Consider the following 144,179-nt stretch of genomic DNA (forward strand, 5'->3'; position numbering starts at 1 on the left):
ATGTTGCAATAGTGCATGAAACACTTGCAGCTAAAAGCAAATATGCCGTCATTTAAAAAATTATAGAAGCTGTAGATCCATATTAAAAAAGTTAATTATAGTAAAACCAGGGGTGCACTTGAAGTTTTCGCATACTGAGACAGCAGTTTTTGATGTAGCTAAACACACAAATGGCAAAGGTTCCAAAATATCAGCTGCGTTATGAGGTGAAGTGCAAATAAAAGATACTTATTGTGTACTAAAATGTAAGTGAAAGTTGTGCTAGGGATTCTTCACATCTTAGGAGATGCAATTTTGGTACCACTCTGTGATTTAACTAAGTGTAACAATGACACAGTTGACTCTTCCATGTTATATTCTGACACACAGCTTTTGTGTACAGGAGCTGACATTTTATTTTTTCCAACTGACAGAGGCACATCCACTCTGCAGGAAGCATCTCAGATTTCTTAGTATTTCTCACTGAAAGTTCAGCTACTTGTTTTAAGTATTGATCATGTAACAAGAGAATTTGAAATAATTTATTTCTAAAGCCAGCTGTTATAAATAGTTCACAATCAACTGTCTTTTAGGTTCATATCCACTGTAACATGAGGTTTAGCTTCAGCTTCTTCAGGTGCAACAGGTGTAGTATTAACGTCACAGTATCGCTCAAAATATATGATAAGTTCACAGTGTGGTGTATGTGGGAACATGTCAACAGCAACAGCTCTTACTGGTACTATAGGATCACCCCAGTATGTTTTGGAAGCAGGCCGACTTAATGACAAAAAGTTTTCTCTGGCTGCTTGTGGATCACACGACAGGAACACCATTCGTGTTAATGCCTCTGTCCTGCGAATAAGCTTGATTGCTTTCTGGTCTGAAAACACAAATGAAAGATATTTACTATCATCTACTAACTGGCAATATAAGAATACACACATTCTTACACAAAAACTTCTTACTTAACCCTAAAGCAAAATTTACAAGAAAGAATTAAATGGAATAGATGAAAGCCACCTATGTATTCGTTATTAAAGCAAGGATGATAGTGACAATGGAAAGGGGGGGGGGGGGGGCAGTACACACCACATTTTGTGACATGAATGATTTGAGATTCCATACGTCTTGGAAGCTCAAATTTTGCTTCCACAAGTGTGCGTGGCCTATCAATACTGTCTAGTAATTATGTTGTGGTGAGTGAATCATATATACACTTACAATATTTATTCTGGTTCTATATTAGTCTTTGGAATGTGTATTGTGGTGGCAGATCGATCTGTAGCATAACCTAAGGTCTAAGATTGGAAAGTAATAGATTGGTTGTGAGATTATGAAACCAAAATAATTCCACCTCTGAAAATAAGTAGGCACTATTATTTAAATGTAATAATGAACACAACGTAACAGTAGCAGTGGGTCCTGCTAATGTGTGTGCTGACACTGGACAAATCACTTTGCAACCTTACCAGGTAGGTACTTCGATAAACAACATACTTTCACACTGTATCATCAGAGTTCCCTTTCCAGAAGTAAATGTTATACTTTTTTTAGGAAAAGGATAGACTGCTGCTCACAATAAAGATGAGGTTGAGTTGCAGATGGGTACAATGAAGAGACTGTTAAACATTATAGCTTTTGACCAAAGCCTTCCTCAGAAAAGAAAAGAAAACACGCACATTCACACAAGCAAGCACACCGAATGTACGTATGATCACTGGAAGTTGTGACTGTCATGTGAATAGCAATCTGGAGTGGAGCAGGGAAGGGGGGAGGGAAAAGAAGAGCGCTGTCTGGTAGAGCATGCAGGAACTAGAGGACTAGAGACTGCCAGGTGTAGTTGGGAGGGGGGGGGGGGGGGGGTGTAGGTACACTGGCAGAGCGAGGCACACAAAGAGGGTGAGGGAATGTGAAAATCGAGGAGATTATTCAATGATTTGGTAGAAACTGTTGGGTGGAGAGTGTGAGAACAATACGTTCAATACGTTACTGTCGGTTGAAGCCAGGATAATTTTGGGAGCAGAGAATGTGTTGTAAGATTAACTCCCATCTGGCAGTTCAGGAAAGGTGGTGATGGAGGGGAGGACCCAGATGACCCAGGTTGTGAAGCAGCCACTGAAATCAAGCCTGTTGTGTTCATCTGCATATTGTCCCATGGAGTGGTCTGCTTTGCTATTGGCAACCACCAAACTCCCCCCCTTCCCTGCTCCACTCCATATTATTATTCACATGACAGTCACATTCCATTTGGCATTTTGCTGAAGAAGGCTTTGGCTGAAAGCTATAATGTGTAACAGTCTTTTCATTGTGCCTGTCTGCAACTCAATGAGTCATCTTTAAATTGAGTAGAAATCTATCCTTTTCATATTACTGCTGATATTCCAACCTGGAGTTTCCATTGTTATACTTCTTTCATTCATAAAGTTATGCTGTGAATATTTATGGCCCTGGTGCTTAATGTTGTCACTGAGCTGATAAAGACTACTTTAAAAGTAAATTTCTTTACCACTTGTTTCAACATTTATGGATATTGGCACAAAGGACAATATATATTCTCCCACATAACACCTTTCTGCATTTAACAGTTACACATTTTTAATATGGGGGCAGGGGGGGGGGGGGGGGAGATAATTGTGCTGGCTTCTGAATATTTATGTTTATTATTTGTAATTATTTATATTTATAATTATATTTACATTACAATTTGTTTATGCTTCACTCTTTACTCATATTTTAAATACTCAGTACAACATTAATATGGGAAAATCTCTTTTCAAAGATTATGTCTTCTTTTCACAGAAAGATCCAATATTTGCTGACTCAATTAAATATTTAATAAAAGTGACTGATATTATAAATACAAATACTTACGTAAGCCAGCACGAGGAGGATCAACAACAGCTAAAAGGTCTTTACAGGTAGCACGACGAATAACTGAAGACAAAATCTCCTCTGCTGCACCTGAGAAGAATTCACAGTTCTCCACAGAATTGATGGATGCATTGGTACGGGCATCTTCCACAGCACGTGTAATCAGCTCTACACCTAGTACTTGCCCACATTTCTAAAAACAGAGCAACAAGTTACAGTTTGTCCCAATTTACAATATACTCAAAATAATTTTGTGTACGTGTGTGTGTGTGTGGGGGGGGGATTATAGATGGCATACAAATAAATATTAGTATATGTGCCAGAGGGGGGAGAGGGGAGGGTGCAACCACATGGCTCAAAGCCATATTCAAACGGATCTGAAAATTATACTGTGACAAAGCAATATGTAAATTACACTAAATTTTGTCATTGCTTCACAACAAGATAACCCACTTCAAAATGGCCTCAAATTAAAGGCTGGTTGTGGACTTAGATACAGGAAATATCAGCAACTGCAGTGACATTTCATTAATTGAGTATACAGTACTGGAGCAACAGCACAATCTCAACATGGAGAAACTAACACAATGTGATTACTATGATGATTTCAGATAACGTGCCTCGTGTGCCTCATCACTGATGCTGATCAAATGTGTTCTTCACTTTCTGTGTAAAGTGTTCCACCTGCTGCACAGTAAGAACAAGGCCACATAAAACTATTACTTTACTGAGCCCCTCTTTACAACGTGGTAGCTGTTCTTAAATCAATTGCTCATCAGTGTAATTGTTCATTTTACCAAGAGAATGATACTGAATAGATTAGATGAGACTGATTCCAAGAGTTTTGTCTTCATTTAAGTTAATGAAAATAACAAATTTCTGAGGTTTGTAATAGGGTATATAAGACGTATATGTTGCTACAGGCTTGGAATCAATTTCATTATCATGTAAATAAAAAAGCAGATCTAATATAAAAGATTTTCTGATGCAACTGCTTCACGGGTAATTACGTACCTTAGCCAGACAAAGTCCTATAGCTCCTGAACCACAACATACATCCAAAAGAGATGTATCTCTAGTAGGTTGGGCCACCTCTTCTACTGCACCATACAGTACTTCGGCAGCAGCACTGTTCACCTAAAAGGTTACACCCCATTATGAATTTATTTATACATATATCTTCTGTTAATACAAGCACCAAATATGCTGAGAATGATACCTAATACAGATACCAAAATTCAAGTTTTTGGCTCTGCTGACATATTTCTTAAAACCTGAAGACAGAGTGAAGAAAGCAATCACCTAACGATTCCAAATGAGTACAGAGAAAAAAAAATTAAATTAAATGCATGCAGTACCTGTCAGTTTGTGCCATTTACCAAGCTAATGGTGATTTTAATGCAGACTGCTAACTGTATACACACTAAACTTAATATGGGCACTGACTACTTCATCGTTGAGGACCCCTAATCCGCAAACACACAAGCAGTAATTAAAATTAAGCAAGAACATACTTATATTATAAAACTAATCACACAATTTGTTTCCTCAATTTCATTTTCAATTTAATTTCCGTTATTTATTTACAGCCCTTTACAATCTATACTAAATATAATTTACTACTTCTTTCTCAAAAGGGACAAACACATTAAACAGCTGTGTAATGTCTGACTATAAAGTTCCTTTGATATTTGGACTCCCTCCAGCATTTTGAGGTTAGAAATTGTGCTCAGTTGTACTATAGTATGTTCTATGTAATTCATATTTATACACAGTCCACTCACATATGTGGGTGTCACCTATATCCAAGGTCAAAGTGCAATTGCGGAGATGTGTACGCGTGAATAGATGTGCAACTGTTGAGCAACTGACCACCTAGATGAACAAAGGGCTATCAACAGTGTCTCCTCAATGACCATTCAGCAAACATTGGTGTGTGTGGGCCTCCGCAGTAGGCGCTTGGTTCATGTACTAATGCTGGCTGCTGTTCAGTGGTGACAAAGGCTGGAATTTGCTTGCCAGTACCACAACTGGACATCCACTGAGCAACGAAAGGTGGGCTTCTCACGTGAATTCCATTTTATGCCCCACTGGCATGAAACGTCTGAAAGCGAACACACTGTAAGAACCGTCGGAAGGATCCAGGCTGGAAGAGAGAGTGTTATGATCTGGGGAACATTTTCCTGGTATTCCCTAGCTGACCTCTTCATTCTGGAAGGCACAATGGATCAACACCATTACGCATCTATGCTTGGGGACCATGTCCACCCCTACGTGCAGTTTGCTTTTTCTCAACATGATGGCATCTACCAGCTCGCAAGATGAGCTTACCATACTCCTTTGGCCACCAAATTCCCACTGAGAATCTGTGGATCACATCGATCAGTTTGTTTGCGCCATGGATCCTCTACCAAGAAACCTAGGGCAGCTCATCACGGCACTTGAGTCAGCACGGCTACACGTCGCTGTCGGTACCTTCCAGAATCTAACTGACTCTCTCTTGCAGCGGTCCCCACTGAAAAAAGTGGCAGGCTGTCACATTAATGTGACTAGACAGTGTACATTCTTTAACTCGTTCCACGTCCTAGTGTCTAACACGCACATAAGGAATCTGTGTACAAATAAAATTAATAATAAATAAATCTTAGACTAGCTTCTGAGAGTTTCAACCCCATATCATCTGTTACCTGTATACTGTGGTCTTGGACTATCTCATTAGAAATACATATTTTTGACTGAATCTTCAGAGTAAAAGGTTATGCTTACACTCACGACGGCCCTCCTGAATAATACAAGACCTCATTTTTCCCTAGTAGCTTTAGAAAAAAACTGTTGTTTACTTTGACAATAAACCAGAGATAAGCTGCTGAAAGAAGACCATAATTATTTTATAACATAATAAAATTGTATTTAAGCTTAATATGAAAGATGGAACATGTTTCAGAGCTAGTGAAATAATAAAAGTTACTAGAGCATTTAGAGTCTTATGTCCCATTGACAATGAGGCCATTTGAGATGAGAGAAAGTTCGAACAGGGTGAGGAACCATCCTGGAATTATATCTAAGTGATTACAGAAAACTTTATAATCCTAAATCTTGATGATTGGACAGAAATCTGAACCCTGCTCCTCCAGAATGTGAATCCAGTACCTCAACCAAGATATCTGCACAATGCAGACAGCTATAAGCATACAATGTGGAACAATAGAAATAATAATAATACACAATAATATGTTATAATTTTGATTATTATTGTATGACCTGAAAGAAGGCTTCTGGTGAAATGCGTAGAGTGACTCCACAGATACTTTCCTCAATATGAGAGGTACCCATCAGGAGCTCTGGTGGAGTGGGATCAGTCCCTGCTTGCCTGTATATAGAAAAATGTAACATAATGTAGACACAAATGCCAGGAAGATTCATTCTCCATTACTATTAAACACAGAAACAAGCAAGCTTCTCATTACCATAAAAATGCAGAAAACAAGCATGGAAATGAAACCACTAATACTTGAAAAAATGAGTCCCACTTAGCACCCCTAATCAACTAAGACATAAAAACACAAGGTACACAGTATAGTAGTAAAGGTCCTAAAATCTGATTGATTAAACCAGCAAATTTAAGAACTACACTTTAATAAACTGTCTCAAATATTTACTCATTTTTATTGATGCCACAAGCATCTATAAATTGAAGTATGGAAGAATGGTAAAGGACACTCATTTTAGCCACTCAATTTCTTCCTTTTTTATTCATCTTCATAAACATAATCAGCCAGTTAATCTCAAAGAACAATATTCAAATATCTTTGTTCAAGTACAACATCACTAATATTTACTAGTGGCAAAACTATTCACATGCCATGGCCTCACAGTCAGTCCAATTCAGAGGTATATTTATTCTGCCACATATATTCCAAGGTTTCAGAACAAAACTACGTTTCTGAGCCAAGATTTCCTTTATCTAGAAATTGTGTGACTCTCACCATCTGTCGGCACTAATGGTGGTAATTTGGTCTGCAGTTCATTCAATATTCATGTTTTGAGGAGGACACAATGAGATGCTTATTGTGCCTTGAGACTGCACTGTTAAATTAGCTGAAGCACTAGACAAAATATAAATATGGATCATTCAATATATGTTGCTAATAAAAGTAAGTTAATAGGGAACCCTAAAACAAAACATAACAGAAAGAAATTAAATACCTGCCTGACAATAAAAAAAGCACCCAGGAAACACAGTAGGACATCAGTGTAGCTTTGTACACAAATACAGCATAGTTTCATATGTTAATGATTAGAGACACAATACTCTGTGACCAATAGAATGGCCATCAGAATGCATTAGGGTTGTTTGTGTTTAGTTTTATTACCAAGCTTGGTAAGGATTATAAAGGGGGACGAAAGACACTGATGTCACATACTTGTATAAGTCAGCATTATTTAGCACTTGACAAGAGTTTGAAGGGGGCCTCATTGCGGCTCTCCATCTTGTTGGCTGAATGAATCGTGAAATATCCAGACTTTCAGGGCATTCAAATGTGACAGTGGCTCAATGTTGGACTATTTGGGAAGTTGAGAGCAGGCACATGGACAAGGTTCAGGTTGACCACATGGGAGGATCAGCATATTGTGCACTAAGCACTTCCCAACCCCCTCATATCTACACCTGCCATCCTAGAATGAGTAGCCTGCAACATTCTTTGTCATCTCGTACCATTGGTCATAGAGTAGCAGCAGCCAGATGGAGAATTACTGTCCCGTGCATGGACAGTTATTAACACCAGGACACAAATGGCTGCATTTCGAGTGGTGTTGGGCCTGGGAAGCATGAACTGCTAATGAATGGCTTTGGATTGTGTTCAGTGTTGAAAAGCAGTTCTGCAATTTCCAGATGACCATCACTGGTGAGTATACCAATAACCTAGAGAAAGGTCCCACGATTCCAATGTTTTGGAGAAGCACAGCAGTGTTACTCTCGGCATTAAGGTATGGAGAGTCAGTGGGTACTTTTAGGTCACTGCTGGTTGTGATTCAGGAAACTGATGGCATAACAGTACATCACAGACATCCTGCATCCTCGTGTGTTACCTCTTGTCTCTATGAACTGTCTGTGCAATGTTAAGGTACTCCTATCATCAGCAATCTGTATTCGACAGAATATGTGTGGGGGACCAGCTTTGATGTTAACTCCATCCTAGTACCAGTATCCATGATATCAAGGACCAATTACAACAGTTGTAGGCCAGCTTTCCTCAGCAGAGAATAAAATGGCTTTATGACACCGTCTCAAATTAATCAGTGCATGCATCCAAACTGGAGTGGATGCAATGCCATGCTGATAAGTAGGCTAGTACCGCCAAGTTCTTTGAACATTTTATCCAATTTTGTAATTACTGAAATAATATCACATAGCCTTTCAATCTATGAAGTATCATTTCGTCTCCTCCTCCCCTTCCAGATGTTTCGTCATCATCATTATTATTATTATGTCAGGTAGTGTAAACAGAAGTCACTAAAGTAATATTGCACTGATGGCAGCCTAAAAACGTCTTCATGTATGGCAACAACAAAAACAGTACTAATTTACTTCATGGGCAATGTGTAAATAAATGCTTCTAAAAGTATGTTTTCCACATGAAGCCAAATGTTCTTTATTTGATGGAGATTCAAATGCAATCATAGCTGCACCATGTGCTTATTAGTCTGGGCCCACAGATTGATCTCCATTCAATTCGTTTTTCATGAGGAGCAATATTTTGTGAAAAGTAAAACAAAAACTGCATGAAGAGACATTCATGTTGAGCAGTGATAATCAAACAAAAGAACAGAACAAGCCTCTGGAATATTAGTGAGCAAAACAGATGATGGAGAGAGGAAATATGTTTCAGAACAATCAGCAAAGAATTTTCAGTTGTTAAGGAAGAAGACCAATCTCTATGGCAAGCGGCCTAAATTGGTGGTCCTGATGACAGTGCAGCCTTGTACACTTAAATCAAGTAACAACAATTTTAATTCTTCAAATAAACTTACCTTTTGGAAATCAGTTGAAAGTAAAGTGATGTTACATTGCAATCTTTCCCTCCTCCATGCATGAAAAACTCTTTCAGCTCAGTTTTCACATCGTTCAGCTCATCTGCACTAAGTTGTTGTGGATGCAATCCAACAACAAGCATTAGCTGATCATTTGACATAGACAATCTACATGTCAGCTGCCTCCAATACCCTGATTGGTGTTCTGGTTCAAATACAGGAAGTTTTGATGACCGTACAAATTGCTCAAAAACCTAATGATAACAAAAATACGGATCAGTGTCTCAAAACCAACAAAAACATCATTATGAAGTACAATGACCATGTTTCCAACAACAGCAAAGGTTAAGTTCACATGGCTTTATGGCTTTCTTGGGTTTTTTCTTTTTTTAAAAAAAAAAATCATTTCCTCTTCTGATATTCTCTTAGGATGCTAAATAGCTTTACACTTGTAAAAATTCTGCAAATTTAAGGTCTTTGCCTGCAGATCACACCATATAAAACTGACAAAGCTCACACCACAAAAATTTATGTGGTATATTTTGTTCACAATATGCACCTAATGGAGGATTAAGGGAACCAACCAGCAGGCATTCAATCCAGGTGTTCATAACAAGCAGCTATATATAACACTCCTATTGTCAGGAAAGTTCCAGGACAGTTTTCTTTTCTTCTTCTTGTAGTCCCCTTAGCTATCTATACACAGTTGGCAACATTTCAGGAGGTCTTGGGAGCAAGCAGGGAAATTTTCAGCTGTGATGCTTGTAAGCTCATTTGAGCAGCCCATTGGATGCCTGCGATATCTTGATGAAGCTTTCCTTTCAATTGCCTTTTCACTCATGGAAACAAGAAAAAATTGCAAGGCAAGTGGTCAGGGGAATACAGCAGATGTGGGATGGCAATAATAGAATGTTTGGTCAGATACTTGGTAACAGATTAAGCAGTATGGGATCTTGCAATGTCATGAAGTGCGAACAAGTTCTGAAAATGCCACAAATCAGGGAGGTGACATCGGATTGCTTGTCACAAACATTTCAAGAGTTCAATATAAGGAGCTTGGTTCACTTTTGATCTAAAGGAACATACTAATGGTGAACTAATCCTTTATTATCAAAGAATGTGATTAACATTGTCTTTGTTCTCGAATGCTGCCATTTCAATTTTTTCAAGGCTAGTGATCCACAACTCTGACATTCTGCACTTTGATGCCTCATGTGAGGATCATCCCCGTAGCATCAATTTTCATCCCCAACAAATAATCTTTGATAGAAGTGTGGGATCATACCCGGCTCTATAAAGTAGTTCAGCGGAAATTCTGTGTTTTTCTTTTCATGTTCATCTGTCAGTACGTGAGTTTAGCATTACGTTTCTGTTTCCCTAAATCTTTGTGTAAAATCTTATGACACACATCACAATTCAAATTAAGTTCTTCTGATACTGCATGCATAGTTACATGATGGTCTTCTTTCAATAACTGCCTTACATGCTCCATGTTTACATCAGTGTGTGCTGAAGATAGGCAACCAGTTCTGGGATCATCTTGCCCTAAATCTCTGCCTTTACAAAACTTTTTGTGCCACTCGAAAACAATTTATTGAAAGTGCCTCACCTGTGTAGGCTTGTTTAATCACTGTTCACGTTTCACGAAGGGTTTTCCCAAGCTTAACCAAAACTTAATGTCCACTCTTTTCTCACAAGCAGCATCCATTGTCTCACTGTACTTAACATGTCAAAAAACCAGAGTGCTGTTAAGCACAGCCCTGCCACATAGTGAGTTTGTGCAGAAACATGACCAAGGTCATTTCAAGGACGCATACGTACCAGGTAACAGAAATAAAAAAACTTGCCCTGGAAATTTTTTGACAAAGGGTATTCATCCCATCTTAAGACATCACTCTGAGGGACAACAAACACAGGCAGGCTGCTCATCAACATACACTGTTTGGTGTTCTATAACATGCAATGTAAGAGATTCATCTGGTGTTTGGCAAATAAAATAAAATAAAACAGAATGTGAGAGTGAGTGAGAGAGACAAAATGAAATTAAAAACAGAGCATGTTTTACTACAGAAGAAAAGAGAAGGGAGAAAATTTAGGTGCAAGTTTTACTGTAAACAAGAAAATACTTAAAAAAACACTGATATTTAATTAATCTTGAAAATAATAACAAAACTTACATTAAAAGCAAACAAATATATTCACAGAAAATCCCTGATGTCTGTACAGTAATATTCTCCCATTTCTCTGTGAAAGCTTGACATCTGTGGCAACTGATTCGTAATAATGTCTTTGAATGCAGTCTACTGCTATTATTACACATTATTACAGTCATACTCTTTGGAGGAGATAGAAGAGCTGTCTACAGGAAGTTAAATAAACTCATGAATGACAGAAAATTCCACTATATCATGATGATGGAAGGGTGTGAGGAAAAGTAGGATAAAACAAAAGAATGATCCTTCAGTTGGGAACCTCTGAATATGATGCCAGGAATGACAGAGGTCACACATTCTATTACAATTTGCTGAAAACAACAACATGTTTAACATCAACACACTCCTCCAGATGAAAACAAACAGAAGATACATATGGCAGTGACCAAATGACAATAAAAATGAAACTGTAACAATATTATGAAAACGATAGTTGCAACTCATCAAATAGTGGAGATGCTAGATGAGTCACAGATAGGCACAACTGTCGGAAAGTGAGATTTTGGTCAACAAGGCCAAGGACAATGCGCACGCACACACGCGCGCATGCGCACACACGCGCGCATGCGCACACACACACACACACACACACACACACACACACACACACACTCTCTCTCTCACACACACACACACACACACACACACACACACACACTCTCTGTGTGTCTGTGGTTGCCAACGCCAGACTGAGGGCAGCAGCAGCACCTGATGGGAGAAGCTGCTGGGTGGTGGGGGTTAGGAGGAGGTTGGGGTGGAGAGGGGGAAGGATATTGAGGGAGGGGGAATGAATGGTAAAGTGCTGCTTATGGGAGTATACAGGGATGAGGTGGAGAGAGGACAGGGCAGCTAAATTGGGAGGTTAAATGGAGGGTGGGTGGGGGGGAGGGGCGGGGGGGGTAGCAGTGAAGGAGAGAAGTAAAAAGACTGTGGGTGCACTGGTGGAACAGAAGGGTGTGTAGTGCTGGAATGAGAACAGGGAAGGGGCCAGATAGGTAAAAACAATTAATGAAGGTTGAGGCCAGGAGGGTTACGGAAACATAGAATATGTTGCAGGGAGACTTGCCACCTGTGCAATTCTGGAAATCTGGTGTTGGTGGGATGGCCTGTGCCATCTGTATCCTTCCCAACACCAGCTTTTCTGAACCGCACAGGTGGGAACTCTCCCTGCAACATATCCTACGTTCTCATAACCCTCCTGGCCTCAACCTTCTTTAGTCACAGTCCTTACCCAACTGGCCCCTTCTCTGTTCCCATTCCACCACTACACAGCCCTCTATTCCACCAACACACTCAGTCTTCTTACTTCTGTCCTCTCCTTTACTGCTACCCCCCCCCCCACCCCACCACCACCACTCTCTCTGTCTACCTCTGTCTAACCTCCCAATTGCATCTATATCTGCCCTATCCTCTCCCCCCCCCCCCCTTTCCTGTATACTCCCACAAACAGCACTTCATTGTCCCCCACCACTTCCCTGCTATCCTTCCCCCTCTCCACACTAGCCTCCTCCTTACCCACACCATCCAGTTGCTTCTTCCATCATGCACTGCTGCTCTCAGTCTGGCCTCAGCAACCAGAGACTGGTCATGCGTGCATGAGTTGCATTTGTGTGTGTGAGTTGGATTTGTGTGTTGCCTATTTCCAAAGAAGGCCTTGTTGGCCAAAAGCTCAGTTTCTGACAGTCTTTTTGTTGTGCCTATCTGTGATTCAGCATTTTCACCATATGGTGAGAAGCAGCTATCCTTTTCATAATACTGTTACATTCCATCCAGGATTTTACATTGTTTAGAAATGAAACTGATTACATTTTATCAAAGAGTTCAGGTGTGACAGCCACAAGTGACTTTAGAATTACAAGTGATCAAAGACTTAAGTGATCAAAGAATTGTACTTCTGCTTCTACATCTACATCTATACTCTACAAGTCATCTTATTGTGCGTGGTGGAGGGTACTTAGTGTACCACTGTCACTTTCCCCTTCTTCCGTTCCACTCACAAATGGTTTGCGGAAAGAAAGAGTGTTACTAAGCCTCCATGTGAACTCAAATCTCTCAATTTTACATTCATGGCCTTTCCTCGAGATATACGCAGGAGGAATCAATATACTGGTTGAGTCTTTTAGGGACACATACTCTTGGCATTTTAATAGTAAACCACCCCATAATACAGAGCGCCTCTCTTGTAGTATCTGCCACTGAAGTTGGCCAAACACTTCCATGTCACTTTCGTACATACTAAATGAGCCTGTAATCAAACACCAAGCTCTTCTTCGGATTTTTTCCATTTCCTTTATCAATCCTATCTTGATATGGATGCCAGACTAATGCGCAATATTCAGACAGTAGTCAAATGAGAGTTTTATGAGATATCTCCCTTGTGGATGTACTTCACTTCCTGACCGTTCTTCCAATGACTCTCTGTATGGCATCTGCCCCACCTGCATTTGGTCAGCCCACTTAAAATAACTAAGTATACAAACTCCTACATGTTTTATGACAGCTTTCAGTGATCGTTCTGCATGTAACCAACCAATAATGAGACTTTCTGCTCATGTGCAATACATTACATTTGTTTCTATCGAGGGTAGTTGGTAATCCTTGCACCAAGTTTCAATACCTTGCTGGTATCCCTGCATTTCAGTACAACTTCTTAGTGTTGTGACTCCTTTGATGTAAATGCATCATTTGCAAAAAGCCTTATGGAACTTTAAAAGCTATCCATTAAGTCACTTACATATATTGTGAAAAACAATGGTCTTACAACACTCCATTGAGGTACATGCGAAGTTATTTTTATGTCTGAACATTTCTCCCCTTTGAGAATGACATAATTGTTCTGTTTTCTAGAAACTCTTCAATCCAATCACACTAGCTGGTCTGGTTCCCTACACTCTTATTTAAACAATGGAAAGTCCAGGATGGAACAACAAGTAGAAAAATATACATTTTCTATTTCAGAAGAAGGCCAGTTGGCTGAAAGCTTAAATGTTAAGCAGTATTTTCACTGTGCCTGTCTGCAACTCAACATCTCTATATGGTGAGTAGCAACACACACTCTTATTTTGTCACTAGGCAGCAGCATGGAACAGCATCGAATGCTTTCTGGAAGTCAAAGACCACGGCATCAATCTGGACTCCTGTATCTGGATGGCTATATCCTGCAGTGGGTGTCAAATTGATAATGATGAAACTATGTATGGATACTTTGGCACCATTAACCTTACTTGTACTTTGAGCATAATTTCAAATATAGCATTAAGAGGACCTAAACAGTGTAACTCAAAGAATAAGATTTGTAAGCGCATATAACACTTACCATCTTTTAAGACATCTTTTAAAAACATTTTTATGTATGAACCACAGCTTTAGCTCGCACACTATTTTTAACTGTATTTTTTTTGTTGTAACTGAAATAAACCATGCTAATTCTTTATGTACATCATACGTACACATTACTCAAAATACAAACAATGCAGAAGGTTTATTTTTTCCTGTAAGTTCTTTACAGTGTTATCTATAAAGCAGACTACAGAAAATATGGTGCTGTCATAAACTGTGGTAAAAAAAGTTTTGAGTATGATTATCAAAAATTTTGGAAATGAATTCAGGGTTTTTCTTCAAAAAAGGATTTTATTTTCAAAGTTAAATCACAAGTGTAGTCTACTTTTTAGTTAAGCACCTTTTAAGACAGTATACAGAATTTCAGGTCTCTATCTTTAATAGTATTCAGCCAAAGTGTACCAGAACAAGAAATAATTTAATTTTCGGGAAATTCAAGTTAAAGACAAAACTTCTACATCTACAGCTACATCTACATCTACATGATTACTCTGCAATTGACATTTAAGCTACCATTCCACTCCCGAACAGCGCACGGGATAAACGAACACCTAAATCTTTCTGTTCGAGCTCTGATTTCTCTTATTTTATTTTGATGATCATTCCTACCTATGTAGGTTGGGCTCAACAAAATATTTCTGCATTCGGAAGAGAAAGTTGGTGACTGAAATTTCGTAAATAGATCTCGCCGCGACGAAAAACGTCTTTGCTTTAATGACTTCCATCCCAACTCGCGTATCATATCTGCCGAACTCTCTCCCCTATTACGTGATAATACAAAACGAGCTGTCCTTTTTTGCACCCTTACGATGTCCTCCGTCAATCCCACCTGGTAAGGATCCCACACCGCGCAGCAATATTGTAACAGAGGACGAACGAGTGCAGTGTAAGCTGTCTCTTTAATGGACTTGTTGCATCTTCTAAGTGTCCTGCCAATGAAACGCAACCTTTGGCTCACCTTCCCCACAATATTATCTATGTGGTCTTTCCAACTGAAGTTGTTCATAATTTTAACACCCAGGTACTTAGTTGAATTGACAGCCTTGAGAATTGTACTATTTATCGAGTAATCGAATTCCAACGGATTTCTTTTGGAACTGATGTGGATCACTTCACACTTTTCGTTATTTAGCGTCAACTGCCACCTGCCACACCATACAGCAATCTTTTCTAAATCGCTTTGCAACTGATACTGGTCTTCGGATGACCTTACTAGACGGTAAATTACAGCATCATCTGCGAACAACCTAAGAGAACTGCTCAGATTGTCACCCAGGTCATTTATATAGATCAGGAACAGCAGAGGTCCCAGGACGCTTCCCTGGGGAACACCTGATATCACTTCAGTTTTACTCGATGATTTGCCATCTATTACTACAAACTGCGACCTTCCTGACAGGAAATCACGAATCCAGTCGCACAACTGAGACGATACCCCATAGGCCCGCAGCTTGATTAGAAGTCGCTTGCGAGGAACGGTGTCAAAAGCTTTCCGGACATCTAGAAATACGGAATCAACTTGAAATCCCCCGTCGATAACGGCCATTACTTCATGCGAATAAAGAGCTAGCTGCATTGCACAAGAATGATGTTTTCTGAAACCATGCTGATTACATATCAATAGATCGTTCCCTTCGAGGTGATTCATAATGTTTGAATACAGTATATGCTCCAAAACCCTACTGCAAACCGACGTCAATGATACAGGTCTGTAGTTCGATGGATTACTCCCACTACCCTTCTTAAACACCGGTGCAACCTGTGCAATTTTCCAATCTGTAGGTACAGATCTATTGGTGAGCGAGCGGTTGTATATGATTGCTAAGTAGGGAGCTATTGTATCAGCGTAATCTGAAAGGAACCTAATCGGTATACAATCTGGACCTGAAGACTTGCCCGTATCAAGCGATTTGAGTTGCTTCGCGACCCCTAAGGTATCTACTTCTAAGAAACTCATGCTAGCAGCTGTTTGTGTTTCAAATTCTGGAATATTCCATTCGTCTTCCCTGGTGAAGGAATTTCGGAAAACTGCGTTCAATAACTCTGCTTTAGCGGCACAGTCATCGGTAACAGTACCATCGGCACTGCGCAGCGAAGGTATTGACTGCGTCTTGCCGCTTGTGTACTTTACATACGACCAGAATTTCTTCGGATTTTCTACCATATTTCGAGACAATGTTTTGTTTTGCTTTTCCTATTAAACTTGCATGGCACTAATGCATCCCAGGTCCATATTCATCTTGTTTCCTGTATTGTTCTTTTTCACACTTCTTCTTCTCCTTATTCTTTTTTCTTTGGTGGCTACCATCACTGATTTTTCTGCTTCGAAGAGTCTCCTTCAGTGAATGGCTATTAGAGCTCTGTGCATATTTAGTCCACCATGCACTCCCATCAGTTGACACTGTACCATCATTGAAACAGAGAGCAGCATCTACCACATCTATTTTCAAAGTATTTATTCCCATATATAATTGTTGAAACTTTCATTTGGATTTTGAGTCCTACCATGTAAACATTTTTTTTAATAATCTTGTGTCACTAAGATCCCTATATATAGGTTTTATAGCTTCCATTACAGCAAATGGCAAAGAATGTTTATGATTGTAGGTCTCATCTTGAGTAACAGCTTTCTGGTAACCACATCGTGAATCACTGCAAGGTACGCAGAGTGCATGACATGGGTTGTCATCTGTGGAGGATTTATGAAAGAAGGTATCCCATACTGCCTTTTTCATTCCCTCAAGGTCATTTTTATTTTGTCTTATGGCTTGTCCATAATAATACTGCAACCTGTCAATTTCTTCTTCTGTAAGTCAGTCACGTCCACTAATGAACTCACCATCAGTTCTCTTCAAATTCCTCTTCAAGTTCTTTAGTCTTATACCTAACTTTTTTCTCGTCATGACCAAAACATTCCATTTTTCCAATTTTTGTGTCAGCATAAGGTTTGAATTCACAAACTTTTTGGTGCCCTTTTGAGTCTTCATCTCCTAGGTAGAATGTATACATCACACTACATTTCTCCACTAACCTGTGAAATGTCTTCATGACATCATCTGATCCCATCCGTCCACTATAACCATTAAAATTAATCAAACATTTATGATTTCCAGTTCCACTAGTGCAGCCATTACAGTACTTGGCAATAAATTCCACATAAATGATCTTAACACTGTCAAGGACGTAGCTGCCACTACATCATTTAGGGAACAGTGACCTCTTCATTGTCAGGATGCATCCAGGGCTGAGATGTACATGGTATTGCTGTCATTCATGTCTACACTTTGCTGAACAGCATTTTTCATATCATTTGGTACTATTTCTAAAGTCTGTAGAATAATTTTATAATACCTGTCAAACCTTGCAGGGGGAGGATCAAATGGCTCCAAGAACTATGGGACTTAACATCTGAGGTCATCAGTCCCCTAGCCTTGAACTTATTTAAACCTAACTAACCTAAGGACATCACACATACCCATGCCCAAGGCAGGATTCCAACCTGCAACAGTAGCAGCAGCACAGTTCCAGACTGAAGCGCCTAGAACTGTTCGGCCACAGCGGCTGGCATAGGGGGAGGTAAGTCCATAAGAGCATAGAAAATTTGTGAACTTCTGTAGTCTTTGCCTATAAACCTCATAGCATAATTAAGTTTGTGATATAAACTCTCTGGTTAGTTATGCCATAAGAATAACCACATTCGCTTAAATCACAAAAATTACAAACAATTCTTGATTTTGATGCACTACCTCTTCTAGCATGTATCTCCTCAACAACCTTCACATCACTCTTGTCACATTCCTTACACTGCAAAGCTTTATTTATTAGTTCAGTTAGAGCAGAGAGCTCAACAATAACACAACCCGAATCAATAGTTGGTGTCTCAGTATTATCAGCATTAATACTGTCAAGCCCATTGTCCAAATATTTCAGTTTTAGCTTCGATGTACTTTGAGCAACTGAAGTGTTGTATTACGTTGTGTTTCAGTATTAGAAGAGTTAATCCATTTGGTGAACCAATTTCCATAAAATTTACAGTTTTTAACACTGAACTTCTTAATTCTTCCCGTTGCTTTCAAGAAGAATAAGAAACTCATGTATACAATAACGAACTCACGCACACAATTACTTCACTGTAAGCAAAGTATTTGCGCCAAAACAACAGCAGGCTATGACTAAACTCTCTGTATAAACAAAAGATAAGCAACTGCAAAGCACTCACAGGTTAGCCAACTAGTTGTTGTTGTTGTTGTTGTTGTTGTTGCTGTGGTCTTCAGCCCTGAGACTGGTTTGATGCAGCTCTCCATGCTACCCTATCCTGTGCAAGCTTCTTCATCTCCCAGTACTTACTGCAACCTACATCCTTCTGAATCTGCTTAGTGTATTTATCTCTTGGTCTCCCACTACGATTTTTACCCTCCACGCTGCCCTCCAATGCTAAATTTGTGATCCCTTGATGCCTTAGAACATGTCCTACCAACCAATCCCTTCTTCTAGCGAAGTTGTGCCACAAATTCCACTTCTCCCCAATTCTATTCAATACCTTCTCATTAGTTATGTGATCTACCCATCTAATCTTCAGCATTCTTCTGTAGCACCACATTTCAAAAGCTTCTGTTCTCTTCTTGTCCAAACTAGTTATTGTCCATGTTTCACTTCCATACATGGCTACACTCCATACAAATACTTTCAGAAACGAATCCTGACACTTAAATCTATACTCGATGTTGACAAATTTCTCTTCTTCAGAAACGCTTTCCTTGCCATTGCCAGTCTACATTTTATATCCTCTCTACTTTGACCATCATCACTTATTTTGCTGCCCAAATAGCAAAACTCCTTTACTACTTTAAGTGTATCATTTCCTAATCTAATTCCCTCAGCATCACTCGATTTAATTCAACTACACTCCATTATCCTCATTTTGCTTTTGTTGATGTTCATCTTATATCCTCCTTTCGAGACACTGTCCATTCCGTTCAACTGCTCTTCCAAGTCCTTTGCTGTCTCTGACAGAATTACAATGTCATCGGAATACCTCAAAGTTTTTAATTCTTCTCCATGGATTTTAATACCTACTCCGAATCTTTCTTTTGTTTCCTTTACTGCTTGCTCAATATACAGATTGAATAACATCAGGGAGAGGCTACAACCCTGTCTCACTCCCTTCCCAACCACTGCTTCCCTTTCATGCCCCTCGACTCTTATAACTGCCATCTGGTTTCTGTAAAAATTGTAAATAGCCTTTCGCTCCCAATATTTTATCACTGCCACCTTTAGAATTTGATAGAGAGTATTCCAGTCAACATTGTCAAAAGCTTTCTCTAAGTCTACAAATGCTAGAAACATAGGTTTGCCTTTCCTTCATCTTTCTTCTAAGATAAGTTGTAAGGTCAGTATTGCCTCACGTGTTCCAATATTTTTACGGAATCCAAACCGATCTTCCCCGAGGCTGGCTTCTACTAGTTTTTCCATTCGTCTGTAAAGAATTCGCGTTAGTATTTTGCAGCTGTGACTTATTAAACTGATAGTTCGGTAATTTTCACATCTGTCAACACCTGCTTTCTTTGGGATTGGAATTATTGTATTCTTCTTGAAGTCTGAGGGTATTTCGCCTGTCTTATACATCTTGCTCACCAGATGGTAGAGTTTTGCCAGGACTGGCTCTCCCAAGGCCGTCAGTAGTTCTAATGGAATGTTGTCTACTCCCGGGGCCTTGTTTCGACTAAGGTCTTTCAGTGCTCTGTCAAACTCTTCATGCAGTATCGTGTCTCCTATTTCATCTTCATCTACATTCTCTTCCATTTCCATAATATTGTCCTCAAGTACATTGCCCTTGTATATACCCTCTATATACTCCTTCCACCTTTCTGCTTTCCCTTCTTTGCTTAGAATTTGGTTTCCATCTGAGCTCTTGATATTCATACAAGTGGTTCTCTTCTCTCCAAACGTCTCTTTAATTTTCCTGTGGGCAGTATCTATCTTACCTCTTAAGAGACTATAACGTCATAAAAATGAAACAAATGAGGGCAAAACTTTATGTTTGGCAGAGCTGACTGTGTGCCATGGGGACACTGTGATGCATGCAGCCACCTTTAAATTCCTCTTATTTTGACACTTTCTGTGGTCTATTTTCCTGGAAGTAAACTTTTTCTCACTCAGAAAACTACAGACGATTTTTTAAGACATAAATTTAAGAAATTGATTTTTTGACAATTATTCACGTGCAAGTCCCTGTAAAGGTGACCTAAAGGAAGTAGTAGCAGCTATAGCCCACACCCAAGTGGAGATTTTACAGTGTCTCGACCAGTCCTGGGTAAATATGGCTGTAAAAGCACACAAGACAAAATCCTGTGATTCCTGGAGCCAAAGGGGGCACATTTTTCAAGTTACAGTCAGGTTACTGATGGAGAGTATAGAAAGGAATTATAGCAGAACAAGACCACAATATATGTAATAGTTTCCAGAAAAAAAATTAATTTGTTTCAATAGAACATTAGGGTGTTTAAAAATGAGACAGATGAACTTCTTGTATGCCTAAAAGATGTGGACAATTTTGAAGTGATAGTTGTTCTGTGCCCCTGAAGACCACGTAACCAAACGCATAGAGAAGTTAAATATCAAGTATTGTAGACTAGCATCATTTTCATATAGAGTTAAAATGGAAAAAGGAAGAGTTACAACATATGTAAAAAAAATTAACAGCAAGCCAAAAATACTGAAACAAATAGTTTTTGTTTTGATCAAAACCTAGAAGAATGTGGTTGTAAGTTGTTGCTGCAGAATATATGTCTGATAATTGTAATAATCTACAGAACCTCTATAAGAAACTTTCAGCCATCTATGACAAATCGAGATACATTATTGAGCTATCTTTCAGACAAGAGGAAACATTTAGTGGTCTGTGGCGATTTCAATGTATATTTTTTAAAAGATACAGATGGGAAAAATGAACTAGAATCTTCATCATTGGGTTGCAATTTAATTTCAACGGTCAATTTTCCAACCTGGGTGTAGCAAGATAGTAGGACACTGACAATATTTTTATAGACAGGGCTCAGGTTGAAAAAATTACATGTACCCCACTGTTAATGGACTATCCAAGTGTGATGCACACTTAATTGAAACAAACAATAAGGCATCTTACAACCCAAAGGCAGGTTCATACAAAGCAATGAGACTTATTAAAGAGAACAGGATATGATATTTTAAAAGTAAGTTAAAAGAGGTGGGGATATATGTAAAAAGAGATGCTAATGTGAAATTCCATTGGTTCCATAGCAAATTTGTGTCAATATTTGTAAGTTGCTTTCCGAAAAAGTTACCCAACACACACACACACACACACACACACACACACACACACACACACACACGTTAGCTGTGGACAACTGAGGGAATTAAAATCTCACGCAATTGGTAGATGGAAATTTATATGAAGGTCAGAATACATCAAGATATGACATTACATGCATACTACAAAAAATACTGTGATATTTTACGGAAAATCAATAAAATGTCAAGAAGTATGTGTGTCCTGACAGTAATAAATAATGTGGATAGTAAGATTAAAACTTTATGGGATACTGTAAATGGAAGACAGGAGAGCCATTCAGTATACAAGACACAGTAACAACTAAACTAAATGACAATGTTGTGACTGATAATTCACAAGTTGTGAGTAATTTTAAGAATCACTTTCTAATTGTAATGGCCAAAGCAGCTTAAATGATTTAGTTGAAAGGGTGAGAGAATATATTTAACAATGTCATTCTACAAAACTTTAAGTGCACCAACATCCATCACTGAAATTAATATGAGGGCTATTCAGAAAGTAGGGAACGTTTTGGCATTTAAAAAAACTAAGTACAAGAAATACATTTTATTATATACGTCTGAAGAGTGACTGACATACTACTTTTCCACACAGTCAGCTAACACATTGAGGTATTTATCATAGTGGTGGACAAGCTTTGAAAGAATTTCATAGTAAAATTCTGTCACCTGAGACTTCAGCCAGTGAGTCACGCCTGCCAGGAGTTCCGTTTTGTCATCAAAGCAAAGCGTTGCAAGCCAGTTCTTTATCTTAGGAAACAAGTGGAAGTTGCTTGGTGCAAGATCAGGGCTGTAGGGTAGATGAGGGAAAATTTCCCATTTTAATGAATTAAGGAATTCTTTAGAGTGGTTTTCCATGTGAGATCGGGCATTGTCATGCAAAAACAAAATTTTGGACATCAGCTTTCTTCGGTATTTGTTTTGAACTGCTCTTCTAAGGCTCCATTATTGTGAAGTGACAGTTTTCACAAAGCGTTTCATCAACTTTAGCAACAAGATCGTCAGTCACAATGCTCGGGCATCCACTCTTCTCTTCATCATGAACGTCAGTACGGCCATTTTTAAACCGAATGCACCATTTCCGGACAGAACATTCACTCATTACACTGTTTCCGTACACTTCGCACAGTTCATGTTAAATTTCTATAGGTTTTAGGTTTTTTGTCAACAAAAACCATATCACAGACTGCATCTCACAACTGGCAGGATTTTCAGTTGCAGCACACATTTCAAATTCGAATATCAAAAAACCAGACATGCAGAGATGTTCCCATTGCCATGGATGGATGCTGACTGAGCTGCCGAGCACACACATACCAAAATATACGCGATCGGCGCTCACCTAGCGGCATCAAACGGAAACATTCCTACTTTGTGAATAGCTCTTATAATAATACAAATTTTAAAAAATGAAAGCTAATGTGGTCTTGATGGAATTTCAAACATAACTCTGAAATATTGTTCCAACTTAATAAGTAACACCCTTAACAATATATGGAATGCATCACTAGCACTGGTAATGCAATTGTTAAATCGCTTCATTGGGAAGGTGACAAGAAAGACTTAAACAATTATCATACAATTTCCTTGCTGACATCTTTTTTGAAATTATTCAAAAAAGTTGAAAGCAATGAGTGTCAGCCAAGCCGCTGGGAGGGGTTTAATCCCACGATCCCACGGAGCTTGTTCCCATGAAGGGAAGAACAGTGGTTATGCTGAATTGACACCGCCTGCAGACAGACAGCAACACAGAGATCATCGGAGGGAGTGGAAGAACTAGCGGACTGAGGTACAAGGACTGCAGCCGTGGCAGCAGTGTCAGGGGCTCATTTCCCATCAGACCGACGTGACCAGGGACCCACATAAACATCACAGTGACTCCATCAAGGGCAAGCAAGTGAAATCTTTCCTGGATCCTTTGCACTAAAGGATACAGCACACAGGGGCTCTGAAGGGCACTGCGAGAGTTGGAACAGATGACACAATTAAAAAGCCTGAATGCCAAATGTACAGTGTTGCCTGACACAGGGCTAAGGAGCTCTGCTGCAAATACTGAGCAGTGTTCTAGAAGCAGATACTGAAAATCGACTGTGTCAATGATGATGCCACACCCGACACCATGGTCAGTCCAAGAGCCATCAATGTACACAAAGATACTGTCATGAAGTTCTGTGTAAAGGTCAAGAAAATTACGGTGACAGAGCAAGGCTGGAGTGGAGTCCTTAGGAAGCAAATGATGTCCCAGGTTAACACAGGCAGCTGCGCAAAGCCAAGGTGACGGATAGTTCGCATCCATTGGAAAAGTGGCAGGTAGCATGAAGTTAAGCTGTTGAAGCAATAGCTGAAAGAACTCCAGGAGGTAACAGAGAAGAGGGACACGCCCCATGCTGGCCATCAAAGGAGTCATTGAAGAAGGAAGCATAGAAAATCATGGTGGTATGACAGCAGTCGTTCAGCAGCTTCTGCATACAGACTCTCAACCAGGCTTTTGTGAAAGGTGCCAGTGGCCAAATGGAAGGCGGATTGTATTAAGACAGTGTAAGATGGATGGATGTGTAAATGCATAAACAAAACACCTATAGTCTCGTTTTGAACAGTCATGGGACTAGTACAAACAGAAGAGGGTGGTCCAATCTGCTCCCCAGGAAGAACACGTAGGACACTGAGGGACTGCATACAGCGGACAGCCAGGTAAGACAAGTTGGAGGACCAAGAAAGTTGCCTATCGAGCATGAGCCCCATAAATGCCATAGTTTCAATGAATGGAAGAGCAACAGTCCAAAGATGTAAAGATGTTGGAAGAAACCGACTGTGCCGCCAGAAATTCATACAAACAGTTTTTTTCAGTGGAAAACAAAGGCCACTGTCAATGCTCCATGAGGAAAGATGATTGGGACAATGCTGAAAACACTGCACAAGGAGACAAGTCCACAGAGAACTACAATAGATCACAAAATCTCAATGAAAAGGGAGCCAGAGATGCCCAGTGGAAGACAGGCCGTAATAGGATTAATGGCGGTAGCAGAGAGAACAGAACCCTGAGGCACACCATTTTCCTGGATAAAAGTGTCCAACAAGGCAGAACCCACACGTACCTTGAAAACCCGATCTTTTAAAAATTTCTGAAGGAAATGAGGCAAGCAACCTCGGAAGCCCCATGTGTAGAGAGTACAGAGGATACCGGTCCTCCAGTAGGTGTTGTAGTCTTTCACCAATAGAAAAACACAGCCACAGTATGGTATTTTTCCTGAAAACCATTCATGACATGAGTTGACAAAATAACAAGATGGTCAACTGCAGACAGCACATTCAAAATCCACACTGTGTAGCAGTTAGTAAATTGCATGATTCGATCCACCATACCAGTCAGGTATGAATTATACATTCCATCACCTCGCAAACATAGCTGGTGAGAGAAATGGGGCAGCAGCTAGGAGGAAGGTGTTTGTCCTTACCAGGCTTAGGTGTGGGTATGAGTGGCTTCACACCAGCACCTGGAAAATGTGCCCTCTGCCCAGATGTGGTTGTACGTATGAAGCAGAAAGTGCTTGCCTGCAAGAAAAAGGTGCTGCAACATCTGAATGTGAACAACGTCTGGCCCTGGGGCGGAGGACTAAGATGAAGTGAGAGAGTGAGCTAGCTCCTTCATAGCACCCACGATTCTGAGAAGAAAATGGTTTCACCCGAGTCTCCTCAACTCGTTACCAATGGAAGGAGGCAGGGTGATAGTGGGTGGAGCTTGAAATCTCCACAAAACAGCAGCCCAGGGTGTTGGAGAGGATCCACTAAGATATCACCTGCTATGATTAGGCTGGAAATTTGGGAATGGACCTTAGTCCCAGAGAACTGTCAGAGGTTGGCCCACACAACAGAAGAAGGTGTGGAACTGTTAAAAGAAGTAGTAAAAATGAAATCCAGCTACCTTTTTTGCTATCCTGAAGAATGCGATGACACTGTGCATGCAACTGTTTATAACAAATGCAGTTTGCCACTGTAAGGTGACAGTTAAAAATGCAGAGAGCATATGTCTGCACGCGAATTGCATTGTGCCATGCCTCACTCCACCGAGGGACCACAACACGGTGCGGTAAACATGAAGTGTGAGGAATGGAATGTTGTACGGCAGTAAGGATGATGTTTGTAAGATATTCTACCTGGTCATCACAACTGGGGAAATGTTGTTCATCGAAGGTCACTAAAGAGGAGCAAAGCCTCCACTCGGCCTTAGAAAGCTGCCATTTGGGTGTGCACATAGGTGGGCTAGGAGTCAGCAAACAGATGGCACACAGAAATGGTTGCGCGAGTATGTGTCAGAGAGAATGGACCACTTGAGATGACGGGCAAGCTGGGCAGTGCAGCAGGAGAGGTCCAAATGGGAATAGGTGTGAGTGGAGTCTGAAAGGAGCGTGGGTGCTCTTGTGTTAAGGCAGATGAGGTTAAGTTGACAGAGGAGGTCAGCCAAGAGGGCATCTCTCTGACAGGTTCTGGGCAAACCCCAAGAGGGATGGTGCACATTAAAGTCACCAAGCAGCAGAAGGGGATTATGGAGTTCCCCAATAAGCTGCAGGAAGTCTGCCCTGGTGATACTGAATGCCGTATGGATGTAAACAGTACAAAGGGAAAAGGTGAAGTGAGAAAGGAAAACGCAGACTGCAACAGTCTGAAGTCGTGTACTCAGGAGATGGTTTGGCTATAAACATCTACCCAGACAAGCAGCATGACTCTCCCATAAGATGTAATGCCATCCTCAGGGGAAAGGTCATAGTGGACCAGAAAGAAATGTGAGAGGTCAAAGCAGTTGTGTAGATAAAACTTTGATTCCTGGAAGCAGAGAATAAGCGGACGCTGTGATTTCAAGAGCAGCCATAATTCCTCTTTGTTGGATCTAAGGCTGTGAATGTTCCATTGGAGGAGAGTCTTGAGAAGGAAATGGGAGGAGGGAAGAAATTAAGGGGTGTCACCTCGGCTGCTGCTGAGTGCCAAGGCTCATTGCTAGAGGGCACAGAGGCTGGAGGATCACCCTCCATGAGATCTACTGAGATGTTGGCATTCTCCCTCGGTTGGTCTGTGGAGTGCAGGGCAGAAAAATGGTTCGTGGTGCACACTGGCGACACGGAGGTCAGCTGGGTGAGTATGTCAGGCAGCAACATTGTTGAAGAGGATCTGTGAGTTGCCGAAGAAGAAGACCATTTGCCTTTGATTTCTTGGAGCCTTTCCAGTTGTCAGAGGGAGACGCAGATGTTTTATGGCTGGAGGGACATAAAAAAGCTTTGCGGGAGTATTCCTTCTACCTTTCCCAGCTTGCTGGTTGTGTAGCAGGTAACTTCGTCCCATGAGGCAAAAGTTTGGTAGCTTGTTGCACAGCTGGAGGAGGAGATGGGGATGCTATTGAGACACTGTATGATTTTAAAACTGTGGTGCTGAATTTGAGGTTGCATGTCTGCATGGCCATGTCCTTCGTGGAGTGAAAAGCAGTACTGTAAGTGCTGGATGGTAGAACGCAGGGTTTCCAACTAGCCAACAACTTGCGAGCAACAGGGTAAGGCACTTTTGCCTGCACCCGGATCTCCTGGACAGCCCACTCATCGAGATACACTGGACAATATCGGGAGGAGGCAGCATGGTCGCCACTGCAGTTGATAAAGCAGGGAGAAGTAGGTGGACAATCGCCGTCGTGAGCATCCCTACCACAGGTTACACATTTGACCGGGTGCTGACAAGACATTTGAGTGGGGTATAATGATGACATTGGTAGCAGCCCATTGGGTTTCTAATGTACAGTCAGATTGTGATAACTTCATAGCGTGATGGAAGCATTACTCAATCAAAAGTGAGAAAAAGAGTGCATGTAGGCACTGAGGGTGCATCTACCTTTTTTATCACACGATGGACTGCAATGACACCCTGATCAGAAAGGTACGTTTGAATTTCTGCCGTGGTCGGACCATTGAGCAGCCTAGTCTAAACAACACCATGGGAAGAATTCATTGTTTGATGGGCTTTGACACAAAGAGGATAGCTGTGGAGGAGCAAAGCTGCAAGCAGTTATTGTGTTTGAGAATCAGTAGTAGTCTCCAAAAGCAAAGTGGCATTGTGTAAACAAGAGCAGAATTTCACAGGGCCGGCAACTGCATCAACACCTTCCTGAATAATAAACAGATTTACCGTATCAAAGGAATGATTGTCTTCAGTATGTGAAACCACAAGGAACCATGGCGTAGCTGGAAGGGTCTTTGAATTGTGAGCCTCATTCCATTTACGCTTGGCAGACATTGACTGTGAAGAAGGAGATTGGCTCATTGTGAGAAAATCCCTCATGACTGCCAGCATCTCCAATGGCACATTCCTTCCAACTAGGAGCCTCTCCTCAGAGAGTGACGCATCCACTTAGGTCATTGCTCACACCTCCTGAACACCTGAAAGAGGGACCAATTGGCAATTTGGGAAGGTAGCAGCTCAGGCAATTACCCCTCCCTAGGCCTGGCCTGTACCAAGCGATACGTGCAAACCCTATCTGTCAAACCGGGGATGTGAATTACAGATTACCCAGTATATTCGCTACTGAAATTCATCACAAATAATCCGTCACAATTTAAGAAGAGCAGTAAGCTCCATGCCTACAACACAGGAGGGAAAAATTACCTTTATTGTTCACTATTAATGCTGTTACATGTCAGATGCATGGACCAGCCTTCAGGAGCACACAGGGAGGAAGAAGAAAGAGAGGAACCTCAAACGCCAAAGCGGAGGGAGGATAGGAGAAGTAGAATGAAGAAAGTAAAAAGGAATGAAAAACAGTGGAGAGACCTCCAATGTCTGCTATTGAAAATGCAGAACACATTCCCAAAAACATCCCAGACACATCAAAGACTGGAGGCCCGTGGTAGCCAAGCAGGAACCCACCAAAGAATAGCGAGCTCCCTGGGTTGATCATGTAGGTAGTTCTTCAAGGAGTTAGGCATTTTTAGTGCATCATCACAATACCTACATTCGATACTGAAATTAATCCATCACAATTTAAAAAGAACAGTAAGCTCCATGCCTACAACACAGGAGGGAAAAATGACCTTTATTTTTCACTATTAATGCTGTCAGCAGGTCAGAAAGGAATTCAATATCCAGAAAAAAGTACTTTGATCATTTTCCCCAAAACATAAAATGTTTGACATGTAGCAAATCAAATTTTACATCTAACCTAAAATCGTTTCTCCTGGACAGCACCTTCTATTCCACAGATGAATTTCTATTTAAACACTGATAGAATTTATAAAGAAAAAGGAAACTGTTTTTGAGTGTAGTTGCACGAGTAGAACTAAAATATATTGTGTTCATTAATGTTAATGCTAATCACATAAACCTATCCTATAAACTGATTCATTGCACATCATTTCAAAAAATGAATTATTCAAATGATCAAAGGAACACGTAACTAACCAACTAACTCTATTTTTTTTATCAGACATGGCATAAACTGGAGACACAAACAACATGGTCAGATTATGTACTGTTGTTTTTTAAAATGTGTGCCCATTCCCTTTTCCACCTGCAGTAGACAGTTTACAATATAAATGGGTGTTGCACACTTGACTAGAAGAAATTCTTATTCTGCGCTGCCATCAGAATATCAGCACCCCATCTTTCACTAGAAAACAGAGCAAATCAGACTTGACAGAGGAATAATTTTCCATCATTCAAGAACACAAAAAACTTGAAATTTTCTAAAAGTTTCCTAATTTCATGAAAACCAAAATCATAACACCAAATGACATCTTACCAAGCAAAGTGAAGGGCAAGTTAAGAAATAACATTTTTTTTGGTAATGGAGCAATTACAGTAACCCTCTGGTGTCACGTCAAAAGCTCCAAATGTCAGTCAACAACAACAGATACATAATTTTCCTTACAGATGGAAGTATTCGCATACCACAGAGCAAACAAATTCTGCAGACTTCAATAAGAGACAGAAAATAATTTAAAAATACATTTACCTTTGCAGCAAGCTTCATGCGCTGAGGGATATGTACTAAACTATCAACTGGTCCTACAGCAGTGCTACCCTGAGCATAACTGCTCACTCGGAAGCCAACAGTTCCTTCACCTGTTACAGGGTTTCTGCCTGTTGAAGATGAACAAATCACATTAGCATATTGTCATTGCAGTTATACTGTATTTATGAGGATAATCCCAAAAGTAAGGCCTCCTATTTTTTTATAAGTACAGAGCTCTGTTTGTATGGCAGCTGGTCACACTGTTATGAAGAGTGCTTCACACGCTGTGTGTAAACATGCACATGCTGCACTGAGGCGCTCTGTCTCGGCTTGGCAGCCATTGAGAATGGAGCTCCCGTTGGATGTTGCCGCCAAGTGTGAAATGCATGCAGTTATTTGGTTTTTGAACGCAAAGCACACTGCGCCGACTGAAATCCATCGCCAATTGATGGAAGTGTATGGTGAGTCGTGCATGGATGTCAAAAATGTTTGTAAGTGGTGTAGAGAGTTTGCAGCTGGTTGGACCGAAACTCATGATGAATAAAGGAGCAGAAGACCGTTAACTTCTGAGGAGATGGTGTTGAAGGTTGAGCAAAGCATGCGTGAAGATCAGTGGATCACCTTGGATGATCTCTGCACGTTGGTTCCTGAGGTTTCCCAAATCACCACTCACAGAATTTTAATGGAAACATTGAGCTACCAGAAGGTGTGCGCACGATGGGTGCCACGCATCCTGACTGAGGACCACATGTGGCAACGAGTTGACACTTCCTGCACATTTCTTCACCACCTTGCAGCCGAACAGGACAACTTTCTGGACTCAATTGTCATGGGTGATGAAACCTGGGCATACCACTTTACACCTGAGACCAAGCAATGTCAGTGGCAGCATCCTTCTTCACCAAAGCCGCAGAGCTGGCAGTGAGATAGTATGACATGGGCATACAAAAACTGCCACAGCGTCTACAAAAATGCATCGACAGAAATGATGATTATTTCGAAAAATAGCTAATTTTTCAAGCTGTAAACTAATGTAAACCATTGTAGAAATAAATAGGAGACCTTTCTTTTGGGATTACCCTCGTACTTTTTCACTTTTTAAACTTTTGTGCTATTAGACAATAAATTTCATTAAATTGTCTTACATACTGCACATAACTTCTTCCAATTTCAACTTGTGTAAGGATATTCATACCACTAAATATTGTTTACCAGAAATCAGTAAGAACTTTAGATAAATAATACTAACATGGCACAACACAACAACTATATCAACAAAACAAGACTACAAGCTGTCTGCCTAGAAATTATCATGCACCATCAAAACAAATAATGACAGCAATGAACAAAACACAGAGAGAAAAATGACGGAGTGTGATAAACAGCGGAAAGAACTACAATGGAGACTAACTGCATAGTAAAGAACACTCCAAATAGAAACTATGGGCACATTGTTGTTGTCTTCAATCTGGAGACTGGTTAAATGTACCTATCCATGCTACTCTATCCTGTGAAAGCCTCTTCACCTACAGATAACTCCTACAGCCTATGTCCAACTGAACCTCCCTACTGTATTCATCTCTTACTCTCCGTTGACAATTTTTATTTTAAAACCCCACCCACTCACCTACACAAACTTTCCTCTATTACCAAATTGGTGATTTCTTAGTGTCTCACAATGTCTTTATCAACTGATGCCTTCTTTAAGTGAAGTTGTGCCATATATTTCTTTTTCCCCCTGATTTTATTTAGTATTTCCTCATTATCACTCAGTCCACCAATATTATCTACAGCATTCTTTTGTAACACCAGCTTCAACTAACTTCTGTTCAAAACTACTCATCATGCACATTTGATTTTCATAAAAAGCTCAAAACTAGACAAATATCCACATAAATACCTTCAGAAAAGACTTCCCAACACTTAAATTGATGCCAGACATTAAAAAATTCCTCTTTTTTCATAAAAGCTTCCTTGCTACAGCCTGTTGGCATTTTATATCTTCGTAACTTTGGTCATCAAACAATAGAAAATCCAGGATGCTATGTAACATTATTATGAAAAGGAAAGTCGCTACTTCCCATATAGCGGAAATGCTGAGTCACAGATAGGCACAACAAAAAGACTGTCACAAATAAATACAGCTTTCAGCCATTAACACCTTCGTCAACAATAGACGTAGACACACACACACACACACACACACACACACACACACACACACGACCGCAGTCTCAGGCAACTGAAACCACACTGTGAACAGCAGCACCAGTGCATGACGGTGGTGGCGACTGAGGGTAAGTAAGAAGGGGGTTGCCAAACATGACATCTTTCATTTCAATGACTGCTTTACAGCCTGTACCATATGGATCCTTCCCACCAACACCAGATTTTCTGTATTGCGCAGGTGGGAACTCTCCCTACAATACATCTTACGTTCCCGTAACCCTCCTGGCCTCAATCTTCGTTAGGCACTGTTCTCACTCATCCATCCACTTCCCTGTTCCCATTCCAACACTTCACAGCCACCATTCCACCATCACACTCAGTCTTTTTATTTCTCTCCTTTTCCACTACTTGATCCCCCCCCCCCCTCCGTTTCCCCACCTCTCTCCTGTCCTCTGTCTAACCTGCAGCACTTCACAGTCTGCCACCCCCACCATACTATCTCTCACCCTTCCCGCCCCAGCCCCCTTCTTACCCCCAGCCACTTGCCCTCCCATCATGCACTGGTGCTACTGTTCACAGTGCAGTTTCAGTTACCTCAGACTGAGGTCATGCGGGTGAGATGAGTTGCATTTGCTTGCACGCGCGTTTGTGTGTGTATGTGTATATGTGTGTGTGTGTGTGTGTGTGTGGGGGGGGGGGGGGGGGGTGTTGTTGTTGTTGTTGTTGACAAAGCCAAAAAGCTTTATTTATCTGTGACAGTCTTTTTGTTGTGTCTATCTGTGACTCAGCACCTCTGGTATATGGTGAGTAGCAAGTTTCCTTTACATAATATTGTAACTATGTTCAACATCAGTTATTTTGCTGCCCAAAATGCAAAACTTGCTTATTTCTTTTAGTATCTCATTTCCTAACCTAATTCCTTCCAGAGGGAGATCTATACATAGCGCCACTAGGCATGCGTCTAGGGGCAAGCAGCTTGAGAGGGTAGCATTTTTTTGCACTGTATTTATTTTAACGTTTTACATTTTGAAATAACTGCACTTACAAATATTGTGAAATAACTTGATAGTTTAAACAAGACACAAGAACAAGAGTCAAGACTATTAGGTTTAAAACATCATTAGTTTATCAGGTGACTGAATGGAAATTCAAATGCCCAATTCCCATCTGGAATCATATTTATGAAACTGTTCAATAATATTTTAAAGTAAGCCATCAGAACAACAATCGACAATATGAGCTTTGAAATGTTATTATTCTCAGAATGCTGTCAGCTTCTAAGTTCTGTTCACTGAGAATAGGGAAAGAGGTGACAATGAAATTACCTTATTTTGCATTGTTTTTTTTTTTTTTTTTTGTCTTAATGATTTTATTTCACAGTACAGTTCGGTCAAGTAATCTAAGCTAGTCACTTGATCACTCTCGTATTTAAAGTAAAAGACTCTGTACAGGTGTGCCACATGGTACGATTTTGAACTGTATATTCTTTATTTAAAAACGTATTTTCTTTTGTGTTGGTGGACAATTTTGTAAGTGTCTTTAATATGAACAAGAGCTACAAAAACAAATGTGCAAAATTAAACGGAGCGTCATGTCAGAAAGTAGCAAAGGAGAAGCAAGAATGAGAAGCTAGTGTTCTACAAAAAGGTTTGGAAGAGTAGATAAATTTTTCACAAAAAATGTTGCTTTTCGACTTTGAGTTCTAGTAGTACTAATGATAGGTCTAGAACTACAGCTGTAGTGAAAGAAGTAAATGTGAACAAAATAAGGCCTAAAATGAAGAAAAACAAATTGTTCCTGAATTCAAGTCTCACAAAAGCATAAGTGTCGAATCAGACATTACAAAAGAAATAACCTCATTAGTGATGATTCTGCAGAATGGTGTGTTAATGAATCAACAAATGACATTCTTTTACGCTGTGGCATTAACCAAAATTGTAACGGTGATTTTTATACATCATGAAGGTCAGTAGGCAGTAAAACCAGATATTTGAACAAAAATTTATTTAATTGTCAACTTTGTGTAGTGACTTATTATACTCTTGTAGCACCAGTGCTATTCTTTGGGCACCAAATTAATTTTTCAGAGGTATGATTGCTACTATAGGAATTTCAGACTGGAGAAATATTTCTAATATTTTATCTCGTCATGAAAATTTACTTGAACATAAAGATTTTGAGTTATTGGGTTTAACAAGGGAAAAATCACTTGAAATAGTAGACACCAGTTCGAGTCATATGTTGAGACAAAAAGTACTGGTGCAATGTGTTGACAAGGTGTCTGCAGTAGTGAAGAAGCTAACAAGTCATGGACTTCCCCCCATATATTACATACGAGGGTCATTCAATAAGTAACTCCCCACAACTTTTTTTAAAAGCCATTAATACACACAGACAAATGTCCTTGTTTGTGGTTCACATTCGCTGTTTGTCCTGTGTGCCAGTGAAGATGGAAGAGCAATAGTACAGCACCAAAATGATATCTACATACGACTCATGTTACAAGCACCATGCTGTTATTGAATTCCTGTGTGTAGAAAAAGAAACTGTGGTGAATATCCATAAATGTTTGTATGCAGTGTATGGCAATGGGTAAAGAAAGTTACAGCCTTAGGAAATGCAGAAACAGAGCTCCATGATCAGCCACGCTATCACTTTGTTTCATTCTAATTACTCCTGGTATTGTTATAGTTCCCCCCCCCCCCCCCCCCCCCATGAACCATAGACCTTGCCGTTGGTGGGGAGGCTTGCGCGCCTCAGTGATACAGATGGCCGTACCGTAGGTGCAACCACAACGGAGGGGTATCTGTGGAGAGGCCAGACAAACATGCGGTTCCTGAAGAGGGGCAGCAGCCTTTTCAGTAGTTGCAGGGGCAACAGTCTGGATGATTGGCTGATCTGGCCTTGTAACATTAACCAAAACGGCCTTGCTGTGCTGGTAATGCAAACGGCTGAAAGCAAGGGGAAACTACAGCCGTAATTTTTCCCGAGGACATGCAGCTTTACTGTATGATTAAATGATGATGGCATCCTCTTGGGTAAAATATTCCACAGGTAAAATAGTCCCCCATTCAGATCTCCGGCCGGGGACTACTCAGGAGGACGTCGTTATCAGGAGAAAGAAAACTGGCGTTCTATGGATCGGAGCGTGGAATGTCAGATCCCTTAATCGGGGAGATAGGTTAGAAAATTTAAAAAGCGAAATGGATAGGTTAAAGTTAGATATAGTGGGAATTAGTGAAGTTCGGTGGCAGGAGGAACAAGACTTTTGGTCAGGTGATTACAGGGTTATAAATGCAAAATCAAATAGGGGTAATGTAGGAGTAGGTTTAATAATGAATAAAAAATAGGAATACGGGTTAGCTACTACAAACAGCATAGTGAACGCATTATTGTGGCCAAGATAGACACAAAGCCCATGCCTACTACGGTAGTACAAGTTTATATGCCAACTAGCTCTGCAGATGATGAAGAAATAGATAAAATGTATGACGAGATAAAAGAAATTATTCAGGTAGTGAAGGGAGACGAAAATTTAATAGTCATGGGTGACTGGAATTCGTCAGTAGGAAAAGGGAGAGAAGGAAACATAGTAGGTGAAAATGGATTGGGGGGAAGGAATGAAAGAGGAAGCCGCCTTGTTGAATTTTGCACAGAGCATAACTTAATCATAGCTAACACTTGGTTCAAGAATCATAAAAGAAGGTTGTATACCTGGAAGAATCCTGGAGATACTAAAAGGTATCAGATAGATTATATAATGGTAAGACAGAGATTTAGGAACCAGGTTTTAAATTGTAAGACATTTCCTGGGGCAGATGTGGATTCTGACCACAATCTATTGGTTATGAACTGCAGATTGAAACTGAAGAAACTGCAAAAAGGTGGGAATTTAAGGAGATGGGACCTGGATAAACTGAAAGAACCAGAGGTTGTAGAGAGTTTCAGGGAGAGCATAAGGGAACAATTGACAGGAATGGGGGAAAGAAATACAATAGAAGAAGAATGGGTAGCTCTGAGGGATGAAGTAGTGAAGGCAGCAGACGATCAAGTAGGTAAAAAGACGAGGGCTAATAGAAATCCTTGGGTAACAGAAGAAATATTGAATTTAATTGATGAAAGGAGAAAATATAAAAATGCAGTAAATGAAGCAGGCAAAAAGGAATACAAACGTCTCAAAAATGACATCGGCAGGAAGTGCAAAATGGCTAAGCAGGGATGGCTAGAGGACAAACGTAAGGATGTAGAGGCTTGTCTCACTAGGGGTAAGATAGATACTGCCTACAGAAAAATTAGAGAGACCTTTGGAGAGAAGAGAACCACTTGTATGAATATCAAGAGCTCAGATGGAAACCCAGTTCTAAGCAAAGAAGGAAAGGCAGAAAGGTGGAAGGAGTATATAGAGGGTTTATACAAGGGCGATGTACTTGAGGACAATATTATGGAAATGGAAGAGGATGTAGATGAAGACGAAATGGGAGATAAGATACTGCGTGAAGAGTTTGACAGAGCACTGAAAGACCTGAGTCGAAACAAGGCCCTGGGAGTAGACAACATTCCATTAGAACTACTGATGGCCTCGGGAGAGCCAGTCATGACAAAACTCTACCATCTGGTGAGCACGATGTATGAGACAGGCGAAATACCTTCATACTTCAAGAAGAATATAATAATTCCAATCCCAAAGAAAGCAGGTGTTGACAGATGTGAAAATTACCGAACTATCAGTTTAATAAGTCACAGCTGCAAAATACTAATGCGAATTCTTTACAGACGAATGGAAAAACTGGTAGAAGCCGACCTCGGGGAAGATCAGTTTGGATTCCATAGAAATGTTGGAACACGTGAGGCAATACTGACCTTACGACTTATCTTAGAAGAAAGATTAAGAAAAGGCAAACCTACGTGTCTAGCATTTGTAGACTTAGAGAAAGCTTTTGACAATGTTAACTGGAATACTCTCTTTCGAATTCTGAAGGTGGCAGGGGTAAAATACAGGGAGCGAAAGGCTATTTACAATTTGTACAGAAACCAGATGGCAGTTATAAGAGTCGAGGGGCATGAAAGGGAAGCAGTGGTTGGGAAAGGAGTGAGACAGGGTTGTAGCCTCTCCCCGATGTTATTCAATCTGTATATTGAGCAAGCAGTAAAGGAAACAAAAGAAAAATTCGGAGTAGGTATTAAAATTCATGGACAAGAAGTAAAAACTTTGAGTTTCGCCGATGACATTGTAATTCTGTCAGAGACAGCAAAGGACTTGGAAGAGCAGTTGAACGGAATGGACAGTGTCTTCAAAGGACGATATAAGATGAACACCAACAAAAGCAAAACGAGGATAAAGGAATGTAGTCAAATTAAATCGGGTGATGCTGAGGGGATTAGATTAGGAAATGAGACACTTAAAGTAGTAAAGGAGTTGTGCTATTTAGGGAGTAAAACAACTGATGATGGTCGAAGTAGAGAGGATATAAAATGTAGACTGGCAATGGCAAGGAAAGCGTTTCTCAAGAAGAGAAATTTGTTAACATCGAGTATAGATTTAAGCGTCAGGAAGTCGTTTCTGAAAGTATTTGTGTGGAGTGTAGCCATGTATGGAAGTGAAACATGGACGATAACTAGTTTGGACAAGAAGAGAATAGAAGCTTTCGAAATGTGGTGCTACAGAAGAATGCTGAAGATAAGGTGGGTAGATCACGTAACTAATGAGGAGGTATTGAATAGGATTGGGGAGAAGTTTGTGGCACAACTTGGCTAGAAGAAGGGATCGGTTGGTAGGACATGTTTTGAAGCATCAATGGATCACAAATTTAGCATTGGAGGGCACCGTGGAGGGTAAAAATGGTAGAGGGAGACCAAGAGATGAATACACTAAGCAGATTCAGAAGGATGTAGGTTGCAGTAGGTACTGGGAGATGAAGAAGCTTGCACAGGATAGAGTAGCATGGAGAGCTGCATCAAACCAGTCTCAGGACTGAAGACCACAACAACAACATTGTTATAATTAGTTTCATCTGAAGATAATGCAAAGTTAAGAGAGTAAATAGAGTAAAGTTCTTATATAGATGTTTTCAGCTCTGAAAAATGTAACAGCATGTGGTTTCTCCATCACTTACTATACAGCCCACAGGCCTTCAATTTCAATGACCATCGGTGTTCTGCACAAAAGAAATCCTACATGGAGAGTAACAAATACATTGTTCAGTCACCACCTCCTAAAAAACTAGGGTGACATTCCAGTTGTTACCTCCTTTTTTCTGGGGGGAGGGGGGTGGGGTGGGGTGGGCAGAGGGGGGGGGGGGGGGGGGGGGGAGGATCATACCAGTTTTCTCACACCATCCATTTTCTCTCTATCTATTCATTTTTATAAATGTTGAAGTGCATGGGGAGACAAGTATAGAAGTGCAATCTCATTCTATCCTGAACTATTTATGCCATATGTATTGCAAGCTCGTCCAGCTGGAAACAGATTGCTCCCTCAGAATATACCAGTACTTATCACACTACTTATAATTTGACTACAGTAGGAAGCATCAATCCAACCATGTACCTTCTGAAGCATTCCAAGTTCAAAGAACAAGATTTAACCCCACACTACAACAGACACAAGTCATTGCAAGATGGCCCACAGAGGTTTTTAGATTGGAAGTGGACACCTTTCAGCCTATAATTTTATGGGATAACTTATTCCTAAGAAAAATATCAATTCATCAGAATTTTGACACTTAAGATACAATGCAAACAATAGCCAATAAAATCAGTGTTAATATACTGTCTTCTTCAGAGCCACAAATTCCTTTTGTGGCCCATCCTTCTGAAACTGATTCTGAACAATAAAAAGTGCCCAGGGAAAAGATGTAACGTTTTTCAACTGCTCTGCCCTTAACAATGGATACTGTCATGCTGTTTTCACCACTTCATTATTTTGGGATGATTTTGTAACATGCCAAAGCCCATTCCCACATGCCTACAGAATTCTTCAGTTCCCATTATTAACCTATTAGCACCTATGTAGAGCCCTAGCTACCAAGGATGACAAATTACCTTCCTCCATGAGGTACGTGATACAACTGTGATGAATGACTTAATGACACTAGGGCATGGCTCACGAACAGAGTTGCTGGACTCAATGTGAGGTGGTGCATAGATATCTGACCTTGAATCTTGTACCATCATTGTCTGCTATAGAACAAATGATGTGCTTACAGACATAGGTAACTCAACTTTATCGACTGTCATTATATGGCACATGTAGGATAAAGTCCACAAGAAAACCACCACATAATGACATTCCAGTTTGGGTGAATTATTCACATTTGAAAATTTAACACTCTTATCTCTCCAACATTTGTTCATACGCAGGATGATTATAATAGAAGTTCCAGTTTCAAAAAGCAGCAAAAAACAGAACCATAGATTAGAATGATGTCAAATTTGAATGGAATGTTATCTAGCAATAGAGAACATTATGAAAAAAACAAATGCAACAAAAGTTTTAGCATTAGATGGTGCCATAATTGGCAGAATACACAAAATAAAAGATGTGAGGTACAGGGCTGTTCCACAGTTTGCTTATGAGGCTCTCAGAACGACTGTCTCAATGCAGGATTGTATGCTGCTGGTAAAGCTCTTATACAAGAATGATGACTGCACACCAGTAGCTCTGCAGAAGTGCCAGACACTCAAAAAAGCATTGATCCGATGTCTGAAAAGGATCTGGAGAAAACGATTATGAAATTCAACACGACAGGTTCTTCCGAAATGCAGTGTGGCAGAGGGAGGAAAACAACTGATCCATTGTCAGTAGAAGATGTGGCCACAATCTGCGGGGAATTGTCCAAACTTTGGAAATGCTGTGAGCATGGTGCATAAAATACTACAAAATATCCTGCATTGCTATCCATACCAAATTATGCATGTTGCTTCATGCTGATGTTTGCTCTTGAATTTCTTGATTGCATGGAAATGGACAACAAATGGCCAGGGAACATTCTGTGGAGCTCTTTTCCACATTCAAGGTCTCGTCAACAGACAGAATTGCAGAATATGGACAACTATGAGAGTCTTTTGTGCATGAACATCATTCCAACAGTGAGGATGTGTGGTAGGATCATTTTTTTGTAACAAGGAGCTGCTCCATACTTTGTTCAATGAGTGAAGCAGCTGTTGCAGAGGCATTTTGGAAATGCTAGAATTATCAGCTGTCATTTTCCTATAGCTTGACTGTCCAGATCAACTGATCTTAATCCGTGTGACTTCTGGCTGTGGGGTTATCTGTTCCAATTACAAACATAGCTGAATTGAAGGCACACATTGTCCATCACATTCTGAATGTGACCCCTGACACACACTGCTGTGGAACATGCTGTTTCTCAATTTAAACTTGTGGCAGAAAACAATGGACAGGGCACCGAACATGTCTTGTGCAAGTTTCACAACAATTAAAAACCTATTTTGTTGTTGCTTTTTATGCAGTTTTCATCCTCAGAACAACAAAAACTAAATTCATTGTTGCTTTTTGTGCAGTTTTTGGTCCTAGGACAATTAAAAACCAATTTCATTGTTGTTTTTTATGCAGTTTTTGGCCCAATTTTTCACATGCGAGTGGTACAGCAATGACGTGGAGGATGGACTTCATACGTAACCGTGCCACAGCTGTTGAATGCCAAACTTGTGTGTTTATACATCATGGTATGCTTGGTTTAATGTGCAATTCTCACCACAGACGTCGTATTGTGATTTGTCTGTCATTTGTAGCCAAATCCATTTACGTTATGATGCTTACACTGCTATCCAATATAAGCATCCCCCAATGATGTTTCTCTCTTCTTCAATAACATTCCATTCAAATTTGCTGTCATCCTAAGCAGCGGTTCTCTTTTTACAGCATTTTTGGAGCTATGACTTTAATTATAATCACCCTGTAGATATCCTTTGCAAGAAAAAAATTTCTGAACATAGTATGCTCATATGGTCTGTATCTAATGCCCTATAGTTTGGGAGTTTCGGAGACAAACATACACGGCATCAGGCAGTAGTATCTAACTCCGTGGTTCAAAGTCCCTTCTAATATTCTACATTAATACAACACTTTGTAATATATTACAAAAGCACAGTTTTACAATTTTTTGAACAAGCAATAAGGGTATACCTCTTGAGGACAATTTTATTAGCATATACTAATCACAAAATAACAGTGTGTTGAGATCAATGACAGTTCTCAAGTAAGTTATTTTGAGTATCACTCCTCTCACATATATTATGCCCTGTTGCTCAAAATAAGAGTGTGTTACAAAGTGTGACTAACTGTATGAAAATACAGAATTTTTTCTACAAGCAAAACTAGAACATGAAGAGTGTAATGGACAATGTCAACTGCAACAATTCCCTATGGTATTTGATTTCAAGTGCATTATTATTACTATTAAGGCTAGTATACACAATGACATTGGGTTGCACCACTCGTTCTGTGGAATGAGTTGCATGCAAGTGGTTTCATATATGACTGTAGACACAGCAACACTAGTATACACTTCAGTTTCGTTGTTTTGTAGGTCCCCACGTCGTATCTGAAATGAAAGTTTTGGCATCTGCACGTTGCATGAGCTGTGATGAAGTTAAAGCTTGTTGCGTGGAATCACTGCATAAGGAAAAAAATAAGAAACGTGTTTTGATTCGTGACTGGATGAAGAAAAGACGTCAGCTCGGTTGCTCAGCATCCTTGCTAAAATAATTTGTAATGGAAGATCCAAGAAGTTCTTTTAATCATCTTAGAATGTCACCAGAACTGTACACATTTCTTCTAAATAGAGTTAATTATGCGATAAGGAATAAAGGAATTACAATCGAGAATACTCGGCATGCTATAAGATGCGGTTTTCGTTGGTGATGACACTTTTTCATTAACACCAACAATTACTGACATAAACAGTAATAATTATTAACATTTAGAGCAATAATTATTCAAAGCAGGCTGCATTAAGAAGAGAATTGTTTGCAAACTCCTCTCTTGAAGATGGATCTCAACAGTGGCAATATTTCAAACTTCTAAAATATGTGAATGGGGAGCACTGCAGTGACATTTTAAAGAGATGAATATTGAATAAATAATGCAGCTTCTTGAATTTGTATAGCCTTCCCTCCTGTCAACAATACTGCTTAACAAAGAGTTGGCCAAATTGAACGATGGGATTTCAGTCTTGTAGACGAGAGCACTGAGACAGCAAGAATTACACTTGCTTGTATTTTTCTTAATTCGGTTGTATATGTGTTCCTAACTCAATAAATTTTGCCCTGCAGCTCAGATATTGTCAAACCGTCTATGTTATGATCGCATACGACGGTCTCAGCGGCAGCAATATGTTGCTTATTTTTGTAATCAGCATCACTGACATCCCACAAACATCTATCCAAAGCATAGATATCCAAAAACCTAACATTATTATCCATTCCCCACTTCATATTTTAGTTTGTCTACACTCTACGAACACACATAACCTCAAAAACTCATGCAACTAGTGTCGGCAAAGTTGGAACACACCGAAAGTGTTTAGTTTCACTAACGAGTTGCGCAAATGCACAGTGCACATGCGCAGTGGCCTGTAGTGCAGTTGCCTGCAACCTAGTGTCATCGTGTAAACTAGGCGCCTTATTATTATTATTATTATTATTATTATTATTATTATTATTGTCATTGTAGTTGTAACTACACTGTGACACAGAAGAGTTATCATGTCATTCATAATAATTCTTTCTACACTACTGCGAGGTCATGAGAACAGCATATCTCTCTATCTCTCTATCTCTCTCTCTCTTTATCTCTCTCTCGCTAAACAAGATTCACTCTTTCTCACAGCTTTACTTCCACCAGTACCACTTCCCCGTTTCACATCCCAGTCTGGCACACAATTTTAATCTGCCAAAAAGCAAAAAGTGTCAAATCAGTGCACACTCTGCTGAAGAGTGAGAATTCACTCTGGAAACAATCCTCGCGGTGGTTGCTAAGCCATGTCTCCATAATATCCTTTCATCCACGAGTGCTAGACCCACAAGGTATGCAGGAGAAGTTCTGTGAAGTTGGAGGGTAGGAGATACTGAACAATGCTTCAATCTTCCAGAAACGGAAGGATACGTACAAAACTGTCATTGAGGAGAGACAAAACAAAAGCCAGGGAGGTACCAAAGCAAATCTTGGAAACAGAAGCAATGAATTGAAATATCTGAAAAGGACTGAACTTCTAACTCCACCACATGTACACATTTTTCCACTCATGGCTTCCCCTGGACGATACACCGGAAGGGATCGTATCATGACCTCAGGAAGGACTGCACTTGTAAATTACGCAACAAGCCATTCCCCAGACAGAGCATATCTCAACCACTAAGCACATTAATGACAGACTGATGAAAGCCTAACTCAGTTGTAACCATATGTAAACAATGTGTGCTCATTAAAGTTATTTTTAAATGGGAATACCTAAAGGAAAATGGGTTAGAACACTGTTGCAGAAACAATGAAACAAACATGCCAAATTTAAACAGATGCAAAAACCCCAAGATTGATGATCTTTTACAGAAGCTCGAAATGTAGCGTGGACTTCAATGCAAGATGCTTATAACAGTTTCCACAATGAAACTTTGTCTCGAAACCCGGCAGAAAATACAAAGAGATTCTGGTCATATGTGAAGTACGTTAGTGCGGCGGAAAATCCAAAGTGATTCTGGTTGTATGTTAGCGGCAAGAAACAATCAATGCCTTCTCCGCATGATAGCATTGGAGATACTATCGAAGACAGTGCTGCGGAAGCAGAGTTACTTCCAAAATGCCTTCGCAAAAGAAGACAAAGTAACGTAGAAGTAAATTTCCTTGGAGTAGTGAAGCAACTTAAATCACTTAATAAAAGCAAGTCTTCTGGTCCAGACTGTATACCAATTAGGTTCCTTTTGGAGTATACTGATGCATTAGCTCCCTACTTAACAATCATATTCAACCGTTCACTTGACGAAAGATCCGTACCCAAGGACTGGAAAGTTGCACAGGTCACACCAATATTCAAGAAAGGTAGTAGGAGTAATCCACTAAATTATAGGCCCATATCGTTAATGTCGATATGCACCAGGATTTTAGATCATATATTGTGTTCGAACATTATGAATTACATCGAAGAAAATGGTCTATTGACACACAGTCAACATGGGTTTAGAAAACATCATTCCTGTGAAACACAACTAGCTCTTAATCCACATGAAGTGTTGAGTGCTATTGACGAGGGATTTCAGATCGATTCTGTATTTCTGGATTTCCAGAAGGCTTTTGACACTGTACCACACAAGCGGCTCGTAGTGAAATTGTGTGCTTATGGAATATTGTCTCAGTTATGTGATTGGATTTGTGATTTCCTATCAGAGAGGTCACAGTTCGTAGTAATTGACGGAAAGTCATCGAGTACAACAGAAGTGATTTCTGGCATTCCCCAAGGTAGGCCCTTTGCTGTTCCTTATCTATATAAATGATTTTGGAGACAATCAGAGCAACTGTCTTCGGTTGTTTCCAAATGAAGCTGGCATTTATCGACAAATAAAGTCATCAGAAGATCAAAACAAACTGCAAAACGATTTAGAAAAGATATCTGAATGGTGCAAAAAGTGGCAGTTGACCCTAAATAATGAAAAGTGTGAGGTCATTCACATGAGTACTAAAAGGAACTCGTTAAACTTTCGTTACATGATAGATAAGTCTAATCTAAAAGCCGTAAATTCAACTAAATACCTAGATATCAGAATTACAAACAACTCAAATTGGAAGGAACGCATAGAAAATGTTGTGGGGAAGACTAACCCAAGACTGCGTTTTATTGGCAGGACACTTAGAAAATGTAGCACACCTACTAAGGAGACTGCCTACACTACGCATGTCCGTCCTCTTTTAGAATACTACTACGCGCTGTGGGATCCTCACCAGATAGAGCTGATGGAGTACATCGAAAAAGTTCAAAGAAAGGCAGCACATTTTGTTTTATCATGAAATATGGGAGAGAGTGTCACAGAAATGATACAGGATTTGGGCTGGAAATCATTAGAAGAAAAGCGTTTTTTGTTGCGATGGAATCTTCTCACGTAATTCCAATCACCAACTTTCTCCTCCGAATGCAAAAATATTTTGTTGACACTGACCTACATAAGGAGGAATGATCACCACAATAAAATAAGGGAAATCAGAGCTCGTACGGAAAGATATAGGTGTTCATTCTTTCTGCGCGCTATACGAGATTGGAAGAATAGAGAATTGTGAAGGTGGTTCGATGAACCCTCTGCCAGGCACCTGAATGTGATTTGCAGAATATCCACGTAGATGTAGAGGTAGATGAAAGATGATGTTCTTTTCACAAAACTCTATTGAGATAATTTATGGAACTGGAGTTTGTTGTTGACTGCAAAGTGATTCTACTGTCACTAACATGCATGTTGTGTAATGGCCACAAGGACAAGATAAGACAAATTAGTGCTTGTCCAGAGTCATACTGGCACTAATTTTACCCTTGCTCCCTTTGCAAATGGAACAGGACAGAGGATGACTAACACTGGTACAAGATAGCTCCTGCCACGCACTGTAGTGTCTTGTGGAGTATGAATGGAGATGAAAATGCAGATGTAGCACCATTTACTTTGTGCAGCATACTAAAAAATAAGAAAGAATTCTTAAATGCTGAAGCTAACAATTATTTTGGATTCAAAGGGGGAGGGCATTCATACGTCTACATTCAATGATGTGGAAAAAAATGGCTTTGTAGTGATTTCAAGGAATGACAGCAGTCCTATTTGCAGAAACATTCTGTGGCTTGTGGAACTGTATTGACAATTGGCACTGAACATTTCTGTGCACTGAAAAGCTCGTTGGATCATTTTAAAGAACAACAGAACCGGTTGTTTAATAGTGTAAGTGGAGAAAGTTAGGCTGTGGATACAGAAAGAGTAACCTATTGCAAAAACATTACAAGATCACTAATAATACAGTGTTGTGAGTACAGAAATATTTTCAATCCCGATGAAACTGACATCTTATATAATTTACTTTCTGCAAAGACATATTCTGTTAAGGAATAACAATGCCAAAGATGTTAACAAAAAAGTAAAGAAAGTATGACGATGTTAACGGCAAATAGTGATGGAGGGGAAAAGTTACCTCCACTAACAGTAAGAAAATTTAAAACTTCCTGGTGTTACAAAAAGGTAAAAATGCTATCCTGTACTTACAACAGTTTCCCTCCATTAATGTCATTTCATAAAGTGTAAATGGTCCGATATTTATAATTATGAAGATGCAAAAGTGAGGCTGAGAATCAACATTTTGAACATAGAAAATTTGACAGGACTGGCAGAAAATGTAATAAACAGTGCGAAAACATTAATTCCAGGAATTTAACAGTAAGGTTCTACAGAATAACCAAATTATAATTCCCAACAACAGCTTGCAGCCCTGGCAGAACCATGGTTACCCCTTAATTAACAATTACATTAGTTGGCAAATTAACAACATAATCATCATCATAGCTTCAGCAAACTGCATCTGTGATTAGCAGAACACTACAATGGCACTAAAAGAATACAACAGTTTTAAATGTGAATAGGAAAAATAAATATAAAACGAACATACCAATGGTGAATTCACATTTATTGCGGTAGCTGTCCTGTTGAGGAGAAGAACGACAACCAAGCAGCTCACATGGTAATCCATTGTACATACTTTGCTGCTTCTTCAGCCATGCACCCAGTGCTGGGTTACAGCGTACCATATCACGGCCCAGACGCGTGAGCAACTGGCGCATGCTTTCCAGCTTCCGGTTCACCTATCGACACAATGTCTATGCACTGCACACATTTATTAGAGAATAATTAAGTTCCAGCTAGTTTATTCGCACAAATGTTTAGCTGTCACAATCACACTAGACAGTTATTTCTACTGTAATATGTTTCAAATTTGGCCTTCACTATTGAATTATTCAAACATTAATCTTAAACCTAAAGCATTAAAATATAATACAATACAAGCTACATTCATACAGAGACCCTTCTTTACTGGTGGCAGTAAACACTGAACATATTTTATTACAATACCTTTCACATTTAGAAGTGCCATCACAGTTTTCTACACTTCAGATTATGGTATTCTAAGTTCTGATTCTAGTTTTTGGTCTGTCAGTCAGCAATCCTTGCTGATTTTATGTAATGTGCATTCAATATTTTCCACAGGTCTACTTTATTGTTGTTGTCTAGAGTGTAGACAACTTTCAACTGATTCTCAGACATCTCAGACATCTGTCTCATGTCATTATTCATGGTAGTCTCAACCCATTACTTCTAAAATCATCTTAATATTCTCTGCAAATGAATTTTCCAGCTTTACCCAAGATTAGATGCTAATGCAGTGATCACATACATGCCCTGACTCTCTAGAACGTGGCTGCTACAGTCATCCTCACTCACATATACACTTTGCAGTCCACTTTCATTAGCTACCACCAAAATTGATCACTATATTTTTTAAACAGATTTCATACCTACGATACCAACAGACAAGATGATCATAATATCTCCATACCAGCCGATTAAATACCTTAAAAGTTGTCTCACTTGGCACATGTATAAGTGTGAGTTACTGCTCCATGACTTTTCACACTCTTAATGTCAGGTAGTGAAAAGCCACCACCACCATGCTCACTTTTAACGGAATCTCCCCCTTGGCAATGACACAAGACATTAATCCAATAAAAATTCACAAATCTTTTCCTAACGGTTCTGATATCAATGGACCTCCTAATCACTGAACCAACAATCAAGTGGGGTGACTGAAGGTAACCTCCATCACAGTAAATGTGATTCCGAATGCACGATTTCTTGAAACAAAGAAACTGGAACCAAGTATACAGCAATCAATATGTTTCTATGTTTTTTGTAATACTGTCACACATAAAGGTAGGAACCTTCTTGTTTTCTATGGTTAATATGATTCATACCAGCACAAAATTCCCCTTACTAGAATATAAGGAAAAACAGTTTTTCTTGAAGTGCTAGTCAAGACACAGCACCCAAGGGAAATCTGCTCCAACTGAACTTCACTTCCTTGATCCAAGCCATCACCATCACTCTTAGTGAAACAATGCTGAGGATGTTGCTCCATTGGTCCCAAATTCCTTCAATTAAGGACAGTCTCAAAAAGGGAATTACAAGACCTGTGTATTACTTTGAGATACGAAAGCAATCAAACTGCGCTTGTGTACTAGATGACGTACAAGCCAATCATGATACACTCAGGATGCTGAAATATTCTTATTGTACTGGAGGTCTTACTGAAATCAGGTAGAGTGATGGAAATGCTATGTTAAATATGAGGTGTTACAAAAAATATCGGGAATTTTTTAATTTCACACGTTGTATTAGTCTAATTCATGTGGTCTTTCATTGTGGTGTTGGTCAACATTTCTGAAATGTATGTCATCAGTTGTCAAGAAGGTTATATGTGTTTGCTTATGAGTGGTGATCACTGATTTGTTTAAAAATGGATCAGAAAATTTTGCTATAAAAATGGAATAAACTGTAACAAACTTTAGAAATGTTGAATATTGCTTTTGGTGTGTCTGCTATAAGCAAAGCCAGGGTTTACAAATGGCACAAGCATTTCCAAAATGGCTATTATGATGATGATGATGATGATGATGATGATATTCTGGACAACCCAGCACATCAACAACGTATGAAAACACAGAAAAAGTGAAATGAATGATCACCTAATCACAAGCGCAGAAGTTTCTGATGGGGGCATATCAAATGGCTCAACTGGCTCACACCATGAAATCTGTTTTGATGTTTTTGATATGAAACATGTGACGAAAAAATTTGTGCCAGATGCACCCGCTCACACTTCATCTACTGTTGAAGCAAATATACGACTGCTTGGGTAAGTCAGATGATGACAGCAGTCGCAGTCTCATACACTGTTGACTCACAAGTCACTTATTTCACTACAATTTTTGTGGCATTTTCTTTGTGGTTTTGGAGCAGAGAACCACCATCTTTACCACGAATGTACTGCTTGATCAGCACATGTGCTGCAATATATTGTTGGCTTCTGTCATACTTATTTTCAAATATTTTGACAAAAACATAAAAAAGTTCATATAAACAAGAAATGAAACAAATTTTACAATGAAGGATAAGCATATGATGTGCAACTGATTACGTAACATCCACACACTGATTTGTGGTTAACTTCATGAATTAACACAGACAAAAGCACAGGAAACTGGTGTATTGTGAATATGCATATCCACTCATGCCACAGCACTGCAACTGCTTTTGCATTGGTACACAGCGCACCCCATACACTACAGTTGAGTCCCCCTCCCGCCGCCTCCCGCCTCACCTTCTCTCCCAGTTGTTTGTACCATCATCACCAACAAATTTACATTAATACAGAATCGACTATGCTGACCAACCCACAACATGGCATCCCCCTGCCCCCTCTTATGTTCTTACTGCAGCTGTCACTGGCTGTGGCCCGTGGCAGAGTATCAGGCAGTCAGAAGTTAAACTTACAGTACAGAAGAAAGGGAAATATTATGCATGCTCACAAAGTAATTGTTAGGGAGGAGTGGAGGGGGAGGGTGGGTAGAGGTAGAGGGAAGGGAGGGGCTGAGAAGACGAAATGGTTTCTGATGAGTCAAAGGGGACTGCAGGTCCTGAAAGTGAGACATTCTGGTACAAAACGCAATAAAAATATAAAATGATTCCTTGAAAATAAAAAAGACATGAATGATTTACACAGCAGTGATGCTTCAAAACTATGATGTGAAAAGTAACTACTGGGAAAGTTTTCCATTACTGATACAACCAAAATAACAGACCATCCAATTACCTGTTCCTCATACGGTATGTCCCACCATGGTGTTGTAGATTTTTTCAACATTTCAGTCAATGCTTCAGACGTGAGTTTTACTTTCTTAGCAGCAACATCATCTGTTTCCAGCTGCAATGATCTCTTCTGTACCAGTGGATCAGGTGCAGCTCTCGCCTCCTTCAAGTAAAAACATGTTTGTGAGCATACAGCATATCTTCAGTAGAATTTATTCTCCTAAATCTTTTCTGGTCCTGCTTGTGTATGAGTTTCAGGACTTATGTGGTCGATGAACATTCTTATAAATTAGTTAGGAAAAATGACGTGATCTGCTATCTTCTTCCAATAGCAGATACAGGTAAGCCAAACGATTTCCCGCCAGTCCATGCCTTGTGTCTGAAGGGAGAAACAGGTTCAGACTGGCATGGCTTAGTTTTCAACACAATGAAACATTATCTTTGTACAGCAATAACAAAAAGTACTCTTAGTTCTATTTTATTTAGGCACAGTCACAAGAAATAATTACAACCATTACCAGTTTTGGCCATACATTGTCCATTTTCAGAATCTACATACACCTGTGACTTATGGATACTGAAGTTGCTGATGTAGGGTCAAAACAGGTATTGATTGTGACTGTGTCTGAAAGAAATAAAAATAAGACCCTTTTCTGTTACTCTGTACAAGGAAGAAGTTCCATTGTGTTCAAAACCAATCTGTCACTGACCCTCATCAAAGTCACTAATCTAAATAATAATAATAAGTGAAAGTATGTATGTGGATAGCTATATTACTTCAGAGTGCAAGGAAGGAAAGTGAAGGTACATGTGTGGATAGCTATATTACTCCAGAGTGCAAGGAAGGAAGGCTCTGCCACCAGTATTATGCCAGCATGAAATGATACCCTAGTGCAGGCATAGCCAGGAAGATGATAACAAGAACAGATACATCTGTATTGTTATTCAGTGGAGTAAGACATTTACTTCCGTCACACCTCATGGTTCTGAGCATAGCACAAGACCAGACTGGCCATGTACTATTGGTGAGAGAAGTCTGCGCACCGAATCACTGCACTGTCCAGTGCACATATACACACCTATGGGTGCACATAGAGAATGCAGATGACCTGCTAGTCAATGTGCAGGAGTGCCATTATGAGTACAATATGATAGTGTGCTGCGTTTCCTCTGCAGTCTCTCTTATGTGATTTTACAGAAAGTATTTGGTACCATAAATAAATAAATAAATAAAAACTGTTTTACTTCTAGCTTTACACATCAGCTTCATGGTGAAGTGCTCAGATTTTCATGAATGATCTTCGTTATTTTGATATTTCACTTGGATGAGTAGCTGACAAGGGTCCAAAAATTATCAATGTGTTCACAGCTTCAGAGTAACGAAACAGCTTTACTGTCTCAATTACATTCTGTAGTAAAAATGTGGCATTGTTCTACCAGAAATAGAAAATTTGATGCCTGTTTATCTGTGCATAATAATACTATAAGAACACTGCCGAGTAAAACTGTGAGGGTCGGGAAAAACCCACTGTGGTTCCACAACAAAGTTAGGAAACTACTGCAAAAGCAAAGAGAGCTTCAATGCAAATTTAAACAAAGCCAAAACCTCTCAGACAAACAGAAGCTAAACAATGTCAAAGTTAGCGTAAGGAGAGCTATGCGTGAAACGTTCAGTGAATTCAAAAGTAAAATTCTATGTACCAGCTTGATAGAAAATCCTAGGAAGTTCTGGTCTTACGTTAAATCTGTAAGTGGATCGAAACAGCATATCCAGACACTCTGGGATGATGATGACATTGAAACAGAGGATGACACGCATAAAGCTGAAATACTAAACACCTTTTTCCAAAGCTGTTTCACAGAGGAAGACCGCACTGCAGTTCCTTTTCTAAATCCTCGCACGAACAAAAAAATGGCTGACATCGAAATAAGTGCCCAATGAATAGAAAAGCAACTGAAATCACTCAACAGAGGAAAGTCCACTGGACCTGACGGGATACCAATTTGATTCTATGCAGAGTACGAGAAAGAATTTGCCCCCCTTCTAACAGCCGTGTACGTCAAGTCTCTAGAGGAACGGAAGGTTCCAAGTGATTGGAAAAGAGCATAGGTAGTTCCTGTTTTCAAGAAGGATCGTCGAGCAGATGCGAAAAACTATATGCCTATAACTCTGACATCGATCTCTTGTAGAATTTTAGAACAAGTTTTTTGCTCGCATATCGTGTCGTTTCTGGAAACCCAGAATCTACTCTGTAGGAATCAACATGGATTCCAGAAACAGTGATCGTGTGAGACCCAACTCGCTTTATTTGTTCATGAGACCCAGAAAATATTAGATACAGGCTCCCAGGTAGATGCCATTTTCCTTGACTTCCGGAAGGCGTTCGATACAGTTCTGCACTGTCGCCTGATAAACAAAGTAAGAGCGTATGGAATATCAGACCAGCTGTGTGGCTGGATTGAAGAGTTTTTAGCAAACAGAACACAGCACGTTGTTCTCAATGTCTACAGACATTAAAGTAACCTCTGGTGTGCCACAGGGGAGTGTTATGGGACCATTGCTTTTCACAATATATGACCTAGTAGATAGTGTTCGAAGTTCCATGCGGCTTTTCGCGGATGATGCTGTAGTATACAGAGAAGTTGCAGCATTAGAAAATTGCAGCAAAATACAGGAAGATCTGTAGTGGATAGGCACTTGGTGCAGGGAGTGGCAACTGACCCTTAACATAGACAAATGTAAGGTATTGTGAATACATAGAAAGAAGGACCCTTTATTGTATGATTATATGATAGCGGAACAAACACTGGTAGCAGTTACTTCTGTAAAATATCTGGGAGTATGCATATGGAACGTGGAATGATCATATAAAATTAATTGTTGGTAAGGCGGGTGCCAGGTTGAGATTCAATGGGAGTGTCCTAAGAAAATATAGTCCATCAACAAAGGAGGTCGCTTACAAAACACTCATTCGACCTATACTTGAGTATTGCTCATCAGTGTGCAACCTGTACCACGTCGGGTTGACTGAGGAGATAGAGAAGATCCAAAGAAGAGCGGTGCTGTTTCGTCACAGGGTTATTTGGTAAGTGTGATAGCATTACGGAGATGATTAGCAAACTCAAGTGGCAGACTCGGCAAGAGAAGCGCTCTGCATCGCGATGTAGCTTGCTGTCCAGGTTTCGAGAGGGTGCCATTCTGGATGAGGTATCGAATATATTGCTTCCCCCTACTTATACCTCCCGAGGAGATCATGAATGTAAAATTAGAGAGATTCGAGCGCACACGGAGGCTTTCCGGCAGTAGTTCTTCCCGCAAACCATACGCAGCTGGAACAGGAAAGGGAGGCTATGACACTGGCACGTAAAGTGCCCTACGCCACACACTGTTGGGTGGCTTGCAGAGTATAAATGTAGATGTAGATTTATGGACTGCTAGAGACCACTCATTAATGTGAAAATAGATTATAAATATATATATATAATGAATGAAACTTTCTGGCAGATTAAAACTGTGTTCTGAACTGGAAATTAAACCTCAGCCTTTTGCCTTTTGCATGCAAGTATTCTACAAAAAGAGTTACCACAGCACAAATCATGACCTGTCCCCACATCTTTATTTCCACCAACAGCTCACCTCGTACCTTCCAAACTTCACCAGTCTCCTTTGTAACTTAGTGTTTTAATCTGTCAAGGAGTTTCATATCAGCACACATTCCCCTGCAGAGTAGAAAGGTCATTCCATATATGATCTCTGTTTAACATATCAAAAGATATTTAAAGTGAAGTAGTTCATCACTTCATTCTGAATGGGTATAAGAACAACGAGATTATACACTATTTGCTGTGAATCATTTTCATATTTCTCACATCATTGAAGGGCAGCAAGATAATCCTTTGTTAAGTTTCCGTTTCACACATTCAATGTTAAAAATATAATGGGTTATGGATTTCTGGCAAAATTACAACAGAATTGTCAGTTTATGTTAGTCTGAATTGTCTACCTTTTTACCTTTGAAGAAACCTGTCAACAAGAAAAATGTAAACATTACTAATAATTGATGATGCATCAATAATGAGTAACATCTACATTTCTCTTGTTGAGAGGTTTAATTTTGCTTCTTTTGCCAAAACACATGTTAAGCTGCACAAACTCACCTTGCTAACAGACTAAACACTAGCTTGTAATGGACTTGAGAATAGGGGTCTGTCCACTGCTACTCAAGGTCACTGCCTCTATTGGATGCAGGCAATCGCTGACTGATGGGAGGGCTCTCCTCCCCCTCTATCTCCCCCCCCCCTCCCCCCTCCCCCAGTAGGCAGCCATTACTGTACAACAGAATCCGGCTGAGAAGAGGAGAATTGACCCATTATCAGTTGAAGGAGCACAGAAGACAACTGGAGGCCTCTAACAGACTTGAGTGACCAATATGAAATGGATGATATGCAGTTTGCTAAAGGAAAGAACACTTGTTGTTAGTGCCTTTTAGTGTCTGCAAGTGCTCTTTTGCCAAGGCATGTATGAGAATGTTAGGGGAGGAGGAGGATGTGACAAATGAATGGGACACAGGATATGCATTCTTGACTGACATCCTATAGTTTGCTAAGTGAAAGAATTCCACCCACAATAAAGTCTATTTGTGGTCTTTCTTTCTTACAGTGAGAAATTTGAGAATTGAGAGTGGTACAAAAATATTTCACAATGATGGTGACAATCATTTGACTGACCAAAAGAAGACTATGAGCCAACCAATTAAGTGTGCGGCCATGTGAAGGAACAAAGAGTTTGGGAGAATGCAAAGAGATTGCGGGGGGAAGGGGGGGACACACTTGTGATTTAGGCCAAGAAAGAAGACACTTGTAGTCCAGGCGGAAAAGGGAAGACTTCGTGCTGAGGGGCACCAACCACATGCTACCACCAAGATGCTGCCAGCCTTCTGCAGCACACCTTCCTCCATGCTGATATCAGCCAGATCACTGCCCAGTAAAATGCACTTCAAGCACTTGTCCAAGTCTGCATGCCATTTCCGTTTGTCTCACAGTAACCACAATTTAAATACCCAGATAATGAACCTAAAAACCTTGTAACTGATAATGAGCATTTTATTTCCTTCTTCCTGAATTAAAGTAACTTGTCAATTGTATCTGAATAGCCATGGTCCAAAGACATTTTTGTTTCATAAAGTAAATATTTATGATTAATTTCCTTGCAGTCTTGCAGCTGATGTTCCTAATTCTTTTATATAATTTGCAATAGCTGCATTCAAGTGCAATTTCAGAATTTCAGATGCTGGGGTTAGTTTTTATCCAACAGACGTATGCCACAATCAAGGGCAATTCAAGATATTGTGATTCCTTAGGGAAGGTAAACCTTTCCTAGTGGATGTACACCATCACTAAAATGAAAACCTGGATAATTAATGGTGCGTCCAAGAATGCTACCACGCATCAGCATGAATGTAACTGTCATCAGCTCATTATTGTTATGTTATACAGCAGTGCAGTTATGGTTGACAGTAGTGCAGTTATGGTTTACAGTAGTGCAGCTGTGGTTGACAGTAGTGCAGTTACGATTCACATCAGTGCAGCTACAGTTGAATCTGTGAAGTTCTACGAACATCTTTGAGTGGAACAGGGAAATCCCAGTTCTAATTTTGTATTCATGGACAGAGAAAATACAAGTCACTTATCAGCACTGCAAAATCACTAAAATCTGGACAAAAGAGGGATGGCAATGACTACAAGTTTTTGAAGAGATATGAAGTGCTGGAAGTGAATAGATGACATTCTGCACGATGCCACGGTGGTGGATGCAGCTGAATGATAAATGCTTGAAGTCAAAGTTCTGTAACATAACATACAAAAATGTCCAAATTTATCTTAGTTTGTGTAAGCCTTGTTTACAAAAGTAAAAAGGTCTGAAAGAAGGAATAGTAGTGAAGCCAATGCTGTTCAAGGAGCTAAATTCTAGATGTCAAGTTGATCTCACTGACTTCCAATCACAACCAGATGGAGATTACAAATTCATAATGGTTTAGGGGACCACCTCACTAAATTCGTTGTTCTCAGGCCACTGAAGTCCAAAACAGCTGAAGAAGTATGTGATAACATTATTGACATTTTTATATTGTTGGGTGCTCCCTCAGTATTGCAGTCTGACAATGGTAGAGAGTTCATTAACAAAATAATGAGCAGCTTAAATGAACTATGGCGCAATTTTAAGATTGTCCATGGTACACCTAGACACAGTCAGAATCAAGGCAGCATAGAGCGAGCAAATCAAGACATGGAAAATACGCTAACTGCATGAATGCAGGTGCACAACACTGCGGAGTGGAGACATGCATAAAGATTTGTGCGCCTAATGAAGAATAGCACTGTACATTTTGGATTTAAAAGATCTCAGTACGAAGTGATATTTGGCTGCTCTCCTAAACATAGTTTGTCTTCAGCAAGTTTACCTCCTGAAGCATTAATGAACATTCACTCTTAGGATGATCTTGAAAATATAATTAATCAGGTGAGTATTAGCACCGAGACAGGGACTGAAATGTTGCAGGATAATGATCACAGTAAATCTCGAGTGCAAGAGGGAAACGTACCAACAGGAAAAGAGGTTGAGAACAGAGAGGAAGAAAGTATTCCTGACAATAGTGACTACTTTTCGACATTTAAATGAGTTAACTCGTGCTATTAAAAAACACAGAACTGAAGTGTACAAGTGCTTAGAAGCACAAGTGCAAAGAGTGCAGCAGTGTGCAATCACTGTTTTTCAACAGTGGAAGATGGCTATACTGTGAGAGTTCCAGTTCCCGACTTTGATAAAGCAAGAGGAGTTGCTGGGTTACCTTGGGTGTCATCCTCAAGACAATGGCCGATGGCTTCTACTGAATTGGGATGAGAGATGGTGTGCTGAGCCAACTATATGCACGGTAATAAATTGTTGGTTTTTAAATAATTATGGAAGAGAGAATACAATATGGCACTGCAGCTACAACTACATTTTGTTTCAGGTCCCAGTTCAGTACTTGCCCTCTAAGAATAATGTCAGAAGAGGAAGTTCCAGCAGAGAAAACTGTTGCCCTGAGGACAGTTGCGACGTCTTGGTCAGTGGGAAGCAGCCAGGGATTCTTCAAATGCAACTGCCACCAAAAATGTCAGACTCTGAGATGCTTTTGCAAAACCAAAACTGTGTTGTGCAATTCAAAAGTGCCATGGTGCACATCGTTGCTGCAATAAATGAATTTTACATAATATGACTATGTTTTCAAACTGCAGGTGACAAATGCAACTTTCAAAGTACAACTGTTTTGTTATTACAGCCATGGTTCACTTTCCTTACCTATTGGCAGTGAAAGTATACATTCACTAGTGATAGTGTACTATCCCTAGTCAATGTGTATTGTTTGACAGAGCTGGAATCAGTAATTCACTTTCACTAACTGGGCCAGTGAAGGTGCACTATCACCCATGATGGTATACTTTCCCTGAAACTTCCACTTCCATGATAACAAATACATAAATGCCACATTCAAGTGCAATTTTAATAATATATAAGTTGTAAAAATTCTGATCACTACAAGCTACTGCGACAGAATCCTAAAACAAGAGTATCTTATTAAACAAGCAACTGGTCACCAGAAAGATCAATAGCTTACAGAAATCCTCTGTATGTTGGTTTGCAACAACATAAGTCAAAAAATTTCATGTTTATTTTCATACTAGCAACTTCTCTTTTCACTAGCTGTCAACAATCTAAAAAAATTACAGTACTCCAATGGAGGGAAAAAAACTATAACTACTGCTATGTCATCATAGATACGAAAGTTACGTGTATTAACTAAATGGCAAAATTTTCACCTGTTTGCTTGCTATTTGCCACATTTGGAGAAAGATTTTTATGATGTTTACTGGAATAAACTCCTCGAATTTCTGAAAGTAGCAGGTGTAAAATACATGGAATGACACATTATTTACAATTTAGGAACCAAATGACAGTTATAAAGAGTTGAAGGGCACAAAAGGGAAGCAGTAATTGAGAAGGCACTGAGAACAAGTTGTAGCCAATACCCAATGTTATTCAATTTGCACACTGAGCAAACTGTGAAAGAAAGCAAGAAGAAATTTGGACAGGGGATTAAAGTTCTGGGAAAAGAAATAAAACTTTGATGTTTGTCGATGACATCATAATTTTGTCAGACACACCAAAAAATTTGGAAGAGCACCTGAAAGAGATGGGCAGTTCTTGAAAGGGGAAAATAATTAGCGTGTGTGAGTGCAAGGGAACCCACTGCATAAAATTCATTTTCTGGGGATTGGTACTACATGTAGATTGGCTCCCAAGTTTAAAGAAATATTCACCATGCTAAATGTAATATGCAGCAATGTATGATCTAACATGCACCAAACCAAAAATCTCTGTATGTCCATCTTCTCAGAGATGGTTGTGGGGCTTGGCTGTTTGCTAGAGGATGTCAAAACAAACACCTTTCAGTCATCTAATGTCCAAACTTATTTTATTTGGCTACCAGTTTAGACAGTTTACTATGCCATCTTCAGGCCCCTGACTGACGTGCAGGAAGATTCCACCTCGGTTCTGGTCAAAACAGGGGCCAGCATTCAAATGAAGGTATCTGTAAATTTTTGCTATAGTGATCACTTCAACCACCATCTGCCAGCCAAAGCCAAAATGAGCAACCCCTGTTTTTCATTGCAAACTTTTTGAATTTCATACAGTGTGTTACTTAAATGCAAACTTAACAACTATGACCATTAAAGAAATAATGGGCACTTCACTATGAAGTGACATATAAAGCTATGAGTAACACAATTTTTTTAACTGATTAATTTCCATAAAATCTTTCTCAAAGATTGTAGGGGATGCTCCTCAATTTTGTCAGCACGGCATGTAATCTGCAGGCGGTGCAGACACTGGCAACCAATGTCTTGTACATTCTGGTTTTCTGGCAGGCACGTGTCCAACCCAGTCAGCACTGCCACCAGGCTATCATTCCATCATGCTCCAGTAGATAACAATGGGTTATTCTTCACGCAGGTTCAACCTGACTCCACTACACAAGTAACCTGGTTTCTCTGTGTGTGCACCTTTAGGCAGAATTCATTCAATATTTGATGAATTAAAACATCATCTATTACACGCTACGTTGTTCCTTTAGTCTCTTTCTCGATAGCTTTGTATTTCTTCTTTGAGCTTTTCTTAACTGCATTGGCAGAAACTATCTATCCAACACAACTTCCAATCCCACAAGCCACTGGCTCAGTCTCCAATAATATCTGCCCCCACACCCTCTGCACGAGCACCTCACCTCTAACGATATGTTTTGTGCATTAGTTAGCCTTTTCCTATTATTTCTTCCCATCAGGACTCCACTTCTTTACAAAACACATTCTAATTATACTCATATTTCTGAGTACACACTCAATTAGTGTCCTTTACCCACTAAATTGTTTCCTTAATGGGCTCGCTCTACTTACTCCCCCCCAACAGTCTTGCGCGTAGTACACTACTATTCCTGTCATACTTAAAGATGAAGATAGGGCCTTCTTTTGTCTTTACTGCAGTCTGTTCTGCTGTCATCCCACCCACTCCATTTATATGATGAACACACAACTTTGAAATCTGTGCCTATCTACTGGTTAAAAATTCTGACGTATGTATTCAACAGTTGAAAATCTGGGATGATATAACAATATGAATATCAGGATACACTGGTACAAACCACATAGAAAAGATGCTGAACAGCAGACAGGCACATTTAGAAGCGGAATCTGAGACTCTAGCTATATGAAAAAGTCCATTATCAGACAGAGAAAACTACACACACAGGGCCACTGTCATCTCTAGGGCAAGTAGTGATCTCGGTTGGGGTGACACACACACACACACACACACACACACACACACACACACACACACAGAGAGAGAGAGAGAGAGAGAGAGAGAGAGAGAGAGAGAGAGAGAGAGAGAGAGATGGGGGGGGGGGGGGGCTGAGGGGAAAAAAAAGATTTTTTAAGACTTACATCATCCAGATATCTCACTACCTAAACAAAGAAAACATAAATTCAAAAACCTTTTAAGTTTGTTCATTAGTCTTCTGCTAACTGATTTATAGATGTTACTTCTATCCATATTTGAATTCAGGAAGATTTACCTGTGCACTTAATATGCTGTTCTTCCAGTTGTAGCCACTCAGAACTTCCAGAGCTTTCTTTTTATCTTCCTCTGTTCGAAAGCAGATATATATCCATCGACTTCCTCTAGCTGGAGGTTTCAGTTTTGTTGTTGAAAGTTTCAGTTTATCATTCAAGAGTTTTTTAAATTCCTAGGATAAAACATAAATTAAATGAAAAAGCCATAATTCTCCTCTATTCACTAAATTTTAAGTGTTTACAACATTAAAAAATTATTTATTTTGAAGCAATTATAATACAGACAAGAAAAGAATGATGGACATTTTACACAACACCCAACTTATAAACAAAGATAATACCTCTCCTACAAAGTATTCCATCTCTCTAGCAACAAACTTAGTAATGCAGTCCCAGAAATCTGCTTTTGTAATATCTTTCATTACCTGTGGTGAATTATCTTTAATGTCATTGACTTTAACTTTGAAAAGAAGAGACAGTCACTTATAGTGAGATCTGGAGAGTAGAGTTGCTGCAGACAGACAGTCATCTGATTTAGGACACAAAATTTTCGGACTAAGCTGGGTGACTAGGTACATTATCATTGTGAAGGAGACACAAATTGTCTTGCCACAATTGTAATCTCTTCCTGCAAATTTCCTCATGCAACCTTTCAAAAACACCTCCAAAGATGATTACGGTTGTCTGCCTGGCCTTCAGGTAAACATTTAAAATACAGCATTCACTAACAATTCTTTCTTCTTTAACTTACAAGAAGTCCCCAAGGGTGCAATCAAGTTTTTGAAACTATCCATATGGTGATGTAACTTAGGGTCCCAGGTACCTCACTCTGCTGCTATTCCCTCTGGTGGGTTCTCATTTGTTAGTAATCATGGGGGAAAATTTCATAATTTTGTATGTGCTCTAGAGCCCTCACTTTGGTAGAAGTAGCATAGTGGTTAGCATATGATTCTGATGTGCAGAAGGTTGTGGGTTTGAATCTTGTCAGGTGCTTCAATACCTTTTTTTATTTTAAAATCTTTATTGAAATGATTTTAAACATTATTTTTATTCTTATAACTGGTTTAAATACAATTTTTTAAAATTGTAATTATTTGTCATGTTATTTTAAACACCATACTAACTTTTTCATTTGTTCTCATTATTGCTTCCTACCTTCTTTTTTATTTGGAACATTTTTGCATGTGATTTTATTGACTTCAATTTAATTCTATCCATTTTATCATATTATATTTTCATACATGTTATTGCAGTCATTATTTCTATTCCTCATTTTGCCTGACTGTCATTTCATTTATAATCCCTTCTTTCACTCTAATCTCCATCTGTATTACTTTCTCCATAGAGCAACATGAATTTATGTTTCCATTATTTGTATGACTATTGCCACTCAAAAAAATGTACATCTTGTACATAATGAAACATATGTTTCTGACACCACCGAAAAGCCAATACAAAAACAGATTATTTCCTCTTTTTTTAGGTTGACATTTTCAAACATGTAAATATTGTGATTGATAAATAAAATTATCACATGCGCAAAGATTCCAAATGAAAAGAAAATGACGAGAAGAAAAAATAAGGGCCAAACCAAAATTTTTTACAATGATTAAAATGACATAACAAAAGATTATAAATTTTAAAAATTGTATTTAAACCAATTAATTAAATAAAAATTTTCACGGCCTAAAGTTAGCACTGAAATACCACTTGGGAATGACAGAAAAGACAAAGCTGTTAAAAGAAGTCAGACAATCACACTCTGACTGACCTCCCTTCAGGACAACAGTGCGACAGCAGTTGCACCTAGGTGAAGACAACATAAACGCCATGCCGATTGGTGGCAGCCCACTTCGATAGCAGCTTCAACATTAGCCACTTCATTATCTGACACATTGTAGCCTATTCATTAGCACTCTCTACGTAGCACAGTTAGAGATCAGCAGTCATTGCAGTTCAGTTGAGAGACTTTTGTTAGAAGCGGTTGCTAGGACCAGAAGTGTTACTTGCGTTTGTCTATTCTGAAGAAGATTGATTCAAAATTAAGTATTTGCACTTGTCTTGTTGTAATAGAACTCATTTATACGAGTTGTTCAGTTTGTCTAATGAACCGAGTATGCACGATTCCTAGACACAACAATATGGCAACGAGATGTCTGAATAACATGGTGCCGACGATGTAGGAGGAATAACACAGCGACAACCTGTTAACGCTTTGAATCCAGAGCCACCAGCTGCCACAGATTGTCTTAGTTTTGTTTTGTCGTGGGCTTTTGTGTTTTGCTGGTGCCTTAATTCTGTATATTCTGAAGAAGATTGATTCAAAATTAAGTATTTTCACTTGTCTTGTTGTAATAAAACTCATTTATACAAGTTGTTTGATTGTTTGTCTAGTGAACCGAATATACAGGATTCCTAAACACAACAAAAATATTCACCACAGTCATTTTGATTCAGTATAAAAAATAAAAAACATTTGAAGCACCTGATGAGATTTTAACCGCAACTTTCTGCACATCAGGCTCATATGTTAGCCACTACACTACATAGCCAACATTCAGACTGCTGTCAATTTTAAGGCTCTGAAACATCACACAGCATTGTGTAATGGCTGCAGGGGGAGGTATATGGGATCTTAACTTACATCACCATACAAATGATTTCAAAATGTCAATCCCACCCTGAGGACGTCTCATTGTTGGCGTTAATACAGTACAGTTCGGGGATTCACTGTATTTATGTTCCGTCAAATTTATTTTATTTAACTCTGCAGCTGAATGCCCTTCCTGTCACCGCAGTCATCGAGGTAGCCTACGGAAGGGAAGCCATGTGTGCCACCATCCTGAGAATTGTGTAAACTCTGTTGTGTTTGTGATCATATTTTAACTGTTTGTGTACCTTATTTCATTACATAGTTGAGGTCGAGCAGATAACAGGCACATAAAAAAGACTGACATCACTTCAAAGCTTTTAGAAAACGCCCTTTTCTTAGAGCTAGTTAAGTAAAAAGTACACATACATGCAAACTGTAATGATTCTGCTATAGAACACTGTATTGTTCTTTTTTTTTTAAACTTTCATCAATAAAATCCTTTTTTATGTGTATGGACTATTAATGATTCTCTCCACTCTGTTGGAATGTTCTGTTTTCCAGATTATCTGTATAAGATGAAATAAACTACTGTGCAATGCTTCGCCTCCATATTTTAGTATCTCAGCTGGGATACTGTCACGGCCAGCTGCTTTACCACTTTTTAGGCGTTTGATACACTCTACCAGCTCCTCATATGTAGGTTCTGGAATTTCCTCACAGTTGTGACTGTTGCTGGAACTAGTAATTGGTGCTTCTGGATCAGAACAATTCAGTAAATTGTCAAAATACTCCTTGCTTGTCACTAAAATTTTTCTTAGTTCCATCATCATATAGCCATTTAAATCCTTCATCACCGTGGTTTTGTAATTAAAACCTTTACTAATTTTGTTGATTGTACCATAAATTTTCTGGATGATATTTTGATTATATTCATGAACAGATTCAATCTGTTGTTTTAGGAATTGTTTCTTTTTCTTCCAGTTAATTTTGTTTGTCTGCATTTGAGCCTGCTGATAAGCAAGTTCTATTTCAGGATTCTTATTTGTTTGCAACCATTTTTTCCGTGGTTTTTTTTCCATAATTTCATAAAAAGGAGACAGGGAAGATCTCAGAAACTATATAGGAATATCATTGGTCAATACAGGTTATAAGATCTTATCTTGTTTTTGCTATGCCGCTTAAAACCATATGCAGAAAATATAATTGGGGATTATCAAAATGGCTTCTGCAAAAACACATTCACCACTGACAACATATTTGCAATCAAATCGATAAATGAAAAAGTTTGTGAATATAAACAAAAGATACATTATCTGTTCATCAATTTCATGAAAGCTTATGACTCCATCCATAGACCAAGCTTGTGGAATGTAATGACTGAATTTGGTTTCCCAATTAAAGTGATAAATCTCTGGAAAGTATGCAAGTATGAAAATACAAGCAGGGTTTTACCAAATGGATTAAAGTCTGACCATTTTAAAAATAAAACATGGTTAAGACAAGAAGATGTTTTGTCTCCCTTCTCTTCGATATAGCTTTAGAAAGAGTTGTGAGGAAACTCAAACTGGTACCTGCTGGGATCCTCCAAGAAAGCAAAATTAACATGTTATCATAAGCAGATGATGTAGTGCTCACTTTAAACAGTGAAATAGAGATTAGGCAATTATTTGTGGAGTTTGCGACAGAAGCACCAAGACTTGGCCTGAAAGTAAATGACAAGAAAATGAAATACATGATAGTTCAAAGATGTAGAGATCAATGGGATAACCAATCACATCTAATAGTTGGTGAACACAAATTCGAGCACATTGAACAGTTCAAATTTCTGGGATCAGTAATAGATGAACAAAATCAGAGACATATAGAAATAAAAGCGAGATGCAAAATGCTAACTGAGCCTGTTATGCAATACAAAATCTTTTAGGGTCCAAACTGCTGACTAGGAAAACTAAAATAAAGTTATATAATACAATCATCAGAGCAGTTCTAATCTATGGGGCAGAATCATGGAGCCTAATGAAAACAGACCACCACCATTTACAAGTATTTGAGAATAAAGTTTATAGAAAAATATTTGGTCCATAGTATGACAATGAATCACAATGCTGGAAGAGAAGACATAACATAGAAATCCACGAACTATCAAAACAACCAATGATAGTAAACATAATAAATGCTAGAAGACTGCAATAGGCTGGACATCTGATGAGAATGAAAGAAGACCAAATTGTGTTAAGAATATTCAGGGAGAAGCCATATGGCAAAAGACCAAGGGGGAGACTCAGGAGTACTTGGCACAATAAAATTGATTGCATATGTGAAATATAGGGAATAAATAATTGGCAACAGGAGCATCTAGAGGAATCATATGAGATTGGCACAGGAGCTTTGAGTCTCTTAGAAGCCTACTACTACTACTGCTACTACTATTACTACATCAATAAAATATTGAGCAGCACTGATCAAAAGGTACAAAGGTGGATGATTATATTCATCTGAAATGAAACGCGTAAATAGTGGGGAGAGTTACTCGAATCAACAAGAAACACCTCATTTGTGACAAAATTGAGGAGCAGTTCCAAAAATTCAAATCTTATACATCCTTAATAAATGCAAAATCATTCTTTATTAAAAACTGGTAATCAGTAAAGATAAAAATACACAAAAAATTATCATACTAAATTTTGATGTTTTCACAAATCACAAAATGTATAAATTTAATTTAGGAAACAAGCATTTTGGCATCAACAATCAGAAAGTATCTTGAGGCAGAAGGATGGTGTAACCACTGCTACAAAAGCCATTCCTTGTCACACAGCAGTGAAAAGCTGTGCTAGTCATTTTCAGGAGCTGGTGCTGTTAGAAGTGCAAGTACATTGTTGTGGAAGCCACAGGTAGCCACCATAAGAGAAAGCGACTGCTGGAGATGTCAACATTAAAGCTGTGCCAGCCCATATACTTTGGCACATCAGTTAGAAAAGTTGCAACTAGTTAACACTCATTTTAACTGAGACATGGTTGCGCCTAAAAGTGCCAATACTTAAGTTAAATATAGCTTCCATTCACACACTGCAGAAGTACAAATGAAACTATATGATTCCAGAGAACTTTTCTAGTTTCAAACATCTATGATGTACATATATATGCAGACTGAAGCAACAAATGAAAATTTGAACCAATAACTGGATTTGTACCCAGGCCTCCCTGCTCACTAGGCAGATGCACTAACCACTATGCCATCCTGGCAACCGATTTGGCACAACTGCACGGACTACCCTAACACGCCTTCCTCCTCAATCCAAATTTCCATCCATGCCCCAGCCCACTTGGCATTTCCCCTAAACTCAAACAGCACTGCAGAAGCTCTCCAACTGTGCTGGAATAGCACTTCAGCATCAAACAACATGGGGGATCCTGCCTGGAACCCAGGTGAAGGTGCTTCAATCAAATGAAATTAAATGATTTCAGAGGCCTTCTCATAACTCACACATCTATGACATGCATATATGCAGGCTGGAGCGACACTGAAAATTTGTACCAAGGCTGGGCTTCGTACTAGGGGTCTATTGCTTACAAGGCGGATGTGCTAACCACTATGCCACGTTGGCGCACCACATCACACATCAGTACCATCATATACAAAATATATCAGTACATATTGTTTTATCGATACACCATAGATGTGATTTGAAAAGGTCTCTGAAACCATATAGTTCCATTTTATTGAAGCATTTATGTCTTGGTTTCATGCACCATCCCCAGTGTCATTCCATGCTGAGGTGCTATTCCAATACAGTTCGAGAGACTCTGCAATGCTGTTCGAGTTTAGGGGGTTGCTTAGTTGATCACACGTTCCACAGATCATTTGAATGATTCTTTTATCTAAATGATGTGGAGTGAGTCAGTTTACAGGATATGTACAGGCTATTAGTGTTAAGACTAATTAACACATGATCACTGATTCCTCCTTGTGGAACTACACTTAAATTTTTTTTTGTAACGGCTACCAGCTTTTGAGCAGAAATTCATCAATGGAATAGAAGGAGTTGTCCAGGAGAAATTATTTTGACTTAGATTTAAAGCTTACCTCGCTACCTGTCAGACATTTTAAGTTACTGGGCAAAGAATGAAAATTGTTTATTGCTTCAAACTGAAATCCTCTCTGAGCCACTGGCAGTTTTCAAAATGGATAATGAAGGTCATTTGTCCCTCTAGTGTTGTAGGTAGGGACATCACTGTTCTTCTCAAATTGTGAGTTATTATTTATGACTACTTTGATTATCGTGTACAGGTATTGTGATGGTGCAGTTAAAATGCCTAGCTCCTTAAAAAGGAACCTACATGATGTCCGTGGGTGAACACCACATATTATTCTTACTGCTTGCTTTTGTGCAATCAATACTTTCTTTCTAAGTGATGAGTTACCCCAGAAAATTATTTCATAAGAAATTATTTGAGTGGAAATATGAAATATATTTCAGGAAGTTAATTCATTGGTTTCCAAGATTAGCAATTGTATGAGGAGAAAAATTAGTTGACTTTAAGTGTTTTAGAAGCTCATAACATGTTTCTCCCAGTTCACGTTTTCATCAGTATGTGCACCCAAATTTTGGAACATTTAACACTGCTTACTTACTCTTGTTCATGCGCTACATCAATTGTGGGTATGACTATTTGTTGTACAATACTGAATATAGTGTGCTTTTTCAGAATTTAGGGAGAGTCCATTTTCTGAAAACTACTTCATAATTCTTTGGAAAACATCATTTACCACCTATTCTGTCATTTTCTCTCCAATGGGATTTGCTATAGCACTTGTATCATCTGAAAAAAGTACCAGTTCTGCATGTTGAATGTTAAGTTGAAGATCATTTACATATATAAGGAATAGGCATGGACCCAAAATTGAAACCTGTGAAAATCCGTTTGTAATTTTTCCCCAGTGACTAAAATTTGTTACTCTTCCAACATTGTTTGAATAATTTGGCACAACCTTTTGCATTCTGTTTGCCAAGCATGATTCAAACCGGCCGTGTGTAAAACCATCAGTTCCATAAAACTTGAGTTTTTCTAGGAGAGAATCATAATCTACACAATTGAAGAACTTGATGAGATCACAAAAAGTACCAACTGGTGATATATTATTATGTAAGGCTTATGCTAATTGATGGGTGAATAAATAGTATTCTCAGTCAGGCAAACTCTCCAGAATCCAAACTGTGATATGCTAAGCAAACTGTTTTCAAATGTGTGTTACTGGTCTTGAGTACATTACTTTTTATATTGTCACCTCTTTTATGAAGTGGTTTAACAACTGCATATTTTAACCTGCCTGTAAACATTCCCAGTGCCAATGCTGCATTGCATATATCACTAAGGACATTACTTATTAAGTTGTTACAACTTTTCAGAAATATGCTCAAAATTCCATCAACCCCATAAGAGCTTTTTTTATTTTTTAGAATTCTTATAATTGTATTAATTTCAATGGAGGAAGTTGGTGCTAACTTCTAGTTGCTTAAGGTTTTATGGAATGACATTTTAATATATCCTCCTGCTTCTTCAACTGAACCATTTAACCCTATATTTGCTGTTACATTTAGAAAGTGATTGTTAAAAGCTTGTGAAAATGTTGTCATTTAGTTTAATTGTTATGGAACCCTGTGCAGTGACTGGCTGTTCTGTTTGACACTGTCTTGTATAATTTTAATCTTATTATCTGCATTATTTATTTTTTTCAGGACATGCATACTTCTGGACATTTTAATGACTTTCTTTAAAATACTACATATTTTTTGTAGTATGCAAGTAATGTCAGATACTGACTTACTCTGGCCTTTACGTAAATTTCAATCTTCCTCTTACATGAGATTTTAATTCCCTTAGTTGCCTATGGCTTGTTTTTTATTGATCTTTTGGATAACTTTTCAGGAAAGCAACTTTCAAATACTCACAAATTTACTATGGAATAAACTGATTTTGACATTAGCATCTCCGTCGGCATATAACAAGTGGGCCGAGACATAAATGGGAATTTGGATTGAGGAGTGAGACATGCTAGTGTAGTCCGTATAGTTGTGTGAAGTCACTTGCCTGGGTGGTGTAGTAGTTAGCACAGGAGACTCAGGTTTGAGAAGCTCAATTAACTCCAGTTGCAGTCACTACACGAGAGGCGTCATGTGTCACAGAGACGGTTCCTGTCGAAGTAACCGTAATGTAAAACTCAGAATTTCTGTCATTTAAGGAATACCATGATAGTGCAAACAGAATTGCATCAGGCAGATTGTGCATGTAGTAGAACTATGCCAGACTGGACATGACAGGTGTCTGCAACTACACTACCCAGACAAATCAGCAGGTAGCTGAAATTCCAATGAAAAATGGACACAAAATTACATTAACAATTTCTCCATAATCACAAATGCTAACAATTTCTGAGTGTAATTAAAGATGCTCTAGAGATGAAAATATCTAATAACACAGTAGTTTGCAGCTGCATACAGCACTGGAGCACAAACACTGTGAGGTTCAAGTAGATGTGACAGATGTAGGACAAGACATCGCCTTATGCTGCAATGGACTGAGCACCATCCAACAACAACAACAACAACAACAACAACATAGCATTCAGTTACCATTTGACAACAACTGAGAATCACTCAGCTGCAAGCTTGTGGATCTATTAACCACTTGGTGTGGCTGAAGCCCAGGAACTGTTTTCTGAATCTAACTTTCTATTTTTGTTAACATTTTGGTGAGATTTTAAAATATGTACACATAATTTTCCTCCCATACGACCAAGACACTGGTTATAACCAATAACATAATTTACACCAAACACAAATAACAGGTAAATGTTTGAAGATTATCAAACCTTACACCAATTCCATAGTATTTAGGTAGTCCTCTAACTTCTATTTTGAACCTTTCAGAAGTAAACTCGTTTCTTTCCAGATATGCATATGGATTCAAAGGGATAACTGGAGCTGCTGCAACAACATTTTCACCATTGTTATTGTCATTATTTAAATTTGATGGTTGTTCCTCTTCCTGCTTGCCACCTGGTACATCTTCCAGAATGACATTTGTTTCCTCAGCCATAATCTAGAAGCAAAAAGTAAATGTTAAAATTAAAGATAATTTGACAGATACATTATAATAGTAATAAAATCACAAATATCGATAGAATATTCTGTACTGCATGAACTGAAGTTATTCTGTTGTGACCACTGCTGAAAAGAGCTCATATTTGCTGAAACCCAGCAAAAGTGTTTTGATAGAGACCACACAAATATTTTTTGTTTGTTATCAAAAGAAGCCATGGAAAATGGCACAATGTAGGGGCCACAGAGCACAGAGAGGTGTGTGGGGTGGGTGGTGGGTGGTGTGGGGTGGGGGGTGGGGGGGGAGTGGAAGAGTGGTTGGACACATCCAGGGGAGGGGTACCAGGAAGGGGATAGGTGTGCACTGGGAGGGGGGGGGGGGGGCGGTGGCATATGCATGCTATAGCTCATCAAGGGATTTATTCCAAAAGCTAGCAAGTCTTATTTCAATTTTGTGTGTGGTAGTCAATAACTTGACATTAGAGCTCTTTGATCAGTATGATAAGCAGTGCACTAATCTGAAGGGAATAAGACATACAGAAATAACGGGAAAAACCTAACACAAAACATACAACCTATAGCAAAAAAGCAGAATTGCAAAATAATGGCACAGTTCACACTAAATACAGGGTGTATAAAAAAGGATCATCTGATCTGGCAAGTCTATATTTCCAGAATTAATAAACATATACAATTTTTTTTTTTTTCATCAGTGGGAATGCAAAAAGTTTCCCCCCCCCCAATAGGTGTTCATTATGCTCCCTTGAGATGCACGGCATATGTCAATGCCATATTCAAATTGTTCCCACACTGCAGCGAGCATGTCTTCAGTTATAGGTTCCACAGTTGCTGTTATGCGATATCTCAGTTCATTTATTATTGTTGGTAATGTAGCCACATAAACAGAGTTTTTTATAAACCCCCTCAAGAAATCATATAAAGTCAGGTCCGGTGACCTTGGAGGCCAGTAATGTAAGACTGAATCATTTGGTCCATCATTCAGTAACCCTTTGATTTAAGGATTATCGGAATAGTTCATGCCATCATTTAATGCTTTGCGCTGTAGGGGATCCACACCACAACTAGTACAAAAGTCACGCTGAACACTTATTATTGATGTGCACTGCTCAAAACGTAGAACACGAAACACTTTCTGTTGTCCCAACACCATTTTTACTATAAATGAAGTGGCCACACACTGCTGCTACCTAGCGGGAACCATGTAAAACTCAAGAGTTTGCCCTTTCCAAAAGTACATTGTTCACACATGTATCTCAAATAACATAATATTTATGATTTTTTAAAAATTGGGTGATTCTTTTTGATACACCCCGTGTATTACTCTGTCTCAAACTGATTGACCCTTGCTGAGTAGAAATGTAAGCGCGGAAAAGCTACAATATACAAATCACTTCTTAGAAAATACACAAATATGGCTTATTGACAGGCAATTAATTTTAAGTATTTAATTATGTTTGAGAGAGGCTACAGGAGTGTGCAAGAGATGTTGAAACTGTTATACTTAAAAATGTTGTAGGAAAGTTCTTGTAGAATGTAAATAATTTAGGGTTAAAAGAGACGCATTGAGTCACTGATAGGCACAGCATAAAAGAAGGAAAACTTTCTATCTTTTGGAGTTACCCTTTGACAAGCTACATACAGTATGCAAACACACACACACACACACACACACACACACACACACACACACACACACACGACTGACTAGCTGGCACCACGTAGAGGCATAGGCGTGAGTATGCATGTGTGTGAAAGAATGTGTGCATGTACTTCAGCTCCTCACAGGATAACCCTGAAAGCTAGCAAGTTTTCCTTCTTTTGTGTGTGCCTATCACCAACTTAGTGCTTCTGCTTTTCAGTGCTCCTTTAATCCTAAGTATTTATTCTTATATTCATTTTAATACTATCATAGAGAATTGATGTCAATAGACAACATGTCCAATGTGACCACCACTTTGCTGCTGTTGCTGTTCAAGATGAACACTCATTTTCTGCACTTCTTGTGACAGATACCTTCATCTATAGTGTTGTACACTTCCACAACACGAGATCTGATATCCACTAGATTTTGTGGATGCTCACGGAAGACTTCTGATTTTAAATATCCCCACAAGAAAAAATTGCAGGGACTGATGCCGGGGATTTGATGTGGCCAAATTTGACCACACTTAGGACACTGAGGAAAGCAGTGAGAAAGTACTCTTTCACCAAATGTTTCATGCAGAAAGTCAAGAACAACATCGGTTGAGTGAGGGCAGGCTACATGCATAGACCACTGAATGTGCATTTGAAGTCAAATGGCATAAATTGCAGGAGGAACTAGTTCTGTAACATGCCCATGTACCATTCAGAACTGATAGTTTTGTCAAAAAAGAAAGGTCCAATTAATCTGTGGCTTGATATGGCAGCCCAAACAGACACTTTATGACTGTTACTGTCCATTTCATAAAATGTCACAGATGTACAGTAGCCCAAAATGTCACATTCTGTTGTTTGACCAATACATTAACATGGATGTACACCTCTACGGAGGACCAGATGTCATGCAGGACTCCTTCCACTTTCCTCTTCATAACCCAAGCAGCAAAATTATGCCTGTCTTCTTTCTACTAATCGAGAAGAATATGCAACTCTGTCATTTTGGAGGGAATAAATGAAGGTCTGAATTATGAATGTGCTGAATAGACTGATGTGAGATTCCAGGTTCAACTGTGGCTCCCCTTGTTGACTTATGGGGGCTGCATTGCATTGCCACTCTTACGGCTTTCATATTTTCAGGTCATCAGATTTGAGATACACATGGCTGCTTTGATTCTAACATTACATTATTTTCAAATTGCTGATGCAACCTAAAGACTGTGTTTTTGGCGGAAGCCCAGCTTGTGCTAAAATGTTGAAGCAAACATCTGTGTAATAATTACACTCTTTGTTTCTGCATATAAAAGAACTAACTTGGTTCTCTGTTGAGCAGTCCCTTTCCATTGTCTGCCATATTAATCACCTGAGCTGAGCTGAGCCATAGCAGACTCTTCAGGAACCACTGCATGTATGACTAGGGTTTACAAATATGTCACATTGACAGAATATCTATGAAATAAATATCAAATGGTTCATCTCGTGTGATACTCTATTTAATGCAGCTAGTCAGTGTGTTAGAACTTCAAGTTTAACACATATATTTAGGAACAACACAACAACACATATAAGTCACTGAGTAAGTTGACCTGTGTACAAGTCGGCATTCGATTAAACACTGAGTCTCAGTCTAGCGGCCGCTGCTCGGCTGGCCGCTTAGGTGGCGCAGCTGCTGCATGGCTGGCAGACAGCGCCGCACGTAGAGGACGTGCGTAATTGCGCGGCGGCACTTTGAATAATCAGCGAGTCACAACACTTTTCCCCCCTTTGAAATTGTTGCACTGGTCTTGATGGAGGTGTCCTGGAGATGGCTTACGTCCATAGGCGTTGTTTGACTCGCCGTAAAGTCTCAAGGAGGAGGCTTCCCGTACGGACGGAAGTGTCCCCGATGATAACGGGTCAAGATGACAGGAGACGTGGGCGATGTGTCGGCGTCCGTTGGAGGAGGAGGCGAGTAGATGTACTCTGACAGAGGATGATCCTCCGGTTCCTGCATGGGCACGTCTCCTGGTGGCGTCCGTTCTGGTGCTGGAATCGCTGCAAGCTGATCTGAATGACGCACTGCAACACCCGTGTCCGTCTGGATTTCATACAGGCGTCTGCCACGGTTTCGTAAGATGCGGCCCGGGCTCCATTTTGGCCGCCTGCCATATCCCCGTACCCAGACAAGGTCGTCGGCGGTGAACCGGCCAAGTGAAGGCACCTGCGGCCGTGAGGTGGGAGGCCGCAGAAGATGAAGGAGCGTGCGGGGCTGTCGGCCATGTAAGAGCTCAGCCGGGCTGTGATCGCCCATGGGGGTGAAACGGTAAGACGCCAGGAACTGGAGAAGCGGATCATCAGCAGCAGAAGAAGTCAGAAGTTTCCGCATTTGAGCCTTAAATGTGCGGACCAGCCGTTCAGCCTCACCGTTGGATTGTGGATGGAACGGCGGGGCCGTGACATGCGTAACGCCGTGACGAGCACAAAAATCCGCAAAGTCGGAAGAGACAAACTGCGGACCATTATCAGTAACAAGAGTAGAGGGGAGGCCTTCCAAAGAAAAAATGCGGGCGAGAGCACTGGTGGTTGCCGCGGTGGTAGGTGACGAGCAACGGACAATGAAAGGAAAGTTAGAGTAGGTGTCAATTACGAGGAGCCAATAAGTACCCAAAAAAGGTCCCGCAAAGTCGGCATGAACGCGCTCACAGGGCTTCTCAGGCGAAGGCCACGGTGACAAAGATGACTTCAGGGCGGCGGCCTGTGACGCACAAGGGCCGCAGGCAGCGACCATGTGTGCTATTTCAGAGTCGCCGCCAGCCAGTACACATGACGGCGCGCCAGAGATTTTGTGCGAGACACACCCCAGTGCCCCTGGTGAAGGAGGCGCAAGACCGAAGCACGCAAAGATGCAGGTACCACAACACGCGGCGAAGCATTGTCAGTGGAGAGGAGGATAACACCATCCCTAGCCGTGAGGCAGTAGCGCAAAGTGTAGTAGTTCCGCAACGGATCAGAAGTCTTAGCGGACGGGCGATCTGGCCAACCCTTCTGAATACAGCATAAAACCCGGGAGAGGGTAGGGTCAGAACCCGTAGCAGCCGCCAGCCTGTCCCCAGTGATGGGGAACCCGTCCACAACCTGCTGCTCGGCAACATCCAGGTGGAAACACAAAAGTTCGTCCCTGTCGAATGCCTGATCAGGACCCATGGGAAGGCGAGACAAAGCATCAGCATTCGCACGTTGAGCCGTTGGCCGGAAATGAATCTCATAATTGAAACGGGACAAGTAAAGAGCCCAACGCTGGAGGCAGTGTGCAGCCTTGTCGGGAAGTGACGTTGATGGATGAAACAAGGAAACAAGTGGTTTGTGATCCGTAACAAGATGAAATTTTGAGCCATAGAGAAAAACGCCAAACTTATGAAGAGCATAAATGATGGCCAAAGCTTCTTTCTCAATTTGAGAATACTTTTGTTGGGCATCCGTGAGCGTTTTGGAGGCATAAGCGATGGGTTGTTCCGAACCGTCAGAAAAACAGTGTGCAAGGACTGCACCGACCCCGTATTGAGAGGCGTCTGTGGCAAGAACAAGATGTTGGCCAGGTCGATAAGTAGCCAGGCACAGGGCCTGTTTCAGCATAGTCTTTAACTTCCGGAAAGCCGCGTCACATGACGCGGACCAGTGAAAAGGCACGTTTTTATCCAACAGGCGATGCAACGGCTGAGCCACCGACGCCGCAGATGGTAAAAACTTGTGATAGTATGCTATTTTCTCCAAGAAGGCCTGCAGTTCCTTAACAGACGTAGGGCGAGGAAGGGCATCGATCGCAGCGACAGTGTGTTGAAGCGGACGAATACCATCCCGAGAGATTTGAAACCCCAAGTACGTGATAGATGCCTGAAAAAAATTGTGATTTCTGAAGATTACACTTAAGACCGGCAGTCTGTAAGACATTAAAAAGTGTGCGGAGATTTTGAAGATGTTCTTCAGTGGTGGAGCCAGTGACAACAATGTCGTCCATATAATTGATACACCCAGGGACAGGGAGCAATAATTGTTCCAAGAATCGCTGAAAGAGAGCAGGGGCGCTAGCAACCCCGAATGGCAAGCGTTGGTATTGATAGAGGGCGAAAGGCGTGTTAAGGACCAGAAACTGCCGGGAAGCAGCGTCGAGAGGAAGTTGATGTTAAGCTTCTGACAGGTCAATTTTAGAAAAATACTGTCCTCCAGCAAGTTTAGTGAACAGTTCTTCAGGATGGGGCATAGGGTAAGTGTCGATGAGGCATTGAGCATTTACAGTGGCTTAGAAATCGCCACAGAGACGAATATCACCACTGGGCTTAGCAACTACAACGACAGGAGAGGACCACTCACTGGAAGTGACAGGAAGCAAGACCCCTGACGCAGTGAGACAATCCAACTCCCGTTTTACCCGATCACGAAGGGCCACAGGAATGGGCCGAGCCCAAAAAAACTTAGGCCGAGCAGTGGGTTTGAGCGTGATATGAGCTTCAAAGTCGGTCGCACGGCCTAAACCAGGAGAAAAAAGGGACGAAAATGTCGTCGACAAGGAATCCAGTTGAGCATAAGGAGTAGCATCAGAGACGATATTGACAGAGTCATCTATGGAGAACCCAAAAACAGGAAAGGCATCAAAACCAAAAAGATTTTCTGCGTTGCTCTGGTCAACCACAAATACGGGAACAGTGCGAACGACGGATGTTTAAGATACCTCAGCATTAAACTGTCCCAAGAGAGAAATCTTCTGTTTATTGTACGTCCGTAATTGCCGAGTGACAGGGGACAGGAGTGGAGAACCCAGCTGAAGATACGTCTGAGAATTAATGATAGTGGCGGCAGAACCGGTATCCACTTGCATGCGAACATCTCGACCAAGGATTTGGACAGTGAGGAATAACTTCCCTGAAAGGGAAGAACTGCAATTGACAGACAACACAGAATCAGAATCAGCGTCACGTTCATGTATGCGGTCGGATTTACAAACGGAAGACACATGACCTTTCTTTTTGCAATTGTGACACACAGCCCAACATTGGGGACAATCCTCGTGTGAATGTTTCGTAAAACACCGCGGACATGAAGGAAGTTGCCGGGGATTTTGTTGCAGTTTCGTAGTGGGTTGTTTACAGCTAGGCCGAAGCCGCGCGTGGGAGCGTACTGCGGCCACGTCGGCCGGCGAGGCCACGCCGCACGCGTCGTCAACAGCGCACAGAGGTTGTATTTCCCCGACATCACCCCACGCTTCTATTTGCGCCCCAGCGGCGCGAGAAATTTCAAAAGACTGCGCAATGGAGAGAACTTCATCTAGAGTCGGATTCGCCAACTGAGGGGCACATTGCCGAACTTCTTTGTCGGGCGTCGACCGGATAATAGCATCCCGGACCATGGAATCAGCATAGGATTCTTTGTGAACGTCAGTAACAAATTGACACTTTCGACTGAGGCTGTGAAGTTCGGCAGCCCAAGCGCGATAGGATTGATTCGGTTGTTTTTGACAACGATAAAAGGCAATACGAGAGGCTACCACATGCGTTTGCTTTTGAAAATAGACAGACAGAAGTGAGCACATTTCAGCAAAGGACAAAGACGCAGGATCCTTCAAAGGAGCCAATTGCGACAACAACCGATACATTTGAGGTGAAATCCAGGAAAGGAACAGAGACTTACATGGTTGTTCGTCCGTGACATGAAATGCCAAGAAGTGCTGTCGAAGACGTTTTTCATAATCAGACCAGTCTTCCACCGTCTCGTCGTAAGGTGGAAAAGGAGGTACAGCCAACGACGAGAAATGCCCCGCATTTGACGCCGCGACGAAATCGCGAATCGCCGCTGTTAGAAGCGTTTGCTGATCGCAAATCGCCGCCGTTAGAAGCGTTTGCTGTTCAAGGAGATTTTGCAAGAGTTGCTCGACAGTAGCCATGGAACCCTATGAGTCAACGGTGAAAAGGAAAAATCCACTACGTCGTCGCCAATTGTTAGAACTTCAAGTTTAACACACATATTTAGGAACAACACAACAACACATATAAGTCACTGAGTCAGTTGACCTGTGTACAAGTCGGCATTCGATTAAACACTGAGTCTCAGTCTAGCGGCCGCTGCTCGGCTGGCCGCTTAGGTGGCGCAGCTGCTGCATGGCTGGCAGACAGCGCCGCACGTAGAGGACGTGCGTAATTGCGCGGCGGCACTTTGAATAATCGGCGAGTCACAACACAGTGGTCACCAGCTGGTAAGTTTAAAAGGCTTTCAAATGCTTTTGCTAATATTTGTAGTTTTCAACTGTACACTATGCCTAATACACAAGTGTTCATTTCCAAATACAACAAATAAATTCAGCTGAAAAGTCACTCATGGTTCAGAAAAAGTGGGGAAAAAAATTACAATTTTATGTATGTAACGTGTTTGCCCGAACCAGTTTCATTTCCTGTGAGAGATGCAAAGGTCGGCAAAATGCTCTAAATGATCAGAAATGTATAATTCCCCACTTCACAAAATATACAAATGTAGTATCCTATAGCAATATTATCAGTGACTCATAATTAGAATCTGCAACTCAAACAAATATCTAGGTGTGGATAATTAGGCATTGTTGGAGGAAAAGCAGGTGTCAGGCATTTGTTCATTGGAAGGTTACTCTGAAAAGGCAATCAAAGCAATCAATATACAAAGGACATTGCTTACAAAACACCTTGTGCGACTCACCCTAGAATATTACTTAAAAAAGAGAGACCTGCACCAAATGGGACTAACAGAAGATACTGAATGTATAAAAAGAAGGGCAGCATGAATTGTCACAGGTATGTTTGACCCATGGAAGAATGTCGTGAAAATGCTGAAAACGCTGTACAACCAGGTGCTCGAAAATAGATGCTAACTACCAATAAAGATCTATTGACAAACCTTAAATAGTCAGAATCGAGAGATGAATCTAGGAATATACTAGGAGCTGCTACATATTATTTCCATCAGCTGCCCAGATGAACATCAGATTCATTACAGTGTGTACAGTCATTTGAGCAGTGATTCTCCCTACTCTCCACACACAAATGTAATGGGAAGTGACCTTAATATGGGAATGGTTTGCAGAATATACTCGTAGATGTGGATGTGGTGTGTTCCTTACAAGAACTGCCGGCTATCATGTGCATTCATTTCTTAGAATCCTAGATGGAAACGTATACATCTGTAGGAATGTAACACTACATAACTTAATTAAATAATCACTAAAAAGTTGAGGACTTATGAGTGGGAAGGTTGGGTACTAGTGCAATGAACAATAATGACAAACAACAGGTTTTTTTTTCCAAATAATTAAATTACTGCAGAGAGCACTGAAATGATCTCACAAATTAATAGTTCTTAGTGTTAGTTACTTGCTGATATGATGACACCAAATAAACAAGCAGCATAATGGGGTGAGGCTAGAATAGTGCCCTAGTGTTTGTTCGATCAAAAAACAAATGACTACACATGTTCCACATGAAATGGGATATGGAACACAGTTACTAACAAGTAGCTATGTATTCACCAGCATAAACACGACTTTGCCAACATGAGGTGAAGAACTGATGCCTCTCATAAGAGAAATGGCCAGGGTGAGATCCAAAGGATTGGAACACACTTAACTCATGAGTGTACTGGCCATGACAAGTGGGAGCTCGAATCTCAGCCAGTCCCCAAGTGAGCACATGTGACCGTGAGTCGAGGGGAATGTCTTGAGGCATGAAGCACCGATTTATATACTGAGCTGTGTTGCTGGTGTAAAGACAATGCAGCATCGGCAAGTCTCAATACTTTGCACCAAGTGTCAAAGATACAAAGTACACAGTCACATCGCATGACTGTCACAGTCTGTGAAAGGGGCCAAACTCTGATGATGTCGTTGCAAAGGGAAGATCAGAACTGAGAATGAGGTTAGCCCAGAGGAAGCCTAGTTAGAGGTGGAGCTATTGTATTGGTCCCAGAAGCCAGTGACCATAAGAGATGGGTGTCCACCACATGACAGGGCAGAATCACAGACTTTGGGTGGAAGTAAGTGCATGTCACTGCATTAACACAGCTGCATAAAGCTAGGTGCATATGGAATGGAGCTGGACTGCCAAGACCAGTGTATGGTGAAGGGGCTGCCACACAGCTTGCCCCCCCCCCCCCCCCTCAACTCCCTCTCCACAAGAGGTAAGTGTGGAAGAGGAATGCGATGGCCACAACGAAGACTGGTGCCAATGGACTACTGTTGTACACGCAATGAGGCTGGCGACAGCAGCATCTATTTTAGCTGGTGGCGACTTCAATCATCCCACAATCAACCAGGAAAATTACAGTTTTGTTAGTGGTAGGCATGATAAGACATTCTGTGAAACATTACTAAATGCCTTCTCTGAAAAACACTTAGAATATATAGACAGAAATCCTACTCATGATGGAAATATATTGGATCTAATGGCAAGAACAGGCATCATCTCTTTGAGGATGTCCACATCAAAACTGGTATCAGTGACCATGATACAGTTGTCGCAACAATAATTATCAGAGCACAAAGGACAACTAAAACAAGCAGAAAGATTTATATGTTCAGTAAACTAGAAAAAAAAAATCAGTAGTCATATCTCAATGAGGAACTTAAAACTTTCAGCACAGGGCAGGAGTATGTAGAGGAACTCCGGCTAACATTTTTTAAAGAATAACGGACCATGCAGTGGGTAGACATATATCCAGTAGAATAGTTCATAATGGGAGGGACCCCCCATATATACAGTTGCTGTGAAGGATCTACTAAAGAAACAGAGATTACTGCATAATAGGCGTAAAATAAAGAACAGAGCTATGGATAAAGACATACTGAACGAAACGTGTTTGGTTGTCAAGAGAGCAATGAGAGCAATGTGTGAAGCCTTCAGTGATTGCCGTTGCAGAATATTGACAAATGATGTTCCACAAAACCCAAAGACATTCTTGTCATATGTAAGGGCTGTTAGTGGAATCAAATTTAGTGTCCAGTCCCTAGCAAATGAGACAGGAACTGAAATTGAGGTTAGCAAAGCAAAAGCTGAGCTGCTAAACTCTGTTTTCAAATGTTCCTTTACAAAGGATGACCCAGGAGAACTGCCCCAATTTAATCCTCTTGCCACTGAAAAGATGAGTGAAATAAGTATTAGTGTCAGCAGTGTTGAGAAACAGCTGAAATCATTAAAATTGAACAAAGTACCAAAGCCCAATGGAATCCCTATCAGATTCTGTATTGAATTTGCACCTGTCTTAGCTGCTCTTTTAACTATAATCTAGTTTAGATCCCTTGAGCAGAAAACCACGCCCAGTTCTCGGAAAAAAGCATGGGTCACACCCAACTACAAGAAGGGTCACAGAAGTTATCCACAAAACTACTGTCCAGTATCCCTGACATCGATTTGTCGTACAATATTAAAACTTATTCTGGGCTCAAACATAATGTGGTACCTTGAACAGAATGACCATCTCCCTGCCAAACAGCATGGTTTCCAAAAACACTAATCATGTGAAACACAACTCACACTTTTGACACACGGTATACCGAAAGCTTTGGATCCAGGCAGGTAGGCAGATGCAGTGTTTCTTGATTTCTGAAAAGCATTTGCCCAGTACCACACCTACATTTATTATGAAAAATGTGATCATATGTGGTACCAAGTGAAATATGTGACTGGATTGAGGACTTTTTGGTGGGGAGGACACAGCATGTTATCTTGGATTGAGTGTCATTGTCAGATGTAGAAATAACTTTGGGTGTGCTCCAGGGAAGTGTGATCGGACCTTTGCTGTTCATGTCATATGTTAGTGACCTCGCAGACAGTATTAATAGTGGCCTGAGACTTTTTGCAGATGATGCACTTATCTATAATGAAGTATTGTCTGAAGGAAGCTGCATAAATATTCTGTCAGATCTTGATAACATCTCAAAATGGTGCAAAGACTGAAACTTTGCTTTACATGTTCAAAATATATATCTAGGCATAACACTTTGTGAGAATATGAAATTGAATGATCACATAGGCTCAGTCATGGATAAAGCATTGTGATTAGCACTGCAGAATACTGATAAATGATCTTCCACAAAACCCAAAGACATTCTGGTCATATGTAAAGGCTGTTAGTAGATTTTCTTGCGATAGTTTATGTCTCTTCAAGAGTCTGTCAGGTCAGTTTCTCCACATTCCTGTAACTTTCTCCCACTGACCAAACAAGCTGTTTGTTCACTGGGATGTACCCTGCCATACACTCCATAGTGGTTTGCGGAGTATAGGTGTGGACATGTGTCAGCTGGTGGCACATGGGATGAGGAGTGACGAGCTGGCCTGGCCAGCGTTGTTGACAGGTGTTGGGTCAGGGGCAGATAGAATACTGAGGAAGTGCAATCAGTCTACAAAGTATATTACTTACAAATCACTCATGTGACTGATTCTAGAACATTGCTCAAGTGTGTGAGACCCATACCAGATAGGAATAACAGGGGATATTGAACATATATACAGAAGGGCAGCACAGATGAATGGTCACAAGTTTGTTTGATCGGTGGGAGAGTGTTACAGGAATGTGGAGAAACTGACTGACAGATTCTTGAAGCTAGATATAAACCATCCCAAGAAAGTCTACTAATAAAGTTTCAAGAACTGGCTTTAAATGACTCTAGGAAATACAGGGTGTATCAAAAAAATGTATACACACTTTGAACTGTCATAGACAATTTACTTCCTGTTCTACAAGGTTAAATATCTGTGAGAAAGTAATGTTATGTTTCTTCAACAGGTGGCAGCAGTGGCAAGGAAGTAACTGCAACATGGCAGATGTGTGTTTGAGCTTTGAAGCGTGGAAGCACATGATTAAGTGGTACTGGAAGTTTGAGAATGTAGCTGCAGTTCGAAGACAGTGGAGAAGTGAGTATGGTACAGAACCACCTTCAAGGTTAACAATTACGCGTCTACGAGACAAATTCGAAATGCATGGAACAGTGTGTGATGTGCATAAAGGTCGATCAGGGCGACCTTGTACAGCTACAAGTGATGATTCCACAACTGCGGTCTTGGAACTGTTACAGTGTTTGCCTCAAAAATCTTCAAGGCAAGCGGCACGTGAGAGTAACGTAAGTGCTAGTAGTGTGCTACGCATTCTGAATAAAGGCAAGTTTCGTGTGTACATTCCAAGGCTGGTGCAAAAGCTAAATGAAGACAATCCAGATCGAAGGTTAGAATTCTGTGAATGGGTTCCAGAGATGGTGAAATGTGAACCAGGATTTATGGGTAGCATAATTTGGTCGGATGAAGCCCAATTCAAACTCAATGGAACTGTCAATAGGCACAATTGTGCGTACTGGGCTGAAGATAATCCTCAAAATTACAGTTGAAAAGTGAATTTTCCTGGTGTAAATGTGTGGTGTGGTTTGTCTGCAAGGAGACTCACTGGGCCTTTCCACATTGAAGGTACTGTTACTGGAGAAACGTACCCAACAATGCTTGCTGACTCCATATTCCCTGCCATTTGTGCATTATACGGTAATGATGAGTTTTATTTCCAACAAGATGGCGCCCCGCCACATATCATAAGGACATACGAGCATACCTGGATCACAATGTGCCAGGCCAGTGGATAGGACGCAGGGGACCAATCGAGTTTCCTGCACGTTCTCCAGACCTTCTTATGTGGCACAGTAAAAGATGAGGTGTACAAACGTAAACCATGTAACCTGGACATACTTTGGAATGAGATTTAGGCGGTGCGCGCCGAAATCGAATTGGACACTTTGGTACGATGTACGGAATCAGTGGTGACTAGTACTCAGAAATTTATTGATGCTGAAGGCCACCAGTTTGAACATTAATCACATTTGCAAAGTACATTTATTTTTCCAATTGGACTTTAAGCTTTCCATTTCCAGAAATTTAACATTGTAGAACAGGAAATAAATTTTCTATGACACTTCAAAGTGTGTATACATTTTTTTGACGCACCCTGTATACTACAACCCCATACATATCGTTCACATAGGGATCACGAGGATAAGATTACAATAGTTACTGCATGCACAGAGGCTATCAAACAATTTTTTCCCATGCTCCATATGTGAATGGAATGGAAAGAAACCCCAATCATTGCTACACTGGGCTGCACCACACCATACACTCCATAGTGGTTTGTAGAGTATAGGTGTAGACATGTGTCAGCTGGTGGCACATGGGATGAGGTGTGCCAAGCTGGCCCGGCCAGCATTGTTCACAGCTGCTGGATCAGGGGCAGCTCCATCATGGCTTGGTGGGTTTCCAGCTGTGCCCTCCGCAGTGGTGTGGTAGGCTGGCATCTCAGGGGGATTGGCAGAGGGGCGCGTTGGGCAGTGTCAGCAGTGGTTCGAGAGTTGGCAGCAACGGGCATCTGCAGTGTATTGATAATAATGGTGGGGGGGGGGGGGGGGGGGGGGGAGGAGGGATGAGTGTTGTGAGGTCAGACAGCATATTGCTGAGCTTCAGTCTACTGATCGAGGAGCTGGTAGAAGTGCCTCGAAGATGTAGTGTGAGCATCTTGGAGACCCGCTACAGGACCTGGCGGAAACCACAGTACTGTGGGAAAAGCACGGGCCAGTAAGCATCAATATACAGTATGATGAGGATGGGTGAGGTGAGGTCATTGTGAAAAAATGTCCTGTGTTCACCATAGCTCTGGGATAGGAGGGGTCACAGGCAAGCCATGCAGTCCTGCAAACCAGTGACGAAATAATGCGCGTTGTCACCTGTGATCAGATGGCAGGATCTGGGAAGTCAATTGGCATGGCGAGTAGCTGGACGTAGACAAGGTCAATGGATGATATCTCCAGATAGGCCTTGTGAGTGACACGGAAGCCAAGAAGCAGCAGAGGCAGTGCAGCAGCCCACCTACTGCTGTGGCAGGCAAGGGCTGTCTCCATGTACGGTGCAGCAATTCCATCATGCTGTTGGCAGCTCAATGTCAAGTGCTGGTCAGACCTGCAAGGATCCACTAGCACACGAAAGATAGATATTTGTGCCCTCGGCCTCTTGTGATATGGTAAGGGCAGCTGAAACAGGCAATCAATGTGAGGATGAAGGAGGCAGCTACTGGGGCAGTGGTGACATTGGGTATTGGTGTTGCCTCAGGGCAGTTGGTGAATCTGTCCATCACGGTGAGAAGTTAGTTGGAGGAAGGTAGAAGGCCAATGATGTCCATGTGAATGTGGGCAAAACTCTGCCTGACATTGGTAAGGAGCCAAAGTGTGTGTTGGGAGAAGGGAGGGGGCTATGTGGCAGTTGACCTTGGTGTACAGACAGGTGAGGTAGATACAGGGCTATTGTCTCGACCCTGGTAGCCAGTGACAGTAGCACATGGGTGTATGTTCACATGGCAGAATTGAGAGCTTTGGGGAGAAGTACGGGATGAAGAAAGAAACTCACTGCATTAGCAAACGTCTGTAGCAAGAAGGAACAGGGCTGGCCTGCTAAGAATGATGGGCGGTTTAGGGATGCCATACATCCTTCACTTAATGTGTAAAGATATGGATAACCAGGAGGTTCTGGTCCCCTTTGTCTGCAGGTACATTTACAAAGTGGTCTGAACAGGTAGATGTGAAAGTTCTTACATAGGTTACGAAAAAAGTGCCTTCTAGATCTCACAGGTTCAACATCAATAAACATATTGGTTAGAAAAGTGAATCTGCAACACACTGTCAGCTGCGTACACTACTGGTCATTAAAATTGCTACACCAAGAAGAAATGCAGATGATAAACGGGTATTCATTGGACAAATATATTATACTAGAATTGATATGTGATTACATGTTCACGCAATTTGGGTGCATAGATCCTGAGAAATCAGTACCCAGAACAACCACGTCTGGCCATAATAACGGCCTTGATACGCCTGGGCATTGAGTCGGAGCTTGGATGGTGTTACAGGTACAGCTGCCCATGCAGATTCAACACACTACCACAGTTCATCAAGAGTAGTGACTGGCGTATTGTGACGAGCCAGTTGCTCGGCCACCATTGACCAGATGTTTTCAATTGGTGAGAGATCTGGATGTGCTGCCCAGCACAGCAGTCGAACATTTTCTGTATCCAGAAAGGCCGTACAGGACCTGCAACATGCGGTTGTGCATTATCCTGCTGAAATGTAGGGTTTCGCAGGGATCAAATGAGGGGTAGAGCCACGGGTCGTAACACATCTGAAATGTAACGTCCACTGTTCAAAGTGCCGTCAATGCGAACAAGAGGTGACCGGGGATGTGTAACCAATGGCACTCCATACCATCACGCCGGGTGGTACACCAGTATGGTGATGACGAATACACGCTTCCAATGTGCATTCACCGCGATGTCGCCAAACACGGATGCGACCATCATGATGCTGTAAACAGAACCTGGATTCATCCAAAAAAATAACGTTTTGCCATTCGTGCACCCAGGTTCATCATTGAGTACACTGTCTGTTGTGTATTGGCAGGAGACCAACCCACTAAATTTAGGGGAAGCCGAAAGGCACGCGTTTTAGCTCACGCAGGCTGGTGTGAAGTCTGGAACAGGACAAGGAAATTAGAACTTAGAAAAACGGACGCAGATGGTGGAATACTTAACTTTAATCCATTAATGTTGAACGTAGCTCTTGTCTGTACATTATTTACAATATCAATAGCAACTGATAATGGCGCCTTGCTAGGTCGTAGCAAATGACGTAGCTGAAGGCTATGCTAACTATCGTCTCGGCAAATGAGAGCGTATTTTGTCAGTGAACCATCGCTAGCAAAGTCGGCTGTACAACTGGGGCGAGTGCTAGGAAGTCTCTCTAGACCTGCCGTGTGGCGGCGCTCGGTCTGCAATCACTGATAGTGGCGACACGTGGGTCCGACGTATACTAACGGACCGCGGCCGATTTAAAGGCTACCACCTAGCAAGTGTGGTGTCTGGCGGTGACACCACACCATCGCAGATGGTCCTGTCTGTGATGCAGCGTAAAGGGTAACCACAGCCATAGTCTCCGAGCTGATTGTCCATGCTGCTGCAAACGTCGTCGAACTGTTCGTGCAGATGGTTGTTGTCTTGCAAACGTCCCCATCTGTTGTCTCAGGGATCGAGACATGGCTGCACGATCCGTTACAGCCATGCGGATAAGATGCCTGTCATCTCGACTGCTAGTGTTACGAGGCCGTTGGGATCCAGTACGGCGTTCCGTATTACCCTCCTGAACCCACCGATTCCATATTCTGCTAACAGTCATTGGATCTCGACCAACGCGAGCAGCAATGTCGCAATACGATAAACCACAATCGCGATAGTGTACAATCTGACCTTTATCAAAGTCGGAAACATGATGGTACGAATTTCTCCTCCTTACACGAGGCATCACAACAACATTTCACCAGGTAACACCGGTCAACTGCTGTTTGTGTATGAGAAATCAGTTGGAAACTTTCCTCATGTTAGCACGTTGTAGGTGTCAGCACCAGCACCAATCTTGTGTGAATGCTCTGAAAAGCTAATCATTTGCATATCACAGCATCTTCTTCCTGTCGGTTAAATTTCGTGTCTGTAGCACGTCATCTTTGAGGTGTAGCAATTTTAATGGCCAGTAGTGTAACTGACAGTGTTCTAATACTTAGATATAATAGAGTAAATAGATCCCAAAGTTGTAGTGGATACACACGAAAAAAAGCTTGAAATGTCTGTTTAAAATCATAAGCAGGAGTAGCAAAATTCTCTGTTCATTCAGTTTCAAAAGCAGATGACTTCTTTTGGCAGAACAGATTCATTGATTGTGCCAAGCTTTGCACCCAAAATTAGAAAAGTAGTACCACAACGATTTAACACAACAGACATATTTTCTGTTGGAGTAAGCTGACAGATCTGAGTGAGTATGAAGACTGAAAATTATATGGAGCCCACAAGTTTTGATCATTTCATCAGATGTACCATCTACATCGAGATTATTAGAGGAGGAGGACAAGCTCTGAATGCTTTAAGGATGGAGAAGGAAAATGGCTGTGACCTTTCAAAGGAATCATCCTGGTACATGCCTGAAGCAATTTAGGGAAATCAGAGAAAACCCAAATCTGGAGACTGATCTGAACTGTCATTGTCCCAAATATGAGTCCAGTACGCTCACCACTGTGCCACCTTGCTCGATCATTCAATCAGAGGGATTCTTCACAGGAATTAAACATGCTCCACTGTTAAAAGCTGTATTCTGAAAAGAAATTAATTGGAAGGAGCAACCAAGCTTTGGATGACCCAATGGGTCAATGGAAGCATCCGATTCCATCAGTCTGCTTTGACTCATGACGTAAGGGTGTTGTGGTGTGTGACGTCATTACAGCACAGTGTTTATGAGTTGGTTGTTGTAGAAATCGTCTTCTTGTGTTTCATGGTGCCCTCTGGTGGTGGTGGGCGTGCTGAGTACAATGTGTTGTATTGCGTTCATTTGAGCCTTGGTGTTGGATGTGTGAAGCCGTTGGCAGTGTTTGTAACTCCAAATGTAAGGTTTGGAAATTTTTTCAAAGAGTTATCAATTTTTTAGTTTACGTGTTTGGCATTTTCATTAGGTGTTATTGGCTTGTTTGTACTGTGGTAAGACGTTTAATTTGTGCGCATGTGTGGCCAACCTAGTTTCCAGTGCCAGAATTTGTTGGTGGTAATTAATGTTGTTTCTTTTTTTTTTTTTTTTTTTTTTTTTTTGTCTCTTCTTCTTGAGTTGTGGTGTTTTGAGCATTTATGGTGTATTGAATGTGTTTTAAGTTATGTAGGGATGTTTGATTTGTGGATTTTTGAGGTTGGGATTTTGGTTTCATTTTTCGTACTTGTAGGTGTTGGTTTTTTGGTATCAATAGCTGTGGCTAGCCTATGTAGGTCACCGGAAATGATCGATTCCCATTTTCATAGTTGTAGGTGTTGCTGTTTTGGTATCATCATCTGTGGTACACCTATATAGGTCAAGGGAAATGTCAGATTCCAATTCTCGTAATTTTATTTGTAGGTATTGGTGTTTTGGTATCGTCACCTGTGGGTGACCTATGTAGGTCAAGGGAAGTGTCGGAATCCTTGATATTGGAGAGGAATGTTGTAATTTTTCTTTTCTTTTCGTTCATCATTTTGTATGTTGGGATCATGTTTTTTCTTTTCAAACTTGTTCTCACCCTAAAACCACAATTTCCCGCAGTTGTCCCATTAGTTTATATTTTTGGAGGGAGATGTTATTGTCTTATTTATACGTATTTTCGTGTTTGTTGCCGTGCGTATGTAGTGACGTCATAGGTGCCATATTGAAGACACTTAGAATAGACATTTCCGCCATATTGATGACGTCATGGGTCAAAGCAGATGGGTGGAATCGGGCACTTCTGTAATCCCAACCCAACTATTGTCCTTCAACTACAGCAGTGTGTGTCAATCTCAGTTCAGCTAGAGTCCAGCAGTAGAATGACCCAGTGGAGATTGTACGGCAAAGTCCTCACAATCATGATGCTGCCCACAAGCCATTAATCACATGAACGAAACTTAAAACTTCCGGGCTAATAGGCCGTGGCCAATGTATAAAACCCTCCCCTGACGTTTCGTCTCCGACTGCCAGAGACATCAGGGGAGAGTTTTATACATTGACCACTGCCTGTCAGGCTGGAAGTTTTAAGTGAAGACAATACCGGTTGTGAAAGCCTACATTGTATTATCACATGAATGAAAATACAAAGTCAAGTATAATTACAGAGTTGTCCAAAAAATGCAATTGTTGGTCTACGTCTTTGACCGAAGACATTTTTATGGAGTGATGTCTCAGTCAGATGTGCAAATGTTAACCTGAAGATAACTAGGAAATGGTATTTACCTGAGTGTGTTGTAGCACCAGTGAAGTATGGTGGAGGTAACAATTTTCTTCCCTCCTTTGTGCTCTGATCAGTATACCTTACTAGAAAGTCATGCAGTCCACAGTCTCAGCAAATTTCCACAAGTACCAAAGAAGATAAAAAATACTTAAAGACACAGCCTGCTAAATAATCTGGACAATTAAATGAACAAGAGTAAAAACAATAACGAAAATTCTCAGATTTCGTAAGTACACCTAAAGTTTCAGATCACAGCATGGAATGGTTAGCCTACACATATTATACTTCAAGGAGATTAAAAATCATATCACTAAGCATGTAACAGAACTCTACAAATTAATTACATCAAATTAGTAACTTTGAATTACTGTTACGAACAGCTAATGTTTCTAGCTTTAAATAAAGTACAATTATTAAACATGTCAAGAGTAGAAGTAATTTGACATTTTAAATGCAGCCAAATCAAACTATATAAGACACAGGTGCCTGAAATTATCTTTCCACATTATGGCAGAAGGCTGTACAAATAAGTTCGCCCAAAATGTTTATCAGCTGATCAACAAACAAGCCATTTTCGACATTTTCAAACCAAAAACCATTCCATTTAGGCCTAGTCTTTGTCATAAATAAATAATGACTCATGATACATTACATTGATTGTCATTTCCGTAAATTCCATTAAAATACGGTAACGGTAGTCCTTAGATTAAGAAAAACGACAAAAAATTAGATTATGACTGGACTCGGAGCTTTGCATTCACTGATCCACGCTGGAGCGTATGCGTTCTAAAATTTTTAATGGTACCATAATGCATGTGATAGCGCCTTGAAAATGATTTAGTAATTTCTGGGAGGGCAGTTATCATAGGCGATGATATTCTTATATAGTTAGATGCTACACATAATATGTTCAAGTCTGCTGTGGCATGCACAGCAGGTACTGTTGAATAATAAAGCATCGCACGATAATGGCTATGGCCCCGAAAGTGCAGTAGTGTCCATATAACGCACGATTTACCGATAAATAAAGAGCCTTATAACATGTCAACACACCTTTTCCAAACCAAAACATTCACCTCTTACCACGCTGACAATCCCGAAATAAACAAACAATTCCAAAGACTTTCACACACATATCATTGGTGCCAACTCTTTGAAGCAAACTTGTATATCTCTTAGCTGAGCATCCACAGGCATGAATAAATTACACGTGCAACGTCCCTCCCTTCCCCCGCACAGAGCAACTAACCTTATTATGTTTAAAAATTACTTATTTCAAAGCGCATGAAGTGTTACAGCCCACCATCTTCTTGTTTTCCTTTTGTTTTGCAAAGACAAAAATAATTAGTCACGTTCGATGACACAAATGCACAGTCCATAGTTCTATGCACCATGCACGTTTACGTTGGCTATGGACGACTTCTATTGAATGTTGGCTCGCTTTGGCGCTGTCTCATAACCTGAGAACCCGCAAAAGAAAACTGCAGGTGCAGCTCACCTCTGGCTGTTGGCGTAAGGTGAAGAAGTACCTGTGGGCAAAACCACAGGACAAATGAAAATGTAAAGTTGTTGTGGAGTGCAATACTTCCTTTTTCAAGTGGAAAAAAGTTTCCTGGAAAAAGCAAACGGAGAACAAAGTCTAGTACAGAAAATATAGAACAGAGATCAAGTGTATTAGAGCAAATATGGTAGAAATGAGTTTCCACTATGTCTAAATATTTTCTGCAGAGTGCTCAACTTACATGATCTAAAAATCAGATTTCAGCTTGTCTACATGTATTAAAATTTTCAGCTGTATGGCAAAGACATATAGCTTTGTAAACTTTCCTTGTGTAATGCAAGAGTGTTGTGCAAATTAATGCAGGCTATTAGTGTGTATTGGCGGGTATATTTTCGTCGTGTAGAGCTACCTGTACTTAATAAATATGAAGACACGCACTGAGAATATACTTGAAGAATATACTTGAACGTTTTATTACTTGGTATTACAGAAAAAGATGCACAGTTGCTGTATGTAAGTTGTAAACGACAAAACAGTAACAAAGGAACAGAATAAACATAAACATAAAAGTTATAACTCCAAGGAGTAGGCACAACATTATTCAGCGATCCATGCAGCAGATTCAAACTTGGCGGTTTATGCCATTCATTTGTTGCATGCAGTCACTGAATTCGCAACTCAACTGTATCTATGGATGGAGTGAACGGAACTAACGTGTACGGACACAGCAGTCGACATGAGTAGCGGTCGCTACAGGAGCTTGCTTTGTGAAAGCGGAGAGTGGTGGGTCTTTTCTGAACCTGACCGGGAAGTGGACATTTCATCTGGAGTGGGTGGTGCGTATAAGTTCTGCATCGACCTGTTGTGGCGGCGGTGCTGGAAGTTGAGGTGTTACACCTGTCAGGCGTTGAGCTCTTACCATAAGGTGGGTGATGCCTCCTTGCAAATGTAAGCCGCCTTCACTCTGCTAAGAGACACGGTGGCCTCTTTGCCATTTATTATGATGACTATTTTGTGTGTGTCTCAGTGCAGGACGCGATAGGGTCCAGTATACGGTGGCTGTAGTGATGGCTTGACGCAGTCTGTACGTAACATAACGTGCGAACAGCTTTCAAGGTTGCTATGTACAAAAGTTGTTGGACAACCATGCTTGGAGGACTTTGTGGGTTTGATTTGGCTTACATGTTCCTGTAACTTCTGAAGGAACTCTGGTTGGTCGTCCATTTCAAACATTAGGCCTGTGTCGACAAACTCCCTTGGTAAGCGCAGAGTCTCGCCATAAGCCAATTAAGCTGCCAAGGACTCTATATCTGGTTTGCCTATGGCTTGTAGACCCAACAGGACTGTGGGTAGTGCAAACGTCCAAGATGTCTCATGGCACATTCACACAGCCTTCAGTGTTCAATGCCAATGTTCAAACATGCCATTGCTGGCCAGATGATAACTGGTCGTTTTGTGATGGACGTAGCCACAGAACTTTGCCAGCTGTGTGAACAAATCTGACTCGAACTGTGTCGGTGGCGATATGGATGGACAGCCGAATCTCGCCAGCCAGACTGATGTGAAAGCGGCGGATAGTGTTTCTGCGGAGATGTTGTCCATAGGTACTACTTCAGGGCATCGTGCATATCTGTCAATCATTGGGAATATGTATCGCTGGCCATCCGATCGAGGGAGTGGTCCCACCACATCAAGATGAACATGGGCGAAATGTGAAGAAGTGTCTGGGAACTCTCCTATTGGGGGATGAATGTGGCGAGTGATTTTGCAAAACTGACAATGCTGGCAAGTTCTCATCCATTTGTGGCAGTCTCTTTCTATTCCTGGCCACACGAACCTTTGAGACACTAGCTTGAATGACGACCAGACTCCTAGGTGGCAAAGATAATGTAAGGACTCGAACACTGGCCTGTGATATGCAACGTGAACAAAAGGGCGTGATCTGCCATGTGATACTTCACAGTACAATTTCATGTTCTCTTCAGGAACGTCGACTCTCTGTAACTTGAGTGCTGCAGTGTCATCATGCAATACGGCATGTAGCTCGGAATCTTCTTGTTGCACCCTGGCAAGCGCCATCATGTCCACAGGCTGTGAGACATGAGACACTCTAGAGAGGCAGTCCGCAACCACATTAGTGGTGTCTGATAAATGGCGGATGTCCATACTAAACTGGATAATAAATTTCAATTGGCTGTACTGCCATGGAGAACAAGTGTTGCTGTTTATCTTGAAGGCATATGTTAAAGGCTTGTGGTCGGTGTATATCACAAACTGTTGTCCCTCAACCTGTGGTCGAAAGCACTTGATTGGTTGATGTATGGCTAAATGTTCCTGATCATATGTGCTCCATATTTGTTGTGCAGGTGACAGCTTGTGCGAGAAATAACCCAGCGGTTGACAGGCATTTTCCACCCACTGTTGGAGGACTGCACCAATGGCTAACTGACTGGCGTCCACCACTAATGCCAGTGGAGCTTCAAGCTTGGGATGCATCAGCGGTGCTGTTTGTGCTAGGCTCTTTTTGGTTACTTCGAAAGCTGCATTCATCTCCTCAGACCACTGCACAGGAGAACTGCTCTTAACCTTGGGACCAGCCAGTGCCATGTTCAACGGTGCCTTTTGTTTGGCAGCACATGGTAAATGATGGTGGTAAAAACTGAGCATTCCTATGTATCTGCGTAGCTCTTTTATTGTAGATTGCTTGGGTAATTGCAGTACTGTTTCAACCTTCTCAGTGAGTGGTAATGAGCCTGATGAACATATTTGATGACCAAGGAACTCGACCTGATGTTGGCCAAATATCCATTTAGCTGTGTTTAACACCATGCTGTACTACACGAAATGCTGAACAACTTCTCTCAGGTGCTGGCGATGTTGCTGCTTGGATGATGAATACACTAACACATCGTCCAGATAGGCAAAACAAAAGTTCACCCTCACAACACAGACTCGATGAACCTCTGCCAGGTTTGTTCAGCATTACACAAGCCGAAGGCCATAAACTCGCTTTCGTACAACCCAAATGGCGTAATAGTAGCAGTCCTTGGAATGTCCTCTGTTGCCATAGGAATCTGGGTATACGGTTTTGCGCATTCTGTAACACTGAATACAGTGGCTCCATGCAGTGGGTGGCTATAGTCTTTTAGTAATGGCACTGGGTAGCGACAGGCACGGTCCGCGAGTTGAGCGCTCTGTAACCGCCACACGGGCCCCAGGTTCCTCCCTTTTTGGGTAATAAATTCAGTGGAGATGACCATGGACTATTTGAGGGTTGTATGATACCCTCTGGTAACATCGTGTCGAATTCTGCTTTAGCTATGGCGAGGCGTCCTGGAGCCAATCGTCTCGGCTGGCAAGAGACAGTAGTTTTTATGAGGTGGACCGTATTGTGCAATACTTGCTGTGGCTCGCCTGGAGGCCTCGTTAAGGTCGTTAACTCATGCAGCAGTGAGCGACACTCCTCATCTGCAACGTGTATGACCTTGATGTTGTATGTTCTGGCATCATGATGGCACCCAGTGGTTGTTAGTCTGGTAAGATTGTCTATTCAGCGGGAATTCACTACATCCGGTAGGAGCTGATAGTGAGCTAATAAATCGGCACCGATTATTGCTTCAGCGACGTCTGGTACAGTAAAGTCCCATGTGAGTTGGCAGCGGAGCCCCAAATTCAATTCTTCATGCCGCGTGCTGTACGTTGCAACTGCTGAATTATTTGCGGCAGACAAGCTAAATGCAGTGGATGGCCTGCAACAGTGGCACTCTGGGCAGGATACTAAGGTCAGACCCTGTGTCTATTAAATACGTCCGGCCTGATACCCTGTCAGTAATGAATAGGCGTCGGGATGTAGTTGAGCAGTCGGTGGCGTCTACGTCCGACCGCTGTTTATATTTGGGTAGACTCACCAAATCTTCTGTGGTACCAGCAAGTGGTCGGACCAGCATCTGATACAGACTGAGTCGAGGAACAGCTCCTAGATCGTTGGTGGCTATGTCCTCTGTAGCGACTAGGACCCCCTTGTGGCAATAGTGTGCCAATCTGTGCGCTCAGTGCATCAACGTTGGCAGACAGAACGTCGTAATCTGCACTTGAAACGGGAAAGGCCATGGACACGACACTACCAGACATTGTCTCAGCACTAACCTGTTGGTTCAGAGCGACGGCATCTTGGATGCAGTCAGCCAGTCCCACAACAGCATCCAGAGACATCTCTGTCTGCGATGCGACGATCGCGTTTACCTGCGGCGGCAGACGGCTTCTCCATAGTGTCCGTAGAAGCTTGTCGGGCACTGTTCTGATGTCCACCTTGCTTCGGAGGTGACGCAGGTACTGAGACGGTTTTCTGTCGCCTGTATCTTCCTGAGTCAGCATTTGTCTGACACGGTCCTCCTGCGATGCTGAAACTCTATGAATAAGCTCAGTCTTTAATCTTTCGTATGCATTCTCTGTCGGTGGTGCTGTGATTATATATTGAACTTCGGAAGCATAGCGTTGCTCTAGCTGACTCACTGTTAATGCAGACTTAGTTGTATCCATTGTAGTTCCAGCATAGCGAAAGCTGGCCTCAACCTGAGTGAACCATAGAACTGTATTATGTGGCTAAAACGTTGGGAGGCTAACAGCCAGTCTCGATACTGCAGGCGATTCCATTCTGCAATCAGTTTTGTCGCGGGACCGGTTTTCTCAAGACTGATCATGTCGGGGTCACCACTGACGGGTATATTTTCTTCATGTAGAGCTAGCCATACTTAATAAATATTCAAACACGCGCTGAGAATATACTTGAGCGGTTTATTACTTGGTATTACAGAAAAAGGAGCACAGTTGCTATATGTAACTTGTAAACAACAAAACAGTAACCAAGGAACAGAATAAATATACACTCCTGGAAATGGAAAAAAGAACACATTGACACCGGTGTGTCAGACCCACCATACTTGCTCCGGACACTGCGAGAGGGCTGTACAAGCAATGATCACACACACGGCACAGCGGACACACCAGGAACCGCGGTGTTGGCCGTCGAATGGCGCTAGCTGCGCAGCATTTGTGCACCGCCGCCGTCAGTGTCAGCCAGTTTGCCGTGGCATACGGAGCTCCATCGCAGTCTTTAACACTGGTAGCATGCCGCGACAGCGTGGACGTGAACCGTATGTGCAGTTGACGGACTTTGAGCGAGGGCGTATAGTGGGCATGCGGGAGGCCGGGTGGACGTACCGTCGAATTGCTCAACACGTGGGGCGTGAGGTCTCCACAGTACATCGATGTTGTCGCCAGTGGTCGGCGGAAGGTGCACGTGCCCGTCGACCTGGGACCGGACCGCAGCGACGCACGGATGCACGCCAAGACCGTAGGATCCTACGCAGTGCCGTAGGGGACCGCACCGCCACTTCCCAGAAAATTAGGGACACTGTTGCTCTTGGGGTATCGGCGAGGACCATTCGCAACCGTCTCCATGAAGCTGGGCTACGGTCCCGCACACCGTTAGGCCGTCTTCCGCTCACGCCCAAACATCGTGCAGCCCGCCTCCAGTAGTGTCGCGACAGGCGTGAATGGAGGGACGAATGGAGACGTGTCGTCTTCAGCGATGAGAGTCGCTTCTGCCTTGGTGCCAATGATGGTCGTATGCGTGTTTGGCGCCGTGCAGGTGAGCGCCACAATCAGGACTGCATACGACCGAGGCACACAGGGCCAACACCCGGCATCATGGTGTGGGGAGCGATCTCCAAGACTGGCCGTACACCACTGGTGATCGTCGAGGGGACACTGAATAGTGCACGTTACATCCAAACCGTCATCGAACCCATCGTTCTACCATTCCTAGACCGGCAAGGGAACTTGCTGTTCCAACAGGACAATGCACGTCCGCATGTATCCCGTGCCACCCAACGTGCTCTAGAAGGTGTAAGTCAACTACCCTGGCCAGCAAGATCTCCGGATCTGTCCCCCATTGAGCATGTTTGGGACTGGATGAAGCATCGTCTCACGCGGTCTGCACGTCCAGCACGAACGCTGGTCCAACTGATGCGCCAGGTGGAAATGGCATGGCAAGCCGTTCCACAGGACTACATCCAGCATCTCTACGATCGTCTCCATGGGAGAATAGCAGTCTGCATTGCTGCGAAAGGTGGATATACACTGTACTAGTGCCGACATTGTGCATGCTCTGTTGCCTGTGACTATGTGCCTGTGGTTCTGTCAGTGTGATCATGTGATGTATCTGACCCCAGGAATGTGTCAATAAAGTTTCCCCTTCCTGGGACAATGAATTCACGGTGATCTTATTTCAATTTCCAGGAGTGTAAACACAAAAGTTATAACTGCAAGGAGTAGGCACAACATTATGCAGCGCTCCAAGCAGCGGATTCAAACTTGGTGGTTTACGCCATTCATTTGTTGCTGTGCAGTCACTGAACAATTGTATCTATGGATGGCGAAAACGGAACTAACGTGTGCAGACACAGCAGTATGTGAGTAGCGGTCGCTATAGTATCATCGCTGTGTAGTGCTATTAAATATCTTCCAATCCATATGTGTCATACAGCAAACCAGTGCTTAACAGTATTGATTAAAAAACTGTCTTGGTTGCTATTTTAGTTTTTTATTTTTCAACGACACATTTTTAAGCCTAATAATTTTACTTGTATTTTATTAAAAAAAGTTTTCTTCCTAGAAGTTCTAGCTCCGAATGACGCAGTATTGAGTGTTATATGGACGGCCTCTTTATCTGAAATTATGGTCCTGTGTTTTTAATGTTCTGGTTCTAGTGGTATATGATACGAAAAATCTGTTTGTGTACTGCATCCGTGTGTTGTATTATACAACTTGTTTTTTCCATTTTAAGTTTACCACTTTCATTTATATTTTACTTCTAAGAAATACCAAATTACAGTATTTGCGCTTTCAGTAGTTGATCTGTTTATACATGCTTATAGGTTATCCAAGTCTGCACAACGCGATCGCGATTCTTAAATAGATGTATTTGTTTTCTGTTTTCTATGTAGATAACCTGAAGATGCCGAAATAAGGCGAAACGCGTCGTTGAAAGATAAAATTGCAACCAAGACTATTTTTATCCAGTACTATTACATATCTGTCTTATAGATAAAATGATATTACAAAAAACTTGTTTTTATGTGTCAGTGACTAATTTCGAAGATATTTGTTTTACTCTGTACAAAACTGGAAACTTGACATATCTAGTATCACTGTAACATATGATGCATAGACTAAAAGTTAAACTAAATTTACCAGTGTTGGCGCCAACGTTGTCATCGATGTGTGGACGAAGGGCCAAGTAGCGTATCCATTTGCCGAAGTTGGAAACGCTACTTATGCGACTTTGAAGATCGCTAAAAGTCACGCTATTCGCAGCGAGGAGCTTCACGTGAAATTAGCTTCTCCCTGTGTGAGAGCAGGAGCCCACAAATGTTGAGAATAGGTATCTCGTAGACATCCAATATGCTAATAAGGGGCTATCTGCTGAGGAAGAAAATCATTTTCGAATGTAAGAAACAGAAATCTAATATAGGTATATGAGAGGCAGCACTGATTCACATTAAAGTTACAAGAAACTTTGTGATATCAGGCAGCTGAAAACACTATTATCACTGCAATACACATATTGCATTCTGAAGATCGCCATTTCTAAAAGTCATTTTAAATCGATTTAAGCGTTTGGAAATTATCTACAATTCCCCATAGGTACATCGGAAAGTAATGTATTGCCTAAGCAATTCTGTTTTGTTTTTATTTTTAGAATTAGTCAAGATACTGATAGATTGCAGCTGCTGTAAATATTCTTGAGTGGTATGGTCATTAATTTTGTAATCAACCTTGGTACTACTGTAAACAACAGTCATTATTCAGTGATTGCAATAATTTGAATATTGTTATATTTTTATAGGATTTTAATTAGGCTCAAAAATAGTTTTAAATCTCTAAAAGCACAAATCAGTTTTATATTTTCACTTCAGTTTTTAAACTCAGTGACTGAAGCAAAAAATGATCTTCATTATACAGAAATAAAAAAATACCTTTACAATATTGACTCTTTTCAGTAATATGAACCTTAGCAAGTCCAGACTTTCAGTGACAACACTTTTCAAATCCTGTTCATCTCTTCAAGCTTGCTATAAATATGTGATTTTAAGGAATTTGTGAATTCTACAGTGAGATTCCTACCACACGGCTTAAGTACAGTTTGTACTTCATAAAGAATTTCTTTATTTAACTGAAGACAAGACCCATTATTTTGTAATGATACTAGCTATTCACATATGTAATCAAATAATTCAAGACACACACTGTCCAATAAATGAGTTCATTTGTGAGCAGATCCACCTAATGTCAGATGCTGAACCCAGCACATAATCGTAGTCAATTTTCTGTGTTAAGCAGTTAGGCAGTTCCCACAGAGTTATTTTTTTAATTAATATTTTATTGACTTTTTGTAGGAAACAAAACAGCCATCACAGTTGCTTAGGTTTGGCACTTCAGTTAAATTTAAAGTACAACTACTACACTCCTGGAAATTGAAATAAGAACACCGTGAATTCATTGTCCCAGGAAGGGGAAACTTTATTGACACATTCCTGGGGTCAGATACATCACATGATCACACTGACAGAACCACAGGCACATAGACACAGGCAACAGAGCATGCACAATGTCGGCACTAGTACAGTGTATATCCACCTTTCGCAGCAATGCAGGCTGCTATTCTCCCATGGAGACGATCGTAGAGATGCTGGATGTAGTCCTGTGGAACGGCTTGCCATGCCATTTCCACCTGGCGCCTCAGTTGGACCAGCGTTCGTGCTGGACGTGCAGACCGCGTGAGACGACGCCTCATCCAGTCCCAAACATGCTCAATGGGGGACAGATCCGGAGATCTTGCTGGCCAGGGTAGTTGACTTACACCTTCTAGAGCACGTTGGGTGGCACGGGATACATGCGGACGTGCATTGTCCTGTTGGAACAGCAAGTTCCCTTGCCGGTCTAGGAATGGTAGAACGATGGGTTCGATGATGGTTTGGATGTACCGTGCACTATTCAGTGTCCCCTCGACGATCACCAGTGGTGTACGGCCAGTCTTGGAGATCGCTCCCCACACCATGATGCCGGGTGTTGGCCCTGTGTGCCTCGGTCGTATGCAGTCCTGATTGTGGCGCTCACCTGCACGGCGCCAAACACGCATACGACCATCATTGGCACCAAGGCAGAAGCGACTCTCATCGCTGAAGACGACACGTCTCCATTCGTCCCTCCATTCACGCCTGTCGCGACACCACTGGAGGCGGGCTGCACGATGTTGGGGCGTGAGCGGAAGACGGCCTAACGGTGTGCGGGACCATAGCCCAGCTTCATGGAGACGGTTGCGAATGGTCCTCGCCGATACCCCAGGAGCAACAGTGTCCCTAATTTGCTGGGAAGTGGCGGTGCGGTCCCCTACGGCACTGCGTAGGATCCTACGGTCTTGGCGTGCATCCGTGCGTCGCTGCGGTCCGGTCCCAGGTCGACGGGCACGTGCACCTTCCGCCGACCACTGGCGACAACATCGATGTACTGTGGAGACCTCACGCCCCACGTGTTGAGCAATTCGGCGGTACGTCCACCCGGCCTCCCGCATGCCCACTATACGCCCTCGCTCAAAGTCCGTCAACTGCACATACGGTTCACGTCCACGCTGTCGCGGCATGCTACCAGTGTTAAAGACTGCGATGGAGCTCCGTATGCCACGGCAAACTGGCTGACACTGACGGCGGCGGTGCACAAATGCTGCGCAGCTAGCGCCATTCGACGGCCAACACCGCGGTTCCTGGTGTGTCCGCTGTGCCGTGCGTGTGATCATTGCTTGTACAGTCCTCTCGCAGTGTCCGGAGCAAGTATAGTGGGTCTGATACACCGGTGTCAATGTGTTCTTTTTTCCATTTCCAGGAGTGTATATACATACATGAAATTACAAAATTACAGTTACAAATTTAGTATTTTATATGTCAGAGCTTTATCTCGGCCTCTCATAAGTAATCTACATTACTCAACAAAAATTTGGAATACTGTCGTAAAATATAGTGTACAATACTAGGGGTCTCACTGATCTAGGCAATTCATGTTTTATCCAGTTAGAGCCCACATACTGGACGGTGTTTACTGCTGGTATGCTTTGTGGCAGTTCCCAGTCATGTAAACATACTGCTGCTGCAGAAGCACACTGCAAGCATCCCAGTATTAACAACAGGTTCATTCAGTTTGTGTTCAGCACTGCAGTAACAGGCCACGTGGAGGCATGCAACACTTTGATAGAGTCAGGATAGTGGCTTAACTTTCAGCAGGTCATACACAGCAAAGATGTTGCCGATCGATTTCATGCCACTCAAAGTGGTGTCTAAGATGGGGAGAAAATACAGAGAGACAGGAAATGTTAACGACAGACGGTGCAGTGGACGTCTTCGTATGACAACACCAATGCAGGATCGTTTCCTCCAACAGTCAGCTCACAGGTACCCAACATTAAGTCACAGAAATATGGGAAAGACTTCTCCCAGGCAACAGGGATACATATCTCAGACCAAACAGCGCCTAGAAGATTGCATCAGTGTCGTCTTCATTCAAGAAGCCCAATGAGAAGTTTTGCACTGAACCAACGGAACCGAAGCAATTGAAGGACCTGTGCTGTTGCCCTTCAATGTTGGACTACTGCCGAATAGAGTAATGTCCGATAAGTTCAGGAAGTCTATCTGTTTGCAGGTCAAATGTTCTGGGCGGCAATAATGATGGGATGGTAGACCCTTCTAATTCCTAGCTATGGCAATTTGACTGGCCCCCAATACCTCCAAGAAGTCTTACAACGACTGTAGGCCCTACAGACGTGAAGATGGTGACAACTTCATCTTAGTTGATGACAATGCAAGACCGCACTGTACTCTACCAGTGTCTTGGTATCTTCAAAGACGCAACATCAATCGAATTCATTGGCCAGCACAGTCCCCAGAAACGAACGCGATTGAGCATGCATGTGGCCATTGCACAGTATTCAAATCCACCTGATAGTTTTCAGGACCTCACTGAATCTGCCACTGGGGTGTGGAACCTCATACGCCAAGATAAACATGATGTTCTAATCCAGAGCATGCTTCACAGAGTGGAAGAACTCATCCATTTGGGAAGAGGACATGTCAATACTAAAGACTGATAATAATCATCATGAGATAAAAAAATTTCGTTTGTTTTTGTTTCCAAGACGTACACTTATGACAGAGTTTGCTTTGTTTTGTAATTTCTTTTTTGTAACTGATAGAAATCGGTCTTATTTTCCGAAGGAATTATGTTTATTTTGTTAATAACGTATTGTACAAACCTCAGTGGTTGTACTATAAGAAGTCATCATAGTAAACGCTATCATATTGCAAACTTTTGTCAAGGTGTGTATTAAACTATTGCTTTTTTGGTTGTTTTCACTCATAAAAATGTTAATATTTGTTGATAAGGGAATCTTCGTTTTTACAAGGTTTTTGCACAGTTTTTTTGATGTGAATCATGTATGGAACATCCCAAAATGATATGGTCAAGATCCCCATTGTCTTCTGGATGTTCATCGCATGTGAGAGAGCCTATCACGCCAATCATGTAGAGGTGTATGAGGAAACATCCATGTCCCAATCTTGTTCTAATAACTGATGTTTCCTTAAGAGATTTTTCTGACCGTATGATGGGTTTTTTGGTGTATTCCATTGGCCTGAAGCGAACAAAAAGCACATGGAGAAAGTCAGAATATGGAAGCTGTATTAATGTTGGGTCTCCTTCTTTGATGCTTTCTTTTGCAAGACCATCTACTATTTTGTTAGGTCAAATATCTGCCGCCCCCGGTAGCTGAGTGGTCAGCGCGACAGACTGTCAATCCTAAGGGCCCGGGTTCGATTCCCGGCTGGGTCGGAGATTTTCTCCGCTCAGGGACTAAGTGTTGTGTTGTCCTAATCATCATCATTTCATACCCATCGACGAGCAAGTCGCCGAAGTGGCGTCAAATCGAAAGACTTGCACCAGGCGAACGGTCCACCCGACGGGAGGCCCTCGTCACACAACATTATTATTATTATGTCAAACACCTAAGTGCCCCTTTAACATTATTAGATTACCGATTTATTTTTGTTGTTAACTTTCATTGTTAGTTCCACCACATCATAGGTAGAACTGTTACCGTCTTTCCATTTTCTATGCTCTAATCGCTCCAAAAGAACTTCTAGTCAGTTAGAATTAATTGCTTCTTAAACAGCTGTTAAATCTGCAGTGAAAATACTATTTTATGATGGTAATAACACCTTTTAAGCTATCTACAGCCTAGGGCAATAAATGGCAGCCAACACCATCATGAGTTTTGGATCTGTCGGTATACATACATATAAATTTGGCTATTCCTTTTCTAGGTAAACTATTATTTCTATATTTGCTCTAAGTTCTTGACTCATTCTGTCTGGTAGATAAAAAAATCTTCATGTTGGCAGACTGTTTTTTTATATCTTTATTGGATGCTGGTAGCACTTGGATCTTTCATGTCAAAAGAAACGCAAATGTGAGACATCAAAAGCCTGTTATAGCAGCAGTGTTCATTTGCATTCATCTGAGTACCCGCTTTCTGCCAATGGCTTATCTTTAACTATGATGGGATGGTTAGTTGCTACAGATCCTTGAAGCAGAAATTTTTTAGCAAGTACTTTTCTACGGGTGTCAAGAGGTATTTCATTGGCCTCTTTTAGAAGGGTGTTAGTTGGTGACGATTTCATTGCTCCTAGTCACTGCACAGTAGCTTGATACTGAACTACTTTTAGGTTTTCTGGTACATTTTGTGGGGCATTTCAAAATAGAAAACTTCTGTAGTTCATTACAGAGCGTCCATGTATAGGATAAGCCATCTGGCCGGCTGGGTTCCTCATTACACACAGCTTAGAGCACATAAGACATTCAGAGCTTTTTTTCTCTTTTTGTAAGAATATGATTAACATATTCTGTCCAGGTTAGTCTGCTCTCCAGAAAAAGACCCAATACCTTTGCTGATGTTCGTACATTAAACCTAAAGGTCCCAGGCTTATTGTATTCATTGGGTATGTTCGTTGTTTTCGTGAAAAGGACATTTCTCAGCAAGCATTCCGACAGTAGATCACTAGCATTATTCATCCATGAGCAACACAATTTCAGGCTGATGGATACTGTATATCTGAAAACATTATGTGTTTATTGTAGCGCATTAATATTAGTACCAAACACACGTTCCAAATTTGCTACAAATAAAGCATAAAGAGGGGACTAGGAATAGCACCTTGAGGTAAACCTTTCAACACTAAGAAGGGCACATATAAGCTGTTGTCTTGCTTTTCAATGTATACAGTTCAAAAGTATAGATAGTTTTGAAGGAAACGAAGACAAATGTGTGGGACACATAAGTCGTCTATATTCTGCAAGAGTAAGAAAACGTCTACAGCAGTATTCTCCCAATATATCAAAGAATAATAGTGTAAGGTAACATGTCTCATTGAATACTTTTTCAATGCCCATTGCAAGGACATCTAAATAGTCAACAGAGCTTCCTTTCTGAAAGTCATATTGTGACATTGGTAAATTTTTATTATGTTCTAATGACTACTCCAATATAATTTGAGGAAGCATTCAAAGTCTTTACTAAGCACAATGACAGTGCAATTGGACAATATGATTGTGCTGTCGAAGGATCTTTACGAGGCTCAGTATAGATACAATAATTAGTGTGGTTCATTCTTGAGGAACTTAGCTTTTTGAACATACTGCATTAAAGATCTGTAACAGTGTCTTTTTTGCTGCCATTGGCCAGTTGTATGTCATAAGGTAATTTATTTGATCATTTCCCATGGATGTAGAACATTTAAGTACCATTTCTAATCCTTGGATTGTAAAAGGTTTTGTAAATAATTCGCTAGATGCCTTTGCTTCTTTGTGAATACTCTTTTCAAACTGTGATATTTCTCCTTCTGCTAGCGGAGGTACAATAACAATACAGGGTGATTCAAAAAGAATACCACAACTTTAAAAATGTGTATTTAATGAAAGAAACATAATATAACCTTCTGTTATACATCATTACAAAGAGTATTTAAAAAGGTTTTTTTTCACTCAAAAACAAGTTCAGAGATGTTCAATATGGCCCCCTCCAGACACTCGAGCAATATCAACCCGATACTCCAACTCGTTCCACACTCTCTGTAGCATATCAGGTGTAACAGTTTGGATAGCTGCTGTTATTTCTCGTTTCAAATCATCAATGGTGGCTGGGAGAGGTGGCCGAAACACCATATCCTTAACATATCCCCCATAAGAAAAAATCGCAGGGGGTAAGATCAGGGCTTCTTGGAGGCCAGTGATGATGTGCTCTGTCACGGGCTGCCTGGCGGCCGATCCATCGCCTCGGGTAGTTGACGTTCAGGTAGTTACGGACAGATAAGTGCCAATGTGGTGGCGCTCCATCCTGCTGAAATATGAATTGTTGTGCTACTTGTTCGAGCTGAGGGAACAGCCAATTCTCTAACAAATGCTTGCTGGATGCGTGCTACATTTTCATCACTCGTTCTCGGCCGTCCAGAACTTTTCCCTTTGCACAAACACCCATCCTCTGTAAACTGTTTATAACAACGTTTAATACACCACCTATCAGGAGGTTTAACACCATACTTCGTTCGAAATGCACGCTGAACAACTGTCGTCGATTCACTTCTGCCGTACTGAATAACACAAAAAGCTTTCTGTTGAGCGGTCGCCATCTTAGCATCAACTGACGCTGACGCCTAGTCAACAGCGCCTCAAGCGAACAAATGTACAACTAAATGAAACTTTATAGCTCCCCTAATTCGCCGACAGATAGTGCTTAGCTCTGCCTTTTGTCGTTGCAGAGTTTTAAATTCCTAAAGTTGTGGTATTCTTTTTGAATCACCCTGTACTTTCACAATCTTTTTTCCAAGAAGATTTATTTTGGATTTTAAGGAATCGTTTAGCATTGGCATCCTCTTTCTTATAGAGGATGGCAATTATTGAACTACACGAAAGCCAGCCACAGTGGCCATGCGGTTCTAGGTGCTTCAGTCTAGAACCGCGCGACCGCTACGGTCGCAGGTTCTAATCCTGCCTCGGGCATGGATGTGTGTGATGTCCTTAGGTTAGTTAGGATTAATTAGTTCTAAGTTCTAGGGGACTGATGACCTAAGACGTCCCATAGTGCTCAGAGCCATTTGAACCATTTTGAACTACACGAAAACAAACGTAAATTAGTTACAAACTATGGTGAGTACACATTTTATACGACATTTAAACATCACTGCAGATATTTGGATTTATGTTATGACATGTTCGATATGTTTTCCATAATATGCGATGATGTGACGAAGACGTATATCGAAATTCTGCATCATCCGCTGAAGTGACGGAACATCGATGCTGATAATGACGTCCTGAATGGCCGTTTTCAGCTCAGTAAATATTTTAGGGTTATTGCTGTACACCTTTCCTTTAATATAGTCCCACAAAAAGGAGTCGCATGTGTTCATATCCGGAAAATATGGCGGACAATCGAGACCCATGCCAGTGGCCTCTGGGTACCCCAGAGCCAGAATGTGGTCCTCAAAGCACTTTTCTAGAACATCAAACACTCTTCTGCTTCACTTTGGTCGAGCTCCATTTTACATGAACCACATATTGTCGTAATCAGGGTCACTTTGGACAACGGGGATTAAATCATCTCCCAAAACCTTCACGTACTGTTTGGTAGTCACTGTGCTGTAAAGGTATGTTGCACCAATTATTCTGTGACTGGACATTGCACGCCACACAGTCACCCATTGAGGGTGAACAGTGTGGTGCCACCGCCAGACACCACACTTGCTAGGTGGTAGCCTTTAAATCGGCCGCAGTCCGTTAGTATACGTTGGACCCGCGTGTCGCCACTATCAGGATTGCAGACCGAGCACCGCCACACGGCAGGTCTAGAGAGACTTCCTAGCACTGGCCCCAGTTGTACAATCGACTTTGCTAGCGATGGTTCACTGACAAAATACGCTCTCATTTGCCGAGACGATAGTTAGCATAGCATTCAGCTACGTCATTTGCTACGACCTAGCAAGGCGCCATTATCAGTTGCTATTCATCTTGTTAATCATGTACCGTCAGACCGACGTCCACCTTTAACGGATTAAAGTTAAGTATTCCACCAGCTACGTCCGTTTTTCTAAAGTCTAATTTCCCTTTCCTGTTCCAGACCTCACGCCAGCCTGCGTGAGCTAAAACGCGTGCCTTTTGGCTTCCTCTAAAATTCCTGGGTTGGCTCTCCTGCCAATCCACAACAAACAGACTGTTCAATAGCGTAATGCGTATTATCAGTTCTCCAAATGCGCCAATTTTTGCTTATTGATGAACCCATCCAAATGAAAGTGGGCTTCATTGCTAAACCAAACCATACATGAGCATACTAATTCCCATCAAGCCACATGGTCAACTGTACAGTTTCAACGTCCTATCACAGACTGTCACCCTGCTGTTGCAAAAATTTTCACATGTGCTATTGCGCACTAATTTACAGTAGTAGCTCTATTCATCTGAGAATCTCTTTTTACAAGGATATGGGACATGTCAAAGTATTTAAAGTTTAAATTGATTTGAAATAAGCTAATTCGTATACACATACATTTACAGACTTCTAGTTAGAGACAAACACACATACACACGCACACACACACACACACACACACACACACACACACACACACACTCTGTAGTGAGTGAGATGTTGAGCTCAGAAAGAGGAAGAGGTGTTAGTATTGTTCTATACATAGCTTGGGTGTAAGTATTCATAGAAAGGAAAAAAAACATAATGTGGAGGTGTTATAAGGAATGATGGATGTTTTATAATCATTATTATTATTTATTTGTATAAGATTTTCTTATCAAACCTCTACTCTCTTTTATCTAAGTTATCCTTCAATGTATAAAATGTATTGCATAACAGGTACTTTTTAGCTGCCTTTTTAAATAAGTATATTTTTGCAATTTCTTTAATCTCTTTTCGTAATTTATTGTACAGTTTTATTCCTTGATAGAAAATGCTGTTTTGAGTTTATGTTTATTTTTTCGTGCTAAATGTAAGTTGAGTCTAACTCTTGTTGCATGGTCATGGAAAGAGCTGTTTGTGCAGTAATTAGCACTGTTATTTTTTATGTGTTCAATTGACCGGTAAATGTATTCACATTGGACAGTATTTTGAACAGATCTTAACAATGAGCTCATCTAGTATTTTTGGTTCTTATTCTTATGGCTCTTTTATTCAGTTTGAAAACTGTGTTCATATTTTGTGCATTTGTTGCCCAAAAAAGAATGCCATAACTAAGAACTGAGTGTACATACGAATAATATGTAACTAAAAGACGCTGCATGTTACACACTGATGATAGGATTCTAAGGGCATAACAGGCTGATGACATTCTGTTTGCAAGTACCTTTGTGTATTGACACCACTTCAGCTGAGAATCAATATTCATTCCTAGAAATTTTGCATTTGTTTCACAGTCTATAAAGGAGCCATCTACAATTAATTTAACATTGTAATTTTTCCTCTTCAAACTGAAATTCATCCCGTTAGATTTCTTTGTGTTCACTGTCACTTTATTGCTTATTGACAAATCTAAAATGGTTCAAATGGCTCTGAGCACTATGGGACGTAACATCTGAGGTCATCAGTCCCCTGGAACTTAGACCTACTTAAATCTAACTAACCTAAGAACATCACACACATCCATACCCAAGGCAGGCTTTGAACCTGCGATCGTAGCAGTCGCACGGTTCCAGACTGAAGCGCCTAGAACCGCTCGGCCACTCTGGCTGGTATTGACCAATCACAAACTTCCTTGAGAGTGTCATTTGCTTTCTCTGCAAGGACTTCTCTTGTTTTCTAAGTGACTTTAATATTGCTGACATGAGCGAAGAGAATTATTTCACCATGAGTAACGCTACTGGGAAAGTCAGTCATGTATATCAGGAATAGTATTGGTCCTAATATCTTACTTTGTGGAACCCCTATATTAATGTATTTTGGTTCTGATAAGTGTTTTACTAAATGTTTGGATCTATCTGAAGTGTGTGTTATCTCTACTCTTTGTACCCTATCTGCTAGGTATGACCGAAAACAGTCATTAGCTACCCCTCTTATTCCTAATGCATCTAATTTATTTAATAGAATCTTGTGGTCAACTGTATCAAAGGCCTTAGAGAGATCCAAAAATATGCCTGTGACACACTCATCTTTATCAAGAGCATCAAATACAACTTTTGTGAATTCTACTATGGTTGGCTCTGTATTTTTGCCACTTTGGAAACCAAACTGTGATTCGCTTAAAATATTGTATTTATTCAAATAATTCATTAATATGTCTTTCGTAATTGCTTCTATTACTTTTGAGAATGGTGACAGCAGGGAAATGGGCCGGTAATTTTCTATGTCTTCTGCATTATCTTTCTTAAGCAAAGGTACAACTCTTGCCTGTTTTAACTGCTCTGGAAATGTCCCTGATGTGAAAGATTCATTTATCATATTTGTTAAGATGCTTTGTGTAATCTATAATCCCTATGCATTGTTTTAGTACACGTATTGGTACTTCATATAAGCCTACTGACTTTTTATTTTTTAGTTTTTGAACAGTTTTAATGACTTTAATCTCTGTGGTTGGAAGTATCATCTTTGTATTTATTGCAACATCATTTACAGGTGTTATATTTGCTTTGAGGAATTATTTATGTAACTTCTCTGCAATACTTGAAAATTCTCGTTTACATAGTTTGCTAAGTGTTGTGGATCATTTCTTACCTTATTCCACTCCCTTAGCAGTATGTTATTCCGCATTTGTTTGCCTCTCCCCATTTCCTTTTTTATAACATCCCAGACTGCTTTACTTTTAGTCTCTGCATTATATATTAATTTGTCATTAAATGACTTTTTTTCAGCAATCAGCACCTTCCTATAGATCTTTTCGTATCTATGATAGAAATTCAAGATTTCTGGATCATTGCGAATCTTTTTCATGGAACTGAGGTGTTTAAGTGTTTGTGAGGACTTCTTAATACCTGCTGTTATCCATCTATTTTTGTGAGATGTTGATACAGACATGCATACTTTTGGAAATGCCTTTTCAAAGTTCAGTTTAAACAATGTGGAGAATTTAGAGAATTTCCTATTCACATTGGATTCCTTATCCACTTTATCCCAGCTCTGTTTTTCTAGTTCTTTTGAAAAATCTTTTATTTAGATTTCTGATAGATGTCGTTTGTAGGTTTGTAGTTTAGGGAAGGCTACATGGTCAATTACTGATGCAGTCATTGTAGTAACCCTTGTTGCACTATTGACCAATAGGAACATGCCAAAACTTCGAAGGATATTTATGAAGGTGCTGCTGGATTCACTTATGATATTAGTGTTGATGTTAATGTCCCCTCACAGAATTATGTTGACCTTTGGGCTTGAGACTTTATCTAGAACTTTTATGTTTCTTTGTGTGTGAGGAATGTTTCCTGAAAGTTTGGCCGTACCTTTTTGTAACACCCTGTATATACACACAAAATGGTTAATTTCTTAATGATATCAAACCATGTTAAATCAATAGCTGATATTTCAAAGTGTTTGCCTTCACTTTCTGTACTGAGGTCATGTCTTGGTTTGAACTGTGTTCCTTTTCTGATATAACTGCATGATCCTCCACCCCTTGAAGCAGTTCTGCAGTAAGAGTTAGCCCCTTCATACAGTGATAATACTAAATCTTGTATTTCTGTCGCTACACTAGTGCTCAGTAACACAAACTACTGTGCAGTTCAAAGATTGGAGCTTAAATTCTAATAGTTGTATTTTATTTTTTATTGATTGCATATTTTGATGGAGGATTGTTAAGTCTGTGAAATGCCCCATGTTACTCTTACCAGTGGTTTGTTTTCTTTGTGACATCTGGTATGTGTGATATTTGAAGTTTTAAAATATGTCTTGTAAATGATTGTTTCAGTATTTTTTAAACTGCTGAAGATACTCTTTAGGCAGGGGAAACTGTTGTCTGGATTTATCCTTAAAAAACCGACTTTTCCCACCCATGAGTGGCCCGAGATCCACCCCCTATACTTTTATAAATGAGCTGTACCAATTTTCCCCCTCCTAGTCCTGTTTAGGTGTAGGCCATGCCTAGTGAAACCCCATCAGTTGATAGTTCCGACGGGCACCAGAGAAACATGAGCAAAGCTGGCTGTTCTCATATTCGTCACTAACCCCACACTGATTCACCTCACAGCTCCATTAAGGTGTGTTCGTCCATGATGCCAGAACAGCTCAACAAAGTGTACTTTGTTGCCATGAGGCAGGGAAGCTATCTTGTCAAGGTCACCACCTATGTCATATTCCCCATCCCTGTCCTAACTGTTTCCAACCCCACCCACTATCACTACATGGTCCTCTTTTGTAGAGTCCTTACATAAAGACCTTAAGTCCTCTATCATGTGACTTAGCCTTGCATTTGGTTTGAAGATACTGGTGGCCTGGTACTCTGCCCCTAAACTTTCCTGTGACTGCGGGCTTACACCTCACCCATGGCTACTACCTAGTAGCAGCACTTTCTTCTTCCTAACACTTTGTACATTCCTAGGCTTCTTGGCCTCGATTGAAGTGTGCTGCACATTTCCTGCTCCTCGTACTACCTGAGGCTCTTCTCTAATTAACTGTGGCAGTGGTCGATACCTGTTTCTGGTGTTGATGATAAAACTGTCAGATAGTGTTCTCATTCTCCCTATCCTCCTACCAGCTGCCAGTTCCCAACCACCCTCCTCCCCCCTATCTCCCTTGATACTTATCACTTCCCTCCTTGCTTCCTCCAACTGTGCCTGAAGGGCACAGATTTTCCTTTCCTGTTCCCCAATCTAAATGTTCCTTCTGCATACTCTGAAGTTCCAGGAGAGAGCCTCTTCTCTTCTCCCAACATTCTTCCCACTGCAACCCTCCAGTGAAAATATTTTCTACAAGACTGGCAACGAAACACTCTACTCACTACCCTATAACATCTCCCACATTTCTCACTCCTGGTCATTTTCGAAAGAATAATTAATTTAAAAGAATGTTTTAAATTTGTCAAGGACGCGAGATTGGTTGTGTGTAAACAAGAAACGACACAAAGGTCTTACGTGCGGTGGTTGTTGTTCTTGTACTGATTTAGAGATACAATGACAGAAGAATGAATTTTTTATTACTTTGCTTTTAGAGAATTTACGTCATCAAGCGTGTTTGGTCAGGTTTTTAAACGTTTATAGCTCGGAAAATTTAGGCCTAGATCGCGTCTATCTAACTAGTAAACAATACGAAATGTGGTAGTTAAATACGATTTCGGAACGTTTAATTACACTTTTATTGCGACAATATACACTGATGAGATTAGCAGCTGTCCTTTTTAAACGAATTTTGCACTATCAAGAAAACTTAATCAGAATTGTTTGTGTTTATGTCAGGAAAAATTTTTGGTTCATAGGTTATATTAAGTTTGGAATTATATTCTGATATTTCAATTGAAAAGTAGTGATAGGAACCTATTGGATATGAGTTAACTTTTTATTCAAATGTGTCTCCTAACAATTTTGAACAAACAGATAAATCAACAGCCGATTTTTTCCAGTGTGATACAGTAAGCATTGTCAGGGACCCATCATTTAATATAAATAAATTCAATTGATTCATTACTTCCTAAATGGCTTCTCCAAAGCTATTGATTTCACAGCCTCGTGAAGAATTACGAACATTGACGCCTCTGCATATTAAAAATAGTGGACTTAACAGATTAAATGATGAGTACCATTCTGTCGTTGTTACTTTAGAACTCAGTAGACAATCCATTGAGATTATAGTTAAAAATTGTGATGATAATGTACTTTTGCTGTTACCTCTCAGAAATTATGTACATTGGTAAAATCTATTTACTGTATGGCAAAAGCCACAGAAGATCTTATTAACAAAGCTATGTCTTCTTTTCTGTCATTTATATCTTGGTGGAGAACACAATACCCTTTGAACTTGAAGGGAGGTTTACTATCTTTTGGTCCAAAAAAACGATTCCTCTAAATGGCATTTTTGGATCCATGAAAGTGTTTAGAACCCACCCCTGAAACGGTTTTTCCAAATACAGAACAGAAAATGCACCTACCTGAAATTGACCTTTTTCACGCACCAGTTTTTTTTTCTTTCGGAGTACGAGTTATTGTACCAGTGCTTGGGAGGAAACACACAAAATTCAAAAGAAAGTTTGAACTCGTGTGGCTGGAAGTTAGCCTCCAAGCATTTGCATTTTGGTGTGAAGACTGTGGAGATTGCGACTCTCCTGGCAGTGATCAGCTTCAGCGAAGGAGATTCAGCAAATCTGAAGACTATGACGTCACCCTGCGACTCTATTCGACGCAGTTCGCCAAGCATTCAGACGACCACCTGTTTCAAGCCGCCGAAAACCTCTTGTCACCGGCCGTACGAGCGGCTCTCGAGAGGTGCAGGATGGCCCAGATCGAGCAGAACGCCCTCTATGAGGAAGAGGAAGGACTAGTTTATGGACCCGGGATAGCAGATTGAACGTACGTTGCATGATATTGCATTTACATGTAGTCAAAATTTGAAATCCGTTTTTCTCGAAATAACATTTTTTTATCGCACGATTTGGTAACTTCAAATCTACTGAACCTATTGGCATGACTCTTTGTTTCTGACGAAGCTAACTAAATTGTCTAGGAACTGTACCACTTTTATTCCGATCCATCAAACATAAATTTTTTTTTTTTGGTCGACGAAGTCGAAAAAGCGATGAAAAAGAACCCTGTTTTTTTTTCAAATGGCTGCCATTTTGTTTCCTATGGTCCAAAGAACTTAAGCGAGATACAACTCCTAATGAATCTTATATATTTCGTTAACGTCAATTCCATTTTGATTTCAGATAAGTCGGCTGACCTTTGACATACCGCGCGTGGAGGTCTACATCGAAATTTTGTTTCGTTCCGACGGTGCTTCCGCTTTTGCTCTTCGACATTTCAGGTGGAAAAAATTCCAGTTTGTAGAGGAAATATCAGTTAACATTTTGACCAAATTTGACATTGATATCTATAACATATCCCGAGAAAAAATTCTGAAAGTATATGCTTTTTTCGGGCCAAAGATAGTAAACCTCCCCTTAATATTCGATTACGGATTGAACAACGTTTCACAAGTCGCTGCAATATTGACATTTTTCAGGAAAAGTTCATGCTATAAAGTGTCCTTGTTAGAGACTGCTGAAGGGTGTTTCACTGTAAAATTTTCATTAAATGTATTTTTTTAAGATAAAATACTAGCAGCTGTCTGTTGTACAGCTAATGAGTCTATCAACTTCATGTCTGGTGCCTGGGCTTGTCTTATAAGTCCTGCAATAAGGTTCACAAGTTTTCAATAATTTGTGTTTTGCTTGGCACATCTGAAGGAGAAAGGTGCCTGTGTTTGTTTCCTTCTGACTAGGAAATTTATGATACTGTGGGCAATACAGATTTGCTGCAATGGGTTCTAATGGTAGTACACTTGGGTTCTAATGGTAGTACACTTTGATGATGAACAACTGTGAATCATGATACAATAGAAGTTACTGGATATTTTGTTTCTTGTCAGCTCTGCCTATATGTTGTGAACCTGTGATTTGTGTAAGCTGGGGTAAGCTTGATGGCCTCTTCTTACTGTTGAGCTGTCACGACTTTTGCATTAGGTCTGAAGTTACTAGATTACTAGCTTTAGTGTATAGAATGTTGGGGGCAGCAGAAGCTTTCTTTATTTTTCTCTGCTTCTCACACTCTGGACACCTCTGTTCCATTAAGGTATGATTCCCTTTACAATGAACAGACATGAAATTGCGATATGAGCACTTATCTGCTGAATTATCACTACAAATTTTAACAACGTTACTGAAAACCACATTGACTATTATACGGCTGAATCTTAGGCAATTGAAATACTGCGTGGCTGTTGCTACATATGATCGTACTTGATACCTCATCCAGCACTCACTTATGTGACTACGTAGGCTTTCCCGGCGTAATAAGTCTTGAAAGTCTTATCGGGTTTGCTGCCGGATCCTAAAATCAACTCGACTCGATATTTCGGCGATCCAACTGTTCGCCATCTTCAGGAAATGCTGCTTCTGCTGATGAGTCCCGCTGAGAACTCAGCGGGACTCATCAGCAGAAGCAGCATTTCCTGAAGATGGCGAACAGTTGGATCGCCGAAATATCGAGTCGAGTTGATTTTATGATCCGGCAGCAAACCCGAAAAGACTTTCAAGACTCACTTATGTGTTCCAATAAGCTTCGTGAAGCAAAAACTCCAAACACAGATTTTGTATGAGAAAGATTTTCATTTAAAGCGCCCCTAACCTTCCATCTGATGCTGAGAATTTGTGTTGGTGATTATATGGCTCGAAACAATTCCTCATTAGTAATTTTAAGATCAACATTACATATTATACCACGCTGTGGACTGGAATGAAGGCTGACGATTCTACTAAATTATTTTCAACTTTTGCTGAATTCCGTTCTAATTCTGTTTCTCTCTACAGATCTGATGCCAGCTACGTTCTTTCGGTAGTCTGGTTTCGCTTGAAAAACAAGTTTTCCCAATGCGATCAGGTGCATGGCCCCAAACTTTCCGGCCTTTCCCTCTACGTGTGTGTAAAAGGACCTGATGAATCGAGTTTGTATCGTTAGTTCGTGGATATAATGTACACAGGTTCTATGTCTGTCATTCTTACTGAATCAGTGCTGTTGATCACACGATCCACTGAAGTTGGTTTTACATCGGTTTTGGAAGAATTTTCAGTACACAAAGCAGTATAACCGGTATCTTGTTCCACAGTGTGTTCCATGTTATTGTCATGCAATACGTTTGAAGTTACTTCGCCAGTTTTATTCGGTAATGTCTTTCTTTTTGCCTGCCGCTTATCTTTATTTCTAGCTATCTCATAACGTTTGATTTGCAACTTGCAATTTGTGGTATCGACATCCATGTTAAAGGTTTCGGTATCTTCATTCTAATTAATCAGAGACACAGTCTCGCTTAGTGTGTACCATGACCCCTGTGTTGCCAGTTCCCCCCTATTTAACCGTAATTTTGAATGACCGCCTTCACCACATCGTCCACTGTCCGTAGTAATAATGTTCGCTAAAGAATGCGAAACACAACAAAAAAGCACCAGTGTGCACTGCAGCTGGCTTTAGTAGTTGAAAACTTATTTCACAAAGCAAGAAAATACAGAGCGATGTAAGCACCTAATTTTTGGTCTGAGTCTTATTCGGCGTTGTTGTAGGTACACCGCTGGCTACGCCGTTACAGTCAGGAGTAACCAGACTATGGTGCGATGATGAATCACGAAAGCGGAAAGGGGAATGCGAGGCATGAGAACCGATCTTATTCGACGGTAATGATGTGGGGAACCATTAGAATTCTGGGTAAAGAGTCGATTTTACTTTATTAAATACCGGCATTAAAGATCAAAATCAACTTTCCGTGTAACTGGTACTAGAAGGAGCTTAAGGATCATCAAGACTTCACCATGATAATAACAGTACGCAGAAAATTAGTAAATTCAAAAAATAAATGAGTATTTTTAACTTACTCAAGAGGTACAAAGGGATGCGAAGTATTATGATCTAAGCTAGAAATATCAGCTGTACACCAAGCTCGCCTGTCAGCGATAGGAAGTACTTTGAACCCGTTCATATATGACAGTCGGCGATTGAATGTAGTCTGATACTGTTCTTTTATTATATTCAGCTATACCATGCTCTCAGAACTTGTTAACTTCGTGAAAGGAGTCGTTTAATAACGTTAAAACGCTACTATTTTACGGTGTTTGCAAATAAATGCATCGTAATGGCATCCCATGACGTTTGTCATAGAAACTAGGTGCTTGGACCACTAATTGAAATCACAGGTCGCTTGATTCCTTCTTCTGAAGCATCCAGTGCGCTACCAGATCTGCGTTTGAGGACATCAGCTGTGAGAGTTCCACAAACTGCGGGTGGGAGGAAACCCGATATGCCGAGATTCACTAAGATAATCCAAGAAAGGATCATTTCTTAACTAGTGCAGTCTCTCGTGGGAAGTCTTGACTAATACACTGAACTTAACCTATACCGCTTTCTACAGAATCGTGACTGAACTGAGAAACTTCCATGGAGATTCAGATATGCTAGGGCAGTTTGCATATGTCATCTCTATGCTGGAGATAACCAGGCTTTAGAACATATTGTCGTGGACAGTGGTACACATGATGAATTATTCACAACGACTACTTTCGTCGAAAAATCGGTGTTGTGGTGAAAAGATTCAATTTGCAATCAAGAGCGTCAAAAAGAAAAACAGGAAGCAAACTGTGAACTAAAACTGACTGAAATCTGTAGCTCCAAGGTAAAACATCGAATTAAAATTGTGCATATCATGCTTTGTGAAAAGTATGTCGTGAAATGGAATAAGTTCATAACAATGAGAAGTCCCTCCTCAAATGGACCATGGATCTTGCCATTGGTGAGGAGGATTGCGTATGGAGGAGTATCTGTGGAGAGGCCAGACAAATGTGTGGTTCCTGGTGAGGGGCAGTAGCCTTTTCAATAGCTGCAGGGAAAACAGTCTGCATGATAGACTGAACTGGCCTTGTAACATCAACCAAAATAGCATTGCTGTGCTGGTACTGCGAACGGCTGAAAGCAAGGGGAAACTACAGCTGCAATTTTTCCTGAGGGCATACAGCTTTATCGTATGGTTGAATGATGATTGTGTAAACTTGGTAAAATATCCCATTTGGATCTTCAGGCAGGGCTGCTCAGGAGGAAGTGGTTATCAGGAGAAGCAAAACTGGCGTTCTATGGATCAGAGCATGGGATGTCAAGATCCCTTAATCGGGCAAGTAAGTTAGAAAAATTAAAAAGGGAAATGGATAAGTTAAAGTTTGATATAGTGGGAATCAGTGAAGTTCGGTGGCAGCAAGAACAGAACTTCTGGTCAGGTGAATATACGGTTATAAATACAAAATCAAATAGGAGTTATGCAGAGTAGGTTTAATAATGAATAAAAAATAGGACTGCAGATAAACTACTACAAACAGCATAGTGAACTCATTATTGTGGCCAAGGTAGACACGAAGCCCATGCCTACCACCATAGTACAAGTTTATATGCCAACTTGCTCTGCACATGATGAAGAAATATATGATGAGATAAAAGAAATTATTCAAACAGTTAAGGGAGATGAAAATTTTATAGTCATAGGGGACTGAAATTCGATAGCAGGGAAAGGAAGAGAAGGAAAAGTAGTAGGTGAATATGGACTGGGGGCAAGATTCAAAATGCTTCAAATGGCTCTGAGCACTATGGGACTTAACATGTGTGGTCATCAGTCCCTTGAACTTAAAACTACTTAAACCTAACTAACCTAAGGACAGCACACACATCCATGCCCAATGCAGTATTCGAACCTGCGACGGTAGCAGTCGCACATTTCTGGACTGAGCGCCTAGAACCGCTCAGCTGGGGGCAAGGAATGAAATAGGTAGCTGCCTGGTAGCATTTTGCACAGAGCATAACTTAATCATTGCTAACATTTGATTTAAGAACCATGAAAGAAGGTTGTATACGTGGAAGAGACCTGGAGACACCAGAAGGTTTCAAATCTATTATATAATGGTAAGACAGAGATTTAGCAACCAGGTTTTAAATTGAAAGACGTTTCCAGGGGCAGGTGTGGACTCTGATCACAATTTATTGGTTATTAACCGTAGGTTAAAACTGAAGAAACTGCAGAAAGTTAGGAATTTAAGGAGATGGTGTCTGGGTATACTGAAAGAACTAGAGCTTGTAGAGAGCTTCACAGGAGCATTAGGGAACGACTGACAAGGACAGAGGAAAGAGATACATTAGAAGAAGAATGGATAGCTTTGAGAGATGAACTAGTGAAGGCAGCACAGGACCAAGTAGGTGAAAAGACGAGGACTAGTAGAAATTCTTAGGTAACACAAGAGATATTGAATATAATTGATGAAAGGAGAAAATATAAAAATGCAGTAAATGACGCAAGTAAATGTAGTCAAATTAACAAAATAACTGAGGATGGTCGAAGTAGAAAGATATAAAATGTAGACTGACGATGACAAGGAAAGCGTTACTGAAGAAGAGAAATTTGTTAACATCGAGCATAGATTTAAGTGTCAGGAAGTCTTTTCTGAAAGTATTTGTATGGAGTGTAGGCATGCAGGGTTGTGAAACAAGGACGATAAACAGTTTAAACAAGAAGAGAATAGAAGCTTTTGAAATGTGTTGCTACAGAATATTATGCTGGTAGATCATGTAATTAATGAGGAGGTACTGAGTAGAATTGGGGAGAAAAGAAATTATGGTACAATGTGTCTAGAGGAAGGGATCGATTGGTAGGACACATTCTGAGGCATCAAGGGATCACCAATTTACTAGTGGAGGAAAGCGTGGAGGGTAAAAATCGTAGAGGGAGACCAAGAGATGAATACAGTAAGCAGATTCAAAAGTGTGTTGACTGCAGCAGTTACTTGGATACAGTAGCAAGGAGAGCTGCATCAAACCAGTCTTTGGACTGAAGACCACAATGACAGCAAAAAGTTAAACTCTGTCCATCGATTACGAGCAGTTCATGGGTTAAACACTATAAACAACCATCAGGAAGACATATTGGAAATGAAGACAGCTGCAGCAGACATCATGATGCCAGCCATGTACTGGAAGGGGAGACTGCTGCACACAGGGATCATGCAAGAGGCAGGTCATCACCACGGCAGACAGAGGGTTTGATGAAGTCCAAAGTTTATTGTGCGGGCAAATGGGAAACATGTGGAAAGGTAATTTTTGTTATCTTGCAAGTAAAAAACGGAAATCATTCTTTGCCTTTTTAGAAATTGAGCAGTTATTTCATAGTGTTTTTTCACGTTACATAAATGTATCAGTTACTGAAAGTCATGTAATCAAAAGTCTTGAAAATGGAGAAGTCTATAGCCTCAAATTGGGATTTTAAGGTCCGTTTTTCCCCTGATATCGCGCCCATCAGAATGAAAATGTCTGTCCAAACAACAGTCTCAATGAATCCAGACTTCCTAAGTGGGTCATTGAATGCTCAATCTTCTCGCATAAAAGAGCCACACTTTGTTAACTTGTGAGTACGTGCAAATGAAAGAATCTGTTTGTAATCAAATAAAGTAACCATGGCACATTTCCGTCTCAGAACTGATTTGTTGTTACACTACATGTTTCAGAGTTCATGGGGATTGTAAAGCGTCTCTTACAACAACCCATTTTATTCTTATTTTTTTAAGAAGAAACTCTTCTGTCACGAGTAAAAACATGTAATGTCAATGATTTACTAACAGACGTTAAGGAAAAATTCCAAGACTGTATGTATGAAACGGAAAAAGGAAACCTCTATAAGTAAATTGCATTCATTTTTCTAAAGAAACAAATGATGTTGCAAGGAAGTGGAGACTTCGTTGTCTTGTGATTCACTTATGTTTTGACATTAAATATACTAAGAGATATGTTGTTGAAGGCCCTGTGATAGAGATATTTTATGGAATAATATTTCCATTGACAGACATCAGTGTCCGCAGTTACTGTAGCAAACCGTTTAATATCAGCATACTGAATTTATTTTATAATTTTATATTTTTAACAAATGTATCAGGAAATTTTGATCACATAGTTTGAAGGCAAAGTGACTGATTGCACATTGTCATTTCAGTATTTTATTCTCCTCATGTCAAAAAAGTAGATCTGTCTTTTTACATAGTCTGATTAAATATTTATTACCACTTTTTACGTGGAAGTCACAATAGTATTTTCATGGTGGACTAACCTTTAAACAGTGATGACACTCAATACCCATCATGGCCCAATACAATGAAAGAATATAAGAGACATGACCCAAGGGTGTAAAGGTAATAGTTGTTCAATATTCTAAAAAGATTAATTATACATGGACGTTTGTAAAATTACTAACCACATTGTGCAATCATGTGTGTAATGTGTCCTTCCCGAGGCAAACTCATGCCCATGCACAGCAAATTTTTTATTAACTTAAATAATTGTATGACTTTCATTTTCCATTAAGGAAAGATATGTTACAAATCGAATGTTAATATTAATGCTGCCACATACATGTTTAATCCAAACCGCAGTACCTCGAGTTAGTGACATACTAATGCCATGTTCTGTCTGCACTTCTCTGGCAACTGAATCTGTCAGTGTCCATCTATCAAATGAAGACTGGACAGTAGTTCTTCCTGTATTTCCAGCCTGTCGTTCTGAGGTTCAGATATTTTATTTAATACCCATGTATCTAGTGTCACTCTTACTGATCCATCCTTCTTCGTCACATAGTCTAAGGGATTACAATATTGACTCTATAATTCTCTGTAATCTGCAAATTCAACATGCTTTGAGTTTCTTTCTCGGTAACATCTCGTTTTGCTAATGGTGTCAGTACCACATGGGGTATCTGCTTAAATGGCTGGGGTGGCTTAACTTTAAATTGATAAGGTTCTCCCTCATTAATCCTAGTTTGCTGGAGAACCCTCTTTTATACTTTCTAAGTAAGTGTTCCAGCTCTCTTTTTCTGTCTTGATCCATTACATTAATGTTACCTACTTTAGCCCTTATCTCATCGTTAGACACTTTAACTTCTTATATAAAACCAATGAAGTGATTAATCTGAAGAAAATAACTCGTTTAAGACAATTGGTTTGGTTCTGGACAGAGAGAAAGTACCAGCACTGCTGTATGTGAGATAAGTGGAGCCTTTGGTCGTATGCATTACGAAATATTGCCTGAGAAACTTCAATTTATAGGATATGTAACACACCAACGAAAATAATTACCAAAATAACAGAAAACAATGTTTCTCAGTGAAACTTCCTGGCAGATTAAAACTGTGTACCAGACCGAGACTGGGACTCAAGACCTTTGCCTTTCGCAGGCAAGTGCTCTACCAACTGGGCTACCCAAGCACAACTCAAGGCCCCTCCACACAGCTTTACTTCTGCCAGTACCTTCTCTCCGACCTTCCAAACTTTACAGAAGCGCTCCTGTGAACCTGTGGCTAAGCCATGTCTCCACAATATCCTTTCTTTCAGGAGTGATAGTTCTGCAAGGTTTGCAGGAGAGCTTCTGTAAGGTTTGGAAGGTAAGAGACCAGGTACTGGCAGAAGTAAAGCTGTGAGACGGGGCGTGGGTCGTGCTTGGGTAGCTCAGTTGGTAGAGCACTTGCCCGCGAAAGGCAAAGGTCCCGAGTTCGAGTCTCGGTCCAACACACAGTTTTAATCTGCCAGGAAGTTTCATATCAGCGCTCACTCCGCAGCAGAGTGAAAATCTTATTCTGGAATGTTTCTCAGTGAGAAACAGACATTCTCTGATGAAAATTATTAAGGCAGAATACCATGGGGATCGGTTCTTGGACCATTCGTTTTCGTAATTAACATCAACGAATTGCCACACCATGTTTCCCAATCTGTGATCTGTTGTGTAGATGATACTTCGATAACTGCAACCCATCAAGACACATCAATACTATAACAAATGTCACTGGACTCGCTAGATGCTGCAGTGAAATGATTCTCCTCTAACGAATTGCTGTGTAACCCTGATAAGATCCACATCTTCTGGCAGCACTGTATATAGATATGGAAAATAGAATGGTTAAACTTTTAGGATTCTATATGGACTCCAAGTTGACCTGGCATGGAGAGGAAAAAATGTAACCGCTGTCTCATGAGTATTCTTATCCCACAGTGTCTATAAGTTAGAAGAACAATGTAATTACAGATTTATAGCATAAAGAAGTTAATGTTTGTTTGAGATAGTGTTATTTACTATTATTGTTTATACAAAGCTGTTTCGTTTCGTAAGTTCCATGTAGAGAATGGGAGTGCTGCAGTTCAACAAAGGCAGTGTCACTGAGCAAGGTGGCACAGTGGTTAGTACACTGAACTCGCGTTCGGGGGGATGATGGCTCAAGCCTGTGTCCAACTATCCTGATTTAGGTTTTCTGTGATTTCCCTAAATCGCCTCAGGCAAATGCCTGAATGCTTCCTTTGAAAGGGCACAGCTGACTTCCTTCCCTGATCTGAGGGAACTGATGACCTCGCTGCTTGGTTCCTTCCCCAACCTCAACCAACCAACAAAGGCAATGTCTTTGTCATTTGGGTCAGAGACAATAAGTTGACCACTACTATTACCACAGCAGTGGCCAGCGACATGAAGAACATCCTGCCGCCTAGTGTTGCACCCCTGTGGGCATCGTTACGAATTAATTAAATAATGTAATTAACTAAAATAATGAAATAATCGGAAACATAACATTAATGCATGTGTCATGTGTAATGGATCTGCCTGTTTTATGATGTCAGTCTATTAATATTTGTGATATGGCAACTGTGAATGTTACAAGTGTAATAAAATGTGAATAAGTGCAAACATTTAGTTCCCTGTCTACTTAACCTTAAAGTATTAATGGATTTAAAAATTTGTGGATGAAGATGAAGGATAACATTTAATGAATGTTTAATTGAATTTATCAGATTAGCAAAAGGTTGTCTTTCAAATTTTATTTTTATGAAGGCATAATCATTAGACTTGAGGTAGGCCTAAGTTATAATTTTGAGTAAAAACCCAACAAGATAACGTAATCTTTGGTTTAGCGGTGATATCTATCAGATTTACTGTAACAAAAGAGTGAAATTTCTCCAACTCAGGCTCTCTCAACAAACAAACCTGCTGATTAAATTTAAAGTGGATTTAACTGAATGTAATTAAACCTTTAGCTGCGTTGTATGCCATGGTTACAAGAATTCTGAACATAGTCTGACTGATTAATTGAGAGGAAGTCATGACTACCCAAGGAGGAGACACATCAGTCATCTTGGCAAAAGAATGTTAAGTCTAACATACCTAACACGGAAACTGAGAGGCTAGTTACTTCAGAATATTTAAGATTGACGTATTTTGGACTGTTCCAGTCTTGAATTTCGTATGAACTAATATTATAGGCACTTTATTTATATAAATGACATACAGAAAAAACTCAAGAGAAATATATGGGGCTGGATCACTAGATGATTGTCGATCTCTGTTTAGCAATCTTAATGTACTTAACTCTGTATATATATGTCTCATTGCTATATATGAAACTGAATGTAAAAGAATTTCAAATAAGCAGAGATATGCACGGGCTCAACATGAGAGGAAAAATTAAAATAATTATTCCAAGAAACAGATTGGCAAAAGCAACCCACTCACTTAGTCAGTACCATGAAAATCTTTAACAAACACCTACCCCCATGGCCCATGTCTCATAAATTACTTGATAGCAGATTGTATATATAATTGGATATAAATCCATTTTATAATATAACAGATTCTTTTGATGTACAGAGTTTGTAAATAAATTAAAATTTAAAAAGTATGACCAAATGTCAGCAATTGTGTACGTAATTAAGTATATCGACATTATGTATGAGATTTTATTTATTTATTTATTTCGCGTTCCATAGATCCATATGGGAACATATCCCTGGATATAGAATGCGTCAAGGTTTTTTACAGATTATTGTTTTGTACATGGATACATTGATCTTATCATTAGATTAAAGAAACTGTGAAGTTTAGCATATACCCTTACATATTACTTAAGATACAGGACATCTGAAAGAATATACAGTCATACATAAATTTGAGTATTGTTCTTAAGTTATACAGGCATCATATAGAGACATACATAAATTTTGGTATTGTATTAAGTTACACTGTATTTACAGGGTATGATTAATCAATTGTAGAGGTCGTACAGTAAGGTTTAAGCATAAACAAGACATTCTATGCAATTTTGCTAAGACATTCATTAATACTGTAACAAGATTCTTCTAAAAGAAACTGCTTCAGATTTTCTTTAAACTTTGGCAAGTTTCCAGCCAGTTCTTTAATGTGCGGTGGGAGGGCATTAAAAATCTTGGTGCCACTGTATAAAACCCCCTTCTGGACCATGCTTTTCGTTTTTAGCTCATAATGGATATCCAGTTCCCTTTGCGTGTTATAACTGTGGTATGAGCTATTGATTTTGAATAAGTTGCTATTTTTTGAGACAAAGCACATCAGGGAAAAAATATATTGGGCAGGTGTTGTAAGGATTTGTAGAGCTCTAAACAGATCCCTGCATGAGTGCCTAGGATGTACTCCACACACACTTCTTATTGTTCGCTTCTGTGCATGGAACACTTTTTTTGCTATTGGTTGATTTCCCCAAAATATTATACCATAGGCCATAAGTTGGTGAAAATAGCCAAAATATGCAGTTTTTATTGTGCTCATTTTTCTAGTGTCTGAAATTATTCTTAAGGCAAACGTTGCTGAGCTTAGCCTTTTGCACAAATCTTGAATATGGTGGTGCCACTTCATTTTGCTATCTATATACAGACCCAAAAATTTGGAGGACTCAACCTTCAAAATCTCGCGCTCACCCATATTTAGGTTCATTTCATTAGTAACATTTGTGTTAGAAGAGAAATGTAATTTGTCTTCTTTAGGTTGACTGTAAGGCCATTGGTTTCAAACCAGTTTGTCAAATCTGCAAAAGGTTTATTTGCAGCCTCATTTGACACATTCCCTGAGAGATTATTAACTGGTAAAGTGGTGTCATCAGCAAACATGAGTGTTTTCCCATATTCTGTACATAGTGGTAAGTCATTTATAAATATTAGAAAGAGCAGTGGGCCCAATACTGAGCCTTGAGGTACTCCTGCAGTAATGGAGCCCCATTCTGAAGATACCTGGCCACAATGCAGTCCTTCCATGATTACTTTCTGCTTTCTACCACACAGATAGGATTCAAGCCACGTGCCTACGGTTCCACCCATTCCTAGGGTCTTGGCTTTACTCAAGAGAATATGGTGACTTACACTGTAAAAAGCTATTGACAGGCCACAAAATATTCCAACTATCATCATATTATTATTTATGGCTTCCATAACATTGTCAACAAAGGCATGTATTGCATCCACGGTTGATACCCCTTTCCGAAAGCCAAACTGGCTACTGCTGAGGATGTTATATTTACTAAGATGCTCAACCATTCTGCTATGCATCAATTTGTCTAGTACCTTGGAGAAAACTGAGAGTTATGAAATTGGTCGAGTTATGAAATTGGTCGATAGTTTGTAGCCTCAGTCTTTTCTCCCATTTTATAAATTGGTCATATAAGCCCATATTTTAGCCTGTCAGGAAAAACACCTTCTTCCAATGACATATTACTAATATGGCAGATGACTGTACTTATTTCTATACAACAGTATTTCAGTAACTTGCTGGAAATGTTGTCAACTCCAGCACTTTCATTTGGTAAGTCACATTATATATATATATATATATATATATATATATATATATATATATATATATATAAGTCACATCATATATATATATATATATATATATATATATATATATATATATATATATATATATATATATGATGTGACTTACCAAATGAAAGTGCTGGCAGGTCGACAGACACACAAACAAACACAAACATACACACAAAATTCAAGCTTTCGCAACAAACTGTTGCCTCATCAGGAAAGAGGGAAGGAGAGGGAAAGACGAAAGGATGTGGGTTTTAAGGGAGAGGGTAAGGAGTCATTCCAATCCCGGGAGCGGAAAGACTTCTGCTTGTGTCTGTATATGTGTGGATGGATATGTGTGTGTGTGCGAGTGTATACCCGTCTTTCCCTCTCCTTCCCTCTTTCCTGATGAGGCAACAGTTTGTTGTGAAAGCTTGAATTTTGTGTGTATGTTTGTGTTTGTTTGTGTGTCTGTCGACCTGCCAGCACTTTCATTTGGTAAGTCACATCATCTTTGTTTTTAGATATATATTTGTTTCCTACGTGGAATGTTTCCCTCTATTATTTATATATATATATATATATATATATATATATATATATATATGAGCAAAAAACAGATTTATTTTGATAACATATCCTCTCTATGGTTGCATTGTAAGTTTAACACACATAACACATTTTGGGGATACTACACAGAAAATTATCCTCCCTAAATATCCAGTTCTCACTAAGATACCTTAACCTGTTAGTGCCCAATTCATTTTTAGTTAACATACATTCTGTATTTTTGGAAAACAGTGTCCTATCAACCCAATTTATAGAAATATGAAGAAATATTTTTGAGTTTTTGCCTAAATGTGAAAGTTTTGGCTATCCTCATTTGAGGATGCTGGACGATTGGCAGTTGTTTTCTCATTACACTGCTTACTAGGAAAAATTGACAAGGGATGAAGAAATTGCTAATAATGAACGTAAAATAACATTTCAAATCTATTATTTATTTAACAATAAGTAACATTTACAAAATTCTTAATGTAAAAGTTCTGCAAAACTGAAACTTCGCCAAAGCCTGATATGAAATTTGGGCAAGCATACCATGCAGAGCATAACATTAAACCTCCCCCATTATCGTCCTCAGCTTTCCTTAGGAGTTCTCATACAGGCATCGTCTTTGTTTTATTTGAACATAGAGATCATCGTCCTCAGACCAATAACCTCTTTCACTGAACAATTGATGATAGTCACTAAAGATCAAAAACCCTACAAATACACGAATTTAATTGCATAAAACTGAAAATTTTATTTCATTTTTCGCATCCTATCGCCTTTTTCAGTTTCCTCTACAGTCATACTTACACCTTCTTCTGAAAAGAGTTCTTCAAAACTATGCACAGGAGAGAGACCATAGAGCTTTTTTTTTTCAGTTCATCTGACAGACAAGAATCTTTCTTCCCTAAGTCAGGAAATGAATATTTTGGAACCTGATCACACCATTAAATTCCTCTTTAGGAGCTCTTTTAGAAGAAACACAAGGAATATCTTTGTTGTCTCTCTCAGGTAAAATTTCAGTAGTATCTGCAACACTGCTTACATACGTATTTACTAACAAGTCATCTTCAATATTTTCCTCATCAGGCTGCTCATCTATATGAGGAGGTAAAGCTTCTGTTTCCTTAGAAAGTAAGTATTCTGCTGCCTCTTCAACAGTTTTAAAGACAGTGAGCCATGGCAAAGAAATATGAAAAGACCAAAAAATACAACATTTACCACAGAAATGTCCAGTCTCCTCAGATGAGGACAGCAAGTTTTCATGCACTGGGACACAAAATATGATGAACTATTTTTGCCGCAAAAAGTTCCAAACAGTATCACAGCCAGAAAATGACAGTGAGCCTTACCTTAGATGCAGCCACAAAAATAAAAATAGAAATAACCAGCAGGCTCTGTGAAAATGTATAATTTCTGTTAACAATCTTCAGCTGAATAACTGTAGCAGAGAAATAACAATGGCACCCATTGTTGATGTAAAGCTTACTTTAAAACAACAAAAGTTCATTGTTGGTTTGGAGTAGCATACATTGTAATAAGAACAGAAAAATGGAGTGTCTTCAATCGAGGACAATGCCCGCTAATGGATTAATGTAAACATGTAAATAAAGTAAACATTTATTATCTCCAAATTGAATCTTTATTCATAACTCTTGGAATATGGTGACACAAAATGTATCCAGCAAAAGTAAAAATGTGCTTGGTGTACAGAAAATATATATGATTTATTGCTACTTGCTACACTATGTAGCATTTGTAGCAAATAGCTATGGAACAGACATCTAAGCTTATCTTAATGTTGGCATTTAAGCTACATGACCAGATGAACTTTACATTTTATTCTAATTTGTCAATACCTATAAACAGAAAGTAGTTATAGTGCTTTCAGCCATAGTGCTTTTATCATGCAACATGCATGAGTCTGAATTTCTTATTATATGTGTAATCTTTACATAATGCCTGCAAGTCAGACACTAATCGTGTGGTTATGTAACATTTTTTGATTTTCAAAGATACTCCTATTAAGGTTATATTTGTTTGTGTAGTGCTGTTATATGTTTTTATATATACACCCTAAGACAAAAAAGACACACCACGAATGAATTATCTGAATGGGATAGAATCTGGTAGATGTGCTGGACATGTACAACCAAACAAATGGTTACAATCTCAGAAAAAATGGATGAGTTATCCAAGAGAATAAATTGAGCAAGTTAATAGTGTGTTGGAGCATCCCTGGCGTTGATTGATACAGTTATAGAATGTCCTCTTGAGAGATATGTGCCAAATTCTGTCCAATTTGCACATTAGATTGTCAGAATCCTGTGCTGGTTGAAGAACCCTTCTCATGATGTTCTAAACATCCTCAACTGGGTAGAGATCAGATGACCTTGTTGGCCAAGGCAGATTTTAGTAAGCACAAAGACAAACAGCAGAAATTCACGCTATGTGTAGGGTGACATTACCTTGCAGAAATGTAAGCCCAGGATGACTTGCCATGAAAGGCAACGAAACAAGGCATAGAATACTGTCAGTGTGCCACTGTGCTGTAAGCTTACCATCGATGACAATCAAAGGAGCCTTGCTACGAAAAGATATGGCACCCCAGACCATCAATACTGGTTGCTGGGCTATGTGGCAGGTGACAGTTAGGTTGATATCCCACCACAGTCCAGGGGTATCACCAGACACATAATTGCAGGTCACTGGGACTTAGTTCAAAGTTGAACTCATCACTGAAGATAAATCTACTGTAGTCAACAAGATTTAAGGCTGAAGACATGTCTGGAGATGCTCCAGACAGTGGTGGGCCACCAACCAGACCGTCGCCCACCATATGGCCTGATGACCAGGAACCAAGAGTAATGGCCTGCGGTGCCATTTCTTTTCATAGCACGACCACTTTGGTTGTCTTCATGTATGCCAAACCCTATCTTCACCAGCAAGGTCACCAGACCACTCCCTCATTGAGAACATTTGGAGCATTACGGGAAGGGCCCTCCGACCAGCTTGGGAATTTATTGATTTATCATGTCAGTTGCACAGAATTTGGCTGGATATCCCTCAGGAGGACAACCTACAACTCTATCAATGACACACCGAAGGGCCAGAGATGGACCATTATGTTTTTGACTTGCTCAGTTTGTGTAGTTGTTTCTCTTGAATAAATCATTTTTCTGAAATTTTAATCATTTATTTATCTGTACATGTAAATGAAATCTATTGATTTCTGTCTCATTTGGATCATTCCTTTGGGTGCATCGCTTTCTTTTTGGTCTTAAAAATTATAGCTATGTACATGATGTGTTCTAGCACTACACCATAGTTAACATAATGAAATAATGGAGAATCGCAGTGTACTCAAGGAGGATGCCCTGAATAGAGACACATGATGGAGGGTAAAAGAAATATACCAAAATGTTTTTATTAATTGGTATCTGTATTCATTAATTCTATAATAATAATAAATTGATGACAGAAATACCTGTAAGATTTGCACCTGACCGGAAAAATGTTCTTAATTTTATGCTTTGAATAAGTACTGTTGTTGCTTGTGCGTGATTTGAGGCAATGACCAGCACTAATTACCACACAATGAGACTGCTGATTTACTGGCTTACACAACTCGTGCACGAATTGCACATGCCCCCCCATCATGTGCAGGCCAATTGAAATTTTGCTGCCCCTAAAGGGCCCTACACATGTGGCAATTTGTTGGGTCACTGTTCAACTGACCAACTCAGTGGCAGTGGTCTGATCAACAGCAGGCAGCAGGCCTGGTCCATATCACTGGCTGCTTGTTGTTTAAGTTAGGTTTGTTGAGGATGCCATTTGGTGTAACAAAGGTGCAAAACTTGAATTTGTTTTGACTGTTTAGAACTGACAAGGCCAGACAAGGGAAGGGAAAAGACAATGTTTCCTCAAAAGAAGAAATCATGCCCACTTCATTTCTGAAGGTGCTGTTATCTGACTGTATCCACAGTTTTTTAAGAATTCTGAACTGCTAAATCATCATGCCACATTTGAAGAAAAATCATATTGGAACTGTGATGAGAGAAGCTGCAAACTGTGAGGGGGGCTCTTACTGTGTTAAGATTTCTTGCTATTGGCAGAACTTATCAAGACCTTTAATTCAGTGCAGCTGTATCTCCACAGTTTTTGTTTAACATTATTCCAGAAACCTATAAGCTTATTTACAAATGTTGAGGAAATATATCATACTAAAACAAAACTAGTTGACTTGCATTTAAATTTATGTATTTATTTATGCATGTAGCATACAAAATGTCCTCTATTAGTTTAAGAAACTCATTTCAAAGTAGAAGTACAAAGATTGCAAATGGTGGTGGTGCTCACCATGTTGCTGGAATGTGGTACATTTATATTGGTAACATTGACACCATCGAAAGAACTCTCAACAGTGAGTACATGTATGTGTACAGCAATCAGTCAGTTCTGTGCCATGTGTAAACATAGACATATATTGTATTTATGTTGTCGTTAATAAATATTGTTACCATTGTAGCAGTTCATGGTTGATAAGTAAAAAGAAGATTGTTACTCAGAAAAGTAATGACTGGCTATGAACTAAAGAGGAGACTGTTATTTAAAAAGTGTTTTTTGTGAAATTGAATATGGTTAACATTAAGATCCGAGCATTTCATGGAGAAGACTATGGGAACTAAAAATGGGGAATAGAAATGTAGCTGAAAATAAAGAAATGCTGTGCTGCAAGAGCAGAAACGAGCACAAACAAGTCGGAAACTTGGGAAGAAGGTAATTTGACCACAAGTATATGTAGCGATTTTGAACAAGTAACTGATGTTCATGAGTGATAAGGAAACTGCATTTGTGGTAATGAAAAAGTTCAACGAATTACAACCTAAGGAGTCGACAACACTGAAAACTGTGTGAAGAAACAAGTTGGTCAAACTGAAGTTAAGACTATAGTAACATGGTGACATTCTTCAGCAACTTTTTAAAAAGATAATGAGCAAATTAAAATTAGCAGGCATTAAAGTGACAGAATGGGAGGAACTAAACTACATGTAGGGAATCTTGCCAGAACTTTTGCGTTGTGCTGGGGACTTGATGGACGTTTTGAAGGAAGATCAACCAGTCAAATAGATTAAAGGTAAAATTCAAATGACGGCTGTAAAAAAAAAAAAGAATGGAAACAAAGGTGTAAAATCCAGTGCTTTTGGCGCTGAATAGAAAACCAGTGCAAGCCAACAGGAGAAGTTACATAGCAGATGTGGGAAACCAGGACATTTCAAGGGGGACTGTTGCCAATCAGGAAGAAGCAGAGATTCGTGGAGGAGGTCATGGCAGTTAGAACATGGGCAAAGTGAGTAGCACATTGTAGGTAACAAGATGTAGTCCATATGGTCAAAGTGAACAGTGTGGTTCAAATGGCAGCCGTCTATGAGTATGCTGAGGTTAACAACACAACGGAAACAGTATGGACAGCTTTGTAACAGAAGTACAAATCCTGGTGCATGTAATAACATTGAGTCATGTAACAGCACATACACTGATTGGTTATTGGCTAGTGGTTGCACAGTTGTGGAGTTAGAAGGTAAACAAAATCTACAGAAGAAATTCTTTGTCATGACAGTTTAAACCTAGAACATGGAGTACAAGAAGTAATGAAATATGCTCAGAATTTAAGATCTAAAAAAGATAAAGTTACAACACAAAAGTTGTGATGATTTTACTGCTTTATTTAGTAAACAAATAAACCACAAATTTCCTAAATTGTCACTGAAAGGAAATATACATCCAATACTATTTCTCAAAGCATTCAGTAATATGTTACGTTGAAACATGGCTTGATTATAATGAGATTCATCATAAGTTACATGAAAGGTGACACATAACAATGGGGAATGCTCCAGTTAAGATTTTATGACTTATGAGTTTTAAATCACTTTTAAGTCTAAATACTGGATTGAGGGTACTCAAAAGAAATTGCATGAGGAATTGTTAGTTACCAAGCCGTATAATAGTAATTACTGGAAAGGATATAGCCATGTTGTGGAGGGGCACATAAGCAAGACAAAATACTTGGATGACCCAAAAATAAAGGAACATTTACTGGAAATAATTATTAGCAGTTTACTTTGCAGAGTAAAGGGTAAACATTTGAGAAATATTTCATCATTATTAGAATACTTAGAACAGACAGACACTGTAGAAAAATTATCCAACAGATTGCTGGCTAATGATGACAGCAGTAACCAACCCATACTAACAGTGTGGTAGCAAGGAATGGTCCAAGGGCAATTGAAGTTGTAATACCCAAAAACTAGAAAGAGGACCAGACATTCTCAAGTACTATAACACAGTACATGGGTAGGAAAATACTATGTATAATAGTACATACTTCAAAAAAATATATATCTAAAAACAAAGATTCTGTAACTTACCAATCGAAAGCATTGGTACGTTGATAGAGACAATAACAAGTACACACACAAATTTGTGTGTGTGTGTGTGTGTTTGTTATTGTCTCTATCAACATACCAACGCTTTCATTTGGTAAGTTACAGAATCTTTGTTTTTAGATATATATATATATTTTTTTCCCATATGGAATGTTTCCCTCGATTATAGTACATAGTTCAAAATAGAAATAATAAAGGAAGGGAAAGCTAATAGGCTCTGTGGAATGGCTCAGTCCCCAGAAGCATAACATAGAGCCCCCAGAAGCATACGTAGATGAGACACACGTAAGCAACAGTTCACTCATAAAAATGTGATAACAATAACAAATATCTGATGAACTTTTGCAAGAATGTGATGAAAAAAACAAATAAGTATTTCAAACCGAAAATTCTTGGTTTACTACAAAATATACCAACTTATATTGTCCTAGATCCAGGAAGCGAAACTTGTATTTTTGGTGAGAGATTCCTGGAACAGAAAAATTTATTAAACAGTTTTCCTCAGCTACCTTAAGGGGCTCCAGAACGCCCTACACTTGCAATGTTAAAATAACGCTTACAAATTACATCTTTCCTCACAAAGTATTTGAGGTAGGAAGTTGAACTTTTTACAGATTATTTATTGGAATATGGGCTACAACTTAACACAGAGATTTTACAAAATTTTAGTTTAGTTATTAAAGATGATTTTTTTTTCAATTGTAATGAAAATTCACAACATTTTTTTGCAATTTTTTATTTATATATTCAAAAATATACAGTTTTTTGGAAAAAGGCTGTATTAAATTATGCAGAAGGTACTGTGTAACATTTACTGAAAGTTTGAAACAAATATGTTTGGAAGATCCTTAGAAAACATGTAATTAGTATGAGAAAATAAAAGTTTTGGGAATCGAGCGACAAAGATTGGATTAACTTTTTAGTGCATTCCAGGTCCATAGGATGGATTATCTTCATCCTCTGCAAACTCCTCCTCCAGCTTCCTCTTGTTCCTCCTCCTGTTTACTCTTGCTTGTATTTCTAGCCTCTTTAGAGCCCTGTCTGCAGCCCGAAGGCGTTCCTTGTCTAAAGCAAGCATCGCTTGTACCATGTTAGAACCTATCTTCATTCCCATTTTCTTCAATTGCAGTTACTGCAACACTGTTCCAAAAGGTGGTCATGTATGAACACTTATCACATTTCAGTTGTATTTCACTAGCAAGTCCTACATGCTTTATTATGGAGAGTTCCAGACCAACTTCACTACAATGAATACATCTTACACAGTTTGAAAAAATTCCTTTGAGAACCGACATATCAAATATTTCATTCACATCCAATTCGCCCATAAAACATTCATAGTTTTCACTCATTGAACCAAGCTTCTTCTGTGAAGTATTTTCTTTCCCACTTTGACTGCTATGGGCAGAGTAATAACACATACCTTTGGCTTTCCAACATTTCTCCTTTTCTTAAAATCCTTCAGAGGATTTCTAATAACTTTACTTTTACTCATTATTATACTTCAACAAAACAGAAACTCAAGAAACAGAATTAATTACGAATATTTTCGAGATAACGACAGAGTAAATAAACATGAAACAATCGACAATCACACCAGCGATATATATTGAACCGTCACAGGTTAGCCACAACACATACTTTATCTCACATCACTAAAATGTACCTGATGAACACAGACGTTAATAATAACACCATTTGACAGCAGTTTAACAGCGCCACAGTGGGTCACGCCCATGTAGAACACATTTCAAAAAAAATAAAAAAATAGTTGTAGTCTTCGGAATTGAATAAATTATACATCTATTAAAAGGTAATAGTCTGCAGATTCAGAAAACGCAAAAAAGTAAAAATTGAACTTTTCATGATTTTGAGCCTTTCCGGAGACCCTTAAATGAAATAAAACTTATTGGTGTTACAGGAACAAACGATAAACTAATTAGAAAAAAATGGCTGATATAGTTTAACATTGAAGATTATACATTTGAACTGTCAAATATTAGGTAGTCAGACTGAATGCTACAATTGTGTTAGGCATTGAGAGGATAACATAAAACGAAGTATCATTAAACTATAATGAAGAACTTTTCCATGTGCACAGAACATAGAAATAAAATTTATAACTGAAGCTAATAATATTCTTAAAGAACATTCCTAATAAACAAATGATCATAACTATCGATAATGACCAGGAAGATGTAAATGGGATTGTTAATATGTCTACAAGCTTAAGTCAAAGTGAGAAGTATACGCTGATATCAGTATGAAATGTGGCTGGGATAATTAAGAATTTCGAATGTAAGTGAAAATAAAATCACATAAAATGTATTGTATTAGATCTTATACAATATCTATGATTTTAATAAAGGAGTGCAACAAGAACTTGAGAGAATTGGAAATTATTGTAATTTTGGACAGCTGTTGCAGTAATCCTTTAGTAATGGTCAAAAAACCAGATGGATCAGTCAACTTAGTATTGGATCCATGGAATGTAAATAATATCATAGAGCTCAAAAGGAATAGGCCACCAACAAAACTGATTAATTATTAACTAGATTTACTGGTGCTAATTATATAACCATTATGGACACGGCAGTTCTTTAGCAATGAATCCAAGGAAGTGTCCAGCATTTTGTTTGATAAAAGATGCTACCAGTTCAGAGACTAACCATTTGGATTAAATGTATCAGTGCCTGTTTGCAAAAGAGCTCTAGACAAACCTACATGACAACAACTAAAAGAAAAAATATTGATGTACGTAGACAATATTGTAGTTACATCTGAAAAATGGAATGAGCAATGTGAAACTTTAGAACAATTATTCATGAGACTAGAGTCACAAGGTGTAGCTATTAAGTTATCCTCAGCTCAGTTCAAGGGAGATGAAGTGCATTTCTTGAGCTGTATTATTAATGCCAAGGGAATAAAACCAGATCCACATAGGGTAGATCCTGAACAAGTAAACAAAAAGCAGATGAAATCACATCTGGGAATGATAGTTTCCATATGCAATTTCTTAAGAATGTAGTTTTAATCACATCTGACTTACTAGCTACAATTAAACAAACTACTCCATGGAAGATGACTGAACAATGTAAAGCAGAGCTCAGATTAACTAAAGAAAGTTTAGCAAATGTACAATTATTATTCCATTTCACTTAGCAGCAGGTCCCTCAGCTCATGGATTAGGATGTCAGATTTTTCAGTAAAGTTGTAGAGAAACATACAATACAACACAGACCATTTGCCTTTGCAAGTAGGATCTTAATTCATCATGAAATAAATTACAGTATTACATGAAAGGAAACCTTTATCATGGTACAGTCATTCAAAAAAATCAAATACTGGCTAAGAGGAAATGAAACAGTAGTACAAAGTGACCACTGCATTATTAGAAAGTACGTTACTCTACAGCAGACTCACAAGAAGGGTATTATTTCTACAAGAATTTTAATTCTCTACATAATAAGTAAGAGACAACGTAAGAGAGAATGTTGTACAGGCAGCCCAACAAGCAGAAGTCTTGTTCAATGAAGCTAAGGCCTGGTTTATCATGAACAAAATAAAAATTAATGAAGAAAAAACTCAGAGGATGATATGCAGCCTCAGCAATACCAGAGCACTGTGTCACGCAGCAGATATTAAACTTCTGGGCTTTCTCATTGATACCAAATTAACTTGGCAACAGTAAACCAAACATGTGTGTTCCAAACTTTCACAAGTCCTGTACCTCTTGAGGAAACTGACAAGTATAGTACCAGAACAGTACCTGCTAACTGTGCACTATGCAATGTTCCAAAGCCACATCAGTTATGAGCTGTTGTTCTGGGGCCATTCTGGAGGCTAAGAAATTATGGTCTTATGTCAAAGCAGTAGGTGGATAAAAAAAATGTCCAGACACTCTGTGAACAAAATGATACTGAAGCAGAGGGTGACAGACTAAAGGCCGAAATACTAAATGTCTTTTTCCAAAGCTCTTTCACAGAGGAAGACTGCATTGTAGTTCCCTCTCTAGATTGTCACACAGATGACAAAATGGTAGATGTCGAAATAGATGACAGAGGGATAGGGAAACAATTAAAATCATTCAAAAGAGGAAAGGCCACTGGACCTGATGGGATACCAGTTCCATTTTATACAGAGTACACGAAGGAACTTGCCCCCCTTCTTGCAGCGGTGTACCGTAGGTCTCTAGAAGAGCATAGCGTTCCAAAGGATTGGAAAAGGGCACAGGTCATCCCCGTTTTCAAGAAGGGACATCGAACAGATGTGCAGAACTAACGTCAATCAGTTGTAGAATTTTGGAACACGTATTATGTTCGAGTATAATGACTTTTCTGGTGACTACTCTGTAGGAATCAGCATGGGTTTCGAAAAAGACAATCATGTGAAACCCAGCTCGCACTATTCATCCACGAGAATCAGAGGGCCATAGACACGAGTTCTCAGGTACATGCCATGTTTCTTGACTTTCGCAAGGTGTTCGATACAGTTCCCCACAGTCGTTTAATAAACAAAGTAAGAGCATATGGACTATCAGACCAATTGTGTGATTGGATTGAAGAGTTCCTAGAGAACGCAGCATGTCATTCTCAGTGGAGAGAAGTCTTCCAAAGTAAGAGTGACTTCAGGTGTGCCACAGGGAAGTGTCGTAGGACCGTTGCTGTTCACAATATGTATGAATGACCTTGTGAATAAAATCGGAAGTTCGCTGAAGCTTTTTGCAGATGACGCTGTAGTATAGCGAGAGGTTGTAACAATGGAAAATTGTACTGAAAAGCAGGAGGATCTGCAATGAATTGACGCATGGTGCAGGGAATGGCAATTGAGTCTCAATGTATGCAAGTGTGATGTGCTGCGAATACATAGAAAGAAAGAGCCCTTACCATTTAGCTAGAATATAGGAGGTCAGCAACTGGAAGCAGTTAATTCCATAAATTATCTGGGAGTAGGCATTAGGAGTGATTTAAAATGGAATGACCATATAAAGTTGATTGTCGGTAAAGCAGATGCCGGACTGAGATTCATTGGAAGAATCCTAAGGAAATGCAATCCGAAAACAAAGGAAGTAGGCTACAGTACACTTGTTCGCCCACTGCTTGAATACTGCTCACCAGTGTGGGATCCGTACCAGATAGGGTTGATAGAAGAGATAGAGAAGATCCAACAGAGAGCAGCGCGCTTCGTTACAGGATCATTTAGTAATTGTGAAAGCGTTACGGAGATGATAGATAAACTCCAGTGGAAGATTCAGCAGGAGAGATGCTCAGTAGCTCGGTATGGGCTTTTGTTGAAGTTTCGAGAACATACCTTCACTGAAGAGTCAAGCAGTATATTGCTCCCTCCTACGTATATCTCACGAAGAGACCATGAGGATAAAATCAGAGAGATTAGAGCCCACACAGAGGCAGACCAACAATCCTTCTTTCCACGAACAATACGAGACTGGAATAGAGGTACTCAAGGTACACACTGTCAGGTGGCTTGTGGAGTATGGATGTAGATGTAGAATATGCTTTTACTGCAAAAGATAGCAATGAGGATCATTACTTTTCACCAGGTTAGAAGTTCTGACTGTTTACATCTACATGTACATTTATACTCCGCAAGCCACCCAACAGTGTGTGGCAGAGTGCACTTTACGTGCCACTGTCATTACCTTCCTTTCCTGTTCCAGTCGTGTATGGTTCGCGAGAAGAATGACTGCTGGAAAGCCTCCGTGCACACTCAAATCTCTCTAATTTTACATTCGTGATCTCCTCGGGAGGTATAAGTAGGGGGAAGCAATATATTTGATACCTCATCCAGAAACGCACCCTCTCAAAACCTGGACAGCAAGCTACACCGCGATGCAGAGCGCCTCTCTTGCAGAGACTGCCACCTGAGTTTGCTAAACATTCTCCGTAATGCTATCACGCTTAGCAAATAACCCTGTGACGAAATGCGCCGCTCTTCTTTGGATCTTCTCTATCTCCTCCGTCAACCTGATCTGGTACGGATCCCACACTGATGAGCAATACTCAAGTATAGGTCGAACGAGTGTTTTGTAAGCCACCTCCTTTGTTGATGGACTACATTTTCTAAGGACTCTCCCAACGAATTTCAATCTGGTACCCGCCTTACCAACAGTTAATTTTATATGATCATTCCACTTCAAATCGTTCCGCACGCATACTCCCAGATATTTTACAGAAGTAACTGCTACCAGTGTATGTTCCGCTGTCATATAATCATACAATAAAGGATCCTTCTTTCTATGTATTCGCAATACATTACATTTGTCTATGTTAAGGGTCAGTTGCCATTCCCTGCACCAAGTGCTAACTGCTGCAGATCTTCCTACATTTCGCTACAATTTTCTAATGCTGCAACTTCTCTGTATACTACAGCATCATCCACGAAAAGCCGCATGGAACTTCCGACACTATCTACTAGGTCATTTATATATATTGTGGAAAGTAAACCAGTATATATTGAACTGCCTCTTCCACATAAAAAGAAACCATGATATCAACAGAAGGAGAAATTAAGTTCACAAATACAGCACTCACAACAGAGACAGTATCGACATGCCAAGGTGTTAATTAGCAAAGACACAAAACAGCTTCCCAATGGTGACCCTAAAATTGTTTAATGCTCTACCTGATGACATTCAGTCTTTACCATCGGAGCAGTTTAAAACTACTATTCTGTGTAAGCTAAAAGAGCAACCCTTCTACAATATTGAAGAATTCTTCTCTAGTAATAGCATAGTGTTTACTTGAGCTGCAGCTCAGTTCCATGATTCCAACAGCAACTGTTATATTTAATTTCATTATATACTTGTATCTATTTTATTGTTGTGATATTATTGTAATCTAATTTATAACTTAAATATGTCTTGCAGTATTAAACTACTATCATAGTAGAGTTGTACTCATGTATTTTGATAATGTTGTATCCTGACGCTGTCTATCCAGCTGTGGCTGGTGAAAGACACAGAACTGGTAATAAAGGTTGGAGTGGAGACGTGTGGTATCATCACTTACGGTCATTAACGTGCAGTGAACTGGCTTTATTGCCATGCCCACGCACTATGTTCAAGGGAGAGGCTTGGTGATGGCATGACTAGAGCAGATTTGGTCAAGACACATTTATTCTTCGGAAGACTTACATTATGTTACAAATGCGATGCATCATCAACATTCATCCGTACAGGCATGTTGCCCTAGCGGTACAGCTTGAACACAGATCCCGCAGGGTATACACTCCAGTGATGAGCTGTGGTGTGACCGCGTGGACCGAGTGAGACAAAGGCCATGTCGCCGAATGTCCGGCTCCTGGCACGAGCAGAAGCACCGCAATGTCTGCAGAAGGGAGGACGGCTCTGTCAAACGGAAGGGTGCACTCCGCGAAATGAGGGACTGCATTCCAGACTGTGCGTATGTGTTTGTGGGGGAGTTGCATTGACTCGACGCACGTGGTCAGCGACGGTGAAGTCCGTGGAGCAGAGACATGTGCCGCATTGCATTGACCAGCTCGCACTGTCTACCTGCTTTGTTCCATGAGTCTGGTGCACAACGCACCATTGTCAAAATTCAGCATAGCGGTATAGCTGCACTCGTGAATGCCAGGCGTCACTTACTTGTGTCAGCTGTGCTGTAGTTCAGCCCTTTGCGTGTTTGAACGGTGTGGCACCACACAGATCCCCCCTTGGAGAGCAGGGCTCCGTAGCTGCTAAAACGCAGCAATCTTTCTGTGGCACACGTGTATTTAAAGTTCGCACATTGTGTGATGACAGTGCGGCAGAGTTGGTAGGGGTCGGTCAGCTTTGGAATGGCGGCAGCCCGTGACGTCAGCGTGCTGGACCGGCGAGCGTACGGTGGGTGTGTCCTCGCGCGGTTGGCTAGTGACAGCGGCATGAAGCACTGGCTACAATTTTCCGTAGCATGCAAAGGCACCTGCTGCAGGTCAGTTGGTATCACATCTTGAAGGCACTGACATCTTAATAATAATGCCGAGCATCCACAAGAGCTACAGAAAAAGTTCACTATTTACATTGTTCAGAGTGGCAAGTCCAAGTGTTCATACATTACAATGTTCCACAAGTTCACCAAGTGAGTCAGTCGCAAGAACACAGTGCAGCATTCGAACCAACCTCGACGCTTGAGACAACGGAGGTCTGGAGAATTTGCGCGAGTGCGGTACCATCGGGACTCGAAAGTGGGTCCGGGAGCCGCGGCAGAGAAGCCGGGTGGTGTGGAGTGCGATGTCCCGAGCTCGACAGCGACGTGAATACGTTAAATTGAAGCGAATGCCGAACTGGCCTCAACGCCCAATGCGGCGGAGGCAGGGGGACACGAAGGTGGGTCCAGGAGATGCGACGGACACGGGAGACGTTGTCTGGGGCTTGACTGGAGGTACTGGCTGAGGGCGCGGGCAGCTGGAGCTGAATCTACATTTTACGGCAGCTTGTGGACGCTGGATTATGATGGCATTTGGTGGCTCGTGTGCGTGTTTGCTGCTTTGGGTGGTGCGGCGTGTTGGTGACGCAGCATGGCCATTTGAATCGGACACAGCAGCCGGCGCGTGTGACGTAGTCCGCTGGCGGCTGTGATGGGGATGACTGGTGCGCCTGTGGTGGGTGCATTCTGGGCAGCCACGCTGGCTACCTGGGCATCACTTACTTGTGTCGGCTGTGCCGTAGTTCAGCCCTTCACACATTTGAACAGTGCGGCCGCCACAAGGTAATAAAGGTAATGACAGTATTGTTCTGGATGCACTGTTGTAGATACCAATAGATATGCAAACAGATAAAACTACAACAAAAAGGGGTCAGTTTACAATCAATTTCCTAAAAGACAATAAGCATGAAAAAGGTAGAAAACATATTTTCAATAACATAGTAAGTAATTAAAAACTGATTCATACTTACAAATTCATATTTAATACCTCAAAGTAACAAATTACTGGACAGAGATTGATGGAAGCTATATAGAAGAATTTTACTTCATGAAAGTAAGACATCAGTAAAATGGTTATTGTGTACACCAAAAAGTGGAGTGGAATTACTAACACAATACATACAACTAAGTTCACACATTTTGGTGCTAAAAATGTGCACTTTCAATGAAAAAATACTACTCTTTTCAGAGTTTAAATAGATAAGTAAGGAAAATACTTAGGAATGGGGTCTTATGTAAAAAAGCATAATCAGCAACCTGTGGAATACAAACCCTTTTGTGTCCACTAATATCTAGATGTTATGGGATTTATTGGCCATGGACTTGTACAGTCTGCTGCCAAAAGAGCAGGATAGAATGACAAATATTCTTTTAGTAATTGAATGGTTACCAAAGCTGACAGCATTACATCTACTGAGGAAGGCTACAACTAATTGTACAATATCAAAATTAAGAGACCACTATTTTAAAAATATCAGTACCCCCAGTAAATTACTATCAGATGATGGAACACAGTTCACAACTGGGAAATCTAAGGACTTGTTAGCATGGGAAAATGTGGGACATATATTAATAGCAAAATACTGCTCCACAAGTCAGTTGTGATACAGAGTCATGCGAGAGCTAGAATGAGAGGTAGAACATATTATAAAAACAAACATTCTATGAGAATCTGGAAAGGTACTAAACAAATGACCACATTTAATTGCAAGACTGTCATCTGTAGAAGTACTAGGTTGTAAATCAGGAGGAGGACCATTATTATATTGGACAGACTGGCCCAGCACACATACAGTTTTGCAAGAGACAAGAAGTACAGTTAAAGGATCGTTAATTAAAGAAGATGAAAAGAGAAGAAGAATATGTGAAATAGGCACCTCACTACAATACAAGGTAGGAGATGTAGTATTAATTGAAAGATACTAACAGAGCCTGAAAGTCTCAAAGAAATTCTGTCCACTGTATGGAGCACCTTTTATTATTAAAAGTATGCCTCACTCTAAGATGCCTGTGTTAGCCAATCCCACATCAGAGAAGAAAAAGGAATGTTGAGCACTCAGTTTATGGGACCATTCATAGCTTAATAAAAATAGAAGTAAAATAAAATAAAGAAGGTTAGGACCAATGTACCCAATTTCAAAATTTGTGGTGAAGGAAGTTTTTTCTGAAACTATTGAGTACACACTGTGAACTTGTGTGGAAGTAACATTTTGGCTATATTCTAATTGGGATATAATACTACAGTACTTACCTAACATTTTGGAGGTTGAGAGACAAACCTTAGTTTTTGCTCAGAGATGGTTGAGAAAATACACTAATGTCCAAAATTAAAGCAACAGGTGGAAATTTTGCAAGGTTGTTTACCTTTCGACAAAACAGTATAAAAGGGTGATAGTAAAGTAGAGTACAGAACGTAAACAAGTGCAACATGCATAACAGTAGACAAGCATGTTCTTTGATTTTTCCAACTTAATGGATTTGCACACACGTTCCGACAATTGGGTATGCTCTGTATCAGGTGTGACCATCTCTGGCAGCAGTACAGGTCTGACAACAATGGGACATACTGTGTCATCAAACTCATGTTGAGACAATAACACTCATTCCTCCAACAGAGCTGGTTTCAAGTCTTGGAGAATGGTTGGTGTCTACTGAGGTGATGCAACCCATCACGCTAGTGCATTCCAGACATGGTCTAAGGCAGGCTGTTCCAGCTCGTCGGCTCCGCTGTGAGCCGTGGAGCGCTCCCTGCTCCAGGGAGCCGTGTCACTCGCTGCGACCATTCAAGTGGGCCGTCACGCCGGCATGTGGCATAGCTGGCTGAGGCAGGTGGCAAGACAGGCGTTTCGATGTGCCAGCTGCGTCTTACAAGATCGACAACCTCATACTTTTTGCTGCTAAGACGTGGTGACATGCTACACCAGGAAATACGATGTTCAGGAAATAAATAAGAAACAACTGTTTTACAAGAAATTGCATACTAAATTTATTGGGCCTCTGTAGCTTGACATTTTCTTTTCATTACAAGATCGGAAATAATCAGGCGCCAAAGTGTTCAC

The 144,179-nt window shown here is 40.2% G+C and overlaps 1 protein-coding gene and 1 non-coding gene across 4 annotated transcripts; one reads left to right on the plus strand and one right to left on the minus strand.

Annotated features, from left to right (window-relative positions):
• Positions 1–499: 499 nt before the first annotated feature.
• LOC124796444 (tRNA (uracil-5-)-methyltransferase homolog A-like) lies at positions 500–90,385 on the minus strand. Of its 3 annotated transcripts, XM_047260658.1 has the most exons (12): positions 90,246–90,353; positions 89,195–89,365; positions 69,473–69,697; positions 60,003–60,173; positions 49,835–49,993; positions 46,577–46,769; positions 29,758–29,885; positions 8,887–9,140; positions 6,115–6,223; positions 3,868–3,990; positions 2,854–3,046; positions 500–862 (listed from the first exon to the last, which is right to left on the minus strand). In XM_047260658.1, exons 3-12 carry the CDS (start codon positions 69,692–69,694, stop codon positions 558–560), a joined length of 1,857 nt encoding a protein of 618 aa, XP_047116614.1. In that variant the 5' UTR covers positions 69,695–69,697; positions 89,195–89,365; positions 90,246–90,353; the 3' UTR covers positions 500–557. The 3 variants fall into 3 exon arrangements, with proteins under 3 accessions (XP_047116614.1, XP_047116603.1, XP_047116624.1); XM_047260647.1 differs by lacking the exon at positions 89,195–89,365 and having other exon boundaries at positions 90,246–90,384; XM_047260668.1 differs by lacking the exons at positions 60,003–60,173; positions 89,195–89,365 and having other exon boundaries at positions 90,246–90,385.
• A 31,640-nt stretch (positions 90,386–122,025) lies between these two features.
• Trnas-cga lies at positions 122,026–122,100 on the plus strand. Its single transcript has one exon. It is a non-coding gene; the product is annotated as a tRNA-Ser (tRNA).
• Positions 122,101–144,179: the final 22,079 nt, after the last annotated feature.

This window comes from Schistocerca piceifrons, chromosome 1, assembly GCF_021461385.2.
Source record: "Schistocerca piceifrons isolate TAMUIC-IGC-003096 chromosome 1, iqSchPice1.1, whole genome shotgun sequence".
Taxonomy (NCBI): domain Eukaryota; kingdom Metazoa; phylum Arthropoda; class Insecta; order Orthoptera; family Acrididae; genus Schistocerca; species Schistocerca piceifrons.

What these genes read in the sequence shown, in the direction of transcription:
- LOC124796444 (XM_047260647.1), bottom strand. Translation starts at nt 69,694, where the DNA reads ATGGCTGAGGAAACAAATGTCATTCTGGAAGATGTACCAGGTGGCAAG. An exon ending in TAAATGTGAATTCACCATTG is followed by an intron (nt 29,886 to 46,576) that starts GTATGTTCGTTT and finishes CATCTTCAACAG; the next exon opens with GCAGAAACCCTGTAACAGGT. An exon ending in TTTCAACTGATTTCCAAAAG is followed by an intron (nt 6,224 to 8,886) that starts GTAAGTTTATTT and finishes TTCTATATACAG; the next exon opens with GCAAGCAGGGACTGATCCCA.